The sequence below is a fragment of the Apodemus sylvaticus genome, chromosome X, assembly GCF_947179515.1.
Source record: "Apodemus sylvaticus chromosome X, mApoSyl1.1, whole genome shotgun sequence".
Classification (NCBI taxonomy): Eukaryota; Metazoa; Chordata; class Mammalia; order Rodentia; family Muridae; genus Apodemus; species Apodemus sylvaticus.
In genome coordinates, this window is record NC_067495.1 from 71,974,728 (window position 1) to 72,118,906 (window position 144,179).

At 35.9% G+C, this 144,179-nt stretch overlaps 2 protein-coding genes and 1 pseudogene across 4 annotated transcripts; 2 read left to right on the forward strand and 1 right to left on the reverse strand.

Moving 5' to 3' along the window:
- Positions 1-7,992: 7,992 nt before the first annotated feature.
- On the forward strand, positions 7,993-42,621 carry Znf711 (zinc finger protein 711). Of its 3 annotated transcripts, XM_052171471.1 has the most exons (10): positions 7,993-8,334; positions 10,102-10,219; positions 11,696-11,800; positions 23,437-23,982; positions 32,291-32,446; positions 33,067-33,204; positions 35,332-35,466; positions 36,267-36,311; positions 39,126-39,269; positions 39,948-42,621. In XM_052171471.1, exons 3-10 carry the CDS (start codon positions 11,722-11,724, stop codon positions 41,123-41,125), a joined length of 2,421 nt encoding a protein of 806 aa, XP_052027431.1. In that variant the 5' UTR covers positions 7,993-8,334; positions 10,102-10,219; positions 11,696-11,721; the 3' UTR covers positions 41,126-42,621. The 3 variants fall into 3 exon arrangements, with proteins under 3 accessions (XP_052027431.1, XP_052027430.1, XP_052027433.1); XM_052171470.1 differs by lacking the exon at positions 10,102-10,219; XM_052171473.1 differs by lacking the exons at positions 10,102-10,219; positions 35,332-35,466 and having other exon boundaries at positions 7,994-8,334.
- On the forward strand, positions 24,707-24,811 carry LOC127675980 (uncharacterized; annotated as a pseudogene).
- A 7,348-nt stretch (positions 42,622-49,969) lies between the features above and the next one.
- On the reverse strand, positions 49,970-106,258 carry Pof1b (POF1B actin binding protein). Its single transcript, XM_052170275.1, has 15 exons — positions 105,974-106,258; positions 92,707-92,781; positions 84,875-84,955; positions 76,414-76,515; positions 72,375-72,548; positions 70,191-70,321; positions 65,956-65,983; positions 64,126-64,200; positions 56,932-57,024; positions 55,962-56,075; positions 55,018-55,170; positions 54,608-54,727; positions 52,817-52,945; positions 51,521-51,603; positions 49,970-50,132 (listed from the first exon to the last, which is right to left on the reverse strand). Exons 1-15 carry the CDS (start codon positions 106,256-106,258, stop codon positions 49,970-49,972), a joined length of 1,806 nt encoding a protein of 601 aa, XP_052026235.1.
- Positions 106,259-144,179: the final 37,921 nt, after the last annotated feature.

Below are 144,179 nucleotides of genomic sequence, written 5' to 3' on the forward strand. Positions count from 1 at the left end.
GAGGATGGCCTTATCTGACATCCTTGGTCCTGTGGAGGATTGATGCCCAAGAGTATGGGGATGCTAGAGGTGTGAGGCAGGAGTGGGTAAGTGGGTGAGCACTCTCATAGAGTCAAATGTAAGGGGGATATGTAGTATTTGATGGGAAGTTTGTAGAGGGGAAACCAGGAAGGGGATATTATTTGATATGTAAATGAATAAAATGATTAATTAAAAAATTCTTTGGAATGTTCATCCCTAAAAGGAAATATATCTTGTGTCTCTTCTATCCCAAGGCTCACAGATCATTTTGGAAGAGGGGTGGAAAGGCTATAAAGAGCCAGAGGATGGAAACCAAACAGAGCAGCTGCACATATGCAGTGACAGACTTTGTTACAGCATGCACAAGGCCTCTGCAAGCTCAAACCAGACCAAATTCCAGCAAGGAGATGAAAGATGGACATGAAGCCCAGTCCATTGCCAAGGAGCTATTAACACTTAATAAGTACTGAGAAGGTAGGGTCAGTTTTGTTTAATACTATCTTCTGCAATAGGTCTACAATGTTCCAGTGGAAGGGCACGCACCTAAGCATATATGGACTGCACAAATTGGACTTGAGGGGTGCGAAATCCAAGGGACACACATTAGGGTCATTATGTAGTGAGAGTACATCTTGGAGGAGTTGGAGCAAGAGTGAATATAATCAAAATACCACATTTATCAATATAATATATATATATATTATATAGAAAATACATATAATTTCTCATCAATGACTTTTTTCTTTTGGTTTTTTTCTCTCATATAATACATCCCAACCACAGCCTCTCTTCCTTACACTCCTCCCAGTTTTCCTCTGATCTCCATCTTCCCTGGATCCACTGCTCCTCCATTTCCCTTCAGAAAAGAACAGGGCTCTAGTGATAACAACTGAATATATCATAACAAGTTACAATAAGACGAGGACCAAACCCATATATCAGTGCTGGATGAGGTAACCCTGTAGGAGGAAAAGGTTCTAAAAGCAGGCAAAAGTGTCAAAGACATCCTTTTCTACTCTTATGAGTTTCACGTGACACCAAACTGCACAACAATAATGTATATGCACATGATATAGCTCAGAGACACACAGGCTCTTTAATTGCTGCTTCAGTCTCTGTGAGGTCCTGTGATCCCTGCTTAGTTGATTTTGTGGGCTATGTTCTCCTGGTATCCTCAATCCCAATGGCACCTACCTCTTCCCCCTCCTCTACATAGTTATCTGCATGCCTCCTAACGTTTTGGTATTGGTGTCTACATCTGCTTCCATCAACTACCAGAGGGAACCTTTCTGATGATGGTTGAGCTAGGTACCAACCTATGACTTTTCTTTTATCTCTTCTCCTGTTTCTTTTGTTCAGTAGTGTTTGGTTCTACCCTAGGTCTGTGAGCCATCCAGGTTCTGGCTCCTGGCCATTCAGGCAGTATCCTGCCTGGGTTTCTTCTCTTGGCTTTGGCCTCAAGTAAGATAAGTCAAACTCCCGCAGACTTTGAGCCACCATGGCTCCAGCACATCTAGTAGGCAGGATTGGGTGTGGGCCAAAGTTTTCATTGTTGGGTTGGTCAGTCCTACCTCTGCTAGCTTAGCCTACTTACAGAAGATGGCCAATTCATACTCCTTATCCTCCTTTATTAGGTTGCCCTCATAGGTTCTAGAAAGTTTCCACTGCTTTAGGTTTCCACACTGCCCCCTAAATGACTGTTATCCAGTCATCTAGATTTTTTCTCATAGGTAATTTTAATCTCTGACAAGTTCATATGTGTGTACATCACTTTTGTGATTGTGTTTGGCCCTGGTTACTCTCTCTTATCCCCTCCTAACTCTTGCTCCATTGCTCTTTCAGATTAATTCGCATCCTGTATTCATGTCATCTTTTTGTGTGTGACTCACTGAGTTTAATTAGAGTTGCTTTCCTGAGAATTGGCGGTAGGTAACTTACTGGATCTTGAGCAACTTACCAGGCTACACACTGAAAAAAAAAAAAAAGATTCCCCCTCCCCAGCAGCCATTAACTACAAGCATATTCAATTAAGGTGAAATAACAAGAGCCCCTGTCTGTCCATGAGGGATGGTGAAGGCTCCGTTTTGTGTAAGACTTGATCAGGTAGCCACAGCTACTTTGTGTCCAGTATTGCAATGGTCCTGTCACAAAAAAGACAGCATTTTATATCAAACACTCTGCATCCTTAGGCTCTTATATTCTTTCTGCTTCCTCATTGTGGAACTCATTTGAGTCTTTTAAGGGGTTATATAGATGTATTGTTTAGCTGTAGACACTCAACAACAGTCCCCTATGACTAGCAGATTGATAATTTATAGGTCTCTGCATTAATCACAGCTCTCTCTGACCAATGCTGAGATCAGTAATAATTTCTATATGTAAACATACATATTAGAAGCCATTTTGACCACATATCCATTCAGTTAAGCAGTAGTAATAGATTCTTACCTTTCCATGAGTCTGTGACTTCCCCATGTTTTTGAGTAGGTTTACAGAACAGGCTTAATTTTCCCCCATGGAGTAAGCAGGCTTCAAATCCATTGAGAAAGCAGATGAGAAAATGTAGAGCATTAAGTATTTGTAATGCAACCAGAATGTTTTATCCTTTCAAAAAGTTCTTGAAAATCTGTAGTTCTGATAATTTTACTAGGCTAAACAGAAAAAGGTTCATTTGTCTCTAAAATGAAAGACAGAACTTCTATGCCAGAAGCCCACATTCCACAAAATTGTTTTCTATTTCAGAAAGGTCACAGTTGACAAAAACATACTAACTTTTCAAACACAGAGCTGGCAAATGTATTAAGATTTCTCATTGGAATTCCACACTTTAATAGTTTAGTGAATGTGTGTGTGTGTGTGTGTCCCTCTTTCACATACTTTTTTCTCTCTGTGTGTATAATAAGCTGTAACTCATGCATATTACCACTGTAAAACTGCATTTTTACAATGTATTTTAGTATGTATTAAATTACTATTGTGTCCCAGGGCTCCTTGTAGGAACAGTACTATTCACTGATGAACTCATTATTGATATTGAGTATTTCCCTTGCTACCTATAGCAAGCTAGTATTTCAATGCCCAAAGTGTTAGATTAACAGATATAATTAGATTTGTCACTGCATTAACATTATATTTTCACCATAAATGTTGAGAAATATGTACTCAGACCTATAGGGAAAGAATATATTCTTAACTATAGAAATGAAGAAGTCATTGTGTAATTATTGTAACTCTGGAAGTAAAGGTTCAGTACAAGCCAGCACAAGTCATAGTTGAGTGTATATTGACTATTGCTTTCACAACCAAAATAAAATGAAGTCTACTTTTTTTTGTTATTTTTTCTCCTTTTATTGAAAATTGTTTCTTTTTCCACATAATATACGCTGATTAGGTTTTTTTTCCTCCTACTCCACCAAGTTCTTCCCTATCTCTCCTGCCATCTGGATATACTCCTATTCTTCTTTTATTAGAAAATAATAGGCTCCTAAGAGATAATAGTAAAATACAACAAAACAAAATATAATAAAATAAAATCATAAGAATAACATCAGACTTGGACAAGACAAACCAACAGAAAGAAAGAAAAAGCCCAAGGGATGGCAGAAGAATCAGAGACCAACTCATTTGTACAATCAGAAATCCAATTACAAAACAAACAAACAGCAAACAAAACAAAAACCCAAAACTGTTAACGGGAATATTTAAAAATGGGTAGCAAGTTCTTGTGCTACATCCAGCTATTCTCAGCCCCCAGGGTGGTTTCCCTGTCTAGGCCTCTAGGCTAGCCCCAGCAGTGACCAATAGACATCTTCCCAGCTCAGGTGAGCTGGTCTCAGAGCCAGTTCATTCTTAGCCATTTATACCCGTGGCTAGTTGTCACAAATCCCCTTAACCCAGTAAGTCAAAACTCCTGAAGCTTATAATTAATCACAACTTGTGAAATTCTCAATTCACAAGATGCCCACACAATAATTTCAGAGCCAATTGATAATGATACAAGCTTCCCACTTAGATTAGACAAATTATCCCAATTATTTTATCCTTTTTATGACGATCATAGCTACCTGTGACTATTTAAAGTCACATGGAATCTGGATTATATTCCTCCCCTTCCATCTTCCTTTCTATACAAAACAACAAAATCAACAAAACTAAACTTGAAGTCATAATATCCAGGACTTGGTGCAGACAGGTACAGACAGGCACAGACAGGCTCTGTGCATGATGTTTCAGTCTTTGTAAGTTGATAAGGACCCTTTACACTTTATCATATTAATTTAGAGGGTTTTGTTTCTTTGATGTCCTCCATGCCCTCAGACTCTTAAATTCTTTCTGCTTCCTCCTTGACTGGGTTTCCTGAGCCTTGAAGGCAGAGGTTTGTGGAGATATCCCATTCATGGCTAAGAATGTTAGATGTAGTTAAGAGAAAACTGGATGTTTTAGCTTAAACCTCCTCTTCAAACTGACTTATTCAAACTAGCTTCTCTTGGCTTCAGACTGATCTGCCTGATCTCCAACTAACCTGGCAATTTGTTTTAATCTTCTGGGTCCTTCTCATTCTTTTGCTCATTCTTGTAAAACTGTTCCAGCAAAACTGCCTCCTCTCTCTGTCTCTCTGTCTCTGTCTCTGTCTCTGTCTACTTGTCTGTCTCTGTCTGTCTTTCTCCCTCTACCTTCTTCTCTCTCCCTCCCTCCCTCCCTCTCCCCCTCCCTCCCTTTCTCTCTCTCTCTCTCTCTCTCTCTCTCTCTCTCTCTCTCTCTCTCTCTCTCTCTCTCTCTCTCTCTCTCTCTCCTCTGCACTGCTCTCTTAAGTCTCCTTTCTTTTCTGTGATGTTTTCTTCAGAGTTGGGCATATTCTATCTCTGACTCATTCTGTTAAACCTTTCTCTAGTTCATCCACTGGCGATGTTGCTTTGGTCAGTTGCTACATTTGAAAATTTAAAAATGTTGATTTGTCTATGTTTATTGTTTTCTTGCAAGAAAAGATAACTTCTTTGATCGTACTAGGGATATTTTGTTGTGTTGAAATAATTTCTATTGTAAAAGTAAAATAAATGGTTGATTTAGTTTCCCTTAATTGTTTATTTTCAGAGTATGTAAGTTGGTGTTCTTTGGATACAAGAAAAATAGCTTCCACTGAAGTTTATGTTTGGGAGTAGGAGATCTCATTTAAGATGTAGATTAAATTTAGAAAATTTTGTATTTCATATGTTTCCATCATTCACACATATTATTATGTTTGGTAGCTTTTGTGTACTTTTGGCACGGACATATTAGTCTTTGAAAGTTTCGCCTTTATTATAACACCATGACAAAACCTCTTCTTATTCATTTCCTATCTGCAACCTGGAGTTAGCTATTTCCCCCAAGGTTTCCTGGTACCATTTGTGGAGGATAGGTTTTAACTTTTATGTATAATTTATAGTTTCATTCCAAATTATAGGAGAGTGGTATTATTCAGTGTTAATTTAGGTTTATTCAAATGTCAGTTTAACATGAATAAGACTAGAGCAATATAGAAATAAATTCTTTGGGGTTTTTGTGTATATGCAATTCAAAAAACAAACAAAAAATTTTATTGAACTAACAGCATTAATTTAATATCACATTATATTTTTGATGAAACTAAATTGTAGTTCATACATGAATATGACTGCAGTGGCATATTGGATGTGGCTTGCCCTATTGTGTGCATGAGATGACTCACTCCACCCATCATTCTAAGTACCAAGATATTTTATTATGCACAGCACACTGGGTAGTACCATATAATTTACAAATGAATTCTGACTCTTGTTTCAAATCATCCCAGAACAATTAAAACAGTATTATCTAGTGTCAACATGTTTTTGTAAATAGAAATATAAATATGAATGTTGGCAGTGCATGACATTAGTTATTTGTAAAGTGTTCTAGGTGACCCAGAATTTGCTTATGTTCATTCATTTTGTATTATTCTGTGGGAGTTGCCTAGGTTACAGTGAAAGAAAGAAGAGGAATACAGTTCATACACGAGATTCAGTTTAAAGGGAGTATAGCTGATGACAAACTGTGACTGCAGAATCATTTAGGAAAAAAAGAGACAGAAATATTTGATTTCTAAATGTACCGTAGCAATTCACTATTAGTTGAGGTTTTTGAAGAAATCAGTGGGAGTGAATTGGACAATCTACAAAGCAAAGTATCCTATAGATTACAGAATTTATAGAACCTGATTATATTATTGGTTCTAGTTATATTATTGGAGCTAGTATGATTGTGTAGAGGCACTAAACTATCAACATATAAGCAACATTTACTATTTTTGAAGACATCACAAAAATCTCTGCTTCATGCTTCTTTATCCCATGTGGTAGTCGCTTTCCACCTTTAAATGAGTATCTTTTGATTTGATTAGATTTAGTTTTTTATTTCATTAAACTGGGTTATATGAAAGAGAAAAATATCAGAAGAACATTACAATGGTTTCACTTGCTGAGAGCATCAAGTAAGAATGGAGTATGGAGACTCAATTCTGTACATTTTTTTTCTGGCTTGAAATTCTGGGATGTCATGACTAAACAGACACAAAAGGATTGCTTAGCATAGTGTCATAGTAATGCAAAGGAGATGGGATGTGAATTGGAACAAAGGATGATGTTTGAAATGGGGGAAGTTTGGTGAGTTCTACAGATGTTAAGGGGGTAGAATTTTCGTGACATTTTGATTGGCCAGATGTTTAAGGAAAGAAGAGCAAAGATGAATTTGAAGTTTTTCAAAAGTATATATCAGAGTGCTGATATTCACATGATTCATACACACACACACACACACACACACACACACAGAAAACCCCACTCCCTTTCCAAGTTTCTTCTAAATGTTCAGTTTGAATTGTCACAGGAAAAGACCATTAAGCAGTATTTGGCGAAGTATTAAATATAGAAATATGCCATTGTGTACACTCATAAAAATACCTTTCTTCATCTAGGAAAGAAAACAGATGTGTAAAGACGGGTAAACAGATGAGCAAACCATGGCCCATAAGTCAAATCTGGACATGGACAAATGCTATTTTCTTCTTCTTCTTCTCTTTGTCTCCCTCTTCTTCCTTCTCCTCTTCCTCCTTTTCCTTCTCCTTCTCCTCCAGCCTCCTGGTCAGATAGCACTTAAGAGTGTCATCTTTCTAGACATCTAAAAACTCTCTAGGGGTATGTAGTTCTAGATAACTCACCAAACGATCACAATTATCTAGAACAAAATCATCTTTTCAAAAATTATTTACTCAACAATTATGAGTTACCTTTCCCTCATCCCTGTTTAAATAGTGGTATAGAGTGGTCATATAATAAGGCTGAATTCTCAGAACATAAGACAAGTTAAAATTACAACCTTGGTCATTCCTCCCTTTCTGTCACATTTCATCATTTTTTCTTGCATATTGCCCAAATTTTCACTTTTTTACTTTATGCAGACAAAAGCTAAAAGCATCATATTTATGAGGTATTTAGTGTTCATTTTCTTTATTTCCCCTGTCTACTTTTTTATTCTCCATTTTAAAACTTTCTTCAGCAAATTATCTCCATTATAAGAGTAATGAAGAGGTGAATGGGGGAACCTGCAAATCATATCTGTGATCTGGCAATATCTCTGTGGTCTCCAGGGTGGGTTGTGCATGGAGACAGACACACAGCGATAGGATAGAGTTTCAAATGTAATATGTATTAGAGGAGAGAGAGAAAGAGAGAGAGAGAGAGAGAGAGAGAGAGAGAGAGAGAGAGAGAGAGAGAGAGAGAGAGAGAGAGAGAGAGAGTTTTAAATGACATATAATGTCTACTAGAGGTTCAGCGAGTGGTCATTCCGCTTTTCCCTCTTTCTCTTCATCCCATTTGGGAAATCTGGAAAACAAAATCTTCCCACGGCAACTCCTCAGGGACGTCCCAAGATCGGAGCTTGCGCACTTGGACTCCACCGGCGGCATAGCCTTGACTGCGAGTCCGCGGGGTCTCCGAGCACGAACCCAGCGCGGGCTCCACGGTCGGCGTGGCGCGCGCGTGCGCGCGCTCCCCCCTTTGGCCCCCTACCCTGCAGCAAGGGTAGCGTGACGTAATGCAACCTCAGCATGTAGGAGCGATATAAAGCAGGACGAGGCGGCGCGCCTCTCAGACGCAGAGTAGCTCGTGATTGGCTCGGGCTGCGGAACCTCGGAATCCCGGACGCCCGGACCTTCCAGGTCCACGGCTGCCGCCCCCCGTGGCAGTTGAGAGCGCGGCCTCCGAGTGACTGGCGGCGGGGAAGGCGGTGGTGGTGGCGGCCCCGCAGCAGTGGTGACAGGTAAGGAGACTCCCGAGGAGAAACTCGGGAGCGGCGGCGCTGCCACGCTCAGCGTGTTTCTGTGAGGGGAGAGGCTTCCACCCAGCGTCTCCGAGAGGGCGAAGGGAACAATGGAAGTGGCGTCTAGTCCCCGAGCTTCACCTCTGCCTCCCGAGCCTCGGCTTCCTCCTCCTCCGCCATCGGCGGCCGGGAAAAGGTTGGGAAGTGAGGGTCTGCTCCTAGGTCCGCCCCCTCCTCCCTAGCTCCGAACCCCCCGGGGAAGCTAGAGCCGTCGTCGTGGCCGTCGGTGGTTTAGGGTGACAGGAAAATGGCGGAAAACAAAACGGTGGAGAGTGCAGCGTCCCCATGGCATTTTCTGTCGGCGACCCCCCAGCCCCCACCCCCTCCATATTCCTGTCGCCCGCGCCCCACGTCGTTGCAGCCGCTCGCGCGCGGTGGGGCGGCGGTTGACGGGAGCCTCCGGCACGCCCGAGGGCTAGCAGCCTCTGCCGCGAAAGTGGCCCGGGAACCCCGGCACGGGAGGCAGCGGGGCTCCCGAGTCCTCAGAGCCGGGCTGTGTGTGGGGGGGTGCCGTGTGCGGCAACAGTCGCCTAAGCCCGATCACCACCATTTTGCTTGGTGGCCGGCTCCCACGTACGGCGGGGCAGCCGGAGCGAGGGGCGGTGAGCGGGCTGGGCGGCGCGGGGCGGGGGCAGCGCCGGTGACCGCTGCGCCGCGGGTGAGCGGGGTGGGCGCCGCGGGGGACGCCTCCTAGGCTGGGTCTCCGCGCTCCGCTGTGAACACTCGCTGGCTCGCCGGCTTGCCCGCTCGCTGGCTCTCTTGTTCTTGTTCCCTGGAACATCAGTCGGCTGGGCGACAGTGGAGATGGCACGTGTGTGCGTTCTGCTGGAAATGATTGAAACTTGGCACGGTTGTGGGAAAGGGAGACTTCTGCGGGAAGAGTGCAGCGTCCAAAGCTGCAATATTGCTACTTGCCAGGGCTCCTTTGTCTATCTCCGCAAATACTACTTTCCTATTCTCTTGCCCAGCCGCCTTACCATCATTTCTCTTCTATCCCTCGCCCAGTTGACAGCATGAAGAAGCTCGCTCCCCAACGAGCTGTTTAGAGGAGACACGGGAGACTAAAATTTGATTTTTGTGCTTTCTGCTTCCCGTGCATTGATAGAAGGGTGTTTACTTGAAGTGTACTTGCTTGGTTTATCTCGGTTCGGTTCGATAAGCGTCTGTGGTACTCATGAGAAGGCGAGAAGCTTAGCTATCTGATGGTTATTAAATACCATACTGCTGTTCCCTTACATTATTTATTATTGATCTTATTGAAACTTGCTATATGTAAAAAAGTATTCCACTTTATTTCTTTGCTATTGGAACAGTGTGGTACTTCCCATACTTGCCTTGTATGTTGTAATCTTTACACTTCATTGAGTGCTAGGACAGATTTTTCTGTGTGGATTTGGCAAAGATAAACCTTGCTCTTGTTTGTTCTTTACTTTCCAAAATTAGATGTCTCTAAAAACCCAACTTAAAGAAGATTTGGGCTTAGTCAAGCAGTTGAAGGCTAAATGTAACAATATTTTTGTATTGTAGTTATTTTGGGGGATGTCTGGTGACATCCGTTTGGCTGTTTTTTAGATAAACAGAGAATTGAGCATATGAGCTTTTTGAAACCTCACCTTACAAGTTGAAGAGTAAAGAAAAACATTCTTAAATTGTGTAAGAGATTTGGTTAAAAATGTCTTGAAGTATCTAATTTCTATTTCTATGAAGGTAAAGACCATTTTCCAAAGAAAATGCATTGTTTTGGAGGAAAAGAATAAGAAATTTTGCAAAATTTACTTTACAATCCATAAGAAAATCTTCAGTTTCTTCAATCCACTTATAAAAGGTGATTAACAAATTACTTATTCTTTTTTCAGTAATTGCGTAAAAAGTTAAACTACAGAGTGACATTTATGATTGTGGTATTAGTTATCTGATAAAGAGAGCAAATGATAAAATTGTAGTCCACATAGTTTTAAGTGTCAAAATAAAGCCTTATGGTATTTTATTAAAATATATGGATATATAGGTAGTTTACGGAGAACTCCCTTGGCCTTTTGTCCTCATCTTGGATGACAAGTCAGAAAGCATACTAATTTGAAAGAAAGGCACAGTACAGCTAAGAAGCCCCCTCTAATAATTTTGCTCTCACACAGTTTATCTAATTATTTTTGGTACTTAGACATAATTATACACTTATATAGCATATTTTTGTGCCCAAAGTATACAGTTCAAATGTTTAATAAAAAGAACTCCAAGATTCCTTCTGCCTGTTGGGTAGCTGTTGCTTTACAGCAGGGGGTAAAAGCTTAGCCAGACCTTTGTGCTTAATAACTTATTTTTGTTTGTGTGTCATTGTTCTAAAATTTTCATTAAGGACATACCTTTGTGTGATATGGGTCAATATAACAAACACTTCTGAGTAACAATAAGATAAATGCCTTTAAAAATACACACATTTTCTATTGTTTGGTTAGAATCTTTTGTTGCTAGGGAAATGCACATGTGATATGCAATTATAAGTAATATATTGAGTGACATCCTCTGGCTGTCTGTTGCATATTGCTTGGTTGCCTTAATACAGGAAATGAAAGGGGTTCAGCTATTTAAAATTTCCATGAGAATAGCATTATTTTAGTAACATTACTGAAAATAACAGTGTACAATTCTAAATATTTGTATGTGATTGATCTTATCTTTACCATATTTAGGAAGCAGTCACGTTTCATGAGTCCTCAAAACTGAGAGACGAATGTAGTAGAGTGAGGCCAGAAGTCCTTACTGGTTCAAAGAACTCTGGGGAAACTTGTGAATAGAAAGAACATTTTGCATTATAAGTAGAACCCCAGGAACCAGAGGTGAATACAGTATCTGCAGAGCTCTGCTGCAGGGCTGATCTGGTTCTGGAAGAAATGGATGAGAGCTACTGGATGAAATTCACTAATACTAGACACCAGAGTCCTCTAGTAATGTATACATATCACAACTATTAATGTGTTGTCATCTTTTTATTTATTAAGTATATTTTAACTGGACCTCAGCCTTGCAGTTTTGTTCTTTTGCTTGTTTTTAGTCATACTCCTGTGGCTCATTACCATAGCTGTGCCTCATTTTCTGTTATCTTGGCTTTACTTCCACCTGCCCCTTTTACATATGGTTCTCACATAAAGCATTTAAGCAGTTTTGAAATTTTCTTTTTTTTTTTTCTTGTAATGAGCTTTGCATACCTGGATGAAAGGCATATTTTCTATTGTATTTTTCTCAAAACAACTAACTCGAAATAAATGTATTTAAACCCTTTTTCAAACCATTTGTTTTACAGATACTTGTGAGTGAGATTTGCTAAGGATGGATTCAGGTGGTGGAAGTCTTGGACTGCACACTTCAGATGCTAGAATGGCTCATACCATGATTATGCAGGATTTTGGTAAAGCATTTTCTTTGTTGTACTTAATTATTGTAAAGTAATAGCATATTAAAAGTAAACCAAGGAATTATAATTACGATGAACTTTTTAACTTGGAAAATAAAATTGTACAGCTTGTTTTCTTAAAGGCATATATAAACAACCTATTTAACATTATATACTTTTTGAAAAGGTTAAAATAAAGACTTTGAATATAAAAGTAGTATTTTAGTAGAAATGAAAAACTATGCATAAGTGCTTAATTGTATCGTGTGATAGTATACATTAGTTTTCAGATATAGAAAATGTTAAATCATATTAAGTTACATTGTTCACAAAGCAAAAAAGGGAAGTGTTCTGTCAATACAAAAATTTAAGATGATTATAAAGAGGTAAAATAAATCATATACTTGGCAATCATGTTCAAATATCATTTCCTCAAGGTTATTACCAATAGAATACACATCTTTTATAAAAGACTTATTTGTGTGTATGTGTGTGTGTGTGTGTGTGTCTGTCTGTCTGTCTGTGTCACACTTGTGTAGCTACCCAGACAGTCCATAAGCAGGCATTGGATCTCCTGGCTCCAGAGTTAAGATTGCTGTGAATTGTCTGACATGGGTGCTTAGAACTGAATTCAGTCTTCTAAGAGCAAGTACTCTTAAAGACTGAGCAATTTCTCCAGCCCACCTTTTTCTTTTTTCACCCTAACAAAAGATTGCTTACTTTTATGCTTATTTTAGTAGCTTTAAGAGACTAATCATTTTGATAAATATATTAAGACTACATTAATAGTTAACAAAAACATCTAAAGTTTAGGAAGCTTGGTCTGAGTTTTACAGGAGATAGAGTTATCCAAATTAAAAGAGGCAGGAATGGGATATTAAGAATTGAAGGTGAGATAGGAATAAATGAAAATAGAAATGATAAATTGGTGTAAGAAGGACACAGGACCCATAGGATGATGTGGAGTTGGTGAAGCTGAAATCAGTGATGGAGGACTAGAACTAGTAATACTTTGCTCAGTCAAGAAAATGCTGCTACTATTCTCAGCGTGGTGTAATATGCCATTTGCTTCACTATTTTAAGGTTCACAGTAATACGAATTAGAGAAACTGTATTCTAGTCTTGACAGGGATGTTATTGGCTATATTACTAATCAACGTTTGTAATGAGGAGGTTGAGCTAACATTTAAGGTCGTCTTCTATGATTATTTAACATTTGTCAGATTAATACAGTTGGGTACCTCTAAGGTTGAATTTAGTAAGGATTGAGATGATTTTTAAGGTGATATATGAAGGAGTTATGGATTTATTCTCCTAAAAGATCAATGGGTTTTGTTGTTTATGAATGATTTAGAATGACGGGGTGGGTAAAAATAAGTACAAGATTGTGATAATTAATCTTTGTTGGTGACATGACAGGTTTGAGAGGATTTTAGAGGTTATCAAAGCATATGCTTGTATATATCAGTTAGTGTGTTTTTACGGAGGATTGAGTGGGACTAAAGACCCAGCTTATACATGAGCATCACCATCCAACAAGAGACCTTAGGACATGCCATAAAATAGGAAGAATGGAGAATGCCTGCTACCACAGGCATAGTTTCCTTCTACTTCCCTTGCTCCATGAGCTTAGCTGCTTTGCTGTTCCACATGTTCCCTGCCGTGGCATTGAGCCTCGCACATCAGGCACAAGGCAGTGGAAACAGGCTGGAGTCTCTGAAACTAGGAGCTAAAATTAATCCTTTAAAGTCTTCTGTCATGTTTAAATCACAGTAATGGAAAAGGGTGACAGAAAGAATTTTAGAGGATTATGACATTATTCTTTTTTGTTCTTAAAATCCTTGGCTGGAGAGTTGATGGGTTTCTACTTAGGTTTTAGAATAGACAGATACTTGAATTTTAATATAGTAAATGTTTTTATTTTATATATTAAATTTGTGATCCCCTCAATACATTGAGGTTTTCCTTTATGTAATATTTTATTTCCGTTTACTTGTTTAGGATAAATATATTATTTTAATATATATATCCTAAACAAGTAATTTATTAATTGTATAAAAACAAGGGAGTTATTTTAATTTATCTGTGTGTATGTGTGTGTGTGTGTGTGTATGTGTACACCACATTTATGCTGATACATGTGAAAGACTGAATATAGGGTGTCAGATCCCTTGGAGCTAAAGTTAGAGGTAGAAAAATCCACCTGAAGTAGATGGTGTAATGAACTCAGCTCCTCTGGAAGAGCAGCAGGCATTCTTAACCACTGAATCATCTCTCCAGACCCTAATTTTAAAGATGATAATTCCAGATTTTGGTACAATCTGAGAATTATGCAGGTATATTTTAGGAAATTATTTCTTATCATAAAATCATAATTTCAAAAATATATAAAATAATGTCTCATATTTATTATTAGTTATTACCTATCTTTTCTTTTGTCAACCAATATTTAACAACCAGTGATTCAGTTTATAGATTCACCTATTCTAAACAATTCTTATAAGTATAATCATGTAATATATGGCCTTTTGTGCATAGCATCTTTTACTTTAACACATTTTCATGTGTTTATAATCATATTTTATTTACTACCTTGTTGGTAGATATTTGGGTTGTTGAAATACTTCTCTGTTTTAGATCAAATTTGTGTTTGACTTGAAGATGTCGATTCAAGGCTTATTCCCTTTGAGGCATGTGTCAGTATGCCAAGTCATACTTGAAACAATAAGATAAACATAAGCTTGGGTGTCATTTTCATATATTTACAAGTGATTTAGCTATATAATGTATTATATAGCTATGTAATATCTATAAATTTATATATATATATATATATATATAATACGTTATGGAAAATTCATTTTGTATATCCACTGTTGTTTAAGAAAGGAAGTAGAAGATGGGAAAGTTTGAGAACTACTTCTAATTTTGGTTGGCATTGTCATAGTTATTTGAAGTCTTCTTTTAAAGTGAAATAATGGAGTAAATAAATTTATGTCAACAAAAAGTAGACAGGTACTGTTTTGTTGTTGTTAAATGCCTATTCATGACTGAACTACTTAGTTGTGTTTTTGAAATGATAAATTCTTTTAGGATACATTTTTGTGATTTCTTAAATTGAGGTATATAAATCAGTGCAAAATGAATTAGTAAATATTTTTTTAAATCTTTGAAGTTATAAAATATAGAAGTTTGTATACACAGCCATGTAAATAGACTGTGTCATAAAGTCTCCAAATTCTGTAAGGTTCTCAATTGATACTATGGAATTAATATTGTATAGAAAATTAGAAGAACTAATTTAGAGGGTATTAGATCAATTTATTTTAAAGGATGGTTGAGATTTAAAATTTTGCAATATTATGTCTTAAATAATATTTTTGCAGATGTTTGAGTACAGTGAATATACTTATTGTCAGTGGCATTGACTTTTATAGTTGAGATTTTAGTGTTGCAAAGGTCAGTGTTGCTTTGAAACTTAAGTAGCAAAATGGCCTTAGATAGTGGTCCAGGAGAACAGTATTAAGAAAGACAGTTCTAGTGGGGTGCCAGATAATATTTGAACAAATAATTCTCATAAAATGGAAATTACTTCAAGTCAGGATTTAGTATTTCTTACTATGTTTATCTCATTGGTTCACATTCGGAAGATGATTGATTAAGATTTGTAATTTTTTAACTAAGAAGATAAATTCTTTATGCCATTAAGTGCTGCTTAATAAATTTTAAAATAATATTTAAATAAGTTTTTAAGTGATAGGTTTTTTTAAATTCTTCTCAAAATATTACTATAGTAATGCTCTATTTGTTTAATTTTATAAGTCTCTCTTTTAAAACTTATCTAGGGTAAGAAACGAAACTTTATGCTCCTAGGTGAGTAGAAGAAGAAGAAGGAAAAAAACCCTACAACTCCGAGTCAAAGAATGAATACAGCTAACTTCTCTAAAATATAGTTTCTGGGGGCTAGCGAGATGGTTTAGCAGGTGAAGTACTTGCCTAACAACAACCTGACTTCAATTCCTGGAATTCACATGAAGGTTAAAGGAGACAACAAACTCCAAAAAGTTCTCTGGGGTTCTCCCCCAATTTTATATATGCAACAATAATAAATACATTTTTAAAGGAAAATATGTTTTCTTCATATGTAAAATGGAGAAAACACTCATACTTACTTTGAGGATTAAGTGAGATTATATGTAAATGTATATATATACTCCCTCACATACATAGGATAAGGTTGCTTAATCATTATTAGTGCATAATAAGTATTATTCTTGTTTCTGGATAAATAACATTTTAAAGGAATTACAGCTCATATATAGCTGAATTTGTTCTGGAATTTAATAAAGTATAACAGGTTAACTGATAATCAAAATTATGGATTTTTTTCTAATCTGAGTAATTTGACAATATTCTGTTGTAGTTATTAGTTCTTGGTCTAGGTTCTTTAAGATGATTTGGTTCAGCATTAAGACATATACTCAGGGTATAAAATAGTATTTATGATTCATTTGATTTAGGTTTGATTGATTTTGACCTATTCTAGCCTAGGTGAACTTGGAATAGTTCCTTTTATTTTCTTAGATTCAGCTGCTCCAAGTTAATCTAGCATAAGGCAACACTGGCATTATTCTATCCTTCTGTCTGTCCCCACTATTTAATCAGAAATCAAACTAATCTCCAACTATACCCTGAAATAATTGGGATTTCTTGATTACCAAACCATTGATTTGGGAAAAATTATGAAATAATAATCTTAGCACCTACATATAGAGAATACCGTTATTAGGAATTTAATAAACTTAATATTTAATTTTCTTTGCTAAAGCTATCATTTTCAGTCTGGATAAATGCAAGATTTGAAACCCTACTCTGTGCTTATCTCTTAATTTTCTGGAGTACTAAATGACAAAGAGTACTTCTTTCAAAAGTTTTCTTTAATCTTTATTACAGTCCAGTCATTATCCCCCTACCATTCCACTCTCAGCCAGTTCCTTAAGCCACTCCCCCTCCCATTTCTCCAGAGGAATGTCCCCACTCAATCCCACCCCACCCTACCAGGCCTCCCTACTCCCTGGGGCTTCAAGTCTCTTGAGGATTAGGTGCATCTTCAAGGCCAGACCCGGCAGCAATCTACTGTATATATGTGTCAGGGGCCTCATATCAGCTGGTGTTTGCTGCCTGGTTAGTGGCTCAGTGTCTGAGAGATCTCAGGGGTCCGGGTTAGTTGAGACTACTGGTCCTCCTACAGGGTTGCCTTCCTCCTCAGCTTCTTCCAGCTTTTCCCCGATTCAACCACAGAGGTCCCAGACTTCATTTCATTGGTTAGGTGGAAATTTCTGCTTCTGTCTCAGTTAACTTCTTTTTGGACCTCTCTGAGGGCAGCCATGCTAGGCTCCTATCTGCAAGGACATCATAGCATCAGTAATAGTGTCGGGCTTTGGAGCCTTCCATTGGGATGGATCCCAATTTGGGCCTGTCACTGAACCACTTTCCTCAGGCTCTTCTCCATTTTTGTCCCTGCAGTTCTTTTAGACAGAAACAATTCTGGGTCAGAGTTTTTGACTGTGGGATGGCAACTCCCTTCCCTTCTCCTGGTGCCCTGTCTTTCTGCTGGAGGTGAACTCTACAAGTTCCCTCTCCCTACTGTAAGGCATTTTATCTAAGGTCTCTCCCTTTGAGTCCTGTGAGTCTCTCACCTCCCAGGTTTTTGGTACTTTTTAGAGGGGTCCCCCTCTCCCACACCTCCTGAAGTTTCCTGTTTCCATTCATTCTTGGCCCTCAGAGCTTCACTCTTGTCTCCCCCAAATACCTACCTGATCATGTCCCCCCTTTCCCCTTTCTCTTTCCTCCTCCATCTGGGTCCCTCCCTCCCTCTGCACCACCCCCCGCCCATGATACATATTCTTTGTCTATCAGTTTTGTAGATTTATGATTTCTTTACTTTTATTTTTTTGAGATTATAATATAATTGCATTATTTCTGTCTTCCCTTTCCTCTCTCCAAACCCTGTCCTACATCCTTCCTTGCTTTCTTTCAAATTCATGACCTCTTTTTTCATTGATGTATATTTCTAAATATTTTTCATGCATGTATATTCCTAAATATAACCTGCTACATCTCTGTAACATTACTTGTTATATATATTTTCAGGGCTGACTGTTTGGTACTGGATAAGCAATTGGTGTGCACTTCTCTGAGGAGGAATATTTCTCTCCCACTCTGAATATACCTTAGTTAGCCTGTAGCTCCTTGTGTCCATTTTGCCATGTCTATTGTTATGTTCTATTGATGTAATTTAGGATTTCAACAAAAATTTAAGAATGTTGAAAAAGATTTAGAATAGCTGAAAGGGAAGCTGGATGTGTTGGCATGTGCCTGTAATTCCAGAACTCCCGAGGCAAAGTCAGGTCAACCATGAATTCAAGGTCAACCTTGACTACATAGCTGCTTTGAAGCCAGCCTGAGGTGTGTGGGTTCATTTCTGGATCTTCAATCCTGTTCCATTGATCCTCTTGCCTGTCACTGTGCCAATACCATGCAGTTTTTAACACTATTGCTCTGTAGTATTGCTTGAGGTCAGGGATACTGATTCCCCCAGACTTTCTTTTGTTGCTGAGAATAGTTTTAGCTATCGTGGGTTTTTTGTTATTCCAGATGAATTTGATAATTGCTCTTTCTAACTTTATGAAGAACTGAGTTGTTTATCAGCTGTAGGATTTCTCTAGTGGAGTTTTTTTGGTCACTTAGGTATACTATCATGTCATCTGCAAATAATGATAGTTTGACTTATTCCTTTCCAATTTGTATCCCTTTGACCTCCTTATGTTGTCGAATTGCCCGAGCTAGTACCTCAAGTACAATATTGAAAAGATAAGGAGAAAGGGGGCAGCCCTGTCTAGTCCCTGATTTCAGTGGGATTGCTTCAAGTTTCTCTCCATTTAGTTTGATGCTGGCTACCGGTTTGCTGTATATTGCTTTTACTATGTTTAGGTATGGGCCTTGAATTCCTGTTCTCTCCAAGACTTTAAGCATGAAAGGATGCTGAATTTTGTCAAATGCTTTTTCAGCATCCAATGAAATGCCCATGTGGTTTTTTTCTTTGAGTTTGTTTATGTAGTGGATTGCATTGATGGATTTCCGTATATTGAACCAACCCTGCATTCCCGGGATAAAGCCTACTTGATCATGGTGGATGATCGTTTTGATGTGTTCCTGGATTCGGTTGGCAAGAATTTTATTGAGTATTTTTGCATCGATGTTCATAAGGGAAATTGGTCTGAAGTTCTCTTTCTTTGTTGGATCTTTGTGTGGTTTTGGTATCAGCGTAATTGTGGCTTCGTAGAAGGAATTGGGTAGGGTTCCTTCTGTTTCTATTTTGTGGAATAGTTTGAAGAGTATTGGTGTTAGGTCTTCTATGAAGGTCTGATATAATTCTGCACTGAAACCATCTGGTCCTGTGCTTTTTTTGGTTGGAAGACTTTCTATGACTCCTTCTATTTCTTTAGGCATTATGGGACTGTTTAGATGGTCTAGTTGGTCCTGATTTAATTTTGGTATTTGGTATCTGTCAAGGAAATTGTCCATTTCCTCCAGATTCTCCAGTTGTGTTGAGTACAGGCTCTTGTAGTAGGATCTGATGATTTTTTGGATTTCCTCAGTTTCCGTTGTTATATCTCCCTTTTCATTTCTAAGTTTGTTAATCTGGATACTTTCTCTGTGCCCTTTGGTCAGTCTGGCTAAGGGTTTATCTATCTTGTTGATTTTCTCAAAGAACCAGCTCCTGGATTCGTTAATTCTTTGTATGGTTCTCTTTGTTTCTACTTGATTGATTTCGGCCCTGAGTTTGATGATTTCCTGCCTTCTACTCCTCCTGGGTGAAATAGCTTCTTTTTGTTCCAGGGCTTTCAGGTGTGTCATTAAGCTGGTAATGTATGCTCTCTCCATTTTCTTTTTGGAGGCACTCAGGGCTATGAGTTTTCCTCTTAGCACTGCTTTCATTGTGTCCCATAGATTTGGGTATGTTGTGTCTTCATTTTCATTGTGTTCTAAAAAGTCTTTAATTTCTTTCCTTATTTCTGCCTTGACCATGGTATCATTGAGTAGAATATTGTTCAGTTTCCACGTGTATGTGGGTTTTCTGTTGTTTTTGTTGCTATTGAAGACCACTTTTACTCCATAGTGATCTGATAGGAGGCATGGGATTAGTTCGATCTTCTTATATTTGTTGAGGTCTGTCTTGTGACCAATTATATGGTCGATTTTGGAGAAGGTACCATGAGGTGCTGAGAAAAAGGTATATTCTTTTGCTTTAGGATAGAATGTTCTATATATATATCTGTTAAATCTAATTGGTCCAAAGCTTCAATTAGTTTCATTGTGTCCCTGTTTAGTTTCTGTTTTCCTGATCGGTCCATTGAGGAAATTGCAGTGTTGAAGTCACCCACAATTATTGTGTTAGGTGCAATGTGTGCTTTGAGCTTTGATAAAGTTTCTTTTATGAAAGAGGGTGCCCTTGCATTTGGAGCATAGATGTTCTGGATTGAGAGTTCTTCTTGTATTTTTCCTTTGACCAGCAAGAAGTGCCCCTTCTAAGTAGGATTTAAGCACCCTCACTTGGGCCTTGCTGCTTGTTAAACTTTTTATGGTCTGTGGGTTATATCCTAGGTATTGTGTACTTTTTGGGTACTACCCACTTATCAGTCCATGTCCTTTGGGTCTGGGTTACCTCTTTCAGTATATTTTCTAATTCCATCCATTTGCCTGAAAAGTTCATGATGTCCTTGTTTTTAATAGCTGAATAGTATTCCACTGCGTAAATGAACCACATTTTCTGTATCCATTCTTCATTTGAGGAACATCTGGGTTGTTTCTAGCTTTTGGCTATTACAAATAAGGCTGCTTTGAACACAGTCAAGCACATGTACTTGTGTGGTGGAGAGTCTTTTGGGTATATGCCCAGGAGCAATATAGCAGGTTCTTCAGGTAAAACTATTTCCAGTTTTCTGAGGAACCTCCATATTGATTTCCAGAGTTGTACTATTTTGCAATCCCACCAGCAATGGAGGAGTGTTCCTCTTTGTCCACATCCTTGCCAGCATGTACTGTCACTAGAGTTTTTTTTTATGTGAGCATTTTGCATTTTTATTGGTTATTTTATTTATTTACATTTCAAATGTGATCCCCTTCCTGGTTTCCCCTCTAGCATTTTGTATTTTTTATTATTTTTATTTTATTTTTTTAATTGGCATTTCAAATGTTATCTGATTTCCTGGTATTGCCTCTGAAAACCCCCTCATTTCATCCCCACTTCACCTGCTTCTATGAGGATGCTCCCCAACCCACTCCTACCCACTCCTGCTTCTGCCTCCCTGGCCTAGCATTCCTCCACACTGGCACACCTCCTTTAATTGAGGTGTACTCAGTTGCTAAGTCCATTGACACGCATTGCCAGGCACCTGTCCCACAAGGCTCCTTACTAGTTTTTGATCTTAACTATTCTGATGGGCATAATATGGAATCTCAAGATCATTTTGATTTGCATTTCCCTGATGACTAAGGAGTTTGAACACTTACTTCATTAAGTGCTTCTCAGCCATTGGAGATTATTCTGTTGTGAATTCTCTGTTTAGCTTTGTACTCTATTTTTTTAAATTGGGTTATTTGGGTTTTTGGAGTTTAACTTCTTGAGTTCTTTATGTATCAGATGTAGGGTTAGTGAAGAATTTTTCCCAATCTGTAGGTTGTCAATTTGTCCTATTGCCTGGTTTTTGCCTTACAGAAGCTTTTCAGTTTCATGAGGTCCCATTTATCAATTGTTGATCTCAGAACCTGAGGCATTGGTGTTTTGTTCAGGAAATTTCCCCCTGTGCCAATGAGTTCGAGGTTCTTTCCACTTTCTTTTCAATTAGATTCACACTGTATCTGGTTTTATGCTGAAGTCTTTGATCCACTTGGACTTGAGCTTTTTGCAAGGCAAGATATATGGATCTATTTTCATTTTCTACATAAAGACCACCAATTAGACCAGTATCATTTGTTGAAGATGCTTTCTTTTTTCCACTGTATGTTTTTGTCATCTTTGTCAAAGATCAAGTGTCCATAGGTATGTGGATTTATGTTTGGGTCTTTGATTCTATTCCATTGATCAAGCTGTCTTTCTCTATTCCAATATCATGTGGTCTTTATCACTATTGTTCTGTAGTACAGCTTGAGATCAGGAATTGTGATTTCCCCAGAAGATCTTTTATTGTTGAGAATCATTTTGGCTATCCTAGATTCTGTTTGTTTGTTTTCCATATAAAGTTTTCCTTGTCTTTGAACAACTATGTTGGAATTTTAATGGGTATTTCATTGAACCTGTTGATTGCTTTTGGTAAGATAGCCATTTATTTGTGCATCAATTTTTTGTTTGTATCTTACTCTTTTATATCATTTCACATATGCATCATTTTCATTCTGACTGTTCTCACCTCTTACTTCTTATCACCCCTGTTCACTCTTCCTTGCAACAAATTTCTCATATTAAGTCTTTTTATTTCGCATTGTGGCCCATCAAGGTTATCCAGAGCCATCTGTGTGATGGAGTTTACAGCTATCCTTTGGAGTCTGGTAATCTGAGGAGAAGTTATACAGCTAAAGACAGTGATTTCCCTCTCTTCCATCTTTTATACCTAGTCACTAGTTTAGAGGTAGAGGATAGAGCCTCAAGAGTGATTCTTTCTTCTTTGACTTGTTGACATGTCTGGTCTTGTGTGTGTCCAATACAGGTTATGAGAGTTAGGGATTACAATAGTCTAGGTAATGCTATTTGTAACCGGTCACCCTAGCTTTGGATCTGACGTACATCTTACTCTCCAACCTCTATTTAGTGTTCCCCTGGCCTTTGAAGTGGTGATTTAAGTAATTTTTTTTAGGGATAGGCCCACACCTGTCATTTATTTTCTTCATTTTGAGTAGTAGGTCCAAGTCAAGATAAATTTCAGAGATATTTTTCCTGGTTGTTGGTTGTATCATGTTACTTATTTATTACTGAGTAATAAATTCTGTGGAAAGGATGTGGCAGTGTTGATTTATCCAAACATTTATTTGCTGATGGATGGATATTTGGATAAAATATTTGTTTATTTTCTACTATTATGAATAACAGCTATTATAAACTATTAGGAATATTTAAGTGTAGTTTTTTTGTAAGCATGTTTTACATTTTCTAGGGAGAAATGCCTTATTTGCAATTGTTGGTTTGTATAGAAAATGAATGTTTAGTTTTGTCAGAAACTGTCAAAAATTATTTCTAAATAGCTGTTAACATTTCCCTAACATATACAAGACATACTTTATCTTTTCAAGCTTGGTTTTTATTTTAGTTATTTTAATTAGAGTGTGGTGATTTCTCATTTTGACTTTTTTGCTTTTAAAGGACAAATTTCTTTTAACATCTTTATTTAGAATTTTTGGTTTCTTTACACTGACCTCTAACCCAATTCCAAACTAGTGATGACTCTTTTTAGTACAGTTATCAACAATGCTTTTAAATGTTTAATCAATACATCTAGTACATATTTAAAATATTTTATGCAAGCACATATTCAACATAATATTTTATTAATAAAATAACTTTACCTTTTTTTGAATAATTGTTTGTATTGTAGTGGCTGGAATGGCTGGTACTGCACATATCGATGGAGACCATATTGTAGTTTCAGTTCCTGAAGCTGTATTAGTTTCTGATGTTGTCACAGAGGATGGGATAACTCTCGATCATGGCCTTGCAGCTGAAGTTGTCCATGGGCCCGATATTATTACAGAGACCGATGTAGTAACAGAAGGGGTGATTGTTCCTGAAGCTGTACTTGAAGCTGATGTTGCCATTGAAGAAGATTTGGAGGAAGATGATGGGGATCATATCTTGACTTCTGAGCTTATTACAGAAACCGTTAGGGTACCTGAGCAGGTTTTTGTGGCTGATCTTGTTTCTGGTCCTGATGGACATTTGGGGCATGTGGTCCAAGATTGTGTTTCAGGTGTTGACTCTCCCACAATGGTATCAGAAGAAGTTCTTGTAACTAATTCAGATACAGAAACTGTGATTCAAGCAGCTGGTGGTGTACCTGGTTCTACTGTTACCATAAAAACTGAAGATGATGATGACGATGATGATGTCAAGAGCACTTCTGAAGACTACTTAATGATATCCTGTAAGTGAAACACAAAATCAATTGCTTGAGATATTGGTTTCTATAATATGGAAAGGTATTCTGGGATCAAAGATTCAATAGAATAGAAAAAATCATTTTGAAAATAATTTCAAAGCAGTTGTGTTGAGATGCTTTTGGGATTTACCCTTATTTTTAATATACTCTGAAATTGAACACCAGAGTAAAGTGAACGTCAGTTAAAGTCTTAGAAGTATATATTTGAAAGGCTCAACAGAAACATTAACTAATACAAAGTTTTAATGATAAAATTTATATATATACATATATATATATTATACACACACACACACACACACATATATATATATATATATATATATATATATACACAAAAAAAATGAGTTCTAAATTATGTTATCTGTGCTTTTTAAAAACAACAGATACTGGTATTGTCAATAAGCATTTACATAAGAACTTAAGCATAATGTGGTTAGATATAGGTTATATGAAATTTTAAAATATTTCAGTTAAAGCATAAACTCAGTTTGTGCCCTACCATTCTTTCCAGATTTATGATCTATTTTTATTGAATGATTATGCTATTTGACACATTTACTTCAGACTGCTTTGAGCCTTTTACAGTATTCTATTTGAAAGAATAAACTAGAAATATTTTACTATCATCTTGGGTGATTGATTTGCCAGACAAACTATCAAAGATAATAAAAATCTCATGGTTTTGATGTTTATAAAATGAGGGAGTATCACTTCTCTGCCTTTTGGCTAAAATTAACTGTAGTATCTGTTCTTATCAGTATAAAAGGAGGGAGCCCTTCGTGTAGAGCACTTGCCTTGAATGCAACTCCCCCCCCCACACACACACACACATGAATGCACATGCATGCATGCATATAGGCCTGTGCAAAAAGAGTGGAAATGTTCTTCATAAATTTTGAAGGAATCATTCTACAAATAGAAAAGATTAGATGAGGCTTTTAACATTTCTAAAAGATGTGCTTTTATCCTTTTAAAAATAAAAGTAAAATACTGGGAAGGGAATAACCATGTAGAAAGTCTGTATATGTGTGCCTAAGTACTTATAAAATGACTTTATGATATATTTGTGTTAGTAATTTTAAAACTAAAAGTACAAACTAGATTTATTTAATTTTAAAATATAATTCTAAACTCTGCTATCTTTATCTTTCTTTTTATATGCACTTTTGCTTTTATTTTTAACTTTATTTTATTTTTTTATAGTTCAGTCATTACTCCCCCCACCCTCCCACCTCTGTCTGTCTGCCCTTCCATAGTTCCTCATCTTTTTCCTCCTCCCTCCTGTCTCCAAGAGGATGGCCCCCTCCACCAGGCTTCCCCACTCTCTGGGGCCTCAAATATTTCCAGGATTAGGCCAGACTAAGCAGTCCTCTGCTGTATATCTGTGGATAAGGGGGAGGGGTTTAGATTAGCTAAAGTATGCTGCCTGGTTGGTGGCTCAGTGAGAGATCTCAGAGGTCTAGATTAGTTGAAACTGCTGGTCTTCCAGTGGGGTTACCCTCCTCCTCAGCTTCTTTCAGCCTTTCCCTGATTCAAGCACAGAGGTCTCAGACTTCAGTCCATTGGTTGGGTGTAAGTATTTGCTTCTGTTTCAGTATGCTGTTTTTTGGGCTTCTCAGAGTGCAGCCATGCTAGGCTTCTGTCTGCAAAGACATGATAGCATCAGTAATAGTATCAGACTCTCCCAGAGAGCTGGATCTTAATTTGGTCCTGTTACTGGACTTCCTTTTCCTCAGGCTCTTCTCCATTTTTGTCCCTGCAGTTTTTTCAGACAGGAACAATTCTGGGTCAGAGTTTGACTGTGGGATGGCAACCCCATCCCTCCACTTGATGCCCTGTCTTTCCACTGGAGCTGAACTATACAGGGTCCCTCTACCCACTATAGGGCATTACATGTAAGGTCCCTCCCTTTGAGTCCTGAGAATCTCTCACCTCCCAGGTCTCTGGTACATTCTAAAGCCCCCCTCATCTCCCACACTCCAAGGTTGCTTGTTTCCATTCCTTCTGCTGGCCCTCAGGCCTTCACTCATGTTTCTTCCCTGCCCTCAATAACTGATCGTGTTCCCCTTTCCTCCTCCTTTTCCCTTCTCCCACCCAGGTCCCTTCCTCTCTTTGCCCCACATGATTGATGTCTTCTCCCTCTGAAGTGAGATTGAAGCATACTCACTTGGCCCCTTTGGATTGTTAACCTTCTTGAGTTCTGTGGATTTTATCCTATGTATTCTATACTTTTTTTTTTGGCTAATATCCATTTATTAGTGAGTAATACCATGCATGCCTTTTTGGGTCTGAGTTACCTCATAATGACATTTTCTAGTTCCACCCATTTGCCTGTAAAATTCATGATGTTCTTGTTATTAATAGCAGAATAGTATTCCATTGTGTAAATGAACCACATTTTCTGTATCCATTCCTCCTTTGTGGGACATCTAGGTTGTTCCCAGGTTCTTGCTATCACAGATAAGGCTGATAGGAACATAGAGGAGCACATGCCCCTGTGGTATGGTAGAACATCTTTTGTGTATATGCCTACGAACAGTACAGCTGTGTTTTTGGGTAGAACCATTTCCAATTTTCTGATTTCCAAAGTGGTTGTACCAGCTTGCAATCTCAGCAGCAATGGAGGAGTGTTTCTCTTTCTCCACATCCTTGCCAGCACCTGCTGTCACTTGAGTTTTTGATCTTAGCCATTCTGACTGGTGTTAGGTGAAATCTCTTGTTTTGATTTGCATTTCTCTGCTGAGTAAGGACTTTGAAATTTTCTTTAAGTGCTTCTCAGTCATTTGAGATTCCTCTGTTATGAATTTTCTGTTTACCTCTATACCCCATATTTTGATTGTTTTTTATTTTTGTTTTGATTGTTTGGTTTTGATTTTTTTATTTTTTCAAGTTTAGCTTCTTGAGTTCTTTATGAATTTTGTATGTTATCCCTCTATCAGATGTGGGGTTAGTGAAGGTTTTTTTCCAAGTCTGTATGTTGTGGATTTGTTCACATTGGACTATGTCCTTTGCCTTACAGAATCTTTTCAGTTTCATGAGGTCCTTTTTTTTTTTTTTTTTAATCAATTCTTAATCTTAGAGCCTGAGCCATTGGTGTTCCTTTCAGGAAATCCCTGCCTCCCACCATGCCAATGAGTTTGAGATTCTTTCCCACATTCTCTTCTATTCGATCCAGTGCTTGTCATTTTATGTTGAGGTCCTTGATCTACTTGGTATTGAGCTATGTTCAAGGTGACAAATACAGATCTATTTTTGTTTATCTACATACTGACTACCAGTTAGACCAGCACCATTTATTGAAAATGCTTTCTTTTTTCCATTGTATATTTTGACCTCTTTTGTCAAAGATCAAGTGTCCATAAGTGTATGGTTTTATTTCTGTGTCTTCAATTCTATTCGATTAATGTTTTTTTTTTTTTTTTGAGGCAGAGTTTCATGTAGTGCAAGCTGTCCTTAAAGTTGTCAGGTCCAAGATTACACTTGAACATCTGGTCCTGTGAACTCTTGCTTCTGTGTCTAGAGTATTAAGATTGTAGGTATATGACAATAAGCCCAGTCTGGAAATACTTTGCTAGTAAATATTTACATTTTCTTTAAGAGAATGGGGTACACTACTAAAAGTGATAGAGGGTGTAAATATGATCAAAGTATATTATATACAAATATAGAAAATTTGTGAAATATATTACTTTGCACGATTAATATAAACTAATAAAATTATATAAGCTATGTATACAAATGAAAAAAATTAGTACTTTCACATATTATTCATGAACATTTTGATTTTCATACCTATACTCTCAATTGCAGGGATTATAGATATGTGCTTCTAAGTCCAGTTGAGAATTTTTTGAGAAAAAATTGCAGATAAATCATAGAAAACATCTAAGGTCTGACACTCATAATTTTTCCCACATTTTGACAGATTTTAATAATTACACTTACATTTGAACTAGTTCCTCTTAATAATTTTTCTCTTCTTTTAAATCTTCATTTGATTATCTTTTGGTGTCCAGTGGCCATTGAGTCTTTCAACAATTATAGAACAAATTGCCATGAAAAAAAAAAACCTCCATTTTAAACCAGGATGTCATTTACTTTTTGGCCTCAAATTATAGACTTACCAAAATAATTAAGGGTTGAAGTTGAAGAGTTTTAACAGATTCTAGCTTCCTCTTAGGATTCTTTTAGATCTTGTTAGGATAGACTTTAGAGTTAGAAAATTACTTTTCTCTGCATCTGAATTCAATTGATATTTAAGCTAAAGCTTACACCTTCTTTATCCTACCACATGTTTGTGCTAAGTAGCATTGAAATTAATATATAGTAACTGTGTTTGTCTTATATTCCAGTTGAACTCTTTATATAAATATAATATATTTAAGAAATTTATGGGTGTTTCCTTTGTTAAAAGCTTCACAGGAATGAGGAATCTCCTTTATAATGATCTACTATAGTGTAACTAAAACTTTTTACTTATGAAAGTGAATTCATATAGGAAGATACCATTCAAATCTCTCAAATTTTAATAATAAAAGAAAAATGTCATCTTTGTATCATTAAAAATATAACTAGTTTACCAAGATAGAACTTATATTCTATAAAATTCACTCATCTAAAGGTTTAAATTGTTTTGTTCATGTATCAACAATTCAATTATTACCACTTCAAACAATTTAAAAGGTATTATGCCAAAATTTAATCTGATAAGCTCTTGAAGTTAATCCCTACTGTATTCATTCTAAGGAAACAGTAAATATGGTATATAAATTTTGCCCATTTCATTTGTATATTTCATGAGAATGGAATTATGTAATAGATGACCATTTCTTTCTGTGTTCTTTGTGTTTCTCAAAGTTCATCCATATCATAGTATTGATCATATGTGGCATTTTTGTTATTACTAAATGACATTCTATTATACAAGTACATTAATTTTGTTCACTCAATCATCAGTTGATGCATACTTTTATGCTTTCTACTCCTTAACTAGTATGTATAAGGATGATAGGGAAAGTGTAGAAGTTTTTCTGGGAGTAAATATTTTGACTTCTTTTGGTTATGTACCTGAGAATGGTATACCATTGAATTTTAAGTATGATTTTTGTTTTTCTCATTTTTCTACATTATAAAAGAGATTTTTACTTATTGTTTAACCACAATAGTATATTAGTATACTGCACAGTTATATAATACCCACAGCATAATTTTATTGATGTACCATTAACAGCGGCAAACTCAAAAGCCTATGGGGCTGTAAAAAGTAGGTCACTAATTTAGGAGGGTGTGGGGTTGACATGGGAGGCATAAGAGGCCTGAAGGAAATGATGTAATTACATTTTAATTAAATTTTCAAAATTAGTATTACACTGTATATTCTGATAAATTGGAATTTTACTCAAATTGTGCCAGGGATCAACAACAACAACAAAATTGAAAACTTTTAGCCTTTCAGCCTTTTCAGTGCTGCCAAAGAGTGTACCTTACTTATGTTGTCTTTAATTTTGATAGAATATTTTAGGGGTCTTATATTGTGTACTTAAATTTGGGTCAAGAATCAATACAATGGGGGTATGCCTTAAGATAAGCAAAAAAATTAATCTTGAATATTAAGTATTTACTTTATATTTCTTTTAAGAACAGTCCTTGAAAAGTCTAGTGCTATTCCTATAGTCGAGGTGTGTTGCTATAATCTCAGTACTAGAGAGGCAAGGTAGGAAGTTTGAAAGCTCTAGGCCCGCTTAGGCTACCTAGCTCTATGTCCTCAAAATAGAAAGAAATATATTTGAGTATTTATTAAGTCATTTGGTTTCCTAGTATAACTTTGTTAATGCTATAGTTTCTGTAACTAATAATATAAAATAAATATTGGTATAGCTAAACTCTTCAAAGTACACACCAGTTTTAAAAAATATCTATTATTTATTAGATGAAAATACAGAGCAAATTCAGTTGCTCCATACATTTAAAAATTGTTCATTCTGAGAGGGTTAATCTAAGCAGAAAATAGTGGATACATTAAACTTAAAGTATGAAGCTATTGTTAAAATAGAAATAAAATCAGAGAATAAATGCCAACAGAAAAAGCAGTGAGGGCAAATCAACTATAATTTCAATATTTAAAGCTAAAATTGTAGTGCATAGTTTAGAATTACTCCAAAATCTATTTTATTGCATAGGCCTTAGATTTCAATTATAATTTTAAATTAGTGTGATCTAGATGGAAATATGTCCACTTAACCTATTTCTGTGAAATAATGAATTATTAAGTGAGAGCATTTCATTTTCAACTTTCAATGATTCCAAACTCCCAAACTTGTGTTTTGGACCTTTTCTTTTTTTTATTAATACTGTTTTAAAATCAATGAATAACTTCTTTTTCCTTAATATTTTACTTGTCTTTGTATTTCTATGATCTCTTTATTTTATTTGACATATATAAGAAAAAACATTAAACAATATATATTTCATCATCTTAATTCATGACATTGTCATCCCAGAATTGCTAAAAGTAATATGGTTAGGAGCTATAGTGAGATGGAATTATTAATATCATTCTTGTATCATTTAAGTGCTAGGTTTCCTTGGCAATAGAATATTCAAACTTTAAATAGAATGAAATAATTTATATTTAAACAAGGTAAAAAAAAACCTTTCAGAGTTAAAATAATTTGTGAAATGACTTGTTTTCCATTACACATGGGCAAAACAACATTTTTCATAGCAAAGATAAAACTTTACTAGGGAAAATGCATACTTTGACTCATTTAGATCTCCATAAAATTTTAAGTACCAAGGTTCTAGCTCTTGAATGCATTTTATTTTTCATAGTTTTAAAATTGTTATATATATTCAAGTGCTTCAGTATTTTATGGTTCAAGTATGGTATTCTGAAATATGTAATAGCATGATTTTGCTTTAGGTTATGCATTAGGTTTTTATAGGAACAAGATTGGAATTAAAATGCTAGAGAAAATGTTTACAGGGGATATATTGCTTGAATATGACTTATGGTTATTACAAAGTTATTTAATAGATCATATATTTCATAGTTCACATATAGCATTCATGTGACATGTCATCTCATCCTCAGAGACTATAGAACAGAATAAGATTGTGTATAAAAATCTTTAGTGATAGTCTCAAATATGGTTGCTTCATCTTTTTGTATTACTTTTCTAATATGCCCTGTACCACCAGGTTTTTTATAAAGAAAAAGTACCATGCAGCCAAGTATTTTCATTTATACTTTTAAAACAAAGCATATATTAATTTACACACAAAAGTTTGTGTTTTTCTCCAAATGCTCCAAAAGAAATTTGAACTCTTATGTAGGCCATATTTCTTGAGTATGACTTGTGATTTTGGTAGTTTATGAATATCTATTCACTACAGTTCATATACACTTTCTCTCTGATATTATGTCATTCTTAAAACTATAGAGAATACAATTTTAATTATAATGTAATAAATATAAGTGGTAACTTCAAATACTGTGTCTTTGCTTTTTTGTATATGTTTTCATATTCACTCTATCATCAAGCTATCAAGTGATAATATTTTCTTAATGATTTATGGAGTATCTTTAACTAAAATAATTTGGACCTTATCATTTAAAATAATAGGTTTGATTCATTAATAATCTTTAGAAACAAGTACTTTTTAATTTGGGATTTGTTTATATGAACTTATTTTATGACATGCATTTTTTCTGTTATTGATATTAGTGATATGATTTTATTTAAAAATGCAAGCTATGCTTCATATCTTAATTGCATGTGAAGCAAATACTTCACTTGATAGCTTGATGATACAGTGAATATGAAAACATATACAAAAAAGCAAAGACACAGTATTTGAAGTTACCACTTATATTTATTACATTATAATTAAAATTGTATTCTCTACAGTTTTAAGAATGACATTAATATCACAGAGAAGTGTATATGAACTGTAGTGAATAGATATTCATAAACTACCAAAATCACAAGTCATACTCAAGAAATATGGCCTACATAAATATATTTGCTACCGTAAATTTCAGTGCTTCTTATACAGAAACATGGTTTTGGTAATGTTAATTTTATAAAAATTATTTTAATATAAGTTTGATCCTGTTATAATTGATCTTAAGTATTATTTTTCTATGAAACATACCATTTTTAGTGACTGCAAATAGGTCACAAAGGTAATATAGTGGGTACGTGTTTAAAACATTTTGTCATTATGCTTAACATTCATTAAATGTCAGTAGTAGTTTTACTGAAATGGTTTCCTTTATATTTTGCAGTGGATGATGTGGGAGAGAAGTTAGAGCATATGGGGAACGCACCATTGAAAATCGATAGTGATGGTTCACAAGAAGATGTTAAAGAAGATGGATTTGGTTCAGAAGTGATAAAAGTATATATATTTAAAGCAGAAGCTGAAGATGATGTTGAAATAGGTACAACACTATTTTAATTCCATGATATAAGAAACATTGGAATTCTTATCTTTTATGGGGATTATTCTAACATTCTCAAAAGTCAAAAATATTCATAGGCTTCTTAGTGTATTTTTAAAACTGTTTATGAATATCTACATATAAAGTGGGAATGGGGAAAATGTCACTCAGATTTTTTTCAGATATGAAACTGTTGTGGACGAAAATTTTAAAACAAATGAAATAATTTGTATTAGAATAAGGATTATGATGGGTGTGTAAGAGCATTGATGACAGAGGAAGGTATTTTGAATTTTAAACATACTTCTAGCACTTAACTGAGAAAACCCATCAATAACTTGTATGTTCTCCTACCACCTTGTTTCCTCATCTGTATGATATCCATAATAATAATGACATAATAAGGTTTTTATGAGAAATGAATGGGTAAATATATATGAAATTTTTATAGTGCTTGTCATATAAATGTGATATAACTGTTAACTGAAACAAGTGATGTTTTAGGTATAATTTTTATGTGTATTTTAATGGCACTTTGAAATTTGTTAGAATATGTATATACCCTGTATATCCTCATTAATTCAGGAATTTATTCTGTAATATGTGTTTTAATATTTAAGGTGGGACAGAAATTGTCACAGAGAGTGAATACACCAGTGGACATTCTGTAGCTGGAGTGCTTGACCAGAGCCGAATGCAGCGAGAGAAAATGGTTTACATGGCCGTGAAAGATTCTTCCCAAGAAGAGGATGATATCAGTAAGATAAAAGGGCACTACAGTGACTTATAAGAAGCAATAACACAACTTTAAAAGCAATTGATAACAACCATAGATATACTAAATAACAGCTAAGTTAGAAACAATAAGCCTGTTCTTGTAAATATTTAAAAGTATGGGTCCTTTTAGACATTCCTGAACCAATATATCAGATAAGAATACATGAACAATACATCTCAAATAATATGTTACAGAAAGATGAAGAGTTTAAAGTTTTGCTGTAATGAAGTTCAAAATACATAGAAATAGAATCATATATTAAATATATATTAGAGACATGTATAGTGCACATAAATTCACACAGGCATACACACACAAGCATAAATTTAAAAACATTTAGATCTGTTAAGTTTAATTTCACTTAAATTATTAATCTCCGAGGTAGAAAATATTCAGTTTTATAAGACAAGTAAGTCCTCAGGGAAAATAAGTTGCCCAAGACCATTACGACACTAGAACTTGAGGACTTGTCTAACTCTACTGCCAGTCTTTTCTCTACATGGCAGTAAGCACTTTTGGCCTATCTGGATTTAGCAGTGAAAGGGCTAACTGGTTGATCTCCTGTCACTGAAAAGTTGGGTGGGTAAGTATTTATGCAAGCCCTTCTGCTAGGATGTTAATTTATTATGGTGTTCATGGGTAATTGTTACTAGGGTTTCCTGAAGCTCAGGATCACAAGGTAAAATATCCTATTCATATTTGCTTTCTTTTGTCATTTTTCATGCTTTTTGTTTATTTTTCTTCAAGACGTTTTGTTCTTTTCCTACATTGTCTTCACCTCATTATTCAGTCTTGTTTGAGGCTGTTTTTGTTTCCTTGCCATGTTGACAAAATGCTATTTTATCACACAAGGGCAAGAGCCTTCTTTTCATAGCATTATCTTGATAGTGCTATGTTCTATTTATGCTGCACTCTAATAAATATTTCTCGTGTCTTTCTCTAGCAACCATAGAGAGCTGAATCCTACCTCCATATCACAGCTGAAACTATCAAAATGCTTAGGGCTAGGGAACAAAAATATTTATTTAAGTAATGTTTGTTTCATCTTAAATCTTAAAATTTTTAACTTGCTAATTAAGTGAGGCATGATAGGTTATGGAAAACTGAGGTATAGGTTTAATGCCATAATTTGATAGTAACATGGAAAACTTAGACCAGCATCTGTGGTTATTAAAGAGGAGAAACAAGAAGATACCTTGCCTCAATTGTTTTTATACATTTCTTTTATAGTAAATAGAAAATACATATTTTTAAATTGTAGGAAAAGCATAAATAAAATCTGATGTTATATTTATGTCATTAAATAGAAATATTTTTTCACAAAAGTATATAAATTTTCCCTTTAGGCTTAAATATTTTTAACCTCAATACTATTATCTTTAAATATGTTCTTTTTTCTCTTAGTAGTATACTTAAAAGTCTAGCTTCTTGAATTGTGTCTACTAGTTCTTGAACAACAGCATTTTATACTTATATTTGTATGTATATATACATGTATAATCATATGATTATAATTATTTTTAAAAGTTTATTCAATAACTAGTATATTGATTATTAATAATTACACTAATGGTACTATCAAAATAGTATGGGAATGAATTTATTACTTTACATTATATTGAAAATACTTTCTGAGTTCCAAAACAACTACTGAGAAAATTTATGGAATAACAACCCTTTTATACATTTCCAGTGCATTATGTGTTATAATACCCTCTTCAAGCATACATGTGTTATAAATTTAAAAATCATTTTCAGAGCCAGGCATGATGGTGCATGGGTGCACTTCCAGGACACAGAAGGCTGATGCAATAGGATTGCAGATTTTAGATCAGCTCTGGCTGCAAAGCAAGACCTTGTATCATAAAGAAAAAAAAGCAATTTTATGGCACTCATTTATAATATAGGACACTAATAATTTGGGGGGAAAGTTGTTTTCTAGAAGCACTACTTTCCAAAAATACTGAATATAAACTTAGTTTAAATTTATACATTTGAAAACAACTAAGATCAAATCTTTAAAACCTACAGATTTAAATTCTATGGAATTTTTGCCCATTTATTTAATACTTGAGAATGTAAACAAGTAATTATTTCCAAAATTTAGGTAATGCTGAAATATCAAATGAACTGTGCATGGAAGTCATTATAGGGGAAGAGGAAGGAACTGTCCCTGATACTCAGCTTGAGGACTCTGATGTTAATAAAACAGTTTTCCCTGTTGTCTATCCTGCATCACATGGTACGACACTAGTATTATTACTTAAGTACATAAAGTATGTATTGACTATGCCTTTGAGCAATTAAATATTAATGTGTTATAGTGCCACGGTGTGTTGGCTAATTGAATAAAATATTCTGCAGTGAGTTGATTCATCACCACTTACTTTACATGATATTTTTAATCACATATCTTATACTACTAAACCTTGCTTAATGCATTTTTGTTAGAATATGTTCTAAATCCTACCTGTATAACTGAGCAACATAAAATATTTTATTTTCCTAAAATAGGAGTGACCTCTGAAAAATTAATCCTTCCTCTTTTGCAAAAATGTATTTCAATTGTTGACACACATAGTAAAATTGAGGTTCCGGAAGAAAATCAAATTATTCAGAATGTATGTTAATTCATTAAGTTTTTTTCTACCACATTATGTCTTTTGTTAGTTTCATTATTTTTATGTAGCTTATACTTTCCAAGCTTCCAGTGTAAAATGCGTTAATTTATTTAGAGTTCTCTCAAAGTTTCCTTCATTAAGCAGTCATGCATGAACCTCTTCATTGCTAAGGATACATTGCAGAAATAGTTACTCAGTTTTCACTTTAGCTGTAAAACTGTTCTAGATATTACCAATTCTAAGGAGGCAGATAATAGTCCTTATTTTCAGTGGAGGAGGGGATTATTTAATTTTTGGAAGTTTTCAATAACAAGCGTATTTTATTGAGAAATTGGTAGCCAAAGTAAAAATTTATAGATTAAAATATAATCTGGTAGTTATAGGCAGTATATCAATTTATAACTAGTTCTTTTTTTAATAGATGAAAGACGAGTTTCCCGAAGGTTTGAAGATTGTCAAGCAACAGGTGAGAGAGCATTGTGTAGGAGACATAAATGTACTGCCCAATAAATAAAAACTAGTTGGATTGTGACTTTAGAGAAATTTTTCGGACTACACCTATTATAGAACTTATATAGGAGTTTGCCTCCTTTTAACAACCAAATATAAATGCAATGTGTATTAATTTGTAAATGAAATCCATTTTGGATTTCCTTAATGATACAAGTACTAGACAATTTGCCACATGGACAAGAAAAGCTTGCTATAGAAAAAAATATACAAATTTCTTGAAGAGAAAAAGAGCAAGTGTTTATATCAATTCTTTATTAATGTCATTCTTGGATTTAAAACTGTCTTAATTTTTATGAAAAATGTGCAGTATGTATATATCATAAATCTATAACCCAGCTTAATAACATTTTTAGTTTAATATACTTTGCTGTTATTCTATGACAGATTGGTTTCTTTTCCTTAAAGGAGACTTTTTCATGACAAAATATATAATTATTGTTTCTTCCCATGGGTAGTTTGACTCTAAAATGTAGGTTTAATAGAAATAAAAAAAATATATCACAGCATATGTGCTAGTCTGATGGTTTTGTTTATTTAAAATATTAATGTGTGCCTTAGTTCCTGTTATATTCAGCTAAGAGCAATTCCTATTAAACAAAGCATTTAATTGGGGGCTTGTTTACAGTTTCAGAGGTTTAGTCCATTATCATCATCACAGGAAACATGACAGCAGGCAAATAGGCAAGCAGGCTTGGGAATGACAACTTATATCCTGATCTACAGGCAGGCAGGCCATCAGAGAGACAGAGAGAGAGAGACAGAGAGAGAGAGAGAGAGAGAGAGAGAGAGAGAGAGAGAGAGAGAGAGAGAGAGAGAGAGAGAGAGAAACTGCCCTTGGGGTGGGGTTTTAGAGACAGATGACCCCAGACTCCTAACACTGGCTATGTAACTGATTAACCAAGCACTGAGGGCAAGGAAGCACTTAACTCTGCTCATCTGTAAAACCCCCTTGTCTCAGCTCATGCTGTGGCACAGAGCAGAATACTATATTCAGCCATTAGAAACAATGAATTCATGAAATTCTTAGGCAAATGGATGGAGCTAGAGAACATCATACTAAGTGAGGTAACCCAGACTCAAAAGGTGAATCATGGTATGCACTCACTAATAAGTGGTTATTAACCTAGAAAACTGGAATACCCAAAACATAATCCACACATCAAATGAGATACAAGAAGAAAGGAGGAGTGGTCCCTGGTTCTGGAAAGACTCAGTGAAACAGTATTCGGCAAAACCAGAACGGGGAAGTGGGAAGGGGTGGGTGGAAGGACAGGGGAAGAGAAGGGGGCTTATGGGACTTTCGGGGAGTGGGGGGCTAGAAAAGGGGAAATCATTTGAAATGTAAATAAATTATATCGAATAAAAAAATTAATAAACCACATAAACAAAGCAGTTAGCACTGTGGAAGGGCAGAAAAGCTTGCCTGGTGGAAGCAGTAAGGCCAAGCAGATAGCAAATGTAATAAATTCTCATTACAAAAAAAAAAAAAAAGGGAAAAGAAACCTCAAAGCCTACTCCTACATTCTCCTATAATGTCATACTGCCTTATAAACCTTCCCAAACAGTTCCACTAAATGAGAAACACACATTCAATCATACTAGCCTATGAAGACCATGCTCATTCAAACTACCACAATGTAATATGATAGGATAGACATTGAAAAACTCGTCTTATTAAAAACTTCAATTTGTATGCACTGATCACATTAAAACAGTAGCATATTACTTGTCATATCAGTTTTAATCCCAGAAGTCAGTCTTAAAAATAAATTTCGTATCATATACATTATTCTAAAATATACATGTACCATCTGTTTTACATATAACTACCATGACTGCATTTGTGAAAGTAATTTTAATTTGACAGCTGTAATTGTCTCTCAGAGGTTTACTACTGCATAAGCTCTTACTTTCTAGTTCTTTCTAAACTCTCAACCTAAGTCTGGAAACCTGTTCTAATCTTCTGGCTCCTTATTCTTTGGCTCCTTCTGTCTTCACCTGCCACCTGTCTCTGTAAGAGTGTCCTAGTAATACTGCATCCTCTCCTTCTCTCTCTGCTCTTCTCTCTTAAATTGCCTCTCTTTCCTGTGCTGTTCTTTTAAGTAGCCTCTATTTTCTGTGCTGTTCTGAGTTGGATATATCCTACCTCTCACTCTGTCTCAAAACGTTCTGTGATTCATCACTTGTCTGCCCCTCACTTTTAAATGTGGTTGCTGCTTCCTTCTACAACCAGTCTTCCCCTCCTTGTTAGGGATTAAAGGTGTGTACTAAGGGCATGCCTATATTCCAGCAATAAGAATTAAAGATTTATCATTCCAGCTGGATCACAGAGACCTAGAAGATCTTTGGATGTGATCCTTGCCACAGTAGTCATGTTTCTGGTTTAAATTTCCATTACATATATTGGCTAACTTAGCTATATAGTTTCCTTACAAAATTCCTCCAATTTTATCAGGTTTTATTAATAAAAAGTTTGTTTGATGCCATAATTTTGTATAGGTTCTTAAAATAATGTTTCTTATGATAATGTTACCAGTTATTCCTTTAGGATGGTCATGGTGAAATAACTTAAGTTCTATACAGTTGTACCAATGTGCTTGCATGTACACAAGAGGATTAAATTAATGAGAATTAGCAAGAAAATGCGTATACCTTGTGAAATTTAACTCCATAATTTAGCACAGTGTCACCTGAAGTAATTCACCTACCAAAATCCCCCAAATAGAAATATATGCAATTGGACAATTTTTTTCCTTTTTGTTTTCAGGAAACACTTTTGACTCAGCATTAGAAAACAGAAGCACTACAGCAGCACAGTACCTTCAAATTTGTGATAGCATGAACACAAATAAAGTTCTTAAACAAAAAATCAAGAAGAGGAGAAGGGGAGAAACAAGGCAGTGGCAAACAGGTAAGATATTTATGGTTTATGAATATTATAATAATTTTATATGCAATTATAGTTAATACAAGTAGAAAAAAATCAATGTTTGCATGGCAGTTATACCCCCATATAACCCTGTATATTATATAGATAATTACATATATATTAAGATTTATTTTTAAGTCAGGTTGTGTGTATGTGTGTGTGTGTCTGTGAGTGTGTGTGTGTGTGTATGTGTGTGTGTGTGTGTGTGTATGAAGGCCAGTTACAGGTAGTTGTGAGCTGCCTGACATGGGTCCCAAGAACCAAACTAAGATCCTTTGCAAGAATGTCAAGTATTCTTAATCACTAAGCTATTTCTCCAGTCCTTACAATTATATTTTAACAGTATATGATTGATGCTTTAAAGCATATTTTCTCCTTATTCAAAAGATATTTTACAGACAATCTTCAGATGGGTTTAAAATATAAAGATGCTTGATTCTTTCTTATATTTAATGCCATACATGAGTAGTCTAGAGATCCACGTATTCCAGTAAACAATTTTACTACAAAAATGTTATAGTATGCATTTTTATTGTATGAGGCATTTAGTCAACTAGTATTTTTCACATAGTAAATTTTAGCTAGTTTCAGGAAACTGTTTTATAATTTTTTTCAAAGAAGTGTCATCAAATATCACAATTTCCTTTTTCCCTCTTGCAGCTGTTATAATAGGTCCTGATGGACAGCCCTTGACAGTATACCCTTGCCATATTTGCACAAAAAAGTTTAAATCCAGGGGATTCTTAAAAAGACACATGAAGAATCATCCTGATCATTTGATGAGAAAGAAGTATCAGTGTACAGATTGTGACTTTACAACTAACAAGAAAGTGAGTTTCCATAACCATTTAGAAAGCCATAAGCTTATAAACAAAGTTGATAAAAACCACGAATTTACAGAATACACTCGAAGATACAGAGAAGCTAGTCCACTGAGTTCAAATAAACTCATTTTAAGAGACAAGGAACCGAAGATGCACAAGTGCAAGTACTGTGATTATGAAACTGCTGAACAAGGACTGTTAAATAGACATTTGCTGGCTGTTCATAGCAAGAGTTTTCCTCATGTTTGTGTTGAGTGTGGAAAGGGTTTTCGTCATCCTTCTGAACTCAAGAAACATATGAGAACCCATACTGGTGAGAAGCCATATCAGTGTCAGTATTGTGCATTCAGGTGTGCAGATCAGTCAAACCTGAAAACTCACATTAAGTCTAAGCATGGTAGCAACTTGCCATATAAATGTGAGCATTGTCCTCAAGCATTTGGTGATGAGAGAGAGCTTCAACGCCATCTGGATTTGTTTCAAGGACATAAAACACACCAATGTCCTCATTGTGATCATAAGAGCACCAACTCAAGTGACCTTAAACGGCACATCATTTCTGTCCATACCAAGGACTTTCCTCACAAATGTGAAGTCTGTGATAAAGGTTTTCATCGTCCTTCAGAGCTTAAAAAGCATAGTGATATTCATAAGGGTAGGAAGATTCATCAGTGTAGGCATTGTGACTTTAAAACATCAGATCCATTTATTCTTAGTGGACATATCCTTTCAGTTCATACTAAGGATCAGTCATTGAAGTGTAAAAGGTGCAAGAGAGGATTCAGACAACAGAATGAGCTGAAAAAGCACATGAAGACTCATACTGGACGGAAGATTTACCAATGTGAATATTGTGAATACAGCACCACAGATGCATCTGGCTTCAAACGACATGTGATTTCAATACATACAAAAGACTATCCACACAGGTGTGAATTCTGCAAGAAGGGATTCCGAAGACCATCAGAAAAAAATCAGCATATAATGAGGCACCACAAGGAGACTCTTATATAGTAAGATCGATATAAGGAAAGAAGTTATTTACAAAATATTCTATTTGGGAGGAAAATTTCACTGTTTTATCTGGTTTTCAAAGCTTGATATTAAATCATAAATTTACATTCTTTGTATTAAAGATCTTAAAATATTTGGACTAAAAAGGCAATCTCATATCCCTTTGAAAATTACCTAAAGAATTTAAGAAGTACCATAGGATGGTTGCAGAGGAACTTAACTGTATTTAACAGTATTATATGCATAACTAAACTACAGAGGGGAAAGTTAAGACACCTTATTTGATTGGTCACACTAGAGATGTGTTTCTGAAAGGAGGATACATAATTGATTTAGAAATGCTTTGCTGTAGCAAGCAGCCTCACTTTTATGCAATTTTAGAAATAAGGTGGGGAAAGAAAATGCAGTCATCCATCAGTAACTTAGTTATTGAACATTTTATATTGTACCTGGACATTGGTTTCCAGAAATGGCAAATGTTTTGTGTATTTGTTATAAGGAATCTCACTCTGAAAAAACAAGTTACGTTCAGTCCTAGTTTTACAATAAAAGAACTTCAGAGTTGTTGATATTTTATCAGAGGATATGAAGTTTAAGACATAGCATTCTGTGCTGAAAACTGAAGTGAAATATAAGAAATAAAAAGTTCCAGTTTTGATGTGCAAGTAGATTCAGTATGGCATATATGGTAAAAGTGTATTTGAGTCAAATGTGGCTTTCTAAAATGGATGCAAGTATGTTAAAAAGTCAACACTATGTTTCTTGTAATCTAAATATTAAATTGAGAGAACAGTTTTCTTAAATATTAAAATATTTAGAATTTTTAGGGCAGTTTTAGTAAGTATGACTCTTCAAGTCTTACTTGCTCTAATGTTTAAAGGTGCAATTTTATGCTGTTATTGAAAATTTTGATTTTTAAATCTATATACCATATTCTTAACATAAATTTTCAATGAGGTGGTATTTATGCAGTATTTAACATAACAATATGCTGCCAATAGAGTTTGGAGGTGGTTATTCAGTTTACAGTGTATAAATTTAAAGTATGCATCCCTTAACAACGCTTTGTGTTAGCATGCTGCAAATCAAAATGGCGCTTAATATTAAAACCTCGTGTAGGGAATTTTAATGAAAATCCTGTTCATAAATGTAATGCATATGATGTGTACTTTTAAGTTCTAGTTGCCCTAATTTAGTTTATATTCAGCTGTTCAGCATAATTAATGTGTAATTTACTTCATGCTATAGTGTGGCTTTGTGTTTTAAGTAATATTCACCTTTCTGTTTTTGCACCAGATAAGAATCTGTTACTTGAAAATAAATTTTTTATCTTTCTTAACTTCAGAATGATAAATTTGGAAAATCTACTAAATTTGTGTGTTATGTGGCTGTAAATGATGTACACGCTGTAAAATAAGATTGTTACTGTTATGTGGACTTATTATTTCTAAATGTTATCCATCGAAATGAGCATACAATAAAAAGCATTTATTGCACTTCAAAGTTTTATATTTATTTAAAGTTCTGTTATAATTTTCATTTCGTATTAAAGACTTTTCATTTAAAGTTTCACCTAGGAAGTTTGATCATTTAAAAATATTTTGTTGAATTTTTTGTGTTAATGTGAGTTATGGATTTAAATAGTCATGATTATGTCATGTTTATTCCTCAAAAATAGGTATCATATGATATAACCATGATGAAATGCTATAAATAAAAGGTACTCATTTTAAGACCTGAGATTGACTATTAGAAAGGAAACTAAAAGTTTTTAAACTGTTTATATGAGTTCAGAGAAATGAGAATATTTAGTTATTTCCCAATATACATTTTAAAGAGTAAAGCATTGATTCAATTATTTGGGAGTTGTTTCTGAAAATAAGCATAAAATAACTTGCTACTTTCCAGTATTTTTTTATTTAACAGGATTCATATTGCCATATATGTTAAACTTTTGCCAATTGAATGATTATTCTTTAAAGCCCATTAGCAGCAGAAGAAAACTCTTACCTTCATGCATTAGACCAGTGCTCCACAAGTTATAAGGTTCACCTAGGGATCTTATTAATTTGAATTTAGTTGTAGTGACTACAATTTTACATTTCTAGCAAATTCCCGTGTTGTCATGCTTTTGAGTAATAAGTGTTAGATGAAAAGCATCTAGTATTATTCTAGAAAACTTTGGTGCTCAAAAAATTACTGGGTAAGTGGATAAAGAAAATCCATATTAAGTACATGCTATTAAGAACAAGAAAAGGAAAGCTGTAAATACAGATAATCTGAGATAAAATAACCTGTTGAGATAATGAGTGAGTAGGACTGATAAGAGGTTGAGTCTTGGAAGTTTCTAGTAGGAAACCATTGTAGGTTTAAAAGAAGGGAACATATTTTTTGTTTATATTTGAAGATCATTTTGGAGAGTGTAGGGTCTATTATCACAGTTGCTGAGGGAAGCAAGGTATCATATAAGCCGTTGTTTGTGGTTATAGTAGAATTGAACAAAATAAGATCTATTTCTTTACTTATTAATGGTCCCTAAAAAGTGCTTCAGTCCATACAAGATAGAAATCACATTATAAATTAAAGATTGTCCTTAAAGGAACAGGGTTTCTTGGCACATGACTGCCCTAAATACCTGTAGGGGGCTAATTGAAAAGTTCCTTTTACAGCTTAGTTCTTGGCCTTTGTGATCAGATAGATTTGTTTATCTCTCACTTTTAAGTGATCTATGGCATGAACAATGTATCAGGAATTATTTTTGCAGAAAGAGCCCTTAAATCTTACTCATGTCTCAAACAGGAAATATCAACTTTTCAATATCAACTTTGTATCATTCATATACACACATATTCAAGAATAACTTTTATGTACCCACTTACACATCTTCAATGATTGACATTACTTGACAAAGCTTGTTTCATTTACATTATTCCCCTAACAATGAAGGTAAAGTTAGTTTGTAGAAGGAAGCAGCCTCATTTGAAAGTGAAATTTAATAAAGGGGCAGATAAAGTGATAAAACTGAGAAAAATTTCTCAGAATAAGAGAGAATATGCCCGACTCTCAAGAAAACAGACAGGAAAGAGAGTCTACTTAAAAGTGCAGAGTGAGTCAGGAGTGGGGAAATTCAGTGAGTACTTGTTCACTTGAGTTCAGGCAATGTAATGGAGTTCAGTTGAGTTCAGTTTGTACAGTTCATGCAGTGCAGGTCAGCAGAGTTAGTTTGAAAACAAACAAATTCAGTCAGAATCAGAGAAATCTCTTTGAATCAGTCAGCTCGGAGAATGTTGAGCCAGAACAGCTGAGTCGAACCAGTGAGCCAGAGTTCAGAAAGAACTAGAAAGGGTGAGCTTATTCAGCAGTAATTCTATGCGATGAAAATTATATCTGGTAAATAAATGTTAAATTTACAAGTAACTGTTCCAAGGGGAATTTTCTTTCATTAAAAATGGAACCAGTTGGCAATATTGATAGTGCCTCATATATCACTTACTGTAAGTTTTATTCACCTCCCATCTGATTTACAAACTGTTATCCTAGGAACAGATATTTTCCAAAATAATATTGTCTCACTGGACTCCTTTAGGAAACTATATTAAAATATCCATTTATTCTTTCATACATTGGTTTGCTTTTTAGGTCCTTGAACCATACAGAATATCTAACACTGGTTTTATTAGCAAACACAGTATAGAAATAAAGCATTATATTATAAGATCTCCCCCTTAAAGGCTCTCTAGAGCATGAATTTCAAAACATTTAATAAGTTGGGATAGGAAAACAAGGTTTATAAGCACATTTAAAAAAAAAGTTTTGAGACATGGGCTCCTTTGTGTAGCCCTGGCTATCTTGGAACTCATTTTGTAGACTAGGCTGTCTGCAAACTCAGAGATCTGCTTGATTCTACCACCCAAGTGCTGGGATTAAAGGCATATGCCACCATAGCTGCCTTTTTATAAACACATTATTAATAAAATGAATTTAAGAAAAGTACTGAGAATGACAATACTTGCTATCATGTAATTGTGTCACATAACAATCCCACTCTTCCTTCATAGAATAAAATGTTATGCCTTATTCTGGAGTAAATGTTAGGCATCGTTATCAATGAAAGATGTGCTTATACTCTTTACTGAAATACTATATTTACTATTTATCCTAGAGTAAGCATGAAACAAGGTATTTTTTAATAGAACAAAAATTATTACAAAATCAAATTTTGTAATGGTGCATCCTGGTGAAGATGGGTCATTTGAGGAAATCATTTGAAAACATCTACTTCTGAAATAATTTCTATTTTCTGAAGTAATCTTTATAAATTACAATAATGAGAAATGCAAAGACACAGTTGTTAAATTGATATGAATTTGATAGTTAAATAATTTTTAAAAATTGTGCTCTTTTCATATTGTTCAAGTTTGAAAAAAGTAATATGACTAAAGTACCAGTACCAAGATGGGAAGAAAATATCTTAGTAAACCATGTGTGGGTTTAGAAAACTAAATTTTGCACGAGCTGGATGTCAAACTTTTGTTAAAGTTCTACCTCATGTAGGCTACATCAAGAAGAGTTTTCTTTTATGCTTGTTTTACAGAATTGTCCCTTAGCTCCTATATAAACATTGAAATGATAAAAAAAAACTTCCTGGTAAAATAGAAAGATATGCTGAAAATGTTTTCCTATTTGAAATTTTACAAAGACAATACAGATTCTTAACATATTTTATTTAGACACATCAGAATATTTTGCATGACACTCTCCAGTCGCCATTTTATTTGACAAATATAAAGTGAAAACATATGGAAATATAAATGAGATAAATGGACATCTTCACCTGATTCCACTGGAGTTATCATTGAGAAACTACACAGAATTGGTGAACATAGGAAGCACCCTAAAAGCCACTTAGGTTCTACATTGTTTTCGATTAGAGTTTAAACACAAAAGTTTTTTCCCCCTCTCATTTCCATGATGTTATATCAAATATATCAATGTATAAAACCTGGACTCAGGTCTCCTGAATGACTGGGGAACTCATCTCCAGAATTAAATGTATAATTAATACACTTTTATTCCTCTTATTTCTATTGATCTTAAAATGTTGGTTAAAAAAAAAGGAATGAGAAACTTTTATATGACTCTAATTCACTATCTTAGCTCAAACAGTCTGCCTTCTTAATTTCTCTTTAATTCTGGATATCATTACTTTTCAGTAATTTTGAAAAAGACATTCTCATTTTCAAACTGTAATTATGGCATTTTTCTGGCAAAGTAACTAAAGCATTCCATTGTAACTTTTGTAATAGATGAAGAACAATACATTTTTGCCATAATTTGTTCATAAAATAAAGGGGAATTGAAAGAATATAAAATATTAACATTTTATATCATAAAATATTGATACAATAGAAATTTTATCCATGTCAGAGAACTTAATGCTTATCTTCAGTGTTATAAGAATATAAATAAGACTCTTAATTTTATATCAAGACTTTTTAAGTATTTCTAACTCATAGTAGTTCTAGCTCATATAGTTCCACAGCCATGCTTATATTAACTGCTTCTTAGAATAATTAGAATATGCTTAAAAGCATTTAAGATTTTTATAAAGGTTTCTGTAGATATTTTAGTACAAAAATATGAACTAAACATGTAACCTTAATATATTTGTTACATTAATCCTAATTTGATGAATGAGGTTTTGTACCTTTTGATTGGATTATATTATGAAATTTCATTATTATAATAAACAAATGCATGTATGACTTTGTAAAGTTGTTGCAATTCAACTAACAAATATCTAACTACATCAAAGACTCTACTATAAAATATTCTCCAAGTAAGATTCAGTTATCAAGTATCTTTTACTGCTATTTTTGTTATTTAAAGATTTTATGGCTATGCAATATTTCATTGTTATATCTGTATATCACTATGAAAAATTCTACATTCTTATTGCCCCAATACTACAGTTCAGTATTATGCTTTTTACAAAGTGAATGGGATCACTTGTAGATAATATTTTTTGAAAGAACAGATTTTCCCAGGTACTGACATGTACTTAGAACCAAGTTGCACAATGTATAATTTAATTAATGCATTTATTTAAAAGAAATTAGCTCATTTCCATGATTAACAAAATTAACCTCCACCTTTGACTTAGCTGTTACCAAGATATGTTAGTTATGCTGTACTCTTTTTTTGTCACAAGTTTAATGTGAGAAAAGTAAGGCTGCATAGTTCATGTTCTAGTTAGCATATTTTTTTTAATTTAATTGTTATTTGCCTCTGTTTTGCTGAAAAACAGTACTGAATTCTGTAGCTTAGTTGCAAAGTTAACATAATAGAATAACTTGTAAAGACTCTATTGTATGAATAATTTCAACATATAGGAAACACCCTACATAAAAATAGCAGGTTAGATTCTATACTGTCTGCAAACAGAGTTTAAACACAAAGGTTATTTTCTTCCCATTGGCATGGTGTTATATCAGATATATTGATGTGTAAAAAAAGGACTCAGTTCTCCTCAATGACTGAGGGAGCTCATCTCCAGAATGAAATAATCCCATTAAATTCATGGGGAGTACCATGATTCACAATTTGATTGCATGTTAGCGATAGAAAAATGACAAAGTACTGATGCAGACAAAGAAAATTTCCTTTGGGTTGTAGTTTTGTAGAATGGATCCGTTCATGGCTAGAAAAGAAAAAAAATGTATCTTAAAATCTGTTCGCAATTATTTTTTAAAATACTACCATTATTACATGTACACAGTTACTAAAAATATTCACTTGGGTATGTATACTGCTAACAGAAATGTATCTCATTTTATATACTATTTTATAGAGTATTCAATAAAATGATAAGCTCTGACTTAAGGAATGTGTTTTAAATGACTGTAAGGCAAGAGGGGGGAGATTGGGTGCATTTTGTTCTTATTGTCATATTTATAGTTTAAATATGTAGTGAAATATGTCAGCTAATAAATAACTTTCTATCATTTATGAACTTATTGAATATATTTGGAACTTCTTACTCTATACTCCTTTCCAACCTTAACTTAATTTCATTGGAAACGGAAGATATGGCTACAACACTAAGTCCTTTAATTCCACAGATTCTCATACTATCGTCACTGCATGTAGTCAAGCAATTGTTTTTGGTTTGGTTTGGTTTGGTTTGGTTATAGATTTATTTATTTTATGTATTTGAATGTACTTCAGCTGTCTTCAGACACACCAGAAGAAGGCATCAGACCGCATTACAGATGGTTGTGAGGCACCATGTTGTTCTTGGGAATTGAACTCGGGACCTTCGGAAGAGCAGTCAGTGTTCTTACCCATCATGCAATTTTTTTTGAATAGTAACTTTTAGGGTCAAATTATCCTTTAGTGAAAATTTTTATCCTGTCCACACATATTTTTGCTACTAATCTGAGTCTTAAGTTATCAAGTACTTTTTCTCACTTGATAATTAGTAATATTTCTCAACAAGTTGATGGCCTGAGAAATGATTTGAAAAAGACTAAGCTATGCGTGTATTTTTATTTTTGTTGGAGATTTACTACACACTGCTTACTTTCACTGATTAGTAAAAATATTGATGCCTATTACTGTAAAAGAACATTAGAACTGAAATCATGATGATTTTTTTATTTCTACTAAAGTATTTGAGCTTTGGCTATACATATTTTTCTTTTTATTTCATTTTTTCTTTCTGTTCTCCCCCAACCTTTTTTTTTTTTAACAAGAGAAGGTTTCACTGTTTAGCCATGGCTGTCATGGAACTTACCCTATAGACTAGCCTGGCCTCAAACTCACAGAGATCTGCCTGCCTCTGCCTCCCAAGTGCTGGGATCAAAGGCATGTGTTACCACTGCCTAAGATATATACCTTTACTGCATTATTTAACAACTTAAATTTTCTAACAGCGTAAGTAAACTGTAATTTTAAGGTGTAATATTTTCAACATTAAAAAAAATAACATAAACCTTTTTTTCCAAATTTCACACATATGCTCAAAATCACAAATCTCAGGAAGCAAAACATTATTAGTAAACTGAATGCCCGCCTCTTCAGTCTGCCTCTACTTTTTCAGACTAAGCACTTTCTTGAGTTTACTAACCATAGATTTACTTTATCTTGGTATAAAAGCCATTTGACAGGTAGATGAAAACAATACTGAAGTTACTGTTTAGAATAGAATTATGTACATTTTGAAAGCTGAGATTCTGAAATTTCTCTGTCTATTGTCTATGTTTCACATTCCTGCACTCATGATCAGTGAATTACTATTAACATATCTTGCAAGATTGTCGAAGTAATAATTGAGAAAAACTCAAAAGCATTTTTTAATATTACCAAGTTTTCTGATGCTCAGCACTACTAAAATTAGATGCCACGGGAGAGAACTACTATGCTGGGGAATATATACTTCCTCCATGATGATCACTGTTCTAAAGGTCTTAAGAATGTAGCACCTATGTACAAGAAGAGATTGTAAAATAATCAGCCCTGTAGTAATGGTTTGAATTCTTTAGAATGGTGTTGATATCTATGTTATCTGGTCATGTTGGAGGAGGAAGTTGAAGTAAGTAAATTTTAGAGTAGATGTTATTCACATGGTTATTCAGCCTCACATTAAACCCCACAATTTAAAACTGAAGGATTTTATAGTCTAGACAGAAAATAGATACAAATCTCTTCTATTTTAAAGAAATAAAAGGTAGTATATATCCATATTCAAGATCACAAGACAAATTCTATCGATACATGCACATTCATGTTCCATTCCACTTCAAATTGTCTATGACAACTGATATTTTACATAATTTTTAAAAGCTATAAATATGTAATTAAAACAGGATAGAAATACCCAAATAAACTTACACAAGTCCATTTGTCTTCAGTTTTCTCAATCACAATAGTTTGTGTATCACTGCCTGGTGGTATATATTCATAGTCATCATACAGGAGACCTAGGATTGGATATTGTGTTCTGTACCTATACACCAAAATCAGAGTTACTAGTAGTATGAAATAACTTTCATTTGTAACCACTCCCATTTCTATTCCCCTGTTAAAATTAATTTATCACTTACTGATTAGTTTCAAATGAAATGCCTTCTCAAATATAAAAGTGCAACTCCTTTTATTTTTATTTCCGAGACAGGGTTTCTCTGTATAGCCCTGGCTGTCCTGGAACTCACTCTGTAGACCAGGCAGGCCTCCAACTCAGAAATCCGCCTACCTCTGCCTCCCAAGTCCTGGGATTACAGGTGTGCGCCACCACTGCCTGGCACAACTCTTTTTATGTTAAATAAATAAAGGAATGTGTGCCTCTGATTATGATGGGTCACTGGTAGCACAGGACAATAATACACAGAAAAAATAAAATTAAAATAAGTACCATAATGGCTGAGCTCACTACTTGGAGTTTTTTCATGTTTACACTATAGGGAAAGGAAAATCAACTGGATTCTAGAACGTTTATCAAGTTAAAGTGACACAAAAATGTATGTCACAGTCATATCTTGTGTGGTAGAACAGGCTAGGGATGTTTATACATAGACAAAAGAGCAGTATCCTGCCTTTGCCCTAATTACCAGCACTTCCAGATATTCCTTCTCAAATGTGTTCCAAAACACAAATTAAAATTTTCCCCAAATATATAATTCTTAAGTTAGACATATTACACCATCATGAGTAGGCTAATAAAAATTGTGTCCTGTTGTACGATATTTAGCATGTGAATTATTCCTTAATGTATCTATACTTTATATGCTACTCAGTCACTGTTTCAGCTTTCTTTATTATCAGACCAACTGGTGATATCACACACAACCATTTTTTTTTCCTAAAGTAAAAAATTAGTGATACTGAAAATTCAGATGCATACATTTTTAAGTGAACAGACTTAAAACATGTGCACTTAATAATGGAAAAATTATATGCTGATATTGATAATATATTTTTAAAATCAAATAAAAAACAAAGTTTATATAAGAGTTTATATTATCCAAGGTTTCTGGCATATACTGTAATTAGTGAAAAAATACACCTTTCACCTAAAGGGTTACTAATCTCAATTTGAATAATCAGGGCAAGATAAAGACTGCTTTACACAACTTAACACAAATAAATATCTATCAACTGATATCCCCAATGTCATAAACAACCTTGTCTTTATTTCTATAGTATTTAACATTCTGTAATATGATATACAATTATCCTAATGATGATATCAATGTCTTTTTTGAATATTCATTCCTCAGTAGAATTGCTGACAAGTAAAATGATCAAAACACTTTTTAGTAATATGCACATCAAATAAAAGAATAATAAATTGTATATTAACTTGGAATATTAAAATGCCATTTCAAAGTACATTACTTTTTTGTGGTGATTGTAGTCCTTCCACCACCAGAGGGCTGGTTATGGGATGAATATATTTCTTGTCTCAACTTTGAGAGTTCCTTATAAATAAAAGACAGTAATCATTTAAATAGAAATATAAGCATTTGGTAATAAGATTACTAAGAACAACCCTCATCACTCCTCCTGTTTTATAATTTTACTAATGTTGATCCACAGTAGCCAAAATATTATACATGCCTTTTACCAAACTTCTTCCACTGGATTTACCTTTTCCAACCCAACATTATTTATAGCACATTAGCCTGGCTACAAACGGAGGTAGGATGTTGACAATTGGATGGATATGGCTGTCTGTATAAATATGTGATTTTTTGATTGTTATGAGCAGTTGAAAAGTAAGGCCAATCAATAATAATGATAATGTTGAAATTTCCATAAGGTAGTAAATTCAGAGTCCTAACAAATTTATCATGAATGTTACTGTGAGTGCCATTTTAAAAATAATAGTAGGGTTTTTGTTTTTTAGAACTTACCATATACCAGATTCTGGGCTACATGCTGCTTATACAACATAGTTCCTTAATGAAGGAGGAGTTCATGATCGAAGAATGAGCTCACAGGCTTTAGAGAATTTCACTGTTAGTAAATCCAGTGCCTTAGAAATAGTAAATATGGGGGCTGGAGAGATGGCTCAGCAGTTAAGAGCAGTGACTGCTCTTCCAGAGGTACTGAGTTCAAATCGCAGCAACCAGATGGTGGCTCACAACCATCTGTAATGGGATCTGATACCCTCTTCTGGTGTGTCTGAAGCAACAGTGTACTTACATATAATAAATAACTAAATCTTTTTTTGTTTTTTGTTTTGTTTTGTTTTTTTGTTTTAGTTTGGTTTTGGGTTTTTTGAGACAGGGTTTCTCTGTGTAGGCTTGGATGTCCTGGAACTCACTCTATAGAGCAGGCTGGCCTCGAACTCAGAAATCTACCTGCCTCTGCCTCCCAAGTGCTGGGATTACAGGTGTGTGCCACCACTTCCCAATAAATCTTAAAAAATAGAAATAGTAAATGTATTGCCCTTGTTTTTTAACTTTACTTCCTTCTTTCATTAAGTGTCAACCATACATACTATTAATATACATACATTAATATGTGGTAAAGTATATCTTGGAAATGTGTCCTTTTCTTGGTGTTTTGAGTAGGAGCCTTTAACAGCTGAACCATCACTTCTACTCAATGTGTCCTTTCCTAATCCATGGGAATTATTTATTGTACAGAACTTAATTGTACCATTGCATTTTCTCTCCTTTTTCTTACCTCTGATTGACGCTTTATAAGAGAATCCTTCTCTTCCAGCAAACTTGTCAATTCATGAAGTTTGAATTGGAAATCACTACAACTTCCTTCTCTTTTTGAAACATCTTTTTGGTACTGGTTTAATTGGGACTAAGGATTTAGAAAAAAAATTATTATAAAGCTTTTAAAAATATAACTTAATTCCAATGTAGCATAATTAGGTCCAGTCACATAGTCATAAAATGAAAAATAGTATATGAATTTTCACAAATGCCTATAGAATTTTACTAACACAAAATATAATTTGAAATGCCAGTTACAAGTTTCTCGTCTTAAAAAGCTGTATTTACTATTTAAGATTAGTATTATCTAAGCAACAGCTTTAGGCCCTAGCAATAAAATAAAGCTAAGGAAAGAGGCACTTTGGATTCTGTCAAAAACAAAATAAGGAGCCTTCAATCATAATGTTATACTGTGGCTTTCAGTTCACAAAATGACTCCTGATGCATGTCTGAACTGAATACTCACAGCATCCCAAAGAGATAAGCATCAGACTAATACAATAACAGCTGCAACTCCAAGCAAAGCTCCCAAGGACACACCTTCACTTCCTCACTTCCACATGTGTAGACATAGAAACTGCCAGGTTAACATGCTACTAATAATGTTAGGTTGGAAAAGAGGAAACCAGTAGAAGAAATAGGATCAGAAGGCCTATTAACAAATTAAATTCTGTTTAATTTGTTTTAGAAAAAGCACTAATATTAGGAAAGAAAAATTAATGGTCATTTCATCCATCGATATATTTAAATGTCAGGGATGAAGAGGTGGCTTAGCCACTAAGAACACTGGCTGCTCTTCCAGATGACCCAAATTCAATACCTAGCATCCACTGGGAAGCTCACAATGGTCTTTAAATTCCAGTTCCAGGGAATCCAATATCCTCACAGAGACATAATAGAAATTCACAGAAATAAATCATAAGATAGTTAAATGTATTTATCTACATTTAGGACTCAGTAAATTAAGTCAGTTATATCAATTCAACATAGAATTACAAGGCAGCGTACTATATACTTACTCTTGCAAATATTGTTTTGTTTTCCATTATACATAATCAAAGTCCAGCATAATTTATCATGAGTACAAAACTCTTAATATGTATAAATGTTAAAATACATGAAACAAATGATCGTGATGTGTTCAGCCACAACTGATATATATATAAAATACAAATCCTGAACTTAAGGCTCAGGGAATATCAAGGAAGAGGGGACAGTAAGACTGTAAGTAAGTAAGCCACAGGACAAGTAAATTAAAAATTAATAAAAATCAAGACAATGAAATTAAAGCCTTTTATAATCAGCTGAGAAGAAAATAACCCAAAGTATAAAATAATTTAACTTGAGTACCAGTTGGAAGTTTCACTGACTTTTAATATATAGAAAAATATTTATAAGAAAAGTTTTTAGAAAATACTAAAGTCTTCAACAATAATTTATTTATTTATCTGTTTAATAGTGGCTTGGCAGTAGAGTGGTGGTGATGATAATTATTATATTTTAATAAAAGTTTACCTTATTAATTTAATGCATTACAAACATGTGTGTGTGCTTATATGTGTATGCAGAGGCCAGAGACAGTAATAGATATCACGAAGCTGTAGTTACGTGGTGATGGTACCCAAACTCTGCTCCTGATGATTGAACAGGTTTTTTTAAAAAACAACTGAGTTACCTCTCAAGGCTCAACAATCACTATTGTTTTAAAAAGCTTCTGTAGACAATTTTATGCAATGTAGGATCAACATACCCTTAGCTTGCTGATTTCTCTATCTTTCTCAAGTCTCAAGTTTTTTACCATCTCCATATAATGGCTGCCAATCTCATCCATTTTAGCCTGTAATACTGGGCCAGTGCAAGTCTCAGACACCTACACAAAAACAAAATAACTTTATGTAATTAGCTTGTTAAGAAGGAAATACATATTAGGTTTCAAAATTTATTATGACATGAATACCATGTGATTAAATAAGACATTGAAATAATAAAAATGATCTTGAGAGGCTGTCTGATAAAGCTCAAGTGTCAGCATGATACAACTTTCATGTAAGGTCAACAGAAAGGAGTCCAAGTACTCCTCAAGGTGAAGTTTGTATATTCTATTAACAATGATAGCTTTATAGCCATATAACTAGTACAATACTATAAAAAAAATAATACCTGTATTCTAAGGTTTTTATTCTCTTGCTCTAAATTGCGTTTACAATACTCAAGTTCCTTCAGTCTATATTCCATGTCTGACAGTGTATGTCGAAGAGAAAGATTATTTTCTTCCAAAGTCTGACATTTTGAGCTTGAGTCTTGAAGTCCTTGCTGTAAAAAAGATACAAATCCATAAGAAAAAAATGCATTTAGAGTTTACAAAGGAAGTGTCCTTTTAAGTGATTCATTGAGAAATATGAAGAAAAAATTTCAAACTAAATTTTTAGATTCTTGCCTTCAGATGATATTTCAAACATTATACTACATTTTAATCTTGTCCCTAAACTTATTTGTTTAACAAGTAAAAAGGAATAACATTTTTGTAAAAATTTCAGTCCCAATTTAGTTATTAGATTCTTGTTACTCTGAGTACATCATACTAAACTAGCAGTTTCTAAAATGATCTTGTCCTTCACTGTGATTAAAAGTTTAACTTTTTCTTTGGGAAAGTCGTGAGACCACAGGAAAAGAATGAACTCTGAAGGCTCAACATAGTTTGGTTAGGATTATCTCTGCTCAAACAACATAGACTACCTATAGAGTTCATTTATTTGTTTATTCTGTATACAAACATAAGATGTATAATTTTTATAACTATTTCCAATGAACACGTCATTAGATTAAATGACTGAGTCAACTTAGACTTTAGTGACAATTCTTTTTGCGCCAAAATAGAGAGAACTGTGTACTTTGTAAACTATGTAATACATAAGGTTGCCTATTTTTCTGAGAGGATATTCAGTTGTTGAAAATATGCAAAGCTGTTCAATTCTCAGATGAACAAATTGTTCCATCATACTTTAATACCATCTGGATTGCGTCTCAGGACGTCAATGTGCCAGGAATTGTGCATATGGGAAGCCGTCAGTCTAGAGTATCACCTACACAAGACATCAACTTACTTGCTGTTGGCGATTATTTGCTCTCACTGATGCCAAGAGTTCTTCATACTCTTTGATTTGATTTTCTTTGAATGCCAAATCCTTTTCAAGTCTTATCTTGTCATTTTCCAGTGACTAAAGGCATAAATTACTTATTAGGACTCAGAGTTATATAAAATTGTTAACAGGTAATGTCTTGATTATGTTGTAAAATTTCAATAAAACGTGTTTCATCTCTAATTGCTTAACAAAGTGGAATTCTTCAAAGTCAAGAGAGAAACATAAGATACAAATGCATAAACTTTAAAATCCTGTATTGAAAGGACTATTTTGATGGACTGACTATTGCTAAATGTAATGAAGCAGAATGCTCTGAATAGTTTTTATGATTTATTTCAATCTACAAAGACTTCTTAATCTCAGCAGGTGGAGAATCTTCAAATTAAAATCCAGCTACACTTATAAGGCTGAAAAATTAACCAGAAAAGCAGGGAAAAACACTCAAAAGTTCTCAAGGTGTTTTTCACTAGAGTGAAATTTTACCAGAATGTATCTAGCTGATGGCACCAAAAATATCAATTAAAATAAAATTTAAAAAAAAGGTTAAGCATTGGGAGGAAGGGGTTTTCAAGTTGTTTTATTTAAAGAGAAATTCAAAATATGCTTTATCATTAAAGTAAAGAAGGAAATTCTTTTTAAATGACTACAGTTGTTCTAATTTTGTAGATAATTCTGCTTTTAAGCATTAAATTTCCTTAGTGGGAAATTAAATGATTCATGCATATCAATATACTTTCATGTACTCGTGAGGCAGTTCTTTTCTCATCTTTCAATGCTAATTAGCTGTTTCACAACACAAGTCATGTCTATGGATGAGTAATATTACTGTTTTACATTATGTTTTTTAAAGTATATTGAATGTTTTTTATTTCTGTGTGAAGAAGATAACAATCAGAAATACATGGGAAAGAAATATGAAAATCAATCTTACTGTCAAATCATTTTGAAGATGTCCAAGTTCCTCCCGTATGTTGCTAAACGTGGACAGCACTAGTCTCAGGGACTTATCAGACATACCCCTCATCTGGAAGAAGAAAAGCATCCAGGGTTTCTTTTTTAGTAATGCTTCAAAATGGGCAACACTAGCAAATGTAGCTTGTTTCTTTGTATGTTTATTCTATTGCTACAAAAATACTTTTTTTTGTTACTTTTGGTACATTTTCTCTTGAGATAGTTGCTCACTGTGTAGCCTTGACTGTCTTGGAATTGTTTTGTAGCTGAAGCAGTCTGGCCTTGAACTTACAAGAGATCCACCAGTTTCTTCCTCCAGAATGCTGGATTAAAGGTCTGTGTACCACCACACCCAGCATTTTATACTTGTTTTCAATCAGAAGAGTTCCACCACTTTCCCCTTTCTTTTTCTTCCCTCTAGATCCTCCCCAGTACACACTCCTGGAGCCCCACCCATGTCCCTCTGGATAGTCTCTTAAGCAAGTCAAGCAACATTCCTGAAAAGATTTTAACTAAGCCTTTGGAAACGTTTTCTTTTTTTCATTTGTATGAAAAAAGTACTATCTCCTTCACACAGCAGAATTCTATCATCACAGCTTTGCTTTTAATTTTGTTTTTTATTTAAATGATTAGAGAAGTGATGAGGCACTTTGAACCTTCAAGCCATAAAAAGTACTTGCCTAAGTGTGCTGTGCTGTCCAAGGATTCTGTCTGAAGTGTGAAGAATGAAGTTTTATGTGGAGTACAGGGTGCTTTGCCCTAAGCTATTTCAATTGAAGTTTTGGGGCAATAACTTGCCTTGAGTGATTCCACCACCACCCTATTCCTCAGCTCATTACTACCTCAGAAATGTAAGTTATCTCACAACACAATTCTTAAAATCATGCGCTTGTTTTACATCATGTGTATGAGTGTATGCCTGCACGTATAGATGTACATCACATGAATTCTTGGTGCTCATGAAGGCAAGAAAGGAGCATCAAATCTCCTGGAAGTATAGCTATTGTATGTTGGTAACTTCTATGTGGGTGCTTGGAACTCAACTCTTTCTTTCTTTCTTTCTTTCTTTCTTTCTTTCTTTCTTTCTTTCTTTCTTTCTTTCTTTCTTTCTTTCTTTCTTTTTATTTCTTTCTCTCTCTCTCTTTCTTTCTTTCTTTCTTTCTTTTATTAGATATATTCTTTATTTACATTTCAAATGATTTCCCCTTTCCTGGATCCCCCCTCCCCGAAAGTCCCATAAGCCTTCTTCCCTCCCCCTGTTCCCCAATCAGCCCCCTCCTGCTTTCCTGTCCTGGTATTCTCCTGCACTGCTGCACTGAGCCTTTCCAGGACCAAGGGCCTCTCCTTTCTTCTTCTTTGACATAATTTGATACGTGAATTGTGTTTGGGGTATTCTGAGCTTCTGGGCTAATATCCACTTGTCAGTGAGTGTATACCATGAGTTTTCTTTTGTGATTGGGTTACTTCACTTAGGATGATATTTTCCAGTTTGATGCATCTGTCCTGTCCCTCAAAAATCACACAGAGCTGTTGGGACAGAGTAGCGAACAGACAAAGATTGCTGCATTTTGAATACAAACCCTGATGCCAATGACACCCTGTTTTGCTTGTTGCAAGCAAATGACCACCTGCCTAGCCATCAAGAACTATGAGGAAAAATAAATTATCTGTCAAGTATCTCAACCTTAGGGTTGTGACCGCTTTAGGAGTAGAATATTAGATATCCTGCATATTAGACATTTATATTACAGGTCATAACAGTAGCAAAATTATAGTTATAAAGTAGCAACAAACTCTCATCACTCTTGCCTCTTGGCACTCTCACCTCTCTGCCCCTCTTGGGCTTTCCTCCCAATTATAACATTCACTTCCATTTGACAGTAATAGAAAATGTCTCACTTCCTCTGATTGTTTACTTTAAGAGGTACCCTTCTAAAACAAGATATCTGAATAAGACTTTCATGTATTAAGAGTTTTACAATGTATTAACCAAATGCTTAGTTTTTCATCTAGAGTCACTGACCACTGAAAGACAAATAGTGAAGTCTGAAGTTGATAAGGAAAATCAATTGAGAGATATTAATATCAAGCTAAAAGGAATTGTTAGAATTTCCCAACATTATCTTTTAAGCAATCCATAAATTAAGCCAGGAATGCCTGACAAAATATGTGACTAAATATCAGTTACAGACATACATACATACAGACAGACAGACAGACACACACGCACACGCACACACACGCACATAAGGTGTAGTTCTCATGATATTAAAAGTTGTAAGAGAGTATTGCCATTTAACTTACAGAACCAAAGCTATTAAAAAACATCATCTCTCTAAACAAAAAAAAATAGCACATAAAATATAGAAAATCATGGACCAGTAAATTTCAAATTATAAAATGTAATTACTGCTATCCAGTAATTACTGCTATCACAGTTTCTTTTTTTGAAACTTTTAGAGAAATAAACAACCAACTCTGACCAGGATGCAGGGGGATGGGAATGTAAATATATTTCTGGTAGGAGTGTAAGTTTGTGCAGACACTAGGGAAATCAATATGGAAGACTTCACAAAATATTACAATATAAACTACCATATAATCCAGCCCAACACTCCTAGGTAATTACTATGTATATATGAATTTCATTTAGTCATAAATAAGAATAAAACTGCTATTTCAAGCAGTGGCTAGAATGGCAGATCCTTTAAGCAAAACAAGACAGACTTTATACCTTTCCTATTATATATATATATAGGAAATTATAAATATATAATTTGTATAATTTGTGTTCTCTAACATAGGGAGAGGGAACAATATAAAAGGAGAAGTAGGGGCTTTTTAGGGGGGAGTTGTAGGAGGGTTCACCAGAGGGAAGATCAAGAACAAAAATAATGAATGGGTAGATGAATATGTACAAAGTACAATGACTGACACATGTGAAATTTTCCTAATGAAATTATTTTCTTCATTAACTAAATACCTGAAAATTTAAAACATAATAAAAATAATAAAGAAATTAAGAAATAGGCTTAAAACAGATTACAACAGACCATTGAGACTTGGCAAAGAAATGGGTAATAAAAAGAATAATTGAATAAAAATTTTAGAACAGTTCCAATAAAGAAGAAAACAGCAACAAGATAATCATAATGAATTAATTATAAAAATGAAAAGTAACCATAAAAATACAAAAGCAAATTTATAATACAAGAAACAGTAAAAAATAATTACAATAATGAAGTTGATCCAAGAATTCTCTATGCCTTTATGCACATGTAATAGTCACACAATTAGAACCCTGGAAGGGAAAGAGAAAGGCAGAAACTGAAAGAATATTCAGAGAAGTAGTGGCTAATAAGTTCTCCATATTAGTAGTCGTCGTCATTAATATATCTGTATATACACAGAGAGGTGGGGGAGGATGTGGAGAAAGAGTATGAATACCAAACAGGATATATTCAAAGAAATCTATTCCTTGAGGAATCAAATTAAATCAAATCAAAACAAAACAAAAACTCTTTAAATCAAAGGATAAAAACTGAAAAGTGTAAGAAAATTCTTAGTTATTGGCAAAAGCAGGTAGAAGAATAGCAGAGTTCTCGGTAGACATCATGGCAACAAGACACAGATACTGAGTTCAGAGGAGATGCATAGGAAGACCAACAGTGTCAACTAATCCAGAACCCCAGGAGATCCCAGAGACTAAGCCACCAAACAAAGAACATGCATGGGCTGGTCCTTTGTCCCTGCCCACAATCCCCAACACACACACACACACACACACACACACACACACACACACACACACATGCACACACACCACCCTGCACACATGAATGAGAGGGCTGCCTTGTCTGGCCTCAGTGAGAGAGGATGAGCCTAATCCTGCAGAGACTTGAAGCCCCAGGGATGGGGGATATAGGGGTACAGGGGTGAAGGGTGGGGAAGCACCCTCTCAGAGGAAAAGGGGTGGATGTGGTGAAGGACTCTTGGAGGATGGACTGGGAAGTGGGACAATATTTGCAATGTAAATAAATAAAACAATTTTTAAAATAAAACTTAAAAAAGAGGGAAAAAGCAAGAAAAATCAATAAAATGTTTTTTTCAAATTCTCAAAGAACAGAAATTTCAACTATGAATTTTATATCAAAAGAAATAGAGTTCCTTTTTAAATGAAGAAAACAAATCATGGTACTTTTCAGCCCTAGGAAAATGGAAATAACAAATCACTATTAGACCTACTGTTTGACTAGCTAAAAGAATTTCTCTAAATAGAATAAAATTCCAAATCACTTGGGCATATGTGACTTTCAGGGAGTGGGGGGCCAGAAAAGAGGAAATCATTTGAAATGTAAATAAAAAATATATCGAATTAAAAAATAGAATTTCACACGCAAAAAAAAAGAAGGATAAAAGTCATATGGAAAAATACAACAGGCTATAATTATGTTGAACTTTCTTATTTATATTTGATAGATGAAATAAAATTTATGATACTAATATGCTCTATATGATTGGAGAAGAAATGTTTCAGAATTATATAAATATATGGTAAAGAGAGAAAACCCTCAACTCTTTCTACAGCTTCTGAAACTGGTAAAATACATTAAAATTCAAACATGGGATTAAGATATATATAATTTGATAGCTAGAGAAACTACTAAAAGAGATGTACTCCAAAATAATAATAACAAATCTAAATAGAATTAAAAAATGCCATGTATTTCATAAAGAAACAGAAAAAGAATAAAAAAAAATTGTAGGATATTGTCTTGCTTAATGATTGATGTAGGAGGGCCCTGAGCTCTGTGGATAGTGCCACCCTTGGGAAGGTAATATTGAGTTATTTAAGAAAGTGGATTGACTTCCAGAGTGGTAGTACCAGCTTGTAACCCCACCAGCAGTGGAGGAGTGTCCCTCTTTCTCCACATCCTTGCCAGCACCGGCTGTCTCTTGAGTTTTTAATCTTAGCCATTCTGACAGGTGTGAGGTGAAATCTCAGGGTTGTTTTGGTTTGCATTTCCCTGATGACTAAGGATGTTGAACATTTCTTTAGGTGCTTCTCAGCCATTTGATATTCCTCAGGTTGAAATTCTTTGTTTAGCTCTGTACCCCATTTTTAAGGGGGATATTTGGCTCTCTGGGCTCTATCTTCTTGAGTTCTTTTTATATCTTGGATATAAGCCCTCTGTTGGATGTAGTGTTGGCAAAGAACTTTTCCCAATTTGTTGGTTGCCAGTTTTGTCCTATTGACAATGTCCTTTGCCTTACAGAAACTTTGTAGTTTTATGAGGTCCCATTTGTCAATTCATGATCTTAGAGTGTAAGCTTTTGGTGTTCTGTTCAGGAACTTTTCCCTTGTGCCCATGTCCTCAAGGGTCTTCCCCAGTTTCTTTTCTATTAGTTTCTGTGTGTCTGGTTTTATGTGGAGATTCTTGATATATACACAATGGAATACTATTCAGACATTAGAAACAATGAATTCATGAAATTCTTAGACAAATGGATGGAACTGGAGGGCATCATCCTAAGTGATGTAACCCAGTCTCAAAAGAACACAAATGGTATGCACTCACTGATAAGTGGATATTAGCCTAGAAACTTGGAATACCCAAGACACAATTCACATACCAAATGATGCCCAAGAAGAAGGAAGGAGTGGCTCCTGGTCCTGGAAAAGCTCAGTGCAGCAGTGTAGGGGAATACCAGGATAGGGAAGTGGGAAGAGATGGATTGGGGAACAGGGGGAATTAGGGAACAAGGGGAGGGAAAAGGGATTATAGGACTTTCGGGGAGGGGGGACCCAGGAAAGGGAAACTCACTTGAAATGTAAATAAAGATTATATCGAATAAAAATAAATCCCCCCCCCCAAAGAAGCCGATTGAGCAAGCCAGAGGCAGTAAACCAATAGCAGCATCCATCCATGGCTTCTACTTGAGTTCCTGCCTTTACTTCCTAAACTGCTACTTGGAAGTATACGGTAAATATACCCTCACCACAGTAATATAAACCCCCAAGTCTCGTTTTATTTTCGTTTTTGAGGAACCTTCATAGTGATTTCCATACTGACTGGATTATTTTGCTTTTCTGTAAGCCATATATAAGGATTCCTTTTCTTCTGTATCCTGACTAGCATTGCTTTTTTTTTTTCTTAATGCATACTACATTCAGCCATATTTACTTGGCTTCTATCTTTATTTGTGGATTTTCCTTTATTATAGGAAAATTTCCTGTTCCTATGAATTCTATCCTTACACAACACTGGAAAGAGAAGGCAAAGCCTTTTTACCTTTCACTGCCTGTACTTGGGATGGGAGAAAGTAGCGTATGAAATGGACATGGAAAAGAAAAGGGAAAGACTGCTTAAGAATCAGGTTCTACTAAAGTATGTAAGTATTAACTAATAAGAATAAAGTATTGACTAATAGGAACAATAGGTATTGTTGGTAAAGTATTGACTAATAAGAACAATAAGAACAGCAGGTAAAACATTGAGATTGATTTTCTAGATGCTAGACATTCAAGTCTTCTTAAAACATAGTCAATTCCTGTGGAACATAGCTTTTATTTGAGGCTATCCATTCCTCCGTTGAGAGGGACATCTGGGTTCTTTCCAGCTTCTGGCTATTATAAATAGGACTGCTATGAACATAGTGGAGCATGTGTCCTTATTGCATGCTGGGGGATCCTCTGGATATATGCCCAGGAGTGGTATAGCCGGTTCCTCAGGAAGTGTCATGTCCAATTTTCTGAGGAACCTCCAGACTGATTTCCAGAGTGGTTGTACCAGCTTGCAATCCCACCAACAATGGAGAAGTGTTCCTCTTTCTCCACATCCTCGCCAGCATCTGATGTCCCTTGAGTTTTTTATCTTAGCCATTCTGACTGGTGTGAGGTGCAATTGCAGCATTGTTTTGATTTGCATTTGTGTTACTACTTTTTAAATTTTTAATTGAAAATAGATTTTTCTCATACAACATATGCTGCTTATAGTTTCCTCTCCCTCTACTCTTCCTATCTTCACCCCTTTCCCTTCCCTCTAGATATGCTCCCTTTCCATTTCTCATAATAAAAGAATGGACTTTTAAGAGATTATGACCAAACATAACAAAATGAGATATAAGATAAAACAAAAATTATATATCAAGTTGGACACTGATTGCATCTTACCTGCAGAATATAACGAATTTGCTGTTTTGTAAACTCTGACAGTCCTTTGGGAATCAATGACTCAATGTCTTCTGACTGTAAGAAAATAGAAATTATCCTTTGAAAACATCAGCACTTTAATCTTATGGGCTGTACTTCATAGACTTCAGTGTAAAAATAGCATATTTTGGGAGGATAGTAGAAGATTAAATCACCTTTCAAAGAGTTTAAATACTCAGTTATATTACATAGACTTGGAAATACTACTAAATTTCAGAGATTGTTAGAGAAAAGATTTGGGCAACCAGTCAAACATTCCACTTGTGTTTTAAAAGATCAGTTTAGGTCGGTGGGCTGAGAGGCACAATGCTTTCCTAACATTACAAGGTCTTCAACAGAGGAATGGATACAGAAAATGTGGTATATATACACAATGGAGTACTATTCAGCCATTAGAAACAATGAATTCATGAAATTCTTAGACAAATAGATGGAACCGGAGAACATCATCCTAAGTGAAGTAATCCAGTCTCAAAAGAACACTCATGGTATGCACTCACTGATAAATGGATATTAGCCTAGAAGTTTGGAATACCCAAGACACAATGCACATATCAAATGATACCCAAGAAGAAGGAAGGAGTGGCTCCCGGTCCTGGAAAAGCTCAGTACAGCAGTGTAGGAGAATACCAGAACAGGGAAGTGGGAAGGGGTGGATTGGGCAACAGGGGGAGGGAAGAGAGCTTATGGAACTTTCGGGGTGGGTAGCCAGGAAATGGGAAATCACTTGAAATGTAAATAAAGAATATATCAAATAAAAAACCCCAAAACCAAAAAACCAAAAACAAAAAACAAAAAATACCAAAGTCCTGTCTTTGAACTCAGAACCAAAGGGGTAGGTACAATAGAAACTTTAAACAAAGTGAGTTCTTACCTGGGTGTAGTAATACATGCCTATATTTCTAGTACCTAAGTGTTTAAGTCAAGAGGATCAAGGCTAGCATGTTCCATATAGGTTCAAGACTAGGACATGATATATAAACAAATCCTGCCTCATAAAAGCAAGTAATAATGGTGATGGATATAACAACAATAATAGAGGATTCAAAATTTACTTGAAATAGTATCACTTTGTCCTCCAAAATTAAGTTTTGTTGGATGGAATATATGTTTGGGAAGCTTAATTTTTAAATAGTGAAAACTGTGAAATAAAATTATAGGTATTATAGGACTTAAAGAAAATTTGTTGAGGCTATTGTGACTTTTGAGAGATTATATGTTACCACAGCAACATTTTTAAGCTTCAGCTAAATTAAGAGAGAAGCCACAATAAGTCCTTTTCATAGGCAATTTAGAACTTACAAAACTGTTTTAGTGAATATAGCATAGCAACATACAGGAAATAATGATAAAATTAATGCATAAGAGGTGATTTTTCTTTTTGTTGCTAAAATAAACTATCTAATTGCTTATTAAATTAAAATAAATTGGTTTTCAAAATCACAAATGTAATGGAATTGATAATTAAAGATTTTTTTACTTCAAGTTGCTGTTGCATATGGTTTTGAACCATATTTGATATTTATTTTTATTGTATAATTTCTGTCTTCTAAGACAGTTTCGTTATCAAGTAAATTTTAAATGTATTTTAAGCGATGACAACTTAAATCCTAGTTATAATCATAAAATATTCTTTCTGATTATTACATTTTTAGTCATTACAAAGACATAAACATCAGTTTCTTTACCAATCTATATTTTCAGTCTGATAAATAAACAAAATAAAGGAATATTATTAGTACCACAATCAAAGTGTACTTTGTTCTCTAATTGAATGACTTCTGGACTTACTGTATCTGCAGACTCAAAATCTTGTTTGCTGCAAAAATGACAAAAAGACAATTTTAGAAAAAAAATGAATTCTGTAATCATATACAAACATTCCCGTTCTACTTATTTTATATTTTGTACATAAAAATAGTACTGGTTTAAATTGGAATCACAAATAAAGAAATTTAAATATCAAAAATGGAACTTTCACTAAGTTTGACTAAAATGATTTTTCTGGAATTAGCTTATATACTAGAATAAGTAACATCTAAATAAAAAGTAATAAAATATACAGAATGAGACCATTGTCTATTTCATCATGCATTTGCGGGGAGATGAAGAAGTGCCTGACAGCAAATGTTGTTTGGTGAACCCAAGCACAAGTACAGGTTTTTCTCTTCTTCTCCCTCCATTTTCCCTTCTGGGTCTCACTTTCCGGTTTGAGCTAGTTTCTCTCTATTACTGTTCTTGTGTCATTTATTTCATTTTGCCAAAAATAAAAGCTTTTAAGAAAATGTCAATTCACCTAATATATGTATACTAAAAAGAATGTGATTTGAATCTACACCCAACAAAGCAAAACAGTCAAAATTCTAGCTTCATAACATAACTTAATATATAATTATATTTATAATATAATTTCTAGAAACAAGATGAGTATTTGGACAGAGAGGATGAGTGAGTGTTTGTGGAGCCAAATTAAAAAGGCAGATCTTATGGGATTATCAGTGGTCATACAAGTCTGAAATATGCTGCTGCAGGAACTGTGAAATCTGGGAAGAGTTCAGTTACCGTGTTGTCAAAGGCAACAGACCAACCTTAATTTTGTCTAATTACTTCCTCTCCACACAGAAGAAGAATGAGATATGAACACGAATGGTAAACATGTCAAACAAACTGAAATGTACATGTTTTGACAGGCAGGTAGAAGTAATATTTTAAGGTATTAGTTTTTGTACACTAGTCCCTAACTTTATCCATTATGTAATTGCTTATGAGCAAAATTTTGTTTATAGAGATAAATGGGTAATTGTTAAAAGACTGTTGCATACATTTATAAAAATATGCAGGCTACTATGGAAAAAGAATTCTAGCTTTCCATTCCTAAGACCTGATTAATACATGTAAAATAGTTTGCACGTATGTATGTGGTATTTGCTGTGTTGTGCCAAATAGATATTTTGGGACAGACCTAGGGAGAAAATGAAATACCCACAAAGTATAACTAAAATACAAAGGAAAAATATATTATTGAAAAGTCATATGATAGTTTATATATAAGTAAAAGAATACTCAAAGATGTTTGAATACATCTCTAGCTTTTGGTAGTTAGATGTTCTTAATTAATTACTTTATCTGTAATTTTATGTAGTTGGTTTTCAAATTTTATAATATAGAGAGGTATACAGTTTCTGACATATGATGGTCACTCAATAGGTTATTGAGAGAGGTATACAGTTTCTGACATATGATGGTCACTCAATAGGTTATTGAGAGGAAGGAAAATATATTAAGATAGCAAACTTGTACAAAAATAATTGAACACATGGCTTAATTATTTGGGTCATGTGAGAGTAGAGTTTTTCAGATAATGCAAGATGTTATTAGATCTAATGATCAAAATCTAGCAAAAGAGAAAACTCACATATTTATAATGGAATAGACTTAAATAATTAGCTGTATTTTTCTCTGATATATCTTGAGTGAATTAAAAGTACTGAACGCATACAGTTTGCCAACAATATTAAGTTCTGTATTAAGTAGCATGAATTCCAAACTACATTAAATGGCCCTTCTATAGATAGTACACAGTGGAAGATGAATAGAAGAGATGGCAGTAGAAATAGGGGACAGAGAGCCAAGTGTCTAGAGTTAGCATTCTGCCAAGTGGGATGGACAATTAGATAAGAACAGAAAATAGTTGAGGAAAATGGAAGGAGAATGGATGTAGGAAGGTAAAATTTATTGAAAAGAGGGGGATATGAGATGAACATATTAAATGCCTTCTTTAACTTAAAAAGTATACAAAATTATATATTATATTATATCTTCCATATTTATATACTATATAAGTTCTATAATAAAAATATTTATCTAGATGCAAAAGAATGTAGATTACTTTAAATTTGTTGTCATATCCATTCTTTGACTATATAGCACTAGGATGTGCTGTCATCTACAAATAAAAGATACCCTCAAATTCCAGGGAATCATTATGCTACTGGACTGTGTAGGCACTTGTAGTCATGCAATACATATACTATCATGCAGACACACACACATGTACACATAAAAAGGCAAATCTATGTATATATATATATATATATATAATTGCATGTTATTTATTATATCATGTAGAGTTTTCTATTTACAAATACATAATGCTCCACAATGTATGCTACATACAATATACTATATAAATTAATATACTGAGATTTGTGCATAAAATACAGTATTTATAGATAAAATTTATAAATTGAGAACACATCAATAACAAACACATATTGGTGTATTGGTAGTAAAAATATATATTCTATTATAAATGTAATATGCTAAAAAAAACCCTCATAAGAACCATACATTTTTAAGTGACATGATTATATGTATTTATGAGGCATCAAATGATGTTTACATCCATGTGTAACAATGCAATTTTCAAATTAAAAATTATTGTAGCAAATGTATGTCATTTATGAAGGAAACACTCAAAATCCTGTCTTCTAGATTTGAAATTCAAAGCTCATTATCATTAGCACTCTGTATTAGCACACTAACTTACCCTTATCCAGCCATAGTTTTGTTTACATTGCATCTTTTTTTAATATTTTTATTTTCTATATTCTTTGTTTACATTCCAAATGATTTCCCCTTTCCTGGTTCCCCCCCCCCCCGCCATATGTCCCATAAACCTCCTTCTCTCCATCCATTCTCCTATCACCTCCCTCCTTTTTTCTCTGTCCTTATATTCCCTTCCCATGCTAGATCAATCCTTTCCAGGATCAGGACCCTCTCCATACTTCTTCATGGAAGTCATTTGTTATGTGATTTGGGTATTCAGAGCTTCTGGGCTAATTAATATCCACTTATCAGAGATTGCAATCCATGTGTATTCTTTTGTGATTGGGTTACCTCACTTAGGATGATATTTCCATCTTGATCCCCTGACCACTCTGAACTCGTGGCCATGCCCATCCTACTATCACCCTCTATGAAATTATTTCTTTTTAAGATTATAAGGTAAGTCATGTGACATTTGATTTATGTGCCTGTGTTATTTTAATAAACAGAGTCACCCCTAATTCCATTTATTTTCTTGAAAATGGCAGAATTTTATTTTTTGTATGCTGGTAGATTGTCAGGTTGTTTTCATTCCTTGGTATCATGAATGCAGGATTTAAGGTGTGTCTTTTACACATTCATTTCATTTTATTTGATAATATACCCAATACTAAGATTTATGGATCACATGGTGTAGTTTTAGTTTTCATTTTAAAATTTCTACATACTGTTTCCCAGAATGACTAGTGTCAAGTCCCACAATATTCAATTTTCCTTCTTCACATCTACACTACCATTCATCTTTTGTCTTTTTAACATGTCATTCATTTCATTTAGTTTCTTTCCCAAGGAGTAGTTTTTGTCATCAAAGAACATTACAAAAGAAGATATACACAGTTCTTAACTGATCTTAAAGTAATGAGATTTTTGCTCATTTCCATAAAGCACATTAACTCTTTTTTGTTTGGTTTTGACACTTTTCAGACATACATAATCTTTCTAGATAGCACCAGCTGGCAAGATAAGATATGTAGCTCAGGATGGACTCAAAATGAAGAGGTCGTCTAGCCTCAGCCTTTTGAAGGCAGTGATCACAGGTTGGGAAGTCACTTCATCAATGTGATTAACTTTTAAAATGGAACATTTGCTCAGTTTTGTCATACAATCACTGTATTTGCTCAGTACTGGTGTTCTGCTGTGATCCTGAATGTATTCTTTCAAAAGGACTTTAAGGGCTTGAGAGGTGGCTCAGTAATTAAGTAATACTGCTCTTTGAGAGGACCCAACTTTTATTCCCCAGTTCCAGGGTCTCCAAGTTCTTCTGGGCGATGTGGGCACCCAAACACATGTGGTGGAATAAATTCATGGAGGCGCCCACATATGCATGGAAATCTTGATATATCTATTATTTAAATTACAAAATTGTACCTATATATTTGACAACTGCAACATCAAGATGAAAAATACAGTTATAGTACCTTCCTCCAATTCGCTCCAAATGTTCTAATAAGCAGTGATATAGGTCTGTATTCTTGCGGCTTAGATCAGCAAGCAACTCTCCAAAATATTTGGGATCCAATTTTTCAGGGCCATCATCCTGAATTATCACCTGAGGCAAATACCAATTGCAATTATAAGCAATATTGATTTTCTAAGTTCATAGAATATTGATAGGAATTTTTAAATATATTTTTATTCTTTAATCCTTTTTTACAGTCCAGACTTCATACCCATCCAGGTCTGTCCCCACCCGACCACTCCCCATCCTATACCTCCTTCCTACCCCACCTCCATCTCTAAGAGGATGTTGCCATCCCCCACTCCCATCCCACCGGACCTCCCCACTCTCTGAGGCTTCAAGTCTCTCAAGAGGTAGGTGCATCTTTTATCACCGAGGTTATGAAATTTTAAAGAATAAAAAACTATTTAAAACATCACTTGAATCAAGTCACTAAATTTTTTGTGCACTAGATGTGTATACTTTCAATAGGTGAGGAATTGAAAGGAAAAATGAACATTGAAATATTTTCAACTTCATTTCACTCAATGTTAAATGATCTAGTGGATGTAAAACTTGAAAAGCATTAATTTTTCTTTCTTTTATTAAAAGTAGATGTTTTTCATACAATATATTTTGATCATGGTTGTCTCTTCCCAACTCCTCTGAAATTCCTTCCACCTTCCTTCCCAATGGATTCCACGTGCTTTCTGTTTCTCCTTAGAAAGTAAACATGTATCTTAAGAATAATAACGGAATAAAATAAATAAGATATTAAAAAACTAAACAACTGGAATAGGACAAAACATTTGTTTGAACACAGATGAATCCGCTAAAAGTATAAAACTATATATGTTTACATAAATGTACATATAGTTGAATTTCAAATATACTGCTCATTTTCAATGTCTAAGTCAATTCTTACCTCAACACACCCTTGATAAGTATTTAGCAGATTGAACTTTCTTCTTTCTTTTGCTCCCAGAGCATATTGTTTATACCCTCCTAAGTAAGATGACAATATTTTGCTTTGCATTAAATTTTAGGTCCTACCACTTTCCTCTATTAGAGGAAACTAAGGCAAAGCAAAATAAAAGATTAAGTTGAATGTACAGAGGTAATTCTATTTGGCCAATTATGAACTGTAAAATAATGATTTCAAATGATTTAATCTAATAATGTGTATTTTTGTCATTATCCATCTATATAATGTAAGAAATCTCACATACTGCTCTAGAGGTTAATGTTTCCATTCAGACAGTTAGAATAAAGATCATTTTAGGCTTTTTAAAAAAAATATTGGAACAGCTTGAATTTTTAAATTATTTCTAGTTATTTTGTACCAATACAGCCAGCACATATCTATATACCTATATCTATATATTTCTAAGCATTAGTCCTGAGAAATAATACCATGTATATTTAAAAATTCCTGTATTGGAAGTTTATGTCTTTTTACTTATTCTTTTGTCTTTTAAGAGATATCTATGAGAGAGGTCAATTTGAAATTGGAGGAAGTACAAATGATTTTTGACTCTCCATTATTTCAGTCATTATTGTTAGTTTTTACCAGATTAAAGAAAATCATTTTTTCCTATTATCACTTTTGCAGCAGATGTTTACAACTCCAAAGTCTTTACAACATAAATTAGTCACCCATGATTGTATCTAGGGAGGTTTCTCCTTAGCAACTAAGTTTTGGTTTCTATTTTGTTATGATACACAATAAAATATAAGTATAGTCTGACTTGAATTAGTATAATATATTCCCAAAGAATATATAGAGCAACTAATTACAAGCTGGTGAAATGCTATCATTAACAATCATTTCAGATGACAGCATTTCTAATTCGTTGTTCATTTGAATATTGTATCTCATGAAAATATGTAATGCTGAACAACTGTTGGGCTCATTTCTAAAGATCTGTTATCAGTCACAATATTAATATTCATGAGTTGAGTCATAACTCCATCCATTTAATTAATGAGCCTGAATGATTTCTATCTTTTGAAAGGAGTCTGGATAGTTGTTTCTAAAATGTTGTTAAAACACACTGGTACAATTCTTCAATGTTTGAAAGAAGATTGAATGTGAGTATTAGACTACTGAAGTAAGACATGTTTAAGAACTTAATTTGGTAAGTATTGAACTAGTTGATCTTACCTGTTCATGTATTTGGCTTGGCCCGCCATGACAGAGTTCATGCCCAATATTTGAATCATTTTCTGTTATACATTGGATTTGATGGCTAGAATGGGACTGTTGACAATGTGGTGAGTGGATGATCTGGGGTTGCTGGATGACATGATGATGGCATTGAATTTGAGGACAGCATTCCTAAAACATATATACATGTCAAAAATAGCCATCTAAAATCAGATCTATAGCAAATCAAGAAAAGATTGGAAACAAATTTGAAAAACCACAACAAAATAATTAGGTGTAGAATTTGTCATTTTAACTAGTGATATTTTTAATTTATATGTTAAGAAATTTTTATTACAATTTGTTTTTATTTAATCAGTAACTATGGCCATCAAATACTTACCCAAATAAGCCATAAAAATTCATGTTCTAATTACATTGATAATTTAGTTGTACTTAAATCTAAAATTATTATGAATATTTTAAGCTTTCTTTTATGACTCAATAGGTGCTCTACTATCTAATTATATAATAAATAATTCTATGATGCTGAAGGTGAAAAGTATTTAAAATTAGGAAAACATACAATACAGTTATTTTCAATAGCAGGAAGCATATTTGTATCCCTATTGGGGAGGCAATGAACTCATGCTTATGAAACTTGAGAAAAGGCTTTTCAAAAAACATTGAGAATCATTGATTGCTGCTTTTGATCCAGAAAATGTAAGCCCTTACTATAATTTTACCAGATACTTTATTCAAATACTGCTTTTATTGAGTTTTTGTGTGGAGTAAATGAATTGTCTGTAAGAAATGTGTATTACTATTGCTACCATCATAAACTTTAATTTTAATGTCATTTATCTCACAAAATTTGAGCATAGAACTAATATTCTTCCAAAGACAACAAGTCAGACTGTGTACTTCTAATGACAAAATTAATAATAGACAAACTTGTGAGTAGAATTCATGATTTGTTCCTCAGAATGTAAGGGTATAAAGGTCATTTATATTGACTGCAGGAAAATCTGGAATTTGCTTATACTCAATCTATTTTACCTGTTTATTGTGTCATGATTTTGTTTTCCTCAACAGTACAGGGAGGAACTAACATTTACATATATCCATTGGGAGGGCTTCAGGCATACTTGAACATTACTATAGTATGTTGTTATTATTCTGCTTTGAAAAGAGACAGCTAATAAAAGCCTGCTTTCAAAGGAAAAACACTCAAGTTTTAGTCATAATGTTACATTCACTCACATATGGTCAAGATTGAAAGTATAAATTCAGTGTAAATTTTCTTTTTGACTATAAAAAGTGGACTTATTGAAAAGTAATATAATTCAAGCATTTAGAATCTTAGGTGCAACAACTCTCAACCTATATCAGATGTAAACAATAGCAAATTACAGAACAATGAATTCAGTATCCCCCCCTCTGGTTTAATGTGTAATCTACATACATATATGACAAATATATATGTGTATATACATACATATACATATATACATACACATACATATACATATATGTCCTTTTATATGAATAGAGTGATAAACTTCCAAGAGTGTCTATCTGCAAAATGAAACCAGAGACATGAAGGCCCAGATAGAGAAGCCAATTACGATTAATAGTATTTGTATTGTTTTAAATATTCTTTTTATAGTCTGAAATTTCTTACTCCATATGAACTACATTTTATGTGCATAAAATATTTTGAAATAAAGAAAAATATATGAGGAGGTATATATTATGAACAGAAACACAGAAACTGCCTCTATAGATATATAAAGGCCATAGAATCAGCTCTTGGCATTCCTTTCTCTAGACTGTTTAAATGTGACTCATTTTACAAGTGTGATAGAACTGAGATCTTTACAGTTTAGAAAACTAAACATATGCTTTAATCAACTTTCTACAGATTAACAGATAAATATATTATCTGTTCTTTTATGTTATAAAATGTCACCATGTTGTGTTGGGATGTTAAAAAGAATTGTATTTACTACTTTTAGTCTTGATGTTAAGGTAGAATCCAGAGCTTCATCCACACAAGAGCCTACCCCTGAATTATAGTTCAGAAGTCATTGTTTTAAAGGAAAATATTCATATTATAATCATATTTTAAAGCATATCATAATTTAAATGTAATAGTTCAGAATATCAAACAGTTATTATCTCTCATGGGTTATTTCTTTAGATAGAGAGGGGAAAGAATAATATAAAATACAAATAGTTTGAGAGGATAATTAACTTGCTGCTAGAACTACCTTACCAACTTTTTACTACAGAGGCCTCTTTTTTCTTGGACAAGTGCCAGTACATTGCTTTGATTGGACCTTGGCTTCATCTAGCATGCTGTGGTATAGCCCCTATCACTGAGGAAGTAACAAAACAAAAAAAAATATGTTTTGTTCCATAGTACAGGTAAATTGTACTTTGGACAGAGTACATGGTAGTTATAAAACTCCCAAATGACTGAAATCATTAGTGAAAAAAAATGTCAGCACAAATAAATACTAATGTCAACACTAAGCAAAATAAATAAAGTATAAATAAAGTAAAAAATTTTCCTTAACTTTTTAAGCTGCATGAGTGGGAATACAATAGGTGTTATAGAAAACATTGTATTCTAGAGGCTATTTAAGTGGAAAAACTATTCATTCTCATTAAAACAGAAACTTAAAAGCAGCATTAAATAATGTACCCCAAATTCTCCCATACTACTTAAAAAGTATAAAACATCATTTTCATATCCCAGTTGAATAAATATAAGTGTAAATTAACAGCTTTAGAAACTATTATTTGGAATATCAAAAACAACCAGTGATTTTTTTTCTAGTTGATACCATCATGTTGGGTTTTTCTTCACAAACACTTGTTTAATCTACCAGGTCTTTAGACACTATTCAGCATAACAGGTAAACCAAAAGGGAGACATTTTGATATTATCATTCTGAAAATTTATGTCATTTAATTTTTTCTAGGCATCAAATAAGGAATATTTGATACATAGCATGTAATTTCCTACAAGTCTACTAACAGTTGGCAATAAGTGCTTATAAAAATAGAGCATGTTCTTATTCCAACAAAAGCCAATACATTTTCAGTGTGTTTTATTTACATATGAGAAAGATAATTTTGTTTTCAAGACTGATTTTATAATATTTCACTACCTATTATGTCCTGAATTGTTTGTTACTCATACTCCAAATTTATAATGGTGTTCTAAGTTCCAGAAATATAGAATTTGCTTTCCTTTAAAATATGGTCTTTTCAGATAGAATCCATTTAGAGTAAGGTTACTGGGATGAGATCCAATCCAATATGAGCAATGTTCTCATAAAAATGTGAAATTTTACACTGAGAGAGCTATACAGAGAAGGATGCTGATTCGAAGATGCTCATGTAGGGCATCATGTGATAAGAAGGGGTTTGGAATGTGATTATGCAATCAAAAATGCCTGAGGGTGCCACAAGCTAAATAAACTAAGAATGAAAATGTTTCTTTCCTGACAGTTCAGAAGGATGATGGTCCTGTCCCACACTGGAGTTTCCAATTTCTGCTTTTTAGAATTGCAAGACAATAAAATTCTTTCACCTTACACCACCTAATTCAAGTATGACTTAAAGTTTTAGCTTTCTATATCCTTCAGAATATTTTACTTACCTGTTAATAGTATTAAGTCTGAACATATTAAAATAATGTAGATAACATTATAGCCTTTTACTTTTTGTAAACTAGTTTTTTAAGCTGTATTATATACATCTAACATATCATGTATGGGTTATATACATCAGAAAACATATACTATATATATGGTTCATTTTCTACCATTAGCTTTTGTGACTTCATATTCCCATTCAGTAAAATGAGCTTCATAATAAAATATAAAAATATTAAGGATAGAATGAAGGACTGTAGACAAGATGACATACTATAATTCATAGTGGTCTTGTCTGATACTTGATAATTATTATTTCAATCCTACTAAAACATTCATAATTCAAAATTTATATTTATAAAACAAACATTAAGATGAATATTACTTACCTGATCTGTATTTAGCTTCTCCACTTTTCTTATTGTTTTTTCATAAATCACATTGTTTCCCGGGAAGAATTGACCTCCTCTTAGGAAAGGAGACAATGGTTCCTAATAAGAGATTAAATAATATGTTTTGATTTAAAAGGTGTTGTTCCCATAGGCCCTCCAAAAAATACACAGTATTTACTAGACTCTGATATAGTAACAGATTTTAGGAAGATAATGGAAGGATTCATTAATATGTTTCTTCCAGGAGAAAGAATTTTAACAATAGTTCATCGATGAGAACAATGTGAATTCCTCCCGTTTTTACTGGTTCTCCAGGGGAGATCTGAAGGAAGTAGGAAATATAGTATTTGGTTTTTGGGGTGAGAAATGGGTGAGAAATATAAAGTACATTGGGCTTGAATTGCTGTAACCCCTTTGGCTCTGAGATAGAACACAAGAAAAATGTTTGTCTTCTAAGATAGTCTAGCATGAAGTTGTTGGCATTTAAACTGGGGTCACAGACAGGTTTCTTTCCATATAAAGAAATTATTAGAGAAATTTAGAATAACTAGAATTCAGTCTGAACTATAGAATTTACTAAACCATAAGGTGGGTAGAACTGCCTTGGACTATCTTTTCTAGGACTCAATTTGCATGTCATTGAAGTGCACATCCCTATTTGTGATGATAATCAAGGCTAAGATTCTCAGTACAACATATGTTTTGAGTACTGAGAACAGGGTAGAAGCTTTAAGAGCCACTGTATCTCCATATAATCAACTAAATTGCTATAATATTAGCCAAGTACTCAGAAGATATCAGTCAATGAAATAAAGGCCTGTAACATGTCTTAGATTGAACGACTAATGAAAAATCAGACAAGGAGTCCAGTGTAAATGTAATGTAAGTCATATTCTTTTTTTGCCCATTTTTTTCTTTCATTTTGAGAAAGGGTCTCACTATAGCCCTCTCTGTCTGCCCCGGAACTCATGAGATCTTACTGGTCTTGCATTCAGGTGTCTGCCTACTTCTTTCAAGTACCAGGGCATTAAAGGTAAGTTCCACCATGCCCAGTTTTTCCTTTCTTCAGATTTTCTTTTGAGTCATGACATTGTTTTGATAATCGATTTACCACAAAATAAAAAGTGTAAATTTATTTTAATGTACATATAGTATATAAAACTGCTAGTATATGACAAATATTGTTGATTGGAAAATATTGTAATTACTCTCAGTTCATAAAGTAACTGACTTAAAAGACTGTTATGAAGGGGAGAAATTCTGCAGTTTAAGATTGCAGACCCAGATTTCTCAGTGAACAGATTAGAAGTTCTGGTTAGTAATCATACAATTGCTCAAAATGTGAGGGAAGACGAAAAGACAAACAAAAACCAAGAACTATGGAAGTCTTTTGAAGTTTTAGAATCCAGACAGAAAAAAAAAAACTTAAAAATCAGAGAGAGAAAATTTCAGCAAGCAAGAAATTGAACATAAAAATACTTGAAACATTAGTGGATAAGAACTACAGAGCAGATTAGATTTTAGCTGCTACGAATCCATTGACTCTGACTTCAAATAATCAGTGGAAGCAGGCCAAGTAGAAAAGGAAGGTATGGTGTCATAAAACAAAAATTGCAGGTCTTTCTCCATCTCTATACAGTAGATTCATGTAAGGCATTAACCTCCTCTCAACCTCAGTGTGCTTATCACAGAGATAAGATACACAGTATCCTGGATCAAGAGAAATAATTTTAAGGTACCATCAATTTGTGTACATTAATTTTTAATATTTAGTATCACAGTATTTAATATATTAAAATGCTTTCTGGAAAACATAATATTTCTAGGATATCAATTTAATTCTAGACTGTTTTGAATTAAAGAAATCATTGGCCCTAAATATCCCATAGTAGATGAACAGCTTATTGAACAAAAGGGGATGGTAGTTACTCTTATCTTGGTGATTTAGAATTTTCTAAAAAAATCAAATTGAATTTATGAAAATGTAAGATTTTCTTCTGTATGAAATGCAATTCATTTTAAATCTATTAGAAGTGTTTTTCAAGACACTTTTTAATTTTAAAATGACAATAAAATCTCATCCAAACTTAGATAACTTTACCAAATTTGTAAGAAGGTAAAAATATTCATACAAATAATTACTGTTGAAAAACAAATCAGCTTAATCACTTTACTCATGCATTTTAGAATTCTTAGCATCTGAGAAGCTCAACAGCTTTGCTGCTTTGGTATCTTTTCTTCAGTCTCTACATTTGATTTGCTGCCAAATCCACCCTAAAAATTAGCAGGTGTTTTCAAAATGGGTTGATGTTATAACTTTAATTGTTACTTTCAAAACCTCTGGCAGTAGTTCTCACATTTAACAAAGTATATAATTCCCAACATCTATTGCAATGTTCCCAGGCCACAAAGCTATAATAGAGAAACATTTTTTTTGAAACCAAAATAAAAGTTTGCTGATTACAAGTTCACGTTGCTCAGTTTCACACCTCGCCTCCAAGCTTTGTGATCACACCAGGATTCATCAAGTTCCTCAGCTGCCATTCTAAAGCCTTGGATTTCCCACAACCCATGTCCTCATGCTCCGTTGCCCCTTCCCTTCCAGAGCTCACTATGTCTCTGCATACTGCAAAAACTACTCTTTGGTTTCTGTTCCTTCAAGCTCCTCAAAGAGGAATTCATACCTTTATTTTCCTGAAGTTGTGTTTCTGTGTGTACCTGAAAATTTACCCCCTCTTTTCTCCTTCAGAATCTTGTCTCATTTGTCTCTTTCCTTCTCCATTACTGATTCATTCTATCTACAACTCTTCCAGGGTCTTTAAGATCTGGCTTTCTCCTCTAGTGATACATTCCTTCTTGCCTTTGACCACTCTCTTTTTCAGAAATGCAACCCCCACTTATTTCCTCTGCTTCCTTTTGAGAAGTCTACCCATTAACTTCCTGTATCTGGATCTTGCTCCCACAAGCATATTAAAACTATTGTTTTAAATAGCACTGTCACTTTCTTAACTGTCAAAGCTTTCTCATAACTGGTCTCTTTGGCTTTATGTTAATTTCATATGGTTAGTCAATAGTTTCCTCTATTTGCTTCAGTTGCTCTATTTTTTAGAACCTCTGAGAAGACATTTTCTTGCATTGGATTTGTCTTTCTGTTCATTTGAAATAGATGTTTCCCAAGGGTCTGACCTTAACCCTCTCCATTACCCCACAGAAACCTGACCCCTGCCTTTATCCTTGGTGATAAAATTTAGATACGAACCCTCTTACTTCTATCTCAAATGTGAACTTTAGAGGTGTCATTTTAAATATCTATTAGTACTCTATTATGTACCTCAGATCCCACTAGCTCAAGCAAACCTCACAATATTTCTCTAATTTAATAAACCAATTACTCCACATCTCTTCTTAATCTTTTCTTTCAGGCCACCATAACCCCAGTATCTCCACCTATCAAGCTTTTAGGCCCACGTTTAGCTTTTCTTCTGCCAACCTCCTTAGCCACTACGTTTTTTAAATCTTGTTAAACCTATTCCCAAATTAGCTATCAGAAAAGAAAAAAATAAGAATTTGTGAAAACCTAAGCAAAGAACACTTATTTGAATTTCCTTATAAGTATAATAATTGTATCATCATGTTAATTGTACTAATAAATTATATGTCAAAAGAAAACTTTCCTTGATTTTCCACACACGGGAAATGTGTTATCTCTAGTCAATTGCAGTATGGTGGTTTGAATGGCCCTAGGTTCATATGTTTTAATACTTGGTCCCCAGGCACTATTTGAGAAAGATTAGGAGATGTGACCTTATTACAGGAGGTATACCACTGGGGATGGGCCTTGAGATTTCAAAAGTCCACACTATTCTGTTCTCTCTCTTTCCCTCCCTCCCTCCCTCCCTCCCTCCCTCCCTACCTCCCTCCCTCCATCCATCCTTCCTCTCTCTCTCTCTCTCTCTCTCTCTCTCTCTCTCTCTCTCTCTCTCTGCCTAGTACTTGTGGATGTTATAAGTTCTCAGCTATTGTTTCACTGTCATAACTTCTTGTCTGTTGCCAAGCTCGATGGCTGTGGACGCACTCTGGAACTATAAGCCACCAAATTAATCTCATTCTTTTACCATTGCCTTAGTAATAATGTCTTATCATGACAATAGAAAAGTAACTAAAACAGGAGTTGGTACCAGGGAGTAGTAGGCTATTGCTGTGGCATACCTTACCATGGAATCTGTGTTGATTTAGTTATTCATTTCTTTTTGTCTGTTTGTTGTTTTGGGAGGAAAGTGGAAAACTTTGAAACTTTGGACTGGAAAAGCAGTTGAATTCTTTAAGTGGGGCTTAATGATCCATCCTAGTAGGATATTAAAAACAATAGGGTTCAGAGCTATTTGGACTGTGAAGGCTCGGATCAACTGGTTTCAGAGGTGAACAGTATTAGGAACTAGGCTAACAGTCATTCTTGGCATATTTTAGCAATGCATTTGGCTGCTTTTTTGCCTTTGTGCTAAGAATCTGTCTGAGGTTAAACTGAAGTGTTTCAGACTAGTTTTGTTGGCAGAGGAGATTTTGATACAGCCTAGTATTGAGTATGTCATGTGGTTATGCATGATCTCTCTTACGCAGATCTAAAGTAAGAAAGATAAAGGGTAAAAAAGTGAAAAAGAACACTAGGAAATGTAGTGTTGGAGCCTTAGTTGGTGATGAGAAATATGGAGAAATGCAATAAAAGTCGTAACACCCTCAGGGTGAGACCCCACCCAGGTGAAAGCTTTCAGCTTCTGCTCTAGCAGCATGCCTGCCATGCCTCCTACCATGTTGGCCATGGACTCACCCTCCGTAACTACACCAATTCCCCCAATTTAATGTTTTCTTTTATATGTTACTTTGATCAAGGTATTGTGTTACCACAACAGAAACCTAAGACAATTTCCATTTCTCTACTAGTGACTTTCACACACCCCAGCCATGTATTTTACAATGTATTTTTTCACAGCTAAATGTGGTCATACTTTACTTCACACTCTAAAAAAAATGTAAGCACCTTTGGTTTAGGAAAAATGCCTTATTTCTTTATTCCTATTTTAAGGTTATAAAGCAGTGGCTCACAACGTGCAGACTATGACCCCTTCTGGGGTTGGTCTTGTGTGCTGTGTATTCAGATGCTTACTTCTGTACCCCAAGATCAGGTTACAATCTAGGCATGGACATTGTATTGACTAATGTACTATAAAAAATGTTCTCCAATGATTTCTGATTGGGTAAAAAATTTTAAAAAAGCTAGAGCCTCTGATTGGGCAGGGCACAGAAGAAGGTAGACCTTTAGATCCAGGCACGGAACAGGAGAAGAAATGACAAAGGAGGAGAAGTTTGGCATGTTAGAAGAAGCTCACTCTGAGGACACACATGAGACAGAACAAAGCTCAGTTGACAAGTATCATGAGGTCTATGGCTGGGATGTAGGTCAGAATAGCGCAGAATCTGCCCAGTTTATACTTGCAGTATATTAATAAAAATACTAGGTTTTTGTGTTTTGGGGGGTATGACCAAAAATGGGTGTAGCAAATCCTCCAAAGCATAAAATTACTACTGAAGACCTGTACAGGTGTCACCTAAGAATATCAGAAAACACATATTTCCAGTGGCCTTGGGAACTGCGACACTGTTCCTCCATCCATCTCCAGGTGGGTCTGACCACATACAGTTATACCTACAAACCAGTAGCCAGAGCTATATTAAAGGTCATAGCAGTAGGAAGGTTGTGAACTACTGCTCTAGAGTATCTTCTCCACATCAGGAGCATTACAACAAGAAAGTTCATGAAATTGATAAATATCAGCTGGATTTCACCCACTAATGAATTAGTGTGTTTTCTTCATTTTTGGATAAAAAGTAAACGAGCATTCATAAATCTTTGTAGTACAAAGACAAACCCAGAATAAAGAAAATTAGGAATAACTTCAAATAAAACGCTTGAATAGAGAAAGAAGGGATCATAATTAAGGAAGTGACTCAAGATCAGTTTAATTCCAAGGAGAAGTAAAGCTTAAAAAAGCTAGAAAGTAAAAGAGGGTGAGGTGACAATTTAAGAGCCTCAACTTATTGCAAACATTGCAATTACACTAAGACACTAAGTCTTCTACCTGAGAGATTTAAAAGTACAAAATACAAAAGAAGTACACTTAAAAAGAAAACAGGAATACACACACACACACACACACACACACACGTATATAAACACCTTCGGTGAGGAAATATATGTGTGTGTGTGTGTGTGTGTGTGTGTGTGTGTTTGTGTGTGTGTAGTGTTAAAGCTATTTTGCAAAACCAGTTAGGTTGTTTTTGCTTACAAAGCATGTGGTTTGAAACTTGTTTTATTGCTCAATAAAGGACAGAGTTCAAATCTTTAAATGACTATTTTTCTTCATTCTTCTGTTAGATCTTCTTGAGAAAATGTTTGTAGTTCAAAATAGCCTGAGATAATGAGTTCTTAGAGAAGCAAGCCCAGTGTTATTAATATGTCCTTACTTAGACACATATTTCTAATTTTGCTGCCTTTTTAAACAACACAGTGTATAAGCAAATTTGTAGCTACATAATTTATCTGGTAATCATTTAAGGTCCATTGTGCATTGCCCTTAATTTGCTATTTCTTATTCTGCACTATTCAAAACCATCTCCAACATTGTCACTTTGTAGCTCCCTGTTCTTGCAGCACTTAAGAATGTACGTTTTCACAAGACTAAAGAAAATATGTTTTAAAGAATGTGAGTTCCAGGCTGGGGAGATGGTTCAGCTGATAAAGCACTTGTTGTGTAAACATAAAACCAGAGTGTGGATGCCCAGCATTCACTAACAATCTGGCCCTGTTATCTCATCTGTAATCTTAGCCCTGAGGAAGTAAAAACAAATAGATCCCCAGAGCGCACTGACCAGGCAGGCTAGCCTTAAACATGAGCTCCAGGTTCAGTAAGAGCCTTTGTCTCAAAAAGTCAAGCGAAGAGTGCTTAAAAAAAACCTCTTCTGTTAACTTCTGACCTCCCCATGTACTTGCATACATGGATACACATAAGCACACATATACAAGGGTATATACCTATGTGGATATAAGGAAACTATATGGGAAAAAAGCAGAAGGTGATATGTATGTAGTACAGAACATAAAAGAAATGCTGCCTTTGTAAGAAACCAATATTATAGACTGTTCTCAGGTAGAATGCATTTAATTCCCAACTCATAATATATTGAGAAGGAGAGCAGGAGTTGGACAAAGGTAGGGAAATATCTGTCCCCTACTAAGGGACTCCTCACTGCCTCTTGTCCAGCTACCTTGCCCCTGTTTTCATACTTACTGCTTAAATATTTGATTATGCAAAAGAAGGAGCAGGCAACTGCTTTAGCTATAATCACATCCTCTTTCAATGTTTACACAAATTTATGAAAACTCAAGCAAATATCCAAAGCAATCATCCCCTTACTCAGATCCTCTGTGTACACAAATTCATACAGACATGCATACACAACTAGCAGCTTCCCTAGCTAAGGAGACCTGAGAACATGATTTTAATAAGTAAATTAAAAAATAAGAGGTGGAAAAGGTAGTAGTATAAGTATATCCTCCATACCACCTAGATTAGTGGCAAATGAGAAAGACTCTGGATTAACTGGTTTCTTTCTGCAGCTGGAATACACAGTCTTTCAGGAGAAAGATCATTTCTTGTTATAATGGAGAAATGACGAGTAAAGGAAAAAATGTCATATCTTGATCTATACCACAGTGTTTCTTTTGTGAGATTGATTCCTTAAACAAACAACAACAAAACAAACCCATTCTGTTGCCACTATAGATATGTGTGCATGCACATGTATGTGTGTACATTCAGGAAAGTTTATTATTATAGAAAACATTGTCTTAATATTCTTCTCAAATTAGACAGAGAAGAAAATATACTTTGTAAAAACATATGCTTATTTATCTTAGTAAAAAATATAATAATGTAAATTTTTAAAAAGCTTATTTCTAGGTATGTAATTCATGCCTTGCAGGCTACAAGCCCAGGAAACATTTTTGAACTTTTAATTTTTAATTTTCTTCTTCCTAGTCCACATCTGAAAGGCAAATTCAAATAAACTAAATCTTCCAACTCCTGGTGTGATAGTTGGTAGATGTTATGGGAAGCCAGTGAAGACCTTTGTTCCTATTCGCTCTGCTTCAAAGGGCACAAAAGTCCCTTACAGTGGGCGGGTGGGGCTGTAGAAATGAAAGGATTATAACAGCCAAGCTGCTTGCAACTGTCGGTCTCTTTGTCAGACTATATGGGTGTATGGCTACTTAAAATGAAAAAGAGTTTTATATTAATGGTTAGAGGTGCACTTTCTAACTGGAAGGCAGGCCAGTGATAGATGTTTAATGATCTGATAAGTAACTTACTTATCCACTGGAAAAAGAGATCACACGATAGCTTACCTGTTCAGGGTTTTGCACTATGTATCTCCTAATGGTGGTTTGTGGATATGTAGTAACTTTCACTGTTGGAGAATGGAGTTCCTGTGAAGAAAAATTAAATCCATATAATTACTTGGTAGCTTAGAGCTATCAAAAAAATAAAAATAGGGAACATTTTTCATGGTGAACATTATACAGTCATTTTGGTGAACAATGATATATGACTTTATAATTTATTTAATGTTAGTACTGAAAGTAGTTTTTGCAAAGCAGCCTTTGCTCAGCTCCACTGTAAGTAATTACATTATACTAATTTCTATTTTTACCATACCTTTTCACATTTTATTATGATTTTTATTACATATTCATTCTTTATTAAAGTTTGGTGAGTGAAAACTTTATAAAATCTGAGAGTTTGTTTTTAAGTTCTATCCTACCTCTTGCGGTTGATTAGTTCTCTAGACCCAATGACTCAGTAAATACTTCACAAAAATTAAAGTATTTTTAAAGACGTATTTTTCTTTCATAAATTATTTATTATGCTTCGCTCCTCACTCTGGAACACTGCTGCTCTTTGCTTTTATGTTTAAGTTTCCTGGAGTCTTCTGATGTCTTCTGAACCATCTGAGACACAAGCACAAATGCTACTGTTCATGGAAATTGAATAGAATCAGAAGGCCCTGAGAATTGACCTAAAATTGCCTCAGTTGCCTCCTTCTCTCCTACTCTCTCTGGAGTAAAAGAATTTGAAAACTTAAAAATCTTGCAAGGTGCCTTGAATCTGCATATTTGGTTTGAAGTGGTTTCTTCATAGGCATACTTATTTTTTAAGGAATTCATTGTGTAGCTTCCTTTCTTTCATTTTACTAAACCTACTACTTTCTAGACTTTCTCAGAGTGATTAGTGTTGCAATGACATGTTTAGATAAAAAGTTAAGCTTAAATAAATTGCCTGTTAAATAAGTTGTATATAGAAACTACTCATGTTTATTACGTCAATTGCTTTTCTCTCGGAGAAAAGCAATTGGGATCTGAGTGTGAATCAAATGACTATGGTGTCAGAATCTTCAGGAGGTTTGTTGTTTTGTTTTGTTTTATTGTTGTCCCCATGCACCTGCCCATCTGGCTACTATGAGTATTTCCAAGAATATGGACAGTCTTCATACATCACAAGGATAGCACGATATGGTAAACCCTATGGCCTGGTGCATACCCCTAATGTAATCAATAAAAATAACCTATGCACTATATGCAAATATGCACAAAATACGTAAGTGGGGCCAATCACCAGAATAACAGAGCATGTTTATGTTCAAAAGCCAGACTTTAATACTTGCTGGCTTCTTGGAACTGTTTGACATAGCCGCTATCTGTCTATTGTTAGCAACTGAACTTGCTTGTACATACATGCTTTGGTTTCCTTGCAGATAATCCACATCAGAAATTTTACTGTGTGTGAAACTTCAGTAGAGAACTCAGTGCTGAGGAGGTTAGGAATTCTCACCTACTTCCTACAGGTGGTGAGGTGCATGCTGCCACCACAGAAACACCACTAGACAGCCACTCAGTCATTTTCTATAAACAATGTGAAGCAGATGCAGTCTTGGTCCATAGTCATTTAGATCTCCATCATGCTTTCTGTCCCTCATAGCATCCATCAAAGGAAGACTTCAGGCTTGATATGATCAAAGATACCAACAGAGCCATGCTGCTGGCTACTTGTTTGGAAAGAACAGGGGCAACTGGGAGCTCATTGATTACCTTATATGCTTACTTCTTTAAGAACTTAACTTTTCAAGTCATCTATCACTCACAGCTGTGTCCTTTCCCAAAAGGTTAGTGGCTTCCCAAATCTAACACAGGGGGTTCATTTCCTTTGAAAATGCCTTCAATTCATGGGCAGGTTGAATCATCAATGTTCTAGATTTCATTGCAATATTTTCATTGCACACCAGACTTGGAATGTTTTTGGTTGCAATTACTGTAGGTGATGCTACAGACAGACCAGAGACTGCATTCACTCTTGTTGGCTGTGGGGTCATATTCTGGCTGCTCGTTGCTTTCAGAAGTCTGTTGTTCTGATGGTAGATGGCTCAATCTTGGGGAGTGGTTGGTTGGTGATTTAAATGAGAAATATCCCCTATGAACTCAGGTATTTGAATACTTTGTGCCCAGTTGATGGTACTGTTTGGATAGGTTATGAAATCTCTAGGTGGATGAATTTTGCTGCAGAAAGTACTTCACTGAGAAAGGTTTATAGCCTCCCTGTACTTCCAGGATATTCTGTGTTACATGTTTGTTGTTCGGATGTGATCTCTCAGGTTCCTGCTTCAGCAGCTTGCTGTCATGGCTCTCTTACCATTAGGAACTCATCCTCAGGAACTGTTGGCCAAAGGAACTCTTTCTTCCTGTGCTGCCCAGTTTTGTCAACTTGACACAAGGTAGAGTCATTAGAGAGAAGGGAGCTTCAATTGAGAAAATGTCTCCTTAAGATCAGGCTGCAGGTAAGCCATTAGGACATTTTCTTAATTAGTGATTGATATTCAAGGGCCCAGTATGTAATAGGTGGGACCACCACCCCTGGGCTGGTTGTCTTGGGTTCTAAAGAAAGCAAGCTGAGCAATCCATGGGGAGCAAGCCAGTAAGCAGCACTCCTCCATGGCCTCTGCATCAACTCCGGCCTCCAGGTTCCTGTCCTATTTGAATCCTTGTCTGGACTTCCTTCACTGATGAACAGTGATGTGAAAGTGTAAACTAAATAAAGTTCATTCCTTTTGCTCATGGTGTTTTAGCACAGCAATTGTAAGTCTAACAAAAACAGAAATTGGTAGCAGGATAGTGGAGTATTATTGCAAAAGGACTGTCTGTGTTGTTTTGAGGATTGTGGAAGGACCTTGGAACTTTAGGCTAGAAAAGACATTGGATGCCGAGAGCTCAGTGAGTTCTTCTGCCAGAGCTTGAATGATAAGAATATTGAGAGCAGTACATATGATGAAGGCCTGGTTTCAGAGAAAATTAGAGCTTCTATCGGGTCGCATGTATGCAGGATCTGTGGTATCTGGTCAGCTGGAGCTGACTAATCAACTGTGATTAAACAAGAGACCATAACCACTATAGTAAAACCTTTACTTTGCTGTGACAATGGATGCTGGTCAGCTGGGCCTGAAGAATCGGCTGTGCTCAAGAACACAGCATCATTGATGTGAAGTCTTCTTGGAAGTGGTTTCTAAGACTTAGCATAGAGCTGTATTTCAGATGTGGCCTCTGTTGACAGTACGGTGTAAGAGTTTCCTGGGCGGTACTGGTTTTGAAGGCATGAAGGGAATCACAAAAAACAACTGAGACTTGGCACTGCGAGAAGCCAGGAATGTCCACTAATGAAGGTGCAGCATTAGCAGCAGTTGTAGCCACAGAGTTTCAATGTTCATAAAGAGAAGTTGAGGCTTAGCAACATAAAAGGAGCCTGGGAGAGGCTATTGGAGAAAATGGTGCCCAGTCACAGCAAAAGACCCCAGCATTTCGGAGTTGCCAGTGCTATGGGATAACCATCAAGAACAGGAGTAGCAGTGGAGTTGAGCCAACTGGAACCTAGAAGATAAGCTGTGGTGCAGACAGTGGAGCCAGAGAAGTAACCTAAGGCCTTTGGAGGAGCCCCGAAGTTCATATGTGGATCCTGGACATCAAAGACCAAGTTATTTGTATTTGGAGAGTGTTTTTGCATTTTCCAGATAGAGATTATGCCTTGGTTATTCCCTTTTGAAGGAAGTATTTACCATAGTTATTATTTTATAGAAGCCTGCAATTGAGAGGCAATTGATGTTAAAAGACTTTTGATTTTTAAAGAGATTAGGTATTTTAAAGAAATTGAATATTTAAGGGTTTGAATTTTTAAAGACTGTGAGACTTTTTTAAGTTGGTAAAATGTTTTGTACTGTAATATCAATATTAATGTGTGACCTTGGGAATGGACAAGACAAGGAAGGTTGTGGCTTTACAGAGAGTTATTTGTGTGTCACATTGACAAAATGTCAGTTGTGCTGGCTAGTTTTAGGTCAAGTTGGTACAAGTTAGAGTCATTAGAGAGAAAGGAGATTCAACTGAGAAAATGTGTTCATACCATCAGGCTTGGCTTGGGCTGGTGGTCCTGGGGTATATAAGAAAGCAGGCTCAGCAAGACAGTAAACAGCACTCCTCCACAGTTTGGTTTCTGCATCAGCTCCTGCTTCCAGCTTCCTGCTCTGTTTGCATTCTCACCCTGACTTCCTTTGATGATGAACAGGGATGGGGAAGCATAGGCCAAATAAACCCTTTGCTTCCCAAATTATTTTTGGCCATGGTGTTTAGTCACAGCAATAGTAATATTAATTAAAACACTTCTCTAAGTCACTTTTGGTTATAGTGTCTTATCATAGCAGCAAGCGATTAACAGTAATATACAGTGTGTAAACAATTACCATTCTCCCTTATAGTCCCAGCCCCCGCTGTTTTCCCTCACCACTGAAAAGAGCTTCTGCCAGCAGAGCTGTAAGTTGTAGGAAGCACGTAGGTACTTGTGCTCACAGATAAGCACTAGAGGAACCAGGAATGTCAAACAGTTAAACATACAGAGTTATCTTTTCAAAGGGAGAGATGTATAACCTTTTGTTTCAGGCCAGAAGGCTGGGAACGGATGTGGTTAATAGCCTGGCGACATCTGCTCTATCTGTATGGCCAGGCAACACGGCTCCCACAGACTTATGTTTATCTCAGTCCATCTATGGTGCTGTCTTCCCAGAGACCCTTATCATGAGCATTGTTTACCTTGAGCCTTCTTCCTTAGTTGATTTATAGAACCCATCTTTATGGAAGATGTCACTTGTATTTTACAAGAGTTTTGATGTAATCATGTTTTTAAGCTTTGCTGTACACATGGGACTTGGGTTTAATTATCACCAGAAAATATTTTTCCAAACTGTGCTGTGCTTAAATATGCCTAAAATAAACTGTCCAGTGTCAGATTCTCCAAGTTTGAACCTTAACCAGCTACTGAGTCATATTTAACCAGACTTTCTTTTTGCCTCAAAAGGACATCCTGCTGGCTGTGGTGTTTGTAGAGATTCCCACAGCAAGTCAAAGAATGAAACTGGCTATCTTAAGAATCCGATAGGGATATTTAAAGGCTTTCAAGGAAGGACTTTGAACAACCTCTACAATGATTTGGGTATTCTTTCCATTGATATCAGCTTTGTGAAAATTTAAAACGTTTCATAGGTCAAAGAGAATTTTGTTTTCTGGAGAAGAGATGATGGTGCCTGCTCAGTGGTCAAATGGACTTTTGGTGCTTCTTTGGGGAGAGTGAAAGCCTTTTCTGATTTAGAGTCACTTTTGGAATAAGGGTGTTTTTCAGCTAAGGCTATCTGATGTGACAACATCAGGCACATTGGAGACCAAACAGTGTGACCAAGAGTAACTCCAAAAGCAACAGCAGCAGCTTGGTGACTAGGTGCCTCTCCAGACTTTTTAAACTGCACTTCGTTATAATTTTTTAAATACTTGATTTTTTTCTGTTTGGATGCATGCCCATAGGGTTAGAACAAAATATTGCTTGAAGGGAGTCAATTAAAGTTTTAGCTTTATCTGGGCATAATAAGATACACCTTTAAATATTCCTTGGGTTGGAGGCAGAGAGCCATTGATATTAAAAGAAACAGAAAATCTATATGTGGTGATGCAGGCCTGTATCGTTAGTACTTAGGAGGCTGAAGCAAGAGGATCTAGATTTTCCAGATTAGCCTGATGTACACACCAACACTTTGTCTCAGAAATTTATTGAGAAAGAAAAAAAGAGAAAACACTAGAACACAGTCATCTTTAAACTTCTAATGGAAAAGTCAATATTGTTAATATAAGTTGTTATTCATCAATGAGAAAAGATTTGTAAATTCCTAGTAGAATGATCAAATATATGTATAGTTTAATAAAGTAAGGCTCATGAATTTCTAAAGAAAGGGTAGGAGTGTGGGAAGATTGTAACAGCCAGAAATCATGGATATCTACAACAAAACATTATTTGCTGGACATGACAAAGTCATTGCACACATGAATTCACAGTGGCTTTGACTGCATGTGTAAGATCTGTCCAAGATCAAACAAGTCACAACACCAACATGGTTGGGAGAAGAGATCATGAAGTCCCACGCCTATCTAAGGAGCTACTGGGAACTGATGGATGCTAGGGGACACAGAACAAGTTTTTGTCAGGAATGTGGCTGCTAAAACACTACTCATGCAGAGGCTCCAACACCAACGCATAGACAGTACCTAGAGGACTCTGTGTAAAAAGTGATAAAAGTGTGTGAAGGTGGGAGAAAATAGTGTTGCAAGGAAAGGGGAAGGAATAGGTAGCTGATTCAGTCAAAACACATTATGTGCATTACAAAATTCTGAATTAAAAGATGAGGTGAAAGGAAATGGTTAATAAAACTCAAACTATTCAACCAAAGTAGGAATTAGAGTTTGACAACTACAAAATACCTTGTGTTTTCCAGAAACTTCACTCTTGTCAACATCGTAAATTGTATGTTTCTTTCCCATCCAACTACAAATTTAATATGCTTTATATTTTGTTTCCTTGGACTTTAATTGTTACACATGTCAATTAACTAAACATATTTTATTACAATAGTAATTATTATTATATCTCACATTTGGATATATAATACTTATATTAAAACCTAATAAAATAACTAGGATTATTAGGCCATAAAGATGAAAGGAAATAAGAGTGTGTGTCACTGAAATCATAAACTCATAATAAGGATAATTTTTTTTGCCCCATACGTATAAATTTTAAAGTACTATCACTCACAAAGTCATTTTCTCGGTCAACCAAATCAAATTTATTTATGTTATTTGTATTAAAACCAAGAACCCTTAAAATGTCTACATTCACTAGAAGATTCTTAGCTAAAATTAAACTACACCCAAACTAGAAACAGTACAAGTGAGAGAATAATGGATATAAAAATGTAATTATTGTCCACTCTTTGTCCCACAGAAGGAAATATAGAGACAAAGTATGGAGCAGAGACTGAGGGAAAGACCATCCGGAGACTACCTTACCTAGTGATCCATCCCATATACAATTACAAAGCCCAGATACTATTATCAATGCCCACAAGTACTTGCTTACTGGAGCCAGCACCTAGGAGGCTCTCCTAGTACATGACAAATACAGAGGGGGACACTCTCAGCCAGCCATTGAACTGAGCACAGGGTCCCCAATGGGGGAGCTAGAGAAAGGACCCAAGGAGCTGAAGGGGTTTGCAGAGCCACAGGAGGAACAACAATACGAGCCACCCAGTACTCCCAGAGCTCCCAGGGATTAAACCACCAACCATAGAGTACACATGGAGTTACCCATGGCTCCAGACACATAGGCAGCAGAGGATATCCTTGTTGGACATCAAAGGAAGGAGAGGCCCTAGGTCCTGGAAAGGCTCAATGCAGCAGTGAAGGGAATACCAGGACAGTATAGCTGTAGTGGGTTGATTGGGGAACAGGGGGAGGGGAGATGGCTTATGGAACTTTCGGGGTGGGAGGGAACCAGGAAAGGGGACAACATTTGAAATATAAACAAATAATATATCTAATAAAAAAGAAGAAGAAAGAAAAAACTGTAATTACGGTACTTGCTATACAACTTTTTCTTGGGCAGAGCATATATTCATGTATGAGAATGTTCTCTTGTTTGTGAGTACTGACATTTGGTGAAGATGTAGTTCTATAAAGACTTAAAGCTTGTCTATACATATGAACAAGACTTACATAAAAAGAAGAAAACTAAGCATAATGTAACACACAACTTCGTTTACCTGTTCAGCATTTTGTGTTATGTGGAGAGTGCTTGGTGCACAAGTAGATATTTTCAAAGTTGGAGAATGGAGCTCCTGTTGAGAAAAAAAAAACATTTAGAAATAGTTTCTGACCACTGAGCTTTGAAAGTCTTCAGTTATTGGGATTGCTAGCCCATTCAATTGAATGGATGAGGTGTCCTTTATTTTTATAATAATCTTATCAGTTACAAATAAGAACATTGTATGTAGGCTTTCTTTGATGATGTCTATCAAAAGGACACATTTACTGAATTACTGGGACAACTTTTTAAAGTAACCTAATAATAAAATAATTTCTAGACCACTTTTATAGCAACACTATAATAATATATATAATATATAACACTATGTATTATTAAGTTTTCTTTTTTCCTTCTTTGACAATTGTGCTAATATATACCACAATGGTATTGTATGTGTGCTGTGAGGCAAATGAAAATTTTGTCAAGCAAAAAGAAAAAAATTATCAAACTAATAGATGAACCTACCTTTGGAAAGTTGACTATTACTCTTAGTTTACTTCAAGTTGACTCCATTATACTCTATCTGCCTTGCTACCAGCTTAATTCTGGAGTCAGTGGCACTGTTTTAAAATCATTCACAAAAGGAAATGAAGATGGTATTCACAATAAACAGGCAAAATGATTGCTATGCTATCATTGTTTATATTTCTTCCCAAGTTAGGAAAGATGCACTGCCTCATTAATGTGTAAAGAGAATTTTTCATGGTCCCGGGGATCAAGCCCAAGACCTCATATGTTACTCAGGGATTACCACTGAACAACTTCCCCATATCTAGATTGCAGAGTTGATAGTATTACTCAAGCTCCTCACACCTTCCTATAATTTATAAAGGATTGGCATGCCTCCAAATTATTGTCCCACAAACAGAAAAAAAATGTTTTACTAAGAAAGGGATAATTAAAATTAGAATCACAGATATATAAGATTAACACTGACAAGTTTTTCAGAAGCTGAAACATTTGCTCAAACTGAAGAATGTTCTGGACACTTGGGCACTATTTTTCTCATCTTCCCATTTCTTTATTTTAACTTCAAATAATATAGATCTGGTATTTTCTAGATGCCTCTAAATAGGTTCCTAGATTTCCTGCTACAAGCTGAAAGATAAGTGCAGAAGATTACAGACCATAAAGCAAACAGGCACATATCCTTCACTTCGGAAATACAACCATGTGCTAATGGATCAGGCCCACAGATCATGGAGAAAAGCAAGATTTTTGGGTTTTTTGTTTTGTTCTACATGAGCATAATTCTGTTTTTTTAAGATTAGTGAGATGTTTTACTAGCATATTAACTATACAAAGTAAGTGATTTCATCATGACAATCACATGCCTATAATATACATAGGTCATATTTATCCCCTTTATTAATCCTGGAAACAGTCATTTCCTGTTCCATAAGAAGTGATAAAAATGTTTGTGAAAGAATCGTAGGAGAGCATGTCATAATTTTAAGGTCACACCAAGGATTTCTTTTTTAGTAGACTTTTAGCTTTGTATAAATCACACACACATACATACACACATGTCCTTTTTAGAGTCTTTTATTTCTGATAAGTAGTGTAAGGCAGATGAAGTGCTTGGTTATCAAGGTACAGTAGAAAGATGCCTGGGCCAGGAGTCAGGCTCCTTGGGTTGGAACCTAGGTATAGTACTACTCAGTTTGTGATGTTGGTTATCTCGTGTCTCTTCCACGAGCTTCAATTTCTTTGTGTGAGAAATTACATATGGTTGTGTGTAAGTTTGGCTTACACAATCCTTAATCTCTGTTCTATTTCTGATATTGTATAAATAAAGGAGATAATTTTTAACTTATTTTTACATTTTGGTTCTAAATTGAGAAAATAATTTTAAATTATTTAAGCTTGTCAATCTTGTTTTCCTATGATGATGAGAATGTTACTAATGCTGATGATGGTGTTAACAGATATTAAGAGTTTCCTATATCAAACATCTTTCATAGAGTTTTGAAGTTTAATACCTAAAATAACCTCATAAAGAAGGTAGCAGTATAACTCTATTAGACTTATAAGTAATTTTATACAAAACAGACTAATTTAATAGATGATAATTATAGAAGTATTATCAGGTACTAGAATTCAATAAAAATAGCAATGACTCCAGAAATCGTGCTTTTAATCCCTCTGTATTTTGCCACATTTATAACTTGCTTAATTACATTTTTAGTTTTACAAATAGTAGAATCTACTTATAAGATTTTGATTAGATATTATATGAGGAACCTAAATATATTTTTATTTCTCTTTTAAATTAGTTTTTGTGAAAAGTACCACTTATATTTTTGGCTATTGGAGAATAAGCAGAAGTCTTTGTACATACTGGAAAAAGTGCTCTACCACTATGTTATATCCTTGCTATTGTTTTCTGTGGTAGAATTTTAGTATGCATGCCAGGCTGGCCTCATGAGCCCCCTACTTTAGCTACAGCATGCTGGATAGATGTGCATCATCACACCTAATTCACAAGCAACTTTAGCGGTTTTAAAAACATTACACCTACTTAAAAGTGATTGAATGAGGAGACAATCCTGATTGAAAGATTTAAGCTGCTCTAATTTCAACAAAGGATATCTGTAGACTGCGTGATATATTTGCAGAGTATAGGCACAGATTTCTAAATCAAATAACACCAAGGTTCTATTTACCACTTATGTCAGTTAATATCCTTAATAGTTCAGGATGGTTCCACTTTTTCATATAAAATATACACTCTATTATTGAGTCATCTAGTCTTCTGCCTCAGAAATGGTAAACATTACCTTGCTTTCAACTTACTTTACACAGAAGTCTGGTAAAATCAATGTTCATCATTAAATAGGCTAGATCTGGTCTGAAACCCAGGTGTGTTTGTCCTGTGCTGCCACAAGTAATGCTTTTTTGCTTTTTACAAAGTTGTAACAGTGTTCTTCTTTCACTTCCTCATTTACTTTTTATGAAGTAGACATGGCATTGGCAATTTTAAAATCAAAGTGGGTTGAAATCAGTTGGCTTTCTGAGAGAATTTCACCACATCACTCAAAATAATTTTCTGCATCTTAGCACATACTATATCAGAGCCAAGAACTTTGGTTTCCAGTAGAGAATTCACTATTCACAAAAATGTATCCATTTTCAACTGTTAAAATAGATATGTGTTTTTCAGAGTTAAATCAGCTGAAGTATAAATGGCTCAAGTTTCTCAGTTATTTACTCTAATCACAGTGCTTTTCAGTATCACAGTGCAATGGAAAAAGAAAGAAAATCAGAAGTTGGCAAGCTGCTATTTCCCTCTAGACATATAGGAAACCTACAAAACATAGGTTATATTCTGAATGTAAGGATTATTTGAGAAATGAAATTAAAAATCAGAATAGATGGATTTTTGTTCTCTAATATATTTTTATGCTGTTCTAGGTTGATAAAGATAGCATAGTCAACAAATGACTTAAAATAAAAATAGGAACATGTTTAAAGTGAAACACTCTATTATGTAATTAAAGTTAACTAAAGTAGACAATTAGTATAATCAAAATCTAAAAAGTAAGTGTCTAAATTCAACGATTTACCATTCCTTAAAATAGCTTTTCTATTGTCTTGGACTGTTAGAATATTGGAATTTTTATTTGTTTTTATTTTTTTCAGGAAACAGTATATTGAGTAACCCCAGCTGGTCTTAAACTTTCTACTGAGCCAAGAATAACTTTGAACTTCTGATTCCCAAATGCATATGTGGACCACACACAGTTTATGTGGGTATTGATATCACACACAGGGATTTGTACACGCTAGGCAAGGACTTTACCAACTCTAGCTATATCTCCAGTCTTTTTTATATATGTGCAACATATATTATCTGCTATGTATCAGAGAAGTCTAAAAATTAACAGAGTATAATCTCTATTCTTGTCAAACTTATAATTTAAACTTATAATTGGGAGCAGGTAAAAATTTACTACAGGAGCTTCATGCATTAAGAGGTAAAGTCAACCTTGAATAATTAAAGATTGGATAACAAGGAAACGTATAGGAGCATATCAAATGTCAGGACAGTTTTGTCATGTATTGGTGAGAGGTGTAGAAACTTATGGCTTATTTAGAGAATGGTAGCTTATACTTTGTCTGAAGCACAGGGCAGTAGAATAGGATTTCAACAAAACAGGTCCATAAGGAGCAGACCAAGACTAGATCTGAAACTCAAACAAAGAAATGTATAGACTAAATGTCACCGAAAGTTTCATGGGGAGAAGAATGAGATGAGGCATTTGTAGAAAACCTGACGAAATTTTTCTAGAAAAGACATTTTAGGTGTAATTAGAGTTCAAGTGAATTTAAAATAATTTTATGTTGGAATTCTTTCATCTGATCCAAACACTGTTGCATAATTTTGAATCAAGTTCAAAAATAGTCTAATGTAAAAAGTATTTTATTTCAGCTCAGGGTTTCAGAAAACTCAGAGATGCTTGGTTGTGTATGATAAAAAGAACAAGGTAGCAGGAACCTGTGGTGGAAGAAAGTTGATCACACTATGGGAGAGAGAGAAGAGAAAGAAGAGAAGAGAAGAGAAGAGAAGAGAAGAGAAGAGAAGAGAAGAGAAGAGAAGAGAAGAGAAGAGAAGAGAAGAGGAGAGAGAGAGAGAGAGAGAGAGAGAGAGAGAGAGAGAGAGAGAGAGAGAGAGAGAGAGAGAGAGAGATTGATGGTTGATTCAGGAGATTCAGGAGATTCAGGAGATTCAGGAACTAGCTAGGGATAATATATACTGAAGAACCAATCCAAAACAACCTTATTCTTTTAGGCAGGCCACATTTCCTTCAAAGTTTCTAGACTCTACAAAATTAGTACTACAATGCAGGAATAGATGTTTAAAACATGAGCTTGTGGCTGCCATTTCATAATCAAGGCACAATAACATCCAAGCTAAAGTTTGTGGAAGAAGATAAATGGGTAAGTAAATGCTCCATTTGAGGCAAAAATCTTTCATTAGACAGTTATAAATATAGTTTTGTATATGGATGAATAGTTATAATAGTTTTTATAAAAGAATCTTTGGGCTCATAGCTAGTATGTCAAACCATTAGAGGGTTATGGAATAAAATTTAATAGACAAAAGCACTTCACCTTGACAGAATTTCATTATCAGGACAAGAACCTGGAATATATCTAAAAGCAACCTAATTAATGTCTTCAAGCAACAATGGCTCAGGCAACTGATGTCATGATCAGTCAAAATACCTGCTCTTTAAGAATTATGACAAATATTTATCCATCAAAATCACAAGCCAAATATAAACAACTCGATTTCAGATACTTCATAAGACCTGGAAAGCTAATCGACTCATCAAATAACTTCCTTATGTTTATTATTTTTAGTTTATGTGTTGTTCAATTTTTTTTAAAGAAGCAATAGCTGACTTTGTAGTTTAATTTCAAAGAGAGCTTGTACAAGAGTGACAGTCTGAAACAGTTCCAGTTAAGAACTATGTCTTTACAAAATCATATTCAGGAATTAGCAAAGCCCTAGGAAGGAAAACCAGAAGACTGGAAGAGAAAGGGAGGAATGGAAAGAGCATAAAAGCAGGATAATGAGAAAGAGAAAGCATATACATTCTATTTTCCAGAACATTTATTCCCATTTGTCATTGAGTATTGATTTTAGAAATAATGTGTCCACCTTTAAGAGGTGTAAAGCCTGGGTGGCATAAGAGAGTAAAGAAGTATTAGAGTACTCAGCATCACATGTATCACCCTCTAGTTAATGCAAACTAATGTTAGGTGTAAATCAGGAAGAATTATTTACAGAGCCTGGAATGGAAATAACAACAGTGGAAGTGGGGAGGGTGGTAAAGTGTGTTTGCTTAGGAAATAGTCATATGAGCATCTGCAACAGAATGGAAATCCATAGCAAATGGGGGATAGACTAAAAAGCAAGATGGGAAGTCCCAAAATGTTCCTTTGGCATCATTAAAGACATTTTGTGTCATTTAAATCCTAAATTTCACATGAAGGTAAAGGGGGGGACCTTACTCCTTTAGTATTTCCATTGAAGTTATCCCAGGTCAGTTGGACCTTTGAAATAAAAAATAAAATCTTACATCATCATATGTTTTGATTAAAAATCAGTAAAAGTAATGAGAAATATTTTAAAAATTAATTCTGAATGACAACAAAAGTTTTGTTCCTGAGAAAGAACATATTTCAGACTGAATAGCATTCATGCCACATTTTCTTAGTCTATGATGGCCTCAAAGTCACTATGTAGCTAAGACTGGACTCAAGTTCATTGTGATTCTCCTACCTTAAGCTCCTGAATGAGGAAACTATATACCAAGTCTATCATTTTTTCTGCTCATCTATATTATCTTAGGTGGTTTATAATGGGTATGTACAAAAATGGTGACTAAACAATGAATCAGCTAGCACAAACTTTGTAATACTAATGAGTCAAGTGCACATGCCAAGAATATTGCATATTGCTTATATTTGTAGACCTGCGATTAACTGCTATGTTTAAATCCAAATTTTAGTATGCACTAGCCTTATTCCAAAGGTTATATTACATCTCTTCACTTCATGGACCTGGTCTGTAAAAGTGGAAATGAAATAGTATTTCATTTACTGGATACCTTTATATTTACTTCATTCAGTAATCACTACAGTCTGAAGAGAGTCTTACTTTTTTTCTTTCCAAATAAATGAACAGAAGTTATAACTAGTCAAGTGACTTATTCAAGGTAATACAATATTTAACACTTACCTACGTGTCAGGTATTGTACTATGTGTTTTCCACTGTATGTAATCCTATAACTGTAAGAATAACCTATAAGTTCCTTTGTATTGTTGTCCCACTCTATAGATGAGGAAAATGACATATACAGCTGATGAGTTCCTGAACTGGATGTTAAACTCAAGCTTAAAATCTTAGCTACATTGATTCAGAGTTCCATTCTACCACAGTCCACCTGAACACTTAATATGTGAACATTTAAATCCTGAACATTTAGTACTTACATCTCTGCCTAAGACATTCCATTGAGAGCAATTTTATAGGAATTTTCTCTGTAACAGCTGTTTAGACTGTCAAATATGAATCTGTTCAAGGATCTCGACCTGTTTTTGACTTGTCTCTTGGTGATTCCAGTCAAAGAGCTCAAGATATTCAAGCAATGGAGAAAAAAGTAAATGAATTAGGTAGTGGAGAATATTATATGTAGAGTGGAAGATTCTTTTCTCTGTATATTTGGAGCCATGCTGTAATGAACATGGGAGTTCTTCATGATTTTTTTTTATTTGAGTTTTAAATATTTTCTTAATTACTAATATATGATGTTTCCCAACAAAGATTATGGGAGTGTTCCTGACCCTCTTGCTAGTCCCAATCTGAACCAATAAGAGCATGCTGGCAGGCGCCTGGTATAGCTGTCTCCTGAGAGGCTCTGCCAGTAACTGACAACTACAGAGGTGAATGCTCTCAGCCAACCACTGGACTGAGCACGAAGTCCCCAGTGGAGGAGCTAGAGAAAGGACTGAAGGAGCTGAAGGAGCTGTCAGCCCCATAGGAGGAACATCAATATGAATCAACCAGTACTCCCAGAGCTCCCAGGGACTAAACCACCAACCAAAGAGTACACATGGAGGGACCTGTGGTTCCAGCCACATATGTAGCTTATCTGACACTAATGAGAGGAGAGGCCCTTGGTCCTGAGGCTTGATGCCCAGTGTAGGGGAATGCCAGGACAGGGAAGAGGTTGGTGAGCAGGGGTAGGGGGATGGGATAGTGTGTTTTCAGAGAGGAAACCAGGAAAGAGGATAACATTAGAAATGTAAATAAAGAAAAAATCTAATTAAAAAAAAAGAAATGACAAAAAAAGGCAAAAGAAAAAATAATACTCAGTGAGAACAGGTATAGGAACAATAGTTTCAAAGGATGTAATTTTTCATCTTTATAGTTCTTTTTATTGAAAATCATTTCTTTCACACAATACATTCTGATCACAGTTTTCCCTCCACCACCCATACCCAGTTTCTCCAAAACTCCTGATCCACCCAATTCCAGGCTTTTTTTTCTCTCCCTTTGAAAAAACAACCAACTAACGAACAAACTAACTAACTAAATAACTAACTAACTAAATAAATAAATAAGAAACTTAATAAACTAAAGTAAAAAAAAATACAAAAAAGAGATTGGAAAGAAACACACTACAAAAGCACAAAATCTGAAAACATAATATATTTAAAACTACCTGATATTTATTCTGATGGAATTTCACAAAGTAAACTACTATTTGAATTAAGTCCCTGAATAATGTGATGAACACTTGTTAGAACATCTCAAAATTAGTAGCATCATTAAACACCTGCCTTAGGTTGTTGTTGAGATGTTTTTCAATGCTTTATACAATAAGAAACATGTAAATTAACAGTACATTTTTAAAAAAGAGGCAAGCACTTCATTCAGTTAAAACAGAAGTCTATGATTATGTTGTCATGAAAGGAAAACAAAATAGTAGTTCCATTACCTTCTCTTCTCTCAGGCCTAAATCTCTCACTTAAGATGTTTAATTCTAATTGTTATTATCTCTCTCCCTCTCCCTCTGCCCCATGTCTGTCAGTCAGTCAGTCAGTCAGTCAGCCAGTCTGTCTGTCTCTTTCTCTCTCTCTCTTGCTTTCTCTCTCTCTCTTGCTTTCTCTCTCTCTTGCTTTCTCTCTCTCTTGCTTTCTCTCTCTCTCTCTCTCTCTCTCTCTCTCTCTCTCTCTCTCTCTTTCTCTCTCTCTCTCTTGCTCACTCGTGCTTTGTTAAGAAAGCTATAAAATTGAGAGGGAACAAAATATACAGTTCTCTTTTCAATTCATACTCTCTGCCTTTAGTGTCTACTAGGATATACGCTCCAGAAAAGTAAAGAAGAACGTTTGCTGAGACAGCCCATGATGTGAAAAGTCAGTTTAAATGTATTTCTTTAAAAAGGCCTCAACTTTTAAATGAAGCTTCAGAAAGAAAAAGAACAGAAGAGAGTTGACACAATGTTTCTTCTCTTCTTCCACTGGCTACATTCCCTGCCCATCACCACAGCATAAGGACAGTTTGTGAAGGTCATGGCCAGGAAAACTGGCCCACAAATTTATCAGACCTGCCTTAACAAGAGACAATTGCCATGAACATTTTCACCCAGCAATTAGGTGCACTAACAATTTCTAAAGCTTTATTTAATTGTAAGCACAAAGAGGATGACCCACTCTGAAAACACCAGCACCTTTATCCCATGACCTCATTCTTTATCCAGGCAACCTACTTCCCTGAACAATCATTCCCTTTACTGACCACACCCTTGAACAACAATTTCTCAAGCAACACACCCCTCCGCACAGAACAGAAAATTTTTCTAGTAGTAAATAGAAACTTTAACACAGTAGGGAAGTCATTCTCTGGTCTTTGCAACCAAAGATAAAGGAAAATAAAATGTCAACAAACCTAAGCCCCAAGTGAACAATTATTGGCAAAGGTCATTTACAAATTCACGGTTTACCTCTAGACTTTTTTTTTTTTTGGCACGTTTTCAAATTAAAAATAATGGATAACTTTTAAAGCCATACATTGAAACCCAGTATATTAATTAAGAAAGTCATCATGACAACATATAAACTAATATTTTAATTTTTATGTAGCTAGGCCACTGACATCCCAGACTCTGTGTTATTCTCCAAGTGGACTATCCTTGGATAAGCAAATGGTATTTATCCAGATCACAGCATTTCCTGTAAAATAGGCACTTAAGAAGCATCTGTTCACTGAATGACTGGAATTTAACATATTTAATTTTGATGCATTTTTCTTTCTCAAAACTCAGTATTCATGGAAAATATCTTGACCTTCATGAATACTTAAATTAGCCAAAGGAAAAATATAAGTCCAATGAATAATTCACACCAGTGTTGTTCATTTAAGGCAGTATGCCATTTTGCGTTAATTATGGTGGTTTAATATTTGAGCATTAAGGATGGAATTCTAAAGGGTTTTGTTGTTATTGTTTTTTGGCTTTAAATAGCTTTGAGAACATTATTCATTTATTTGTAAAACCACATTGGGCTTAAAAGTGTTTCTGGCCTTGTATGACTGTACTTGTTCCTGTTTGAAAACCTAATAATTTAAATTCTACTATTAAGATAAGGTAGGTTCAACTGGTATCCACATTTAATTTTATTTGAGAAATATCTTATTAATCAGGCAAAATAATAACCAAGAAAAGCATAAGGATGTCTCATCAATTATAGATGGGAAATGAAAGCAACATTATGTATCATACAGAGAGAAATATGAATCTGTTTATATCTATCAACATAATTTTAGTACACAAGAGAAGAATAGAGAACATATTCTAAAATGTCAAAGATAGAAAATACTAAATGATCATAAATGGTGTTTAGTTAAGTCTAAGATTAAGATTAAGATTTGGGAAACAAAGCAGAGTAGCATGAGTTGTTTCTCAAAGTAAATATATTTTATAACTGGCAAGACTTATGTTAAAATCTGAGTTCTCCAAGTATTGTACATTCATCAAAACAAAATAAAACATTTAATTGAATCCATTGTGGGCAAAAATTGAGTGCTAATCCTTATTGGCTTGCCTTCCCCTGTAGTAAACTCAGAAATTAGCATAATTGTCACATATCAACTCATCTAAAACACAACACATTAAGAAAAAATTTATTGAAACAGTAAAAGGAGTTTTGATAATGTCTGGTGCCTTGTGCCTGGATGGTATGTAGTAAAGGTACCATCACAGTGCAGCCACTTTGTAAGCAGGAAGGTAATTTAGGCCACATCTAGTACTACTTTACATACTGCCATAATATTATCCCACCAACAAGGAGGAAGGAAGAAAAACTAAATAGAAGGGTCTGCTAGTCATTGATTCATTGTTGTCGTGGTCACTGTCTTTAAAAGCTGTTTGGTTGTAGTCCCTTTTAATGCAATTCATCTCCAAGTCCCTTTAAAATTTTGTCATTAACGTTTCTTGTTTTCTGCCAAGAAAATAAGACTTCTTTCTTTCTACCACACAGCTTGAATTTCATCTCTCTCATGCTCATTCCTTCACTACTTTTATTTCTCTCTAGTCATAAATAACCCTATAGCTCACAATGAACTCCATTCCAGTCTCTTATCTCAGCTACTAAAGTCACACTTTTAGGCTTTAAGGTTATATATGGCTTTTCTACAAGGAACTAAGTTTCAGGATGAAAAGAGTCTGTTTTAAAGAGATCAATTTAGCAAATTCCATATAAAAGAAAGTTGTATAAAAAGCTTAACCATCTTACTTTGACCCTGATATTATTATTAAGAATGAGAGTTGAAACAAGGAACAAACAGTAGAATGCAATTCTCAAAGTTGTCCTATATTCAGTATTCCTTTTTAAAAAGAATTTCGCTCTTTTTTTTTATTCGATATATTTTTTATTTACATTTCAAATGATTTCCCCTTTTCTAGCCCCCCACTCCCCGAAAGTCCCATAAGCCCCCTTCCCTCCCCCTGTTCTCCCACCCACCCCTTCCCACTTCCCCGTTCTGGTTTTGCCCTATACTTCTTCACTGAGTCTTTCCAGAACAAGGGGCCACTCCTTCTTTCTTCTTGTACCTCATTTGACGTATGTATTATGTTTGGGGTATTCCAGTTTTCTAGGTTAATATCCACTTATTAGTGAGTGCTCTTAAGTGTGTATCTATCATTCTTTTACCAGCATGTCCACATGAAAAAAAAAAAGGCTGTTGTTTGAAATAACTGAAAAGAAGGATGCCTTCAGCATTCCTATGATAATTTTAATTGTTGCTTTTAACCACTGTTTTGGGGGTATTAAGGATCTAAGATGGTATCAGGTTTATTGTTCATTAACATGCTAATGTTGAATATTGGAATGTAAACTGGAATATTGGAATGATCACTTATACAACCTGGGATATTTTTTTAACCTTTATAGTTTTCTATCCATTGAACACAATAAAGATGAAGGTTTTTTCCTAGCTACAGACAGAAAAGTTGTGAATACAGATGGGAGGAGGTGGGGGAGCACTAAAAGAAAAATAAGAAAATTACTGGTATTAAATGTTTTGTATTTTCCCTGCATTTAAACTATTAAATAAGATAAAAGTAAAATAATTGTGCTCATAGTTTGAAAACTATTTGTATCTTTGAGGAAATATTTTTATAGTTTCACTGTACATTTTAAGAATGTTGCTTTATTTTCTACTCGAATTATGAGTTTTAGAAAAAGAACATGTACTGTTTCCAGTTGATATAATAATATAACATAGGATAAGATCACAGTCATTCCTTTATGAGGTTTTCACAGTATAAATACCGGAAAAATACAATTTCAGTTTGGATAGAAGCTTACAGGAAGCTTAAATGTATGTACAGTTAATATAAAGGGAGTTAGAAAATCAAAACAGACATTAAGCTGTCATTTTATATCATCTTTCCACATTATTTTTTATGTACTTGCAAGACTATTAGCACAGGTATTGGTGGTAAGAAAAAAAAACAATTTATCTCATTTTCAATAGTTTCTTAGAGATCTATCTTTTGTAACTTTCATATGCCTGCTCACCTCTTTCTTGCTTTTCAAATTCTATAACCTTTCTTCTCCTAACATTCCATAAATTATTCAGTTAGTATGTGTAAGAATCAATGTGTCATTTTGACACCTAAAAAAATTCTAAGACATGTGCACCTGTCACTTATCTGGGATCAGCATACTATTAGCTGAACACAAATAACTACACGTCACTCCATATGTGCTATTGTCTCTATATCATTCTATTTGGCACAAAACACCTGTTTGCTCGTGATTTGATGTGAATTAGTGGGGAAGTGTTCTAAAAATAAACCTATCGCATTTAACTTGATGACTACTTTTGTCTGTCGTTAAAGGCAAAATGACTTGCCACTTAGAACACATCTTTCAATCAACTTCAATTTTAAAAATATGCCTTTCTATATACTCTGGTTAGGTTATGTAAATCATTAGAATGGCAACCAACCAACCACAGGCCCTAGTAAATGAGGGCGAAAAAGGTAAGACACAGAATTTGGGAGGCTTTCTAACACATACATAGCCGAAATCCACCAACAGCTATCCCATAGACTACAGCAAATGAAGTAAAAAAGAAGTGAGAATTAAGATTGGTTTTCACTTTTCATGATAATGATCATCTGGAATAGCTGTCTTTAATTACCTGGGAATGGTCGCTCCAAACCAAATTTTGGTAGGAGGAGGCAGGTTTGAGAGGGGAGAGCACTTCCCGTGAGCCGAGGGGGTCCAAGGCCTGCACCACCTTGTTCATAGGCCCACTGTAGGTCCTCACTCGCTCGTACACTACATTTTTTTCTGGAGGCTGCTGGGCTTGACTTGACTGATGGTAATAGTGGTAATGTTGCGGCTGGCACTGCAGGACCTCTGTGGGCTGCTGCGTCCCACAGCTGCTGCTGCTGGTCTCACTCCAGTAGCTTGAGCTCAACATCTTCTCGTTGGGGTAGTCAGAAACAGTTTCCCCAGAGTTTCCCAGGTGCTCTCCCTAAGGAAAAAAAAAACATTAAAAAGATGATAACAGGAAAGGCAGACACGCAGCGACAAGCAAAGAAGGTTTTTATCAAGCACCTTTTATCCCTGGTGGTGCCAGTAAAAGATGAGTTACCCGATCAGCAGCAGGAGCAGGTCTGGCAGCTGCAGAGTAGACAGCAAAGTATTTGAGCTCAAAAGAAAAGAGGAGCCACCCTGGGAGATTGCTCCAGGAAATGGTACTGACACGCCCCTGAGGGGCGGATTCACCTGGCAGGTTTGCGTGCCAAGAGAGGCCCTGCCTTGCCACAGAGATAGCAACAGGACTTCCCAGTAGGTGAAGTAGTCTAGAAAAAGCAGACACAGAAGTTGAGGGCTGGAGCCAGCTCCTAGGACTAGAAATTTGAAGACAAAGATACCAGTGTCAAAACCTGTTAGAGAAAACAAGGCCACTTTCCCATGGCTTGTAAATTTAGCAAAGGTGGTTTCAAACCTACGTACTCATTCCAGAACCTCAGACCAAATTAAAGCCCAGGGACAAACTAATTTCCAGAGATAAATTTGCATTCTTCACAAACCCCTGGTGGTAATGCAGATAAAGCAGATTGCCATGGAGACTCCAAGAAATTTTCTATAATTTGTGAACCTGTTTATCTGGCTTCAGTCATAGTACCTGTTTTGAAAGACTCTAACAGAGATGTATCCAAATGATTGAAAACTTGGAGGTGTTCTGTGGGAATGGTAGAGAAAAATGGTACCATTCCACAAGGACTTTGTGCTTTGCTTTTTGCTTTTAATGGTTTGCATTTTTACAAAGGAATTTGCCCTGACTCTTTTTTTTTTTTTTTTTTTTTTTTTTTTTTTGTGCCTCAGGAAACATGGAGTTCCATTGCTTCCTTAATCTCCAGTTGTTAAAGGCACTGTAAACCTTTATGAACTCCCAGGAACTAAACCACCAACCAAAGAGTACACATGGAGGGACCCATGGCTCCAGCTGCATATGTAGCAGAGGATGGCCTTGTTGGACATCATTGGGAGGGACAGCCTTTGGGCCTAAGGGTGTTTAATGACCCAGTGTAGGGGAACGCCTGGGCAGGAAGATGGGAGTGCGAGGGCTGGTCAGGGAGCACACTCATAGGGGGAAAGGGAGGGGGAATGGTTTAGGGGAGAAGAGAGAAGGAGAGACCTAGAAAGGGGAAAACATTTGAAATGTAAATAGAAAAATAACCAATAAAATAAAGAAACTTTGCAGGAAGTGTTATACTCTCACAACTTTGTAAGGATTTACTGGGTGAAAAGCTGAGGCACAGGCATAGAAAAGTTGAAAAATGTTCTCACACTTAGATAAGTATTAAGGATGGATCTGGGATCTGAATAAAGGGAAATTCACATCAGAATGTAAGCTTTTGCAAACTACATAATACTGCTAAATAAAGTTTTAATTGTTAAGCACATAGACATCTAAGAAGTCTCATAGGTGACAGGAAATAAAACATTAGAAACGACAAGTTACAATTGACTTCAAAAGTAATCTGAATTGTTATGGAAGGAAGGTGTATACAAAACACCTGAAAATTAACCTTTAAAATGCTGTAAAATAACTTGTTATTACACATTTGCATCCAGGGCTTTCATGCATACTTCTTATTCATTTAGATGTTGTTCTTCAAAAAAATCAATGATAATTCCACTACTTGTGAAGCTGAGACAGAAGGATTGCCATAAATTTGAAGTCAGTACCAGCTAAATAATGAATTTCAGTCCAATCTTGGCTACAGTTTAATACCTTGTCTCAAAAAGACAAAAATAATAAAAAAATTAATGATAAATTAATTAAAAATACATGACCTACCATGTAACCAGGTGTATTAGATCCATAGCTTATTACTAGCATTGGCTATCTCATATTGCAGCTTTGTGTGAATGTCTAGTTAATACTGATTAAAATCTGAATTTAACATGTATGCTCGCGCGCGTGTGCGCGCGCACACACACACACACACACACACACACACACTGCTGTTATTATCTGCTGCCAGTAAATATGTAACTTGGTGTTTAAAGAAATTGAGATGAAGAATGATAAGTGGATATTAGCCCAGAAGCTCGGAATACCCAAGATACAATTCACAGACCACATGAATTGAAGCTCAAGGAGAAAGACCAAAGTGTGGGTTCTTCAGTCCTTTTTAGAGGGAGGATCAAAATACCCATGGGAGGAGATATAGAGACAAACTTTCATTCAGAGACTGAAGGAAAGACCATCTACAGACTGCCCCACCTTGGGATCCACCCCATATACAGTTACCAAACCCAGACACTATTGTGAATGCCCACAAGTGCTTGCTGACAGGAGCCTGATACAGCTGTCTCCTGAGAGTCTCTGCCAGTGCATAACAAATACAGAGACAGATGCTCTCAGCCAACCATTGGACTGAGCACAGGGTCCCCAATGGAGGAGCTAGAGAAAGGACTGAAGGAGATGAAGGAGCTTGAAGCCCCATAGGAGGAACAGCAATATGAACCAACCAGTACTCCCAGAGATTCCAAGGACCCATGGCTCCAGCTACATATGTAGCAGAGGATGGCCTTGAAGGTCATTAAAGGGAGGAGAGGCCCTTGGTCCTGAGAATGCTCAATGCTCCAGTGTAGGGGAATGCCTGGACAGGAAAGCAGGGGTGGGTAGGTTGGTGAGCAGGGGAAGAGTGGATAGGAAAGGGGGTTTTCCGAGGGGAAAGGAGGAAAGGGATAACATTTGAAATGTAAATAAAAAAAATGTCTAATAAAAATGTATTATTCCCATAAAATGCCGACTATATCTGCCCTATCTGTTTCTTAGAAATGCAGGCTATCAACTTTGATATAGTTGGGCTACAATTAATGTATGAAATAGATATGTTCCCTCAATCTTAAGCTGTAAGAATAAAGAAATGAAGTTAAGCATTACCTGACAGATCATATCTGACTACAAAGCAGATACTGAGCATTCTCATTCAAGTCCAAGAATTTATTCAATCATTCTCAAGAAACATTCAATTTCTTCTCTGGGAACTCCCTTGTGAAGCACTGTCAAATATTTGTATTGATAAATAAATATATATACACTAATCTATGTAACAATAGTACCTGCACCATGTCACAAATGAAAATCCAATGAATTTGACAATGTATTCTACAAACTTCCTGATTATACTCTCCTTTTGTCTATAGCATATATATATATATATATATATATATATATATATATATATATATATATATATATATATAATATGAGTTCATTGCTTATTTTTAGCACTAGACTTGTTCAGAGAATTCTTGATTATATTTCCAGCAGCCTTTTCTTTCTCTGTAATATAGATATTTTTATTTGGCACCAAAAAAACTAATTTAGAGTGTTTGATTTGGGGGAATAGAACAGATATTCCCTTAGACGATAATTTAATTACAATAGAGCTAAAAAAATTTTATTCACTGTTCCCAGCTATAAAAACAATTCATTTGTTAAGAATGTAACTAAAGCAGTTGGGCTGATGGCTCAGCAGTTACCAACACTTGCTGTTCTTCCAGTAGACTGGGTTCAATTCCCAGCACCCACGCAGTGGCTCACAGCCATCTGTAACGATAAGTAATTGATGCCCTCCCTCTTCTATCCTCTGAGGACACCAGCCATACACATGGTACACACACACACATTTGGGCAAAAGATGCAGATAGACTAAATCACGTGGTTTAAGTCGAGAGACGGGGTGGGGGGAGAGAAATTTTAAAAATTTGCAAAAGTACAGGTACAAAGTAGAAAATGAAACTCCAATATTAACGATAAGCATAAGGATTGAAACATCAGGTAAATATATTAAAAACAAGTCAAAATACTTTTCATATTGGATGAGCTGTTTCAAGGGTCATTTTAAAAGTATTCATTTGCTTTACAGAGGATATGAGATTAAACAAACTCAGAAAACTCAGAGTCTTTTAGATTCTCAGAACACTTTTGTCATCACTGGTGTGTGTGTGTGTGTGTGTGTGTGTGTGTGTGTGTGTGTGTGTGTGTGAGGGGAGGCTAGTGGTGGAGGTTTCTCCTGTATGATAAGCAAGCAGTTTCTTTCACAGACACCACCTGGAAGCCCTCAAATTTAGTTCATTTTGACATTGGAAGCTCAATCCTACAAGAGTGTCTGAAAGTCTTGATTCTCTGTACTTTATTGTTTCCTGAAGCCAGTGATGATCATGTAGGTACCCAAGGGATGCCAGTGATTAATCAGTTAATTAGCATGTCAAAAATGCAAATTGTTTTAGGAATTATATGCTAGAAAAAGAGGAAGAAGACAGGCATGTGTGTGTGTGTGTGTGTGTGCATATTAAACATTATATCTATCTCACAAACTTGTTAGGCTTAAATATGAAAACGCTTGCTATTTGCAATATACTACCTAGGCATAAGATTTTAAAATACATTGTTCATAGAGTTCAGTGTAATTTTTGTAAATTAGTCAATTTGGAAATCAAATTGAATGTCCCAGTGAGGTATAGTCCTAACTTTTGGAAACTTTAGCTACCTGAAATCATTAAGATAAAACAAAGCACCAATTAATTTATCAAAATTGATGCATAGAACTTTATCAAACAATTAAATAGCAAAAGTAATTATAAATTTGTCACCAAATACACTTCATCGGCATCAGCAGTTTTTATGTGTATTACCAAACTTTTACTTCACCTTCTGTTTTATTAGAATGATGCTTAGATCTATCTCTAGCCCAGGCTCATAGCTTGGGGCTAATGATACAAGAACAGCAGAAAGATTTAACACAAAGTTACTTAAGTCTCTTTGCTTCTGCCTTCTATATGACCAAGAGAAGAATGTTCATGTTATAAAAGGTCAGCAAGCATGGGAAGGACGTAAATCCCAAGGTAGGTGAGACCATTGTATGAGTGTATGAAAGCAGCTGTGTGTTATTAACTAAGCCCGATTCATTTGATCTGGCAGAACTCCATTCCAACCTTCTGACAGGACTTAACACGGATCTTGTTTAACTGCTGTTGGGAAATTTTTGACTGGGCAATGTTTCAGGATATGAGGTATGAAAAAGATATTTGTTTTAATTTGAACAAAATTTAAAGGCAGCATTTATAAACGGGTTTAGTCTATTAAAACAAGCTTAATCTGAACTTAATTCAAGTTAAAATTCTATATTACAATGTCAGTTGTCTAACACACACACACACACACACACACACACACACATATATATATATATGTTATATACACATATACATATATATACAAAATGAAAGTTGATATTCCTTTATAAACCCCATAGCATCACGGCATCAGAGTATCATTTTCTCTTCCTAAAATAAATTTTACTGGTGATATATATTTCTATACAGAATTAATTGACTTGTTAGAGAAAATAAGACCTGGGTTCTAGCAGATCATCCATCTCTTTGTGTGTGTGCACATGCAGTGGAGTAGGCTTTATGATTCTGGAAGATTTTTAGGGATGCAGCATTTTTTCAACGTGTGTCAAAAACAATACTAGCTTTACAAAAAAAAGTGTTTTATGACCTACTAGGCTTAATATGTGTCTAGTTAAATAAAATTTGTGGAATACTTTTATTGCTATAGTATCCATAGCCTTTAAAAGTTGATATACATTATGAATATAATCTTCAAATGGATTTACTGTGTGTAGAGTTTATCAAATTTTTGACAATGAAATACGTTTTATGTATAATATATCTCTAATATATTATTTATGGAATAGTGTGTTCATACTTTTCTGTATGACATTTAATTCTGGATATATTTGAATGGATTCAGAAAGTAAATGAGAATCCATATCTGGTATTTAATTCTATCCATATCATGAAAGCATATCAAAGAACATTTGATCATCTGTCTAAGCATATCTGTTATACTCAAAGAGAAATCTTTTGCAGGCAAAACCATCCAATCTAACCAGAAATATTTTTAATGCTTTATCCGAAAGCCAGCAAGTCAGAACTCCAGAGCTGTGATTCAAACATTGATTCTAATAAGCCTTTTTAATAATTAGAAACTTCTGGTGATACACACACACACACACACACACACACACACACACCACAATGAAATTGGCCATATAACTACTAATCCCACAGAAATGAAAAGGATAATCAGGTATTCTGTGAACAACTCTATTCATATACAGCATATAATTCAGGAAATGGAGCAATTCTTTAGAAATCACATATTAGAACAAATTAGCCAAAATGAAATGTATGAAAAGAGTTTGAAGTCACAGTTATTACCTTTTCACAAAGAAAAATCCTGAGAACATTAAACATTAAAGAAAAATCTGACTCTGTCTGCCTGTGTCTCTTCTCTCCCTCTTTTTTCTCTCTATCCTTCTCTCCCTCAATTGATCCCAGAGTTTTATATTTGCTTAGAAAGATATTATTCTAATACTAACACCAGAAAAAATGATATAAGAAACACAAACAATTAAATCTAACAAAAGACAAACTGAAAAACTTACAAAATTTAATATATTTTGACCAAGTGGGTTTTATGTACGTGTTATGGTTTGATTAAGAATGGTCCCCATAGACACATATATATGAAACTGGTGAAGAAGTAGAAGGTGTGGCATTTTGGAGAAGGTATGTCATTAGAAGCTTGAGATTTTAAAGGCCCAAACCAGGACCAGACAGCTCCTCCCTCTATTTGTTGATGACAAGAAACTCAAAAAGTTAGACTCTAGAGAACCAAATAACTCTATTAAAAAATGGGATACTGTGGCATACTTTTATGCCTGCTGTGTGCCATGATTCCCACTGTGATTCTCAGGGAATCACCTTCTGAAGTTGTAGGCAAACCCTACATTAAATAAAACCTGTATGGTATTGATACAGAGACTGACAGGTAGATCAGTGGACTAACAATGAAGACCCAGAAATGAAGCCACATACCCATGGTCACTTGAATTTTGACAAAGAAGCCAAAACTGTCCAGGGGAAAAGAACCAAATCATTTTCAATTAATAGTGCTGGTTCAACTGGAGGTCAGCATTCAGAAGAATGCAAATCTATCCATTCTTATCTCCTTGTACAAGGCTCAAGTCCAAGGAGGTCAAGGACCTCTACATAAAACCAGATACAGTGAATCTAAATAGAAGAGAAACTGGGAAAGAGCCTTGAGCACATCGGCACAGGGGGAAATTTCCTGAACAGAACACCAATGACTCAGGCTCTAAGATCAACAATTGACAAATGGGATCTCATAAAATGAAAAACTTCTGAAAGGCAAAGAACACTGTCCATAGAACGAAGCAGCGACCTACAAATTGGGAAAACATCTTTATCAACCCTACATCCTACAGAGGGCTAATATCCAAAATATACAAGGAACTCGAAAAGTCAGACTCCAGAGAACCAAATAACTCTATTAAAAAATGGGATACGTTTTTTGGTTATAAGCCTATCCTTTAATAGCTGAGCCATACAATTCACAGACCATATGAAGCTCAAGAAGAAGGAAGACCAAAGTGTGGATGCTTCAGTTTTTCTTAGAAGGAGGAACAAAACACTCAGGGGAGGAAATACAGAGACAAAGTGTGGAGCAGAGACTGAAGGAAAGACCATTCAGAGACTGCCTGACCTGGGATCCATTCCATATACAGTTACCAAACCCAAATGTTATTTCTGATGCTAAGAAATGCCTGCTAACAGGAACCTGATGTAGCTGTCTCCTGAGAGACTCTGCCAGAGCCTGACAAATATAGAGGTGGATGCTCTCAGCCAACCATTAAACTGAGCATGGGGTCCCCAATGCAGGAGTTAAAAAAAGGGCTGAAGGAGCTGAAAGGGTTTGCAACCCATGGAGGAACAACAATATCAACCAGCCAGGCATCTCAGAGCTCCCAGGAACTAAACCATCAACCAAAGAATATAACTGGAGGACCCATGTCTCTAGCTGCATATGTAGCAGAGGATGACCTTGTCAGACATCAACAGGAGGAGAAGCCATTGGTCCTGTGAAGGCTGGATGCCCCAGTGCAGGGGAATGCCAGGGTGGGGAGGCAGGATATGGTGTGTGTGGGAGCACCTTCATAGAAGCAGGGGGAGGGAGTATGGGATAGGGGGATTGTGGAGGGGAAACTGGAAAATGGGATAACATTTGAAATGTAAATAAATAAAATATCCAATAAAAATGGGATAAAGAGCTAAATAATGAATTCTCAACTGAGGAATCTCATTGGCAGAGAAGCACCTAAAGAAATGTTCAGCATCTTTAGTCATCAGGAAAATGCAAATAAAATGACCCTGAGATCCCCCCTCACATGAATCAGAATGGCTAAGATAAAAAACTTAGGCAACAGCAGATGCTTGCAAGAGGATGTGGAAAAAGAGGAACACTTCTCTATTGCTGGTAGTATTCCAAGCTGATAAAAACCACTTTGGAAAACAATCTGGCAGTTCTTCAGAAAATTGGAAATAGTTCTATTGGAAGACCCAGCTATACTACTACTAGGCATATACCCAAAAGATGCTCCAAAATATAACAAGGACACATGCACCACTATGTTCATAGCAGCCTTATTTATAATAGCCAGAAGCTGGAAAGAACCCAGATGTCCCTCAATGGAGGAATGGATACAGAAAATATGGTATATTTGCACAACAAAGTACTACTCAGCCATTAGAATACAATGACTTCATGAAATTTGCAGGCAAATGGATGGAACTAGAAAATATCATCCTGAGTGAGGTGACACAGACCCAAAAAGTACACACATGGCATGTACTCACTGATAAGTGGGAATTAGCCCAAAAGCTCAGAATACCAATGATACAACTCACAGACCATATATATGAAGCTTAACAAGAAGCAAGACCAAATGAAGTGTGGATGTTTCAACCTCACTAGCAAGAGGGGATAAAATAATTGCGCGAGATAGAGGATGGAAAAAACACGGGAGAAAGGGAGGAAAACAGTGTTGGTGAGGACAGGAGCAGGTATGGGAAGAGACAGGGGAGAAGTCCAGAGGATTAGGAAAATGAATAGAAATATGTAGTAGTGTGACTGGGGACCATGGGAACCACTAGAAAGTCCCAGATGCCAGAGAAGCAAGAGGTAGGGATGACATAAAATGAAATAGCCAATAGAGGGGAGATAGAACCTGAACACCTCCAAGAGATAGACATGGCCCCCCAGTTGAGGGATGGAGCCACCCACCCATCTCAAAAGTTTTAACCCAGAACTGTTCCTGTCTAAAGGAAATGCAGGGACAAAGAGTGGAGCAGAGACTGAAGGAAAGGCCATCCAGAGACTGCCCCACCTGGGGATCCATCCTATCTACAGACACCAAACCCAGACACTATTGCTGATGCAAAGAAGTGCTTGCAGACAGGAGCCTGATATATCTGTCTCCTGAGAGGCTCTGCCAGCACCTAATATGGATGTAGACACTTACAGCCAACCTTAAGACTGAGCCCAGGGACACCCAATGGAAGAGTTAGGGGAAGGACTGAAGGAGCTGAAGGGGATTGCAACCCCATAGGAAGAACAACAATAATAGTTACCTGGACCACCCAGAGATCCAAACCACCAACCAGTGAGTACACATGTAGGGACCCATGGCTCCAGTTGCATATGTAGCAGAGGATGGCCTTCACTGGCATCAATGAGAGGGGAGGCCCTTGGTCCTGTGGAGGCTCGATGTCCCAGTGTATGTGGATGCTAGAGGGGTGAGGCTGGAGTGAGTGGGGAAACACTCTCTTAGATGCAAAGGGGATGGGGGCTGAGATGGGGGTTTTATGAATGGAGACAGGTAAGGAGAACAACATCTGAAATATAAATAAAATAACCAATAAAAAAATAAATGTTTTCTTGTATAAGTTGCTTTGAACACAATGTCTCTTCAAAATGATACATAAGTAATTAAGTCACTAACAAATGGTGAATGGACCAGGCAGTCTTGGTGCATGCCTTTCATCCCAGCACTTGGAGGCAGAGGCAGAGGCAGAGGCAGAGGCAGAGGCAGAGGCAGAGGCAGAGGCAGAGGCAGGGGCAGGGGCAGGGGCAGAGGCAGGGGCAGAGGCAGGGGCAGAGGCAGGGGCAGAGGCAGGGGCAGAGGCAGAGGCAGAGGCAGAGGCAGGCAGATTTCTGAGGCCAGCTGGTCTATAGAGGGAGTTCCAGGACATCCAGGGCTATACAGAGAAACCTTGTCTCAGAAAACCAAAAAAAAAAAAAAAAAAAAAAAAAAAAAAAAAGAAAGAAAGAAAGAAAGAAAAGAAAAGAAAAGAAAGAAAGAAAGAAAGAAAGAAAGAAAGAAAGAAAGAAAAGAAAAAAGAAAAGGTGAATGGAACATTCAAAAAATTAATGTAGTTCAATAGCTAAAAATAAATGAGTCTACAATCTTCTTATTTTAACATAGTAGCATATTTTCTACTTTTAATTTTTTCATTGTATATTTTCTTTATTTACATTTCAAATGTTATCCCCTATCCCATCCCTTTCCCCCTGCTTCTATGAGAATGTTCCCATACCCAGCCAGCTACCCACTCCCACCTCTCCATTCTCAAATCCCCCCTACACTGGGGTATCCAATGAACCTTCACAGGACCAAGGGCCTCTCGTCTCTTTGACGTCCGACAAGGCCATCCTCTGCTACATATGCAGCTGGAGTAATGGGTCCCTCCATGTGTACTCTTTGGTTGGTGGTTTAGTCCCTGGGAGCTCTGGGGATACTGGTTGGTTCATATTGTTTTTCCTCTTATGGGGATACAAACCCCTTGTCTTAGGGTTTCTATTCCTGCACAAACATCATGACCAAGAAGCAAGTTGTGAAGGAATGGGTTTATTGAGCTTACACTTCCACGTTGCAGTTCATCACTAAAGGAAGTCAGGACTGGAACTCAAGCAGGTCAGGAAGCAGGAGCTGATGCAGAGGCCATGGAGGGATTTTCCTTATTGGCTTGCTCAGCCTGCTCTCTTATAAAACCCAAGAATAACAGCCCAGGGATGGTACCACCCACAAGGGGCGCCCTCCCCCTTGATCACTAATTGAGAAAATGCCTCACAGTTGGATCTCATGGAGGCACTTCCCCAACTGAAACTCCTTTCTCTGTGATAACTCCAGCCTGTGTCAAGTTGACACAAAACCAGCCAGTACACCCCTTCAGTTCCTTCAGTACTTTTCTCTAACTCCTCCATGGGGGACTCTATGCTCAGTACAATGGTGGTCTATGAGCATCCACCCCTGCATTTGTCAGACTCTGGCAGAGCATCTCAGGAGACAACTATATCAGATTCCTGTCAGCAAGCACTTGCAAGACACAATAGTGTCTTGGTTTGGTGACTGTATATGGGATGGATCCCCAGGTGGGGCAGTCGTTTCTGAATGGTCTTCCTTCAGTCTCTGATCCACACTTTGTCTCTGTATTTCTTCCCATGAGTATTTTGTTCTCCTTTCTAAGAAGTACTGAAGCATCTTCATTTTTGTCTTCCATTTTCTTGAGATTCATGTGGTCTGTGAATTATATCTTGGGCATTCCAAGCTTTTGGGCTAATATCCACTTATCAGTGAGTGCATACCATGTGTGTTCTTTTGTGACTGGTCTACCTTACTCAGGATTATATTTTCTAGTTCCATCCATTTGCCTAAGAAGTTCATGAATTCTTTGATATCCAGTCAAGCATATTTGTCAAAATCAAATGTCCGTGTCTAATAAAAAATTCTTTTAACTAAGAAAACAAATGAGCCTACTCATTCTGCTAAATTATGACCACCTCTCTCATACAGACAGAGACACAGACACACACAGACATACATACACACACACAACACACACACATAACACCTAGAGGGGGATATCCTACCTACCTAATGATGAAAGCTTTATTTTACATTAAGGAATGAAGATGTCTATTTCAACTACTCCTATTCAATATCATATTTGAAATCATATAGAATGACAGAGTAAATGAAAATAAAATAAAATGGTTTTCAACTATACTTATTTACACATAAAATTAATGTCCAAGTAAAAGTCCCAGGGATGCAACTAAACCTTCTTATAAATAATAAATTAATTTGAAAGACTTCAGGAAAGAAAATGAAGTTACAAATGTCAATGGTAAGTCTACATATCATTGTGACAAAAGACATGTTTTGAACAAATTTATTGGTCTTTAGCATCCTGCTGAAAATAGATCATAGAAATTGTAGTCTTTTCTCCATTTTTTTTAATCTTGGAGCTGACCATAAATAATTTAGCTGACCTAACCTGTGCAGATAAGTACTACACATGGAAACTAAGGAGTAGACAAGTTGTTATGTGTTCTCTTAACCAGTCTCTTAGCAATCATATCTATGCCATGTACTTTCCATAAACCCCAAAGTGCAATGTTTGGTGAGTTTTCCTCTAGAGGAACATGGGGACGTTTGTGGGGGATGGCACACACAGAGTGTGGGACCACCATGATCTTTCTTCCAGTCCTAGCCCTATTTCATATCTTTACCAGTATATTTTACAATATTCTTCATAATAGACATGTGAGCTACTTTAGAAAAGTAATTGAGCCCAAAGAGTATATTATGGAAACCCCAATTGTATATCAAGCCTGTCATAAGCACAGGTAAAAATAGCCTGGGGCTTGTATCTGGCATCAAAAGTGGGAAGGAACAGTCTTAAAGATTGATTCTTCAACCAATAAGATTTGACACCATCTCCAGGTGGTGTCAGAATTAAATTGGATTAGTGAATACCCAGCTGGTGTCCACTACAAAATTGATTGCTTGATTGGTAGTGGAGTGAAATCTTTACACCTTTGATCCCATAAAATTTGCTTGTGCTAATTGTAATGTGAGAATAGATGGAAAACAAGAAATAATTCTAACTGAACAACTGGAAATATAAATCATTCAACAATGACATTTATAATATTCTCAGTCAGTAATATATATATCAACAAAATATGTGTAAAATATGTATATTGAGACCTATAAAATTCTGACAAAAGAAGCAAAAATGATACAGTTAAATGGAAAGACATCCTAGTGTAAATTAGAAAATTCCAATTACTTAAGATGCCAATTTTTTCAAGTTGGTTTGTATATTTATAAGAAATTTAAATCAATTCCTGCATATTTCAAAATAAGATTATTTAAAAGTTCTATCTGAAGTTTTGTGTAAAATAATTAAGAGTAGACATAGCAATTATGAAACAAAGAAGTTAAAAATCACAAGGAAGTTGGAAATGTACACCAGAGTCTGAGTGAATGTTTAGAATGCTCAATATTCTGGGTTAAACACTCAACACCCTCCCTCCAACGTTCTAGTAATCTGATAATGATATAAACTGTAAACTTACAATAATCATGTGAAAAACACAGATCAGCAGAATTGGAAGAGAATGTCCACATATACATTAAAACAAATATAGTTTCAAATATAATTTAATATGGAACAGCAAGTCATTGCAAACAGTGGATAATAATAACTTCATTTTTCCTGGGCAACAAATGATGAACTTAAACCAAAACATCTTACCTTATTCAAAGATTAATTCAAAATGAATGATCAGTATAAATTTAATACATAAAGTATATAACTCAGGGATTAATGCATAGGAACAAACTTTTATAATATTCGGTTAAGCAATGACTCAGTTATATAAAACACCAAAACAAAGTTTGTTTAAGTAATCAGATGGATTTCATCAATATTAAAAGTCTTTTGCTCTTTGAAAGACACAGTGAAGAAAATTAAAATATAAGCCAAATACTATGGGAAATATTTTCAAATTGCATATCTGACTGTCTGATTAAAGTCTTTGTTTCCAGAACACAGTATTTAAAATTTCTTTAGGGGCTGTGGAGGTGGCTCAGCTGCTAGGACCACCTTGCTACTCTTCCAAAGGATCTGAACAGGGTTGTTAGAACCCACACCTGGTGGCTCGCAGCTCACTGTAACTCCCATGGCTGCACAGGCACATGTGCTCACACAAGAGACACAGACACAAATACACATAAATCAAAATAAAACAAACCTGAAAAACACCCAAATCTTAACAATAAAATAAACAATTTCATTTTTTGTAATAAAGTATTTCAACAGGCCATTCACAAATAATGGGGGTGTGGCAAGTCAGTATATGGAAGATGCTGAGCCTCATGAGTCATTAGGGAAATTACAATTAAAACTACAAATCTGTAAAAATTAAATAGCTATGAAGATGGTAATAAACAATGGCGAAAACTTTAACAAGTACAGATGAGGATAAAGAGTGCCTGGAACTCAGTACCATTTGCTGCAGAAATGCAAACTGTGATATAGCCACTTCTGAAGACAGGCAGCCCCTCATAGAATCAAACATTCTTAACACATGATCCATCAACCATGCTTTTAGGTGTTTTAGTCTATGTTCACCCAAATGTCTGTAATTAAATATTTATTGGAGCTGTAATCACAATTATTAAATCTTTAAATAGTCCAGGTGCTCTTCTACTTTGGAACATTTGTTAAATACAATTTTATTCAACAGTAAAAAAGGAATAAAATATTTGTATTCCAAATGCATAAATGGAACCTTAAATTCACTACACTAAGTAAAATAAGTCAGACTCAGAAAACAATGTAATATGTGATTTTATTTATGTGACATCTGGAAAATAAAAACATCAGAAAGTTAGAAACAAGATTAATGTTTGTAAGGGTTAGATTTGAGAGGAACGGCAATTATAAAATGTCAGCATGAAAATTTTTCAGTATCAACTTTGATAATAAATATAAAATTATTGTCAAAAACTGTGGAACTGCACACTGTAAATGGTGAGTTTTCCTGTATGTGAACTATGTTTTACTACTTAAAAACTCACAAAATTCCCTCTAAGTAATACATGAGGTATAAACCAAGTTGTGATATAGAAAGTACTATATTTTTATTATTTATTTCAGATCTCATCTCCATTTTGGGGAAGATGGAGATCAAACCCAGGACCTTGGACATTCTAGGCATTCTACCATTAAGCTACATACACATCTCAAATTGTCTGCTTCTTAAATGCTCTTTTCTTTGATGTCAGGTTATTTATAGAAGTGATTATTGATTTCCAAGAATATATGGACTTTTGTTTAACTTTTTACTATTGATTTCTAGCTTAAAAGTATTGTGGTTACAGAACATGATGGAAATGATTTTAATTTTGAAAAACTTGATACTTTCTTTATGATCTAATATAAACCCAATATTTAGAATTATATGCACTAACAAAAGGCACATGTGGTTCTTGAGGAATATAGTATTTTGTGTGTGTATTAATTGTGTTTGTTATTTGCATTATTCAAACAATATATATCTAGGTTCTTTTCTTCCACATACATTTGTAATAAAGAGAGAGGCATTCCAGAGCTCCTAGGGACTAAACCACCAACCAAAGAATATCCATGGCTCCAGATCTATAGGTAGCAGAGGATAGCCTTTTCTGGTGTCAATGGGAGGAGAGGCTCTTGGTCCTGTGGAGGCTTGATGCCCCAGAAAAGGGGGATGCTAGGGTTGTGAGGCAGGAGTGGGTGGGGATAGGGGAGCACCCCCTTAGAGGCAAAGGAGAGGGTGGATGGGATGGAAGGTTTGCAGAAGGGAGACTGGGAAGGGGACAACATTTGAAATGTAAATAAAAAATAAACAATTAATAAAAAAAGAGGGAGGATATTAAAATTGTTCCTGCGGAGTTTTCATTAGTCAGTTTCATTTAGTACTTATGTTTTGATTCATATATTTTATTTATCTTTGCAGTATACTTTATATTTTTTAATACATAAACACAAACACACACACACACACACACACACACACTGCATTTTGGTCACATCTGTCCTCTACTTCCTTCCAACTCCTTCTACCCTGCCCAAATATCTCCTATCAGCCTCCTAAATTTATAGTTTATAAAAAAGAATTATAACTCACATATATGTTCACATATGTGAGGTCATCCACTGAGGAAAGGGCAGCATACAAATGCCCATCCCCCAACAAAGAAAAATGGCTACCACCCCCCCTTCCATCAACTTCCATTAGTTCTTCAGCTATGGGTGGGGTATCAGAAATCACTCCACACTGAAAGTTTTAACTCTCTTGATTGGGTAGAGGTATTGTGGAAGTAAACACGGTTGTTGGGAGGTCATGTGTGTAATAGCTATGCTATGGCCAGAAAACAGCATTTCATTGGCATTCCTCCTTCTCATGTCTCTGCTCTTGCATTCTTTTGTGTCCTCTTCTTCAGTGTCCTCTGAGCCATGGGATGGGAATATAGATTCTCCATTTATATCTGAGCAGTCAGAGTTGCTTACTCTCATCACTTAGAATAGTTATGACTTTGCACTAGTCACTGCATTCTTCAATAGGAAGTTCCCCTAAGGTTCATACTAAGCAGACATAATAGAGATATAAACACAAATATTTAGAAGGTGGTTTGGAAGCATGATCATTTAGCAAAACAATGTCAATAGATTCTCTCCTTTAGCCTATGGATTCCTTAGCCTTGAGTTTGGCTAAGCTTTCAGAACCAAACATGAATTCCCTCCTGTGGAGCAAGCTTCAAATCCAAGTCTTAAATTCAATCAAGTGAATGATCACCACCCACAAAATAATCCTGCAATTATTAAACTAATGAGCACATATTGCCTACCAGGTCATTATTGTATGGGACCAGTTTGGGGTAAGACTACTGATGTCTTTTCTCTTACAGCAGCCTGCATATCAGTTTCCAGTACGATGAAATCTAGCCAGCACATCGAGTACATTCAAATTTTATATTACCTTCCCTATGAATTGAATGTTTTGATAGTATTGTTACTTTTAGGTCTCCACTAATATTTGTGTGTGTGTGTGTGTGTGTGTGTGTGTGTGTGTGTGTGTGAGAGAGAGAGAGAGAGAGAGAGAGAGAGAGAGAGAGAGAGAGAGAGAAATGTGTGTGTGTGTGTGTGTGTGTGTGTGTGTGTGTGTGTGTGTATGTACAGGTAGAGGTATATACTGGCTAATCTTATGTCAACTTGATGTAAGCTAGAGTTATCTGAAATGAGGAAACTTCAAATGAAAATGAAATGTGTCCAATAAGATCAGGCTAGAGGGCATTTTGTTAATTCGTGATTGATGAAGGAGGGCCCAGCTTAGTGTGGATGGGCCCATCCCTGGGCTGCTGGTCCTGAGTTCTATAAGAATCCATGTTGAGCAATCCATGAGGAGCAAGCCAGTAAACAGCAGCGCTCCATACCCTCTGCATCAGCTTCTGCCAACATGTTCTGTTCTGTTACAGTTTCTGTCCTGAGTCCTTCCTTCAATGATGAACAGAGATTTTGAAGTGTAAACTGAATAAACACTTTCTTCTTCACTTTGCTTTTTGATCACAGTGTTTTGTTGCAGCAGCAGAAAACCCTAACTATGACAAGGTGCATACAGCAGAAGCCTGTGGTTCCATGCATGTGTGCTGTCAGGTAGAAGTCAGAGGACCCCCTGCCCCCCCCCCCAGTTTTAGAAAAGACTGTCTTATTTAGGGTTTTGTTTTTATGAATGGACACCATGACCAAGGCAACTCTTATAAAGGACAACATTTAATTGGGGCTGGTTTACAGGTTCAGAAGTTCAGTCCATTATCATCATGTATCATCATGGCGGGAAGCATGGCAGCATCCAGGCAGGCATGGTGCAGGAGGAAGAGCTGAGAGTTCTACATCTTGATCCTAAATATCCTAATTTTGTTATTGTTTTAATATATACATATGCAATTGTATTGAAGCAACTCTCCCATATCCTTGAAAGGCATTTTCACTAATAATAGAAGTTCATGTGAACAGTAAATTTCTTAAAGTATATTGCCTTTTTCTTTTTGTCTTTTGGTTATAGAAATAATCAGTTGCTGTTTTAGGTAATTCTTTTTACTTATGTATTTGATTTTTTCCTGTTTTATTAGTTGTCTGTACTTGAATGGTACTATATTTTAGTATTTATTAATTTAAAAGTTATTTATGGAGGAAGGGCCATCAGCAGTAGAACCAAGCGCCAGGCAGACCCGGCGCCCACGACCACTGGCCATCGCTGGCCAGCCAGGCTGCAAGCAGCTGCGGATTTACAGTGCCTTTCACCACACAGAAGCCACATCAGAACTCTGCCTCCCGCCAGTCAGTTATGAGGGCTCCATATTGGTTCTCGGTCACCAGAGAAATCAGACTGAGGTACGCAAATATAACCCGAGACCAACATCACGGGGGTCTAAGCCCGATGGGCGTTGGCCTGCACCCAGGCCCTGGGCTGACCAGGGGTCCACCAGGGTGCAAACCCGGCCAGGAGGTTTATTTCCTCCCGGGCCGGCGCAGGCACCACCACCATTTTGCCTAAGGGAAGCCAGGGAGACCTAGCAGGCAAAACCAAACCAGCTAACAGGCATAGCCCGAGGCGGACATAGCAGGGGTCTCAGACGGTCAGGCCCTGGACTGCCCCCAGGCCCAGAACTGCTCGGTGGGCCATCTGTGTGCTGACCCAGCCAGGAGGTTGTTTATCGGGGCCGTTTGCTCACCACCGCCATTTTGCCTACGGGAAGCCAGAGAGACCTAGCAGGCAAAACCAAACCAGTTAACAGGCATAGCCCGAGGCGGACATAGCAGGGGTCTCAGACGGTCAGGCCCTGGACTGCCCCCAGGCCCTGGGCTGCTCGTTGGACCATCTGTGTGCTGACCCAGCCAGGAGGTTGTTAGCCCAGCAGACTCTCCCAGCACTCTCAGGGAACTCACGCACCCCACCATCCTAGCCACCTGACACACCCAATTAACACCCACAGCTGAGGGGAACTTTGCACCTACATTGGCCTGCCAGGCTTTTGCCTAGACTCAGGGCCTGAGCAGCTAGGCTAGCCTTGTGTGCACCAACCCGGTTGGGAGTTCTGCTGCCCAGATCAGCCTGGGTGGCAGCACCACATCTCCAAGTCCTGCAAGTGGCTAGCTGGGTTTCCGGGCAGCCAGCTGGGAGAAGTCAGTGTGCTCCAGTGAATCCAGCGGGCCCCAGCGGGAGCCTTTGGGTGCCTGCTTTGGGATCTGAACAGCCTGGGCAGCAGCACCCTGTCTACAAGCAGTGCAGGAGGTAAGCTGTGCACCAGAGGCCAACTGGGAAGGGGCAGCTTGCACTGGTGAGTCCAGCACTGACAAGACAAACTAACACCAGTGAGAACTAGATGGCAAAAGGCAAACGCAAGAACGTCACTAACAGAAATCAAGGCAATATGGCAACATCTGAACCCAATTCTCCTCTACCAACATGTCCTGGATACCCCATCACACCAGTAAAACAAGATTTGGATTTAAAATCACTGGTCATGATGCTGGTACAGGAACACATGAAGGACATACTTAAAGAAATTCAGGAGAAAATGGATCAAAAGTTAGAAGCCCTTGCAAGGGAAACACAAAAATCATTGAAAGAAATCCAGGAGAATACAAAAGCCAACAAGGAGGAAATGCAAAAAACACTTAAAGAAATACAGGACAACTTTGGTCAACAGGCTGAGGTCATGAAAGACGAAACACAAAAATCTCTTAAAGAAATACAGGAGAACTTTGGTCAACAGGCTGAGCTCATGAAAGAGGAAACACAAAAATCTCTTAAAGAATTACAGGAAAACACAAACATGCAAGTGAAGGAGCTAAGCAAAACCATCCAGGATCTAAAATCAGAAGTAGAAACAACTAAGAAAACTCAAAGGGAGACAACTTTGGAGATAGAAAGCCTTGGGAAGAAATCAGGGGACAGAGATGCAAATATCAACAACAGAATACAAGAGATAGAAGAAAGAATCTCAGATGCTGAAGATTCCATAGAAACCATGGACTCAACAGTTAAAGAAAATGCAAAATGCAAAAAGCTTGTAACCCAAAATATCCAGGAAATCCAAGACACAATGAGAAGACCAAACCTAAGGATTATAGGCATAGATGAGAGTGAAGATTTACAACTTAAAGGGCCAGCAAACATCTTCAATAAAATTATGGAAGAAAACTTCCCTAACCTAAAGAGAGAGATGCCCATGAATATACAAGAAGCCTACAGAACTCCAAACAGACTGGACCAGAACAGAAATACTTCCCGTCACATAATAATCAAAACACCAAATGTTCTAAACAAAGAAAGAATACTAAAGGCAGTAAGAGAAAAAGGCCAAGTAACATATAAAGGAAGACCTATCAGAATCACAGCAGACTTTTCACCTGAGACTATGAAGGCTAGAAGGTCCTGGGCAGATCTCATGCAGACTCTAAGAGAACACAAATGCCAACCAAAACTACTATATCCAACAAAACTCTCAAACACCATAGATGGAGAAACTAAGATATTTCATGACAAAACCAAGTTTACCCAATATCTATCCACAAACCCGGCCCTAAAAAGAATAATAGAAGGACAACACCAATACAAGGAGGGAAACTTCACCCTGGAAAAAGCAAGATAGTAACCTTCCATCAAACCCAAAAGAAGTTAAGCATTCAAATTTAAAAAATAACATCAAAAATGATAGGAAGTAACAATCACTATTCCTTAATATCTCTTAACATCAATGGACTTAATGCCCCAATAAAAAGACACAGACTAACTGACTGGATACGTAAACAGGACCCTACATTTTGCTGCTTACAGGAAACACACCTCAGGGTCAAAGACAAACACTACCTTAGAGTAAAAGGCTGGAAGACAATTTTACAAGCAAATGGTCTCAGGAAACAAGCTGGAGTAGCCATTTTAATATCAGATAAAATTGACTTTCAACCCAAAGTCATCAAAAGAGACCCTGAGGGACACTTCTTGCTGGTCAAAGGAAAAATACAAAAAGAAGAACTGTCAATCCTGAACATCTATGCCCCAAATGCAAGGGCACCCTCTTTCGTAAAAGAAACTTTATTAAAACTAAAAGCACACATTGCACCTAACACAATAATTGTGGGTGACTTCAACACTGCACTTTCCTCAATGGACCGATCAGGAAAACAGAAACTAAACAGGGACACAATGAAACTAATTGAAGCTTTGGACCAATTAGATTTAACAGATATATATAGAACATTCTATCCTAAAACAAAAGAATATACCTTTTTCTCAGCACCTCATGGTACCTTCTCCAAAATTGACAGTATAATTGGTCACAAGACAGACCTCAACAAATATAAGAAGATAGAACTAATCCCATGCCTCCTATCTGATCACTATGGAGTAAAAGAGGTCTTCAATAGCAACAGAAACAACAGAAAACCCACATACAAGTGGAAACTGAACAATACTCTACTCAATGATACCTTGGTCAAGGAAGAAATAAAGAAAGAAATTAAAGACTTTTTAGAACACAATGAAAATGAAAACACAACATACCCAAATCTATGGGACACAATGAAAGCAGTGCTAAGAGGAAAACTCATAGCCCTGAGTGCCTCCAAAAAGAAAATGGAGAGAGCATACATTACCAGCTTAATGACACACCTGAAAGCCCTAGAACAAAAAGAAGCTATTTCGCCCAGGAGGAGTAGAAGGCAGGAAATCATCAAACTCAGGGCCGAAATCAATCAAGTAGAAACAAAGAGAACCATACAAAAAATCAACAAAACCAGGAGCTGGTTCTTTGAGAAAATCAACAAGATAGATAAACCCTTAGCCAGACTGACCAAAGGGCACAGAGAAAGTATCCAAATTAACAAACTTAGAAATGAAAAGGGAGATATAACAACGGAAACTGAGGAAATCCAAAAAATCATCAGATCCTACTACAAGAGCCTGTACTCAACACAACTGGAGAATCTGGAGGAAATGGACAATTTCCTTGACAGATACCAAATACCAAAATTAAATCAGGACCAACTAGACCATCTAAACAGTCCCATAATGCCTAAAGAAATAGAAGGAGTCATAGAAAGTCTTCCAACCAAAAAAAGCACAGGACCAGATGGTTTCAGTGCAGAATTCTACCAGACCTTCAAAGAAGAGTTAACACCAATACTCTTCAAACTATTCCACAAAATAGAAACAGAAGGAACACTACCCAATTCCTTCTACGAAGCCACAATTACGCTGATACCAATGCCACAAAAAGATCCAACAAAGAAAGAGAACTTCAGACCAATTTCCCTTATGAACATCGATGCAAAAATACTCAATAAAATTCTTGCCAACCGAATCCAAGAACACATCAAAACGATCATCCACCATGATCAAGTAGGCTTTATCCCGGGAATGCAGGGTTGGTTCAATATACGGAAATCCATCAATACAATCCACTACATAAACAAACTCAAAGAACAAAACCACATGGTCATTTCATTGGATGCTGAAAAAGCATTTGACAAAATTCAGCATCCCTTCATGCTTAAAGTCTTGGAGAGAACAGGAATTCAAGGCCCATACCTAAACATAGTAAAAGCAATATACAGCAAACCGGTAGCCAGCATCAAACTAAATGGAGAGAAACTTGAAGCAATCCCACTGAAATCAGGGACCAGACAAGGCTGCCCCCTTTCTCCTTATCTTTTCAATATTTTACTTGAGGTACTAGCTCGGGCAATTCGACAACATAAGGAGGTCAAAGGGATACAAATTGGAAAGGAAGAAGTCAAACTATCATTATTTGCAGATGACATGATCGTCTACCTAAGTGACCCAAAGAACTCCACTAGAGAGCTCCTACAGCTGATAAACAACTTCAGCAAAGTGGCAGGTTATAAAATCAACTCAAGCAAATCAGTGGCCTTCCTATACTCAAAGGATAAGCAGGCTGAGAAAGAAATTAGGGAAATGACCCCCTTCACAATAGCCACAAACAGTATAAAGTATCTTGGGGTGACTCTTACCAAACATGTGAAAGATCTGTATGACAAGAACTTCAAGGCTCTGAAGAAGGAAATGGAAGAAGACCTCAAAAAATGGGAAAACCTCCCATGCTCAAGGTTCGGTAGAATCAATATAGTTAAAATGGCCATTTTGCCTAAAGCACTATACAGATTCAATGCAATACCCATCAAAATCCCAACTCAATTCTTCACAGAGTTAGAAAGAGCAATTATCAAATTCATATGGAACAACAAAAAACCCAGGATAGCTAAAACTATTCTCAGCAACAAAAGAAAATCTGGAGGAATCAGTATCCCTGACCTCAAGCAATACTACAGAGCAATAGTGTTAAAAAATGCATGGTATTGGTACAGTGACAGACAGGAGGATCAATGGAACAGGATTGAAGATCCAGAAATGAACCCACACACCTATGGCCACTTGATCCTCGACAAAGAGGCTGAAAACATCCAATGGAAAAAAGATAGCCTTTTCAACAAATGGTGCTGGTTCAACTGGAGGTCAGCATGCAGAAGAATGCGAATTGATCCATCCTTGTCTCCTTGTACTAAGCTCAAATCCAAATGGATCAAGGACCTCCACATAAAGCCAGACACTCTGAAGCTAATAGAAAAGAAACTGGGGAAGACCCTTGAGGACATCGGTACAGGGAGAAAGTTTCTGAACAGAACACCAATAGCGTATGCTCTAAGAGCAAGAGTTGACAAATGGGACCTCATAAAATTACAAAGTTTCTGTAAGGCAAAGGACACCATCAAGAGGACAAATCGGCAAACAACAAATTGGGAAAAGATCTTCACCAATCCTACATCAGATAGAGGGCTAATTTCCAATATATATAAAGAACTCAAGAAGTTAGACTCCAGAAAACCAAACAACCCTATTAAAAAATGGGGTACAGAGTTAAACAAAGAATTCTCACCTGAAGAACTTCGGATGGCGGAGAAGCATCTTAAAAAATGCTCAACTTCATTAGTCATTAGGGAAATGCAAATCAAAACAACCCTGAGATTTCATCTTACACCAGTCAGAATGGCTAAGATTAAAAATTCAGGAGACAGCAGGTGTTGGAGAGGGTGTGGAGAAAGAGGAACACTCCTCCACTGCTGGTGGGGTTGCAAATTGGTACAACCACTCTGGAAATCAGTCTGGCGGTTCCTCCGAAAACTGGGCACCTCACTTCCAGAAGATCCTGCTATACCACTCCTGGGCATATACCCAGAGGATTCCCCACCATGTAATAAGGATACATGTTCTACTATGTTCATAGCAGCCCTATTTATAATTGCCAGATGCTGGAAAGAACCCAGGTATCCCTCAACAGAAGAGTGGATGCAAAAAATGTGGTATATCTACACAATGGAGTACTATTCAGCCATTAGAAACAATGAATTCATGAAATTCTTAGGCAAATGGATGGAGCTAGAGAATATCATACTAAGTGAGGTAACCCAGACTCAAAAGGTGAATCATGGTATGCACTCACTAATAAGTGGATATTAACCTAGAAAACTGGAATACCCAAAACATAATCTACACATCAAATGAGGTACAAGAAGAAAGGAGGTGTGGCCCCTGGTTCTGGAAAGACTCAGTGAAACAGTATTCAGCAAAACCAGAACGGGGAAGTGGGAAGGGGTGGATGGGAGGACAGGGGAAGAGAAGGGGGCTTACAGGACTTTCGGGGAGTCGGGGGGCTAGAAAAGGGGAATTCATTTGAAATGTAAATAAATTATATCAAAAAAAGTTATTTATGTAACTTTGCAATGCTGGGACTCAAAGACAGGGATTTTTTTATACATACTAGGCAAATGTTCTACCACTGAACTAGAACTCAGCGAGGTTTTTACAATTTTTCTTCACTGAGTTCATATGGTGCATTAATTTAGTAGATCTACACCCTTCATTTATCTTCAGAAATGTTGTCATTAGCTTTCCAATGTTGTTGCTGGTTCATTCTTTCTTTTCAATTTTTGGGATTCATAACAGGTGTTGAATAAAAATTCTCACACTGGAGCTGGCAAAATGGCTTGGTGTGTAAGGGAGCTGCTTACAAGCAGATCTGTCAGTTGGCATATGATCCCTCTATCCCAAAAGAAGACAGGAGAAAACAAACTCACAAATGATATAGTCTGACTTATATACATCATGGAACACATGCATCTGCACACATGTGAACATATGTCTGCACACATGTACACACATATACACATATATACATAGAAAGAGTAAAGACAAAAAGATAAAAAATTCTCACATTGATTACCTCAGTGTTTTCTTACATTGTGCACAATCTGCTATTAATACTGTCCAATGATCTGTAGTTGGATATTTCCTATCATGAGAATATTAGGATTTAATTTTAACTACAGCAGGTTAAGTTGTGGTCAGTCAAATAGTTTCACCAGAAGGCCAACACTGTATTCTCTGTTAAATTCTTTGACAATTTTATAATTTGACAATGCCCTATACCCCCAAATTCTCTGGTATTCAGTATGAGAATGTGGCGAGCATTCAGGTAGTGTCATGGTTTGAATATGCTTGGCCCAGGGAGTGGCACTATTTGTAGGTATGGCCTTGTTGGAATAGGTGTATCATTGTGGGTGTAGGCTTTAAGATCCAAACCACCAACCAAGGAGTACACATGGAGGGACCCATGGCTCCAGCTGCATATGTAGCAGAGGATGATCTTGTGGGGCATCAAAGAGAGGAGAGGTCTTTTGTTCTGTGAAGGCTCAATACCCCAGTGTAGGGGAATTCGAGGGTGGGGAGGTGGAAGTGGATGGCTAGGTAGGGGGACACCCTCATAGAAGCAAGGAGAGGGAGGAATAGGATAGGGGATTTCCTGTGGGGGGAACCAGAAAAGGGGGAAACATTTGAAATGTAAATAAAAAATCCAGTAAAAAGAAAACATCAAAAACAAAACAAACAAACAAACAAACAAATACCCTCACCCTAGCTGCCTGGAAGCCAATATTCTGCTAGCAGCTTTCAGATGAAGATGTAGAACTCTGAGCTCCTCCTGCACCATGCCTGCCTGGATATTGACATACTTCCTGCCTTGATGATAATGGACTGAACCTTTGAACCTGTATGCCAGTCCCAATAAAATGTTGTCCTTTATAAGAGTTGCCTTGGTCATGGTGTCTGTTTACAGCAGTAAAACCCTAAGACAGGTAGTAAAACTCACACTATTGTCAGTGCTATTTATAATTGATTCCTATTGGAGGTTTCATTTCTCAGCCTTATAAAACTGTCCCACAAGAACTCTGAAGGAAAGGCCACACAGAGACTGCCCTACCTGAGGATTCATTTTATAAACAGTCACCAAACCCTGACACTATTATGGATGACAAGAAGTGCATGCAAGTAGCCTGTTATGGTTGTCTGAGGAGGGGCACTGCCAGAGCCTTACAGATACAGAGGCAGGTGCTAGCAGTTAACTATTGGTCTGGGTGTGGGGTCCCCGATAGAGGAGCTGGAGGGTGGTTTGGAGGAGCTGAAGGGGCTTACAGCCCCACGGGAAGAACAACAATGTTGGCCTCCCAAGTGCCCTAGGACTCCCAGAGACTAAACCATCAACCAAGGGGTACACATGGCTCCGCCAAAAATGTGGCAAAGGAATGCCTTGTTGGGCATCAGTGGGAGGAGTGGTCCTTGGTCAGGTGAAGGCTCAATAAAGGCCCCAATAAAGGGAAATCGAGGGGGGATGTGGGAGTGGGTTGGGTGGAGGGACATATACATAGAGGCAGGGGGTGGGAGGAGGGGTTGGGAGTTTTCAAGGAAGCAGAAAACTTGGAAAGGTTTTACCATTTGAAATGTAAATGAAGATTATATTCAATAAAAAAAAGAAAAAGAACACATCGATTATAGTGTACTTTCCATTTTGGCAAGGATTCTCATGGATACTTCTACTTATATATTTCTGCTCTGGCAAGATGCGATTTTCTGCATCTACCTACCTCACAAGTTTTGGGTATAGTAGCTTACACATATAACCTCACTTACCTAATAAATATAAGAAGAATTTCCAAATTTTCAGGTTTGGTTTTTGTTTTGTTTTAGGTTTTTGCTACTTGGAGTGCCAACTGTCAAGCTAATTACATGCAAGGTCTAAACCTGGAAATTTGATAATATTATGTAATTTTTATCTAACCTTTGCCCAAGATTAGTGTTAAAGTTTATCTAGTATTCTGTTACAGAGTAATACATTTTAAAAAAAAACAGGCTGTAGTTCTGGTCTAATATAATTTTAGTAAAGTTAAGCTAGAGATGTAGGAGGCAAAATGCACGCTTAGCATTTTCTGTGTACCATCACTATAAGCATACAAGATTGTAAAATTAGGTAGCAGGTCAGGTTTTCCTGGTAGAATGTTGTTTGCCAAATCTTGGATTAATTTAACCAATCATGAATTATACTACTTGATTTGTATTTTACCTGTGAATGAATGTGTTCTGTATGTGAATAGGTACATGTAGAAGCCAAAAGTAAAACTTTGGTATTGTTCTCCAAGTACCATCTACCCTGTTTCTTTAAAAGTAACACTCAATTGTCTGTGTCTGGCCAATTATATTAGGCTGGCTGGACATGAATACTTAAGGATATGCCTATCTCTGGTTTTGCAGCTCTGAGATGTCACACTCTAGTCACTGTGCACAATTTTAATGTGAATGCTGCGGTTTGAACTTAAGTTCCCATGTTATGCAGTTGAGCTATTTTCTGAGCTACTATTCCTTGCCTTGTAAATACTAAATTAAAGCTGAAGACATTAGCTAAGTCAAATTTAGTCTTAATGAGTTTTGTTATAAATACTTGATTTATATTCATATGGGTTTAATATTATGGGGTCAAAAATTACTTTAATACTCAAAGTAGACAATAGTTTTATAAGAAAATCATAGACCAATATCTGTCAATAAACTTCAATGATGTAATAACAAATATAATGCACACAAAATCAATGGAGTCAGACATATCATATATATGATATGTATTATATGTACATACATGTCATACATATGTGTTTGTGCATGTATGCAAGAGAGGGAAAGAGAGGGATTGGAAACCTATCCACCAAAAGATCGGAAATAGCACAAGATGTCACACATCATACTTGCTTTACTGAAGATTCTAGTTAATCCAGTAGGACAAGAGGGGAAAAGGAGAAAAAGTAGGAGAAGGGGAATAAAAGAGAAGAAAAAATAAGGTTTCCCCCTGGTTGATCAGTATTGGTACAAAAGTGTTGTAACTGTTATGGAATAAACTGATTCCTGGATATATTTGAGGCCTGCTTCTTCAGAAAGAATTCATGTCTCATACTGCAAACATAGTCAAAAGTCCATGGCAGGAGAAGTCACTGGTCCTACTATTGTTATTTTGCTAACTGGTCATGTTTTCAAAGTGCCTTGTCCTCAACCTTAGTCAGAGAAGCTTCTTTTCACAGTAGTCAAAAGTCAGTGCAAAAACTCATAACTGGTCAAAGTGCTGAGTGCTGTGCCTGCATCAGGAAATCTTTATCACCCCTGAATCCAGCTACCTCACTTACAAGGCTCAGAAACATTGCAGGGAAAGATGCAGAATAAATGTAAGAACCAAATGATGGGGGGAGGTGCTGTAAAATACTGTATTCTGGACATGGTTATTGTACCAGTGAACAATATATCCTTCAGTATAGGATCAAAATGAAAAGTTTTAGCATAGATGAGATAGACAATCTACAGGCTCTAGTCTTAATTGAGGAGATATTGGCAGGTAAAAGCTGGTACAGAGTCGAGGGGTAAGTATTGGTCAACACTAAATTTACTTAATAGAAGTTGGGAATTGCACAGTTAGGAGGAGATACAGGGAGAATTTGAGGGATGGATATGTTTTGCAAGAAATAGCTTCACTTTGGGATCAGGAGCAGCCTGGGCCATGGCACCCCATCTCCAGGAAGTGCAAGAGGCCAGCAGTACACCCTGAGGGCAGCTGGGAGCAAGCAGCATGCTCCAATGAGTCAGGCCCTGCAGAGCAGAGGATCCACCCCTGAGGCCTCTGGCAGGAGCCTTCAGGCCTCCACTTTGGGATCAGGAACAGCCTGGGCCACTGCACCCAGTCACCAGGCAGTGCAGGAGGTCAGCTGGGCACCTGGAGACCAGCTCCAAAGAGGAAGCTTACACTGGTGAGTCCAGCATTGGCAACAAGACCAACTAACACCAGTGAGAACTAGAGGGCAAAAGGCAAATGCAGGAACCTTACTAACAGAAATCAAGGCAATATGGCAGCATCTGAACACAATTCTCCATTAGGAGCATGTTCTGGATACACCAGCACTCCAGAAAAACAAGATATAGATTTAAAATCACTGGTCATGAAGCTGTTACAGGATCACATGAAGGACATAAATAAATCTCTTAAAGAAATTCAGGACAAAATGGAACAAAAGTTAGAAGCCCTTACAAGGGAAACACAAAAATTGTTGAAAGAAATTCAGGAGAATTCAGAAGCCAATAAGAAGGAAAGGCAAAAAACACTTAAAGAAATACAGGAGAACTTTGATCAACAGGCTGAGGTCATGAAAGAGGAAACACAAAAATCTCTTAAAGAATTACAGGAAAACACAAACAAGCAAGTGAAGCAGCTAAGCAAAACCACCCAGGATCTAAAATCAGAAGTAGAAATAACTAAGAAATCTCAAAGGGAGACAACATTGGAGATAGAAAACCTTGGGAAGAAATTAGGGGCCATAGATGCAAATATCAGTAACAGAATACAAGAGATAGAAGAAAAAATCTCAGATGCTGAAGATACCATAGATACCATGGACTCAACAGGTAAAGAAAATGCAAAATACAAAAAGCTTGTAACCCAAAATATCCAGGAAATCCAGGACACAATGAGAAAGCCAAATCTAAGGATCATAGGTATTGATGAGAGTGAAGATTTACAACTTAAAGGGCCAGCAAATATCTTCAACAAAATTATGGAAGAAAACTTCTCTAACCTAAAGAGAGAGATGCACATGAATATACAAGAAGCCTACAGAACTCCAAACAGACTGGACCAGAACAGAAATACCTCCCGTCACATAATAACCAAAACCCCAAATGTGCTAAACAAAGAAAGACTACTTAGGGCAGTATGAGAAAAAGGGCAAGTAACAGATAAAGGAAGACCTATCAGAATTACACCAGATTTCTCACCAGAGACCATGAAAGCTAGAAGATCCTGGGCGGAGCTCTTGCAGACTCTAAGAGAACACAAATGCGAGCCGAGACTACTATACCCAGAGAAACTCTCAATTACTATAGATGGAGAAACCAAGATATTCCATGACAAAACCAAATTTACACAATATCTTTCTACAAACCCAGCCCTACAAAGGATAATAGGGGGAAAGCACCATTACAACGAGGGAAACTATACCCTGGAAAGAGCAGGATATTAAGCTTCTTTCATCAAACCCAAAGAGGATAACCACACACGTATAAAATTAAAATAAAAAATGTTAGGAAGCAATAACCACTACTACTTGATATCTCTTAACATCAATGGACTCAATTCTCCAATAAAAAGACATAGACTAACAGACTGGTTACTTAAACAGGACCCAACATTTTGCTGCCTACAGGAAACACACCTCAATGTCAAAGACAAAAACTGCCTTAGAGTAAAAGGCTGGAAGACAATTCTACAAGCAAATGTAACCAGGAAACAAGCCGGAGTTGCCATTCTAATTTCAGATAAAATTGACTTTCAACCTAATGTCATCAAAAGAGACATGGACAGTCACTACTTGCTGGTCAAAGGAAAAATCCAACAAGAACTCTCAATCCTGAACATCTATGCCCCAAATACAAGGGCGCCCTCATTCATAAAAGAAACTTTACTAAAGCTCAAAGCACACATTGCACCTAACACAATAATTGTGGGTGACTTCAACACTCCACTTTCACCAAGGGACCGATCAGGAAAACAGAAACTAAACAGGGAGACAATGAAACTAATTGAAGCTTTGAACCAATTGGAGTTAACAGATATATATAGAACTTTTTATCCCAAAGCAAAAGAATATACCTTTTTCTCAGCACCTCATGGTACCTTCTACAAAATAGATCATGTAGTTGGTCACAAGACAGACCTCAACAAATATAAGAAGATTGAAATAATCCCATGCCTCCTATCAGATCACTATGGAGTAAAAGTGGTCTTTAGCAACAGTAAAAACAACAGAAAGCCTACATACACATGGAAACTGAACAATACTCTACTCAATGATACCTTGGTCAAGGAAGAAATAAAGAAAGAAATCAAAGATTTCTTAGAATTTAATGAAAATGAAGGCACAACATACACAAATCTACGGGACACAATGAAAGCAGTGCTAAGAAGAAAACTCAGAGCTTTGAGTGCCTCCAAAAAGAAATTTGAGAGAGCTCACACTAGAAGATTAAAGGAACAACTGAAAACCCTGGAACAAGAAGAAGCTGATTCACCCAGGAGGAGAAGAAGACAGGAAATCATCAAACCCAGGGCTGAAATCAATCAAGTAGAAACCAAGAGAACCATACAAAGAATCAACAAGACCAAAACTGGTTCTTTGAAAAAATCAACAAGATTGATAAACCCTTAGCCAGACTAACCAAAGGGCAGAGAAAGTATCCAAATTAACAAAATTAGAAATGAAAACGGAGATATTACAACAGAAACCGAGGAAATTCAAAAATCATCAGATCCTACTACAAAAACCTGTACTCAACACAACTGGAGAATCTGGAGGAAATGGACATTTTCTTAGACAGATATCAATTACCAAAATTAAGCCAGGATCAAATAGACCATCTAAACAGACCCATAACCCCTAAAGAAATAGAAGGGGTCATAGATAGGCTTCCAACCAAGAAAAGCACAGGACCAGATGGATTCAGTGCAGAATTCTATCAGACCTTCAAAGAAGACTTAACACCAATACTCTTCAAACATTTCCACCAAATAGAAACAGAAGGAAGTCTACCCAACTCCTTCTTCGAAGTCACTATTACGCTGATACCAAAACCACACAAAGATCCAACTAAGAAAGAGAATTTCAGGCCAATTTCCCTTATGAATATCGATGCAAAAATACTAAATAAAATTCTTATCCACCGAATCCAAGAACACATCAAAACGATCATCCACCATGATCAAGTAGGCTTCATCCCAGGGATGCAGGGATAGTTCAATAGAAGGAAATCCATAAATGCTATCCACTACATAAACAAACTCAAAGAAAAAAAAAACATGATCATTTCATTAGATGCTGAAAAAGCATTTGACAAAATTCAGCATCCTTTCATTCTAAAAGTCTTGGAAAGGACAGGAATTCAAGACCCATATCTAAACATAGTAAAAGCAATATACAGCAAACCGGTAGCCAACATCAAACTAAATGGAGAGAAACTTGAAGCAATCCCACTAAAATCAGGGACTAGACAAGGCTGCCCCCTCTCTCCATATCTTTTCAATATAGTTCTTGAAGTCCTAGCTAGAGCAATTAGACAACAGAAGGAAGTCAAAGGGATACAAATTGGAAAGGAAGAAGTCAAACTATCACTATTTGCAGATGATATGATCGTATACTTAAGTGACCCTAAAAACTCTACTAGAGAACTCCTACAGCTGATAAACAACTTGAGCAAAGTGGCTGGCTACAAAATCAACGCAATCAAATCAGTAGCCTTTATATATTCAAAGGATAATCAGACTGAGAAAGAAATTAGGGAAATGACCCCCTTCACAATAGCTACAAACAGCATAAAGTATCTTGGGGTGACTCTAACCAAACAAGTGAAAGACCTATATGATAAGAACTTCAGATCTCTGAAGAAGGAAATCGAAGAAGATCTCAGAAAATGGAAAAACCTTCCATGCTCCTGGATTGGCAGGATTAATATAGTTAAAATGGCCATCTTGCCAAAGGCAATCTACACATTCAATGCTATTCCCATAAAAATCCCAACCCAGTTCTTCATAGAGCTAGAAAGAGCAATTCTCAAATTCATCTGGAATAACAAAAAACCCAGGATAGCTAAAACTATTCTCAACAATAAAAGCACTTCAGGGGGATTCAATATCCCAGACTTTAAACTCTACTACAGAGCAATAGTGATAAAAACTGCATGGTATTGGTACAATATCAGGCAAGTGGATCAATGGAATAGAATTGAAGACGCAGAAATGAACCAACATACCTATGGTCACTTGGACTTCGACAAAGGAGCTGAAAGCATCCAGTGGAAAAAAGATAGTCTTTTCAACAAATGGTGCTGGTTCAATTGGAGGTCAGCATGCAGAAGAATGCACATCTATCCATTCTTATCTCCTTGCACCAAGCTCAACTCCAAGTGGATCAAGGACCTCCACATAAAACCTGACACACTGAAACTAATCGAAAAGAAACTGGAGAAGACCCTGGAGGACATCGGTACAGGGGAAAAGTTCCTGAACAGAACACCAATAGCTTATGCTCTAAGATCAAGAATTGACAAATGGGACCTCATATAACTACAAAGTTTCTGTAAGGCAGAGGACACCGTCAAAAGGACAAAACGTCAACCAACAGACTGGGAAAGAATTTTCACCAACCCTAAATCCGACAGAGGGCTAATATCTAATATATACAAAAAACTCAAGAATGTAGAACCCAGAGATCCAAATAACCCCATTAAAAAGTGGGGTACGGAGCTAAACAAAGAATTTTCACCTGAAGAACTTCGGAGAGCTGAGAAACACCTTAAGAAATGTTCAACATCATTAGTCATTAGGGAAATGCAAATCAAAACATGCTGACCTCCAATTGATCCAGCACCATTTGTTGAAAAGGCTATCTTTTTCTCCACTGGATGTTTTTGGCTCCTTTGTCGAAGATCAAGTGACCATAGGTGTGTGGATTTGTTTCTGGATCTTCAATTCTATTCCATTGGTCCACTTGTCTGTCACTGTGTTAATACCATGCAGTTTTAAACACTTTTGCTATGTAGTATTGCTTGGAGTCAGGCATACTGATTCCCCCAGAATTTCTTTTGTTGTTGAGAATAGTTTTAGCTATCCTGGGTTTCTTGTTATTCCAGATGAATTTGAGAATTGGTTTTTCTAACTCTGTGAAGAAGAACTGAGTTGGGATTTTGATGGGGATTGCGTTGAATCTGTAGATAGCTTTTGGCAAGATGGCCATTTTAACTATATTAATCCTGCCAATCCATGAGCATGGCAGATTTTTCCATTTTCTGAGGTCTTCTTCCATTTCCTTCTTCAGAGACCTGAAGTTCTTGTCATATAGATCTTTCACTTGTTTGGTTAGAGTCACACCAAGATACTTTATATTGTTTATGGCTATTTTGAAGGGTGTCATTTCCTTAACTACTTTCTCAGCCTGCTTATCCTTTGAGTATAGGAAGGCAATTGATTTGCTTGAGTTTATTTTATAACCAGACACTTTGCAGCAAAATGTAGGGTCCTGTTTACGTATCCAGTCAGTTAGTCTGTGTCTTTTTATTGGGGCATTAAGTCCATTGATGTTAAGAGATATTAAGGAATAGTGATTGTTACTTCCTGTCATTTTTGACGTTATTTTTAAAATTTGATTGGTTAACTTCTTTTGGGTTTGATGAAAGGTTACTATCTTGCTTTTTCCAGGGTTAAGTTTCCCTCCTTGTATTGGTGTTTTCCTCCTATTATCCTTTGTAGGGCTGGGTTTGTGGATAGATATTGGGTAAACTTAGTTTTGTCATGGAATATCTTAGTTTCTCCATCTATGGTGATTGAAAGTTTTGCTGGATATAGTAGTTTGGGCTGGCATTTGTGTTCTCTTAGAGTCTGCATGAGATCTGCCCAGGATCTTCTAGCCTTCATAGTCTCAGGTGAAAAGTCTGCTGTGATTCTGATAGGTCTTCTTCCTTTATATGTTACTTGACATTTTTCTCTTACTGCCCTAAGTAGTCTTTCTTTGTTTAGTACATTTGGTGTTTTGATTATTATGTGACGGGAAGTATTTCTGTTCTGGTCCAGTCTGTTTGGAGTTCTGTAGGCTTCTTGTATATTCATGGGCATCTCTCTCTTTAGATTAGGGAAGTTTTCTTCCATAATTTTGTTGAAGATATTTGCTGGCCCTTTAAGTTGTAAATCTTCACTCTCATCTATGCCTATAATCCTTAGGTTTGGTCTTCTCATTGTGTCCTGGATTTCCTGGATATTTTGGGTTACAAGCTTTTTGCATTTTGCATTTTCTTTAACTGTTGAGTCCATGGTTTCCATGGTATCTTCAGCATCTGAGATTCTTTCTTCTATCTCTTGTATTCTGTTGTTGATATTTGCATCTCTGTACCCTGATTTCTTCCCAAGGCTTTCTATCTCCAAAGTTGTCTCCCTTTGAGTTTTCTTAGTTGTTTCTACTTCTGATTTTAGATTCTGGATGATTTTGCTTAGCTCCTTCACTTGCTTGTTTGTGCTTTCCTGTAATTCTTTAAGAGATTTTTGTGTTTCTTCTTTCATGACCTCAGCCTGTTGACCAAAGTTCTCCTGTATTTCTTTAAGTGTTTTTTGTGTTTCCTCCTTATAGGCTTTTGTATTCTACTGGATTTCTTTAATTGATTTTTGTGTTTCCCTTGCAAGGGCTTCTAACTTTTGATCCATTTTCTCCTGAATTTCTTTAAGTATGTTCTTCATGTGTTCCTGTACCAGCATCATGACCAGTGATTTTAAATCCAAATCTTGTTTTACTGGTGTGATGGGGTATCCAGGACATGCTGGTAAAGGAGAATTGGGTTCAGATGTTGCCATGTTGTCTTGATTTCTGTTAGTGATGTTCCTGCGTTTGCCTTTTGCCATCTAGTTCTCACTGGTGTTAGTTGGTCTTGTCAATGCTGGACTCACCAGTGCAAGCTGCTCCTTCCCAGGTGGCCTCTGGTGCACACCAGGTCTCCTGCACTGCCTGGAGACAGGGTGCTGTGGCCCAGGCTGTTCAGATCCCAAAGCAGACACCTGAAGGCTCCACCTGGGGCCTGCTGGATTCACCAGAGCACACTGACTTCTCCCAGCTGGCCACCCGGAAGCCCCTCTTGCCTCTTGCAGGACCTGGAGATGTGGAGTTGCCGCCCAGGCTGATCTGGATCCGGAAGCGGAGAGATCTGAGGGCTCCGGCCAGACGCCTCAGGACTGGAACCTAAGCTCCCTGTTGTGATATAATTTTATAATGTAAAATTTGCAATAATCTTCAAATATGTTATTAGAATTAATTTTTTAAATTGGGAAAGTTAGTACATATAAGAATCAATGTAAAAATCATTTTCCCTTATATTCCAGTAGCAAATAGGGAGAAATTAAAAGCTTCAAAGAAAACTTTCAGTACATACCAATAAGTAAATATAACAACTATTTAAAACTTCTGCAGTCCAAACTCTAAGTATATTGTAAGGTATTTAAAAATATATTCATTTAGTAAGAGATTAGACAGTTTGTCAAGGAATGGAAAGCTCAAGATTTTATAAAATTTGGTGATCTAAAAATAATGTATTTTTAAAATTAAGCTATTTATAAAAATATGCAAATATGAAGATCTATGAGTACTGACGATATTCTTTTTTTTCTTTTTTTTCTTTTATTCAATATATTTTTTAATTTACATTTCAAATGATCTCCCCTTTTCTGGTCCCCCACTCCCCGAAAGTCACATAAGCCCCCTTCCCACCCCCTGTTCTCCCACCCACCCCTTCCCACTTCCCTGTTCTGGTTTTGCCCTATACTGCTACACTGAATCTTTCCAGAACCAGGGGCCACTCCTCCATTCTTCTTGTACCTCATTTGATGTGTGGATTATGTTTTGGGTATTCCAGTTTTCCAGGCTAATATTCACTTATTAGTGAGCGCATACCATGATTGATCTTTTGAGACTGGGTTACCTCACTTAGTATGATGTTCTCCAGCTCCATCCATTTGCCTAAGAATTTCATGAATTCATTGTTTCTAATGTGTCTATATACCACATTTTTTGCATCCATTCTTCTGTTGAGGGATACCTGGGTTCTTTCCAGCTTCTGGCTGTTATAAATAGGGCTTCTATGAACATAGTGGATCACGTAACCGTATTACATGCTGGTGAATCCTCTGGGTATATGCCCAGGAGTGGTATAGCAGGATCTTTCAGAAGTGAGGTGCCCAGTTTTCTGAGGAACCGCCAGACTGATTTCCAGAGTGGCTGTACCAATTTGCAACCCCACCAGCAGTGGACGAGTGTTCCGCTTTCTCCACATCCTCGCCAACACCTGCTGTCTCCTGAGATTTTAATCTTAGCCATCCTGACTGGCATAAGGTGAAATCTCAGGCTTGTTTTGATTTGCATTTCCCTGATGACTAATGAAGTTGAGCATTTTTTAAGATGTTTCTCCACCATCCGATGTTCCTCAGGTGAGAATTCTTGTTTAACTCTGTACCCCATTTTTAATAGGGTTATTTGGTTTTCTGGGGTCTAACTTCTTGAGTTCTTTGTATATATTGTATATTAACCCTCTATCTGATGTAGGGTTGGTGAAGATCTTTTCCAAATTTGTTGGTTGCCGATTTGTCCTTTTGATGGTGTCCTTTGCTTTACAGAAACTTTGTAATTTTATGAGGTCCCATTTGTCAATTCTTGATCTTAGAGCATACACTATTGGTGTTCTGTTCAAAAACTTTCTCCCTGTACCGATGTCCTCAAGGGTCTTCTCCAGTTTCTTTTCTATTAGCTTCAGAGTGTCTGGCTTTATGTGGAGGTCCTTGATCCATTTGGAGTTGAGCTTAGTACAAGGAGACAAGGATGGATCAATTCGCATTCTTCTGCATGCTGCCCTCCAGTTGAACCAGCACCATTTGTTGAAAAGGCTATCTTTTTTCCATTGGATGTTTTCAGCCTCTTTGTCGAGGATCAAGTGGCCATAGGTGTGTGGATTCATTTCTGGATCTTCAATCCTGTTCCATTGATCTGCCTGCCTGTCACTGTAATGGAAAGGCTTTGTCTCCCATATA

Excerpts from the sequence above, each read along its gene's own strand:
- Pof1b (XM_052170275.1), bottom strand. The coding sequence starts at position 106,258 with ATGTTGAGCTCAAGCTACTGGAGTGAGACCAGCAGCAGCAGCTGTGGG. Across the intron at positions 55,171-55,961 it reads CAAATAATCGCCAACAGCAA|CAAGGACTTCAAGACTCAAG; the intron begins GTAAGTTGATGT and ends TCTTTTTTACAG. Across the intron at positions 50,133-51,520 it reads ACTACAATCACCACAAAAAA|GTACAGAACACAATATCCAA; the intron begins GTAATGTACTTT and ends TTTGGTGTATAG.
- Znf711 (XM_052171471.1), top strand. The coding sequence starts at position 11,722 with ATGGATTCAGGTGGTGGAAGTCTTGGACTGCACACTTCAGATGCTAGA. Across the intron at positions 32,447-33,066 it reads TGAAGATGATGTTGAAATAG|GTGGGACAGAAATTGTCACA; the intron begins GTACAACACTAT and ends TTAATATTTAAG. Across the intron at positions 33,205-35,331 it reads CCAAGAAGAGGATGATATCA|GTAATGCTGAAATATCAAAT; the intron begins GTAAGATAAAAG and ends TCCAAAATTTAG.